Raw genomic sequence first — 142,330 nt, 5'->3', positions numbered from 1 at the left:
TACAACACCTTACAGTTTCAAAGGTGTCATCACTGCCCTGACTCAAGTCAATATTTGTTCAATAAGTAACTGTGAATGTCTATAAGGTCCCATGTATTGTGCTGATTCTATGGAATAAGCTTAATCTGCCAGCTGCTGGAAAAAGGAAGAGTGTATTCAAAAGGAGCATAGCTTCTTGTGGATGGGACTTGAATATAAGATGGGAGTGAATAGAAAGGGCCCATGTTTGAAAATAAGATGAGCATTCAATAACAAGAAGCAGCCAACTTTGGGAAGGTCTAAAGGCAGCCTATGCAAAGGCCCTGAGGTAGGAGCTAAGGCGCCTAGACCAGTGTGAGGATCAGCAAGGTCAATGTGTTTGCAATTTAATGAGCCAGGGTGATGGTAGGACATAAAGTTAGGAAAATGAGGCTTGATCATGCAGAGAGATATATGGGTTTTATTTTGGGTGTGACAAGAAATCATTAGTTTTTTGTTTTGGGGTTTGGTTGTTTGGTTTGTTTTTTTTTTTTTACATTTTAGAAAGATCATACTGGCTGCTGTAGTATGGTCATCAGCGTCACTTTGTACCTCTCATGGGCACTGTTCACAGCACCATCAATGTAATCAGAGCCCCCTGGAGTTGCGTAAGGTAAAGCAGCCTTGACAGTCTGCCCCAACCCCCACAAAACTTCCAGTGCTCACAGTCCCCTATGCTAAGTGGTTCTGGACGGAAAGAGTCCAAGTCTTCCTCAGAGGGCTTTGATGATGACAATCCTCTGTCATCTTTGAGAAGCAGAGGGGAACTCTGACTCTTCCAATGTGTCTGCCCTAATCCCTGTAGGCATTCGCTTCTCCCAAAACTTTTCATCTGCAAGTTCGAGCCAAGTGGCAGCAGACGCTCCCTCACTCTTACCTCTCTTCAAGCTGACACCCTCTAAGCCTTTAAGCAACATGTAACTCCCTCATTTCAGTGCCCCTTGGAAGGGAGCAGCCAGCAGATTAAGTGATTCTGGGATCCAGGCGCTGAGGAATTCAGGGCCTCTCAGATTTCTTGGCAGGAGTTACAAGTACATGCAGAGACTCTTCTTCAGAACAAGTGAAAATAATTCCTTCCAGGGGCAGAAAAAGGCATGCTTTTGGCAAAGGCCTTCATAAGATGTTATCTCAAGAGACCCTCATAGGAGCCCCCGGGAGGGAAGGCAGAAGTTGCTAAACCAGGTGGGAAAATTGATGGGCAGGCAGGGAAAGACTTACAAGATTCCCACAGTGACTCGGGAACTGGAACTGGAACTGGGGCAACCTCATGTGATTTCTACACTCCTTGGGCTGGAGGGAGACGGGCAGAGAAGGGCCATTTAACTGTGGGACATTTGTATCGTGGAATGGGATGCAGGCTCCAGAAGGAGAGAGGCAAATATACATCATTGCTGTGGAAAGATTACTAGTGATACTTTAAAGTACAAACAAAGCACATAATAAAATGTATAATATAATCCAATCTGTGTAATAAAATGTATATTTTATTAAATGTATATTTATTAAATTATACATATTATTTTATTAAATGTATATTTAATTACAGCACCTGGCTGGCTCAGTCAGGAGAGCATGGGACTCTGGATCTCAAGGTCATGAGTTCAAGCCCCACAATGGGTGTAGAGATTGCTTAAATAAAAAATTTTTAGAAGTATGTATACAGATGAATGGATAAAGAAGATGTGGTATATATACACAATGGAATACTATGCAGTTATCAAAAGAAATGAAATCTTGCCATTTGCAACGACGTGGATGGAACTAGAGGATATCATGCTTAGCAAAATAAGTCAAAAAACTATCATATGATCCCCCTGATATGAGGAAGTGGAGATGCAACATGGGGGGTTAAGGGGGTAGGAGAAGAATAAATGAAACAAGATGGAATTGGGAGGGAGACAAACCATAAGTGACTCTTAATCTCACAAAACAAACTAAGGGTTGCTGGGGGGAGGGGGTTGGGAGAAGGGGGGTGTAGTTATGGACATTGGGGAGGGTATGTGCTATGGTGAGTGCTGTGAATTGTGTAAACCTGGCGATTCACAGACCTGTACCCCTGGGGATAAAGATATATTATATGTTTATAATTAATTAATTAATTAATTAAAGTATGTATACATATATATGCACACACAAATATCTTTATGTATTATATTACAACATTTCTCCAGAGGGACACCCCGGGTGGCTCAGTCTGTTAAGTGTCTGTCTTCAGCTCAGGTCGTGATTACAGGGTCCTGGAATCACGTCCCTCATCGGGTTCCATGTTCAGCAAGGTGTCCCTACCACACTTTCATCACAGACAGAAAGTTGGGGGCTCAGAGACGAGAATGAGGTAGTCCTGCAGTTACTGCCAGGGTTGGGACCAGGACCAGGTCAGCAGGCTTCTCTCTTTTTCCCCTAGCACACTGTCTTCTCTGCTAAGTCCAGGAGCCAGCCTTGGGCACCCAAGGGCTCGATGCCTGGCTGTATGTCCCATGGCTGAGAACCAAGGACATGAAGATAATGTTTCTCAGGGCTCCCAGGTGGCTCAGTCAGTTAAGCATCTGCCTTTGGCTCAGGTCATGATCCCACAGGGCCCTGGGATCAAGCCCTACATGGGTTCCTTGCTCAGCAGGGAGCCTGCTTCTCCCTCTGCCCCTCCCCCTGGCTTGTGACCTGACTCTCATGCTCTCTCAAATAAATAAATAAAATCTTTAAAAAAAAAAAAAAAAAAAAGGCACCTGGGTGGCTCAGTTGGTTAAGCGACTGCCTTCAGCTCAGGTCATGATCCCAGAGTCTTAGGATCGAGTCCCACATCCGGCTCCCAGCTCCACAGGGAGTCTGCTTCTCCCTCTCACCTTCTCCTCACTCATGCTCTCTCTCACTGTCTCTCTCTCAAAAAAATATTAAATAATAATAATAATAATAATAATGTTTCTCAGAGCACAAGGATGATGACATTACAGGGCTCTGGGTTTCCACTCCTTGAATCGCTTCACAGACTGCCACTGAAGTAGATGTGGAGCAAATCTCCCATCCCTCTGCCTCTCTGAGACTCAGTTTCTCCCACTGTAGAACAGTGGGCCCTGGGGGCGTGCGGGGGAGCAGACGCTCCCTCAGTGTCCTGAGGACCGGCAGGCCGGCCCCTCCTAGCCGACCTGGGAGGAGTCCGCCGCCAGGCCCCGGACTTCCCGTTTCTTGAGTCAGGCTGCCCCCTGCTGGTGGCAGGTGGTGCTCAGCCGGCTTCCAAGACACCGCTTCTCCCGGGTGGCGTATGGCGCCCCTCCCCCGCCGGGGGGGTGGGAAGTCCTTTCGGAGTTGCGTAGTCCACCACAGTTTCGGGGGCACAGCCGGCATTTAGCGGGCGGGGGCGGAGACCGAGGCGTCCCGCAGGGCCCGCGACAGTCCCGCTCCATGAAGAATTGTCTCACGGCCCGCGTGACTTTTGAACGAACCCATGAAGAAACCTTGTTCCCAAAGATCTGAGCCCGGAATCTAGCTCTCCTTTGCAAACGCCGACAGAGCTGTTTGGGTTTTTGTTTGCTTGTTGTTGCTTTCTTTTGCTCTGCTTTAAGACCTACTGCAGGGCAGCGGGACTCGGGTGGGTGGATGCTCGCCCTCTGCTGGGCCTGGCACTTCCCCCGGGCTCTGTCACCGCTGCAGAAACTCGTCTCACCAGCGGCACTCAGCTGTCACCGTCTTGACCTACTTGCACCTCCGGCTTCCTTAGCCCTTCTCTAGGCAAATACGCGACCAAGGAAACCTGAGGCTGCTTTTAACAAATGGAGAGCTACATATTACTCAATTAGCAGGGACCTAGGAAATGCAGAGATTTTTACTTGTTTTGTTCTTTCCACCTTTGTTGAGATAGTATAGACAAATAACTTAGGTAAGTTTAAGGTGTACAGTGGGATGATTTGATGCACAGTGGGATTGATGAGGGAGCACGAGGCTGGCTGAAGAACTTCATCAGGATGATTTTGATAGATTGCAAAATGCTGACTACAATAAGGCTAGTTAACATTCCCATCCCCTCACAAAATTACCCCTATTTTATGTGTGGCGATAACATTTACGATATCTCTTAATAACTTCCCTGTATATCACACAGTATTGTTGATTACAGTCGCTGTGCGACCTCACTCATCCTATAGCTTGGCATTTATACAAGCATCTCCCCATTTCCCCCATTCCCCTGCCCCTGGCACCCGCCATTTCTTTGAGTTCAGCCTTTTTAGATCCCAGATATAAACGAGCACTTACAGCGTTTCTATTTCTTTGCCAGATTTTTTTCACTTAGCATAATGCCCTCAAGGTCCATCCATGTTGTCACAAAGAGCAGGATTTCCTCCTTTTTATGGCTGAATAATACCTCATTGTATATACAAACTACATCTTCTTTATCTATTGGCCCATTGATGCATGCTTGGGTTGTCTCCAGTCTTGGCTACTGTGAATAATGCTAGAGTAAACATGGGGGTGCAAATACCTCTTCAGGATAGTGATTTCATTCCTTCAGATATACACCCAGGAGTGGAACACCTGGATCACATGGTAGTTCTCTTCTTAATTTTTCAGGGAGTCCCCATGCTGTTTTCCATAGTGGCTGCGCCAATTTGCATTCCCACTACTAGTGATAAGGGTTTACTGTCCTTCACCTTCTCACCAATGCTTGTTATCTCTTCTCCTTTTGATGACAGCCATTCTAGGCATGAGGTGATATCTTTGTGGTTTTGATTTACATTTCCCTGATGATGGGTGATCTTGAGCTCCTTTTCATATACCTGTTGGCCACTTGAATATCTTCTTTGGAAAAATGCCTATTCAAGTACTCACCTATTTTTAAATCAGGTTGTTTGGTTTTTTTGCTATTGAGTTGTATGAGTTCCTGATATATTTTGGATATTAACGCCTTATCAGAGAGATGTTTTGCAGATATTTTCATTTATTCTATAAGTTCCCTTTTCATTTTGCTGATTGTTTCCCATGCTATAGAAGCTTTTAAATTCGATGGAGTCCCACTTGTTTATTTTTGGCTCTGTTGCTTGTACTTTTGGTGTCAAATCCAAAAAATCGTTGCCAAGACCAATGTCAAGGAGATTTTCCCAGCATTTTCTCAGACCCCAATGTCGACCTACCCTTGTCTTCATTCCAAGAGCTTTCCCTACTCACACCTTGCCCCATCTCTCGTCCATTCATTCATTTAACAAATAGTGGCAGGGAGAACTTAATATGTTCCAAGAAATGTACTCAGGGCTAGGGACACAGTGGTAAGCAAAAGAGATCAGGTGCCTGTGTTCATGGATCTTACATTTTCCTTTGGGGTGGGGGTGTAAGGCAACAAAAGTGAATAAACAAGATAATAATTACAGATTGTGATTGTTGGTATGAAGGAGAGGAAATGTGAGTAAGAAGAGTAAACAGCAATGGTCTCCCTGAGGAAGTACATTTGAACAGAGACATTTGAACAGAGTGATGAAGAGGCAGAAACTAAGGAAAACCTGGAGAAAGAGTGTAGTTCCAACAGAAGGTACAGCAAATGCAAAGGCCCTGAGGCAGGGCAGAACTTGTTATGTTTCAGGAACAGAAGGAATGCTACTGTGGTGAAAGCATAGTGACTGAGGGGGTAGTGATAGCAGACAGGGCCAGAGAGGTCTTTTATTAGATACCAGCTATGAACAAGACACAACCCTAGTCTCCTGGCTCTTACCCTCCCATTTACTCAGACAACTTGCTCCCTGACTGTGATACTTACCTCTGCTTCTTTGAATCTTTCCCACCCTTCAAGACCAAGCCCACCCTACAAATCCCCCAATTCTACCTGCTGTCAGACATGGAGGACAACCAATACATATTTGGAAATGGGCCACTCTTTATACTCTCTTGCCTCCTAAGCCAGTGTTTCTCACATGACGGTCTTCAGGCCACCTACATCAGAGCCCCCTAAAGTGCTCCTAAGTCTTACAAGTATTTTTAGGGAAATATTTATGTTACAGAAATGTATTCACATACTCACTATCTGCTTTTAAAACCTTATTGTTCATCCATATTTGCTTCAGTTCTTTATTTCTTTTTTTTTAAGATTTTTTTTTTAATTTATTTGACAGACAGAGATCACAAGTAGGCAGAGAGGCAGGCAGAGAGAGAGGAAGGGAAGCAGGCTTCCTGCTGAGCAGAGAGCCCAATACGGGGCTCGATCCCAGGACCCCGGGACCATGACCCACGCCGAAGGCAGTGGCTTTAACCCACTGAGCCACCCAGGCGCCCCTCTTTTTATGTTTCTTAAGAAGTAAAATACAGAGGCACCTGGGTGGCTCAGTAAGTTAAGCATCTACCTTCAGCTCAGGTTGTGATCCCAGAATCCTGGGGTAGAGCCCTGAGTAAGGTTCCCTACTCCCAGGGGAGCCTGCTTCTCCCTCTCCCTCTGTCACTCCCCCTGCTTGTGCTTTCTCTCTCTCTCTATGTCAAATAAATGAACAAAATCTTAAAAGAAGAAGAAGAAGAAGAAAAGGAAAAAGAAGAGGAAGAGGAATGTTCTGAGTATTGCATAGGATGTACTTATACCCGCCCCCCCAAAATTATTGTTGATCTGAAAACAAATCTAAGTGGGAATCTTGTGGGGTTTTTTGTTTAACTATTTATTCATTTATTTGACAGAGAGAGGGGGAACACAAGCAGGGGGAGTGGGAGAGGGAGAAGCAGGCTCCCAGCCAAGCAGGGAGCCCAATGTGGGCCTCAATCCCAGGACCCTGGGACCATGACCCAAGCCAAAGGCAGAGGCCCAACGACTGACCCACCCAGGCACCGGGGAATCTTGTGTTTTATCTGAAAACTCTACCCGAGGAAGTATCTTTCACTCCTCTGAGCCTCAGTTTCCCCATTTGGAAAAAGAGGGGATTGGGCTACATGACTCCTATGGGTCTTTATGGCTTGGATGCTCCTGCAGTCCCTTTAGACCCATCCCACAGCTCTAAGAGCCTTTCTCCCCAGTCCCGCCAGGAGGCGCCCTCACTCTCCTCAACAGCCTGGCCGGCTTCTGGCTCAGCCAGGAGACAAATGGGACCCGCTGGCTCTGGGGAGCCATCTGGAAACCAGGTTGCGAGGCCTCCATGGCCCTAGGGGCTTACTTATCCCTAGGACGGCCTGTTCACAAGGAAAGAAGAAATCTCACAGACTGTCTGAAAATAAGGACCATCTCCTCCAGCTCCCTTACCCTTATTTAGAACCAGAGACTGGACCCCAAGAGGGGAAGGCACTTGTCCAGGCCCACACCACTGGTTTAGAAACTAGACTCCTGTCTCCCTGACCAGGGCCTTGTTTCTCCGTTTCCTGCTGAACATGTTTAACCCTTGCAGTCCTGTAGCCAAAACCTTTATAGACTGGAGGCAGCCCAACACAGAGCCCCTTCACAAAAGGAACATGGCCTTGAAGCAAGAAACCTTACAACTGAGAGAGGACCAAGGACAAAGGATCAGTCTGGGGCAGGGGGAAGAAAGGGGGGGGCACCTCACATTTAAGTTGGAAGTATTAGTCTTTTTATTATTGTTGGCTTCCTCTGTGTCAGACACAATGACCTATGAGGGACCATTATCATCAGACAAGAAACAAGCTCGAAGTTGGGTCATTGGACTCGAAGGGCTCAATCCAGTTCTGCGCAGGTATTCAGAAGGAAGGAGCCTTCCTTTACCTGGGACCCAGATGGTCTCCAAAGGACCCACACTCCTTTCCCTGCAGAGAGGAACTGTTCAAAGGGAGGGAGACACCCCCCAACCCGATCCTGGCCCGGATGATTTTAGAAGAGTTACAGATTTGGCATTAGTTAACATTCAGTTCTCTTTGGGGCCATCCGGTTATCAAAGAGAAAATCTCTTGGGTTTTTTTCCTTTTAATAAGAAACAGAACCACCCTTCAAACATTGGACACATTCATAATTGCATAACATTGTTTTTTCACTGTATTTATATTTTTATTATAGTTATCTTTATGGTTTATCTCTAGTTACGTTAAATGGTACTGATTTTCTACCTAAGGTAATAAAATAATTTCCTTTAAATATTAAGTTGTTTTGTTTTAAGTGGTTTGATTTAAAGGTAGAGAAAACACAAGTAAGATATAGACACACTGCCTTAAGGATTCTAGATTCAGAGGGCCCCTGTTAACGGAGCTCATCAGTGGTTCTACAGCCAGCAGATTCATGCTTTATGCCCCTTTGATGTTGCCTTGTCCTTGAAAAGCTCCCAGAGGGGGTGCCTGGGTTAAAGCCTCTGCCTTCGGCTCGGGTCATGATCTCAGGGTCCTGGGATCGAGCCCTGCATCAGGCTCTCTGCTCAGCAAGGAACCTGCTTCCTCCCTTCTCTCTCTCTGCCTGCCTCTCTGCCTACTTGTGATCAGTCTGTCAAATAAATAAATAAAATCTTGAAAAAGAAAAGAAAAGAAAAAAAAATCTCCCAGAGGGAGACATTTCAATATGGGGGAGAAAGCTCTGGGTTCCAGTTACCTCCTTTTCTCATAGTCTCATCCTATGACCAAGTCACTCAACTTCCCTGAACCTCTTTTCTCTCTGTAAGTTGGTGGCAGAGCTGTTATAATCATGGGAGCATCTCACAGATAATCTGCCCTGGGGTTAACCGAGACATAAGGACTACATCCTGAGGTCCTGAGGTCAGAGGTTACATCTCCCTCCTTACCCACCAAACCCACTGTAAAGCCATGCTCCATCACAGCTCCCTGCTTTATTTCCTTTACAGCTCGTGTTTCTACCTAAAATGGTATTATTCCTTACTTGTGCATTGCCTGCCTAGCTAAAAGGAAAACTCCAAGGCAGCAGGGACCAACACCTGCCCTACTCATGAGCATGTAGGATGTGCGTAGCCTCCTGCAGTCATCTGATAAATACCACTGAAGGAATGAGTGAATGGGCAAATACCAGAATTCAATTTGATCAATTTCTGCTTGGATCCCTTGAGATTTAGACTACTAGTTCTGGGCTTACTTTCCTCAAATGGCAGGACCAAGCCAGTCAACTCCTCTCTCTTAAAAAAAGAGAATACTGGAATACAATTTGGTTTTTTTTATGAGTTTGTATGATTTTAATGATTTGAAAATAATTTCAAATAAATGTTTGGGGGGAACAACTTGGCACCTGAAGACTCAGCTCTCTGGCCCACTACAGTGGAGCACACTTCTTGAGACTATTTTTCTGTCTCTAAAGGGAGTCTTGAATTACTAGCCTGAGCTATCACACTAGCACGATGAACATGCATGAACTTTGAAAAGTGCTCTGTGGACTTACAAGGTCATTAACTCTTTCCTGAATCAGAGTGCTCTTTTTAAAGCTAATCTAATAGTGCTTGTCTCTCTTCTTTAAAACCCTTCTATGACTTCCCAGTGCACAAAAATAAAATCCGAACTCCTTACCATAGCTCATGGGACTGCGTGGTCTGGCCTGTGCACACCTCTTGTTTCATCCAATATGACCCACCCCTCACTTTGTGCACCAACCCCACCAGCCTGGGACTCATCTTGCTCCCCACTTACCTCAGGACCTTTGCACATGCTGTTCCCTCTGCCTAGAATGCTCTTTCCCTACTCCACTCTCTTAATCCCTTCTTTTCTTTTGTGACTCAGCTCCAATTTTCTCAAAGAAGCCGTGGAAGAGCCCTGTCCAATAGAACCTTCCACGATGATGAAAATGCTCTAGATCTACCCTGTTCAATAGGTAACCACTCTTCACATGTGGCTAAAGAGCACTTGAAGAGTGTCTAATATGACTAAGGAACTTGAGTCTTAATTTTAATTAAGTTTAATTAATTAAACTTAAATCTAGATAGCCACACAGTATGGTGGCTACCATGTGGACGGTGAAGCTCTGGAGTTATGCTGTGCCCTCCCGTTGTACATGGTTGTACATGGTTTCTCTTACTCTTCCTTTACTGCACTTCCCACTTCTTGTCATTTATATTTAGGGGTGCAATTGCTTTAAGTAATCTCCCTACTCACCATGGGGCTTGAACTCACAACCCTGAGATCAAGAGTTGCATGTTCTATCTGCCAAGCCAATCAGGGAACCCTAGTTGTGAAGTGGTTTAATCTACTAGACTAGAAGTTATAGAACAAATGCTTTGCCTGCTTTGCCACAGTAGAGTCTCCATCACTTGGCATGGGACGTGGTGCCTAACGGGTCTATCGTAAACATTTATTGACTCAGTGAATGGATGGATAGATGGATGGATGGATGGATGGATGGATGGATGAACAAACCATAAAAGATTCTTAAAGACAGAGAACAAACTGAGGGTTGATAGGGGGGTGTGGGTGGGGGATGGGCAAGATGGGTGATGGGTATTAAGTAGGGCACTTGTGATGGGCACTGGGTATGTATGCAAGTAACAAATCACTAAAAATTCTACTCCTGAAACCAATATTGCACTGTATGGCAACTAGAATTTAAATAAAATTTTGAAATAAATAAATAGGTATGGGGGGTTAAAAAGAGGATGGATGGGTGGTGGAAGGAGATAGTTGCTTAGCCTGGTATTTCTGATAATGAAATGCAATAATGAAAGAAGTTCAGCACACAATTCATAAAATTAAAAGTAAGCTTGAGGTGTCTGGTGGCTCAGTAGGTTAAACATCCAGTTCTTGGTTTTGGCTCAGTTCATCATCTCAAGGTCATGAGATCAAGCCCTATGTGGGGCTCCATCCTCCGTCCCTGTGTCTGCAGGTCAGGGTAAGGAGGTGTCTAAGATCGAGACGCATGCAAAAATCACTCAGGAAGGCAGTTTCTAAGTCATTACTTTTTATTTTGAAAGATTTGTCAAACTCCCCACGTCGTGGTGAGAGTTTGCACGATTAATAAGAAGCAGCTTTTTCATGAAATGCTTGGAGGTGAACGAGTTCTCAGCCTGTGAGATCCGACCATCCCATTGACTTTGAAGTGTCTCTTGATTAATAGAAGGAAAAAAGGTGGAGAGAGGGAGAAAAGGAGGAACATGCTAGAAACCGAGGGAAAGACCTCTCATGACAGCTATCCAAATGTGAAAACAAAACAAAACAAAAGCAATTCACCAGCTCCACTTTTTCTACTTTGCAATTCTCTACACCTTGCTCTTGACCTTGGCCTTCGTCTTCGGAATGGCCTCCCAGTCCTGCATTTCCCAAAGACAGCTAGGAGGGGAGCAGCCCTGCAGGGTGTGGTGATCCACTCCCCAGGGATCTGGCGGATTCCAGAGAGCTGATGGTCCACCCCGGCTCCCAGAAGTTTGGACTAACAATCTAACGTGAAAATAAAGGGCACTGGAAGATGAAGGGGTAGAGAATGGTGAGGAACCGGGCTTATGTGAGAGTTAATGTGTTTTCCTAACACAGACTCAGGTCCTTTCTCTGGGTGACAGCCTTCGTATCTGCAGTTCTGGCTGGTGGGTTCTACAGGGCTTTCTCCCACTAGTCCCTCTAGTTCCAAAAACATCCTTGGCAGCATCACATGCCTGTTACTTCCCTTTGCCCACCTTCAGGCCACGTGGGGATGACCCCCTGGCAGCCAATACCTTGAAATAAAATGAACACAAAGACTAACTTGGTGAGTACTAGTTTCAAACAGAGAAATGGAGAGAAAATCTGAAAATGCAGGATGTGTTGAAGGCAGACTTGAGCAAATCAAAGTTCCCACCCATACGCCACTAGGACACGGGGCAGCACAGCAAATGGTAAGGAGAAGAATGGGACCGTTAGTGGGTGAGCAAGAGGCATCGATAGTCATGTTATGATTAAGAATGTCATGACTTGGGTTACGATTTCCATTTTTAGCACCGTTAATGTATTCGTTTAAATCTATATTAGCACCTTGTCCCCAGGCAGAACAACAAACCATCCAAACATTTTAAACATTAGGGGAAACAGGAAGGGGAAGATCAAAGAGGGAGGATCCGGTACTGCAGAAGGAGGCATGGATTTAGATCACCAGATCCTTGTCAATATCCTCTGCAAAGCAAGAGAAGAAAACAGAATTAGAAATGAGGCCTGTATGGGGGAAGACCCGCTACCCCAGGAATTGGTGGGTCCCACCCAACCTCGGGCAAGGGTCAGGGGACTAGCCCAAGGTCACCCTGGAAGCTGGGGACTGAGGACCTTGGTCTCCCTGCCCCTTGGCCTGTCCTGTCATTTACACATGCTGCCAAGTTACTTCCTGTCCCTCTCTGGGTGCCTGCCAGCTCCCAAAATAGCACAAGGCACAGACCGAGTGCTACGCTTGAGGAAGGGAAAGAGAAAGCAGATGGACAAGAAGCCACCTGAGAGAACAAGGCCCACCCAGACAGGGAGAGCAGAGAAAGGAGTTAGCTAGGCACAAAGAAAAGAGCTGGGCCGAGAGGATGAACACACAGATGACAGAGAGAGCAGAGGGGAGGTGGGGAGAGGACGGTGGCCCCTTTGCTCAGACACTCACTCTCCTTGATGCCGAAGCAGCCGGCCCACTCATCCAGGGCGATGTACTTGTCATGGTCCAGGTCACAGGTCTCAAAGAAGCGGGTGGTGCAGTGCTCCATGGGGATGAGGGGCGCACGCAGTGGGGCCAGCTCGGTGTGGGACAGGTACCTGCGGGCAAGAGGGGGAGGGCCTGAGGACACTCTACGAGAGACAGAGGAGAGCGAGCCTGCCCCACAGGGCAGAAGGAAGGGGTGTGCAAACAGAATAGGAAGTCAGGATCCCAGTCTACCCCTCGGTGTACCGCTGACCTGCTGTGGGACCTAGTGGCACTTTGTGGCACTGCCCCACTCTGAGCCTCGGTTTCCCCTCCAGCAAAGCAGGGAGAGTTGACCGTAATATCTAAGAGCCCTCCCAGTCCTGAGATCCCATCGATTCATAAGACAGGTCTCTTGATGCATTTAACTGTTTCTTAATTGGCTGAGAATCAGGGCACAGAAACTTAAAATGAAAATATTCTGCTATCGGAAGATCGACATCTGCTATGAAACAATGCATGTTTCTCGTGGACACAGATTTATGTAGCTACAAATGCACAGAAAAGAGTCCAAGGGCACCTGGACACTCAGTCGGTTAAGCGTCTGACTCTTGATTTCGGCTTAGGTCATGATCTCAGGGTTGTGAGATCGAGTCCCACGTCAGGCTCCACGTGCGCATAGAACTTGCTTAAGATTCTCTCTCTCTCCCTCTGCCCCACCCCACTCTCTCTCTTTAAAAAAAAAAAAAAAAAAAACTGTAAAAAGAGACACATCAAAATGATAAGAGTGCTTGCTGCCTTCTGGGGAGAAGTGGGAAAGGACTGGAACTGGCGGGGGGGCCAGAAGAACTGAAACCTTCATAGAGCTTTAATTTCTTTAATAACATAATGTGGGAGGGGCGCCTGGGTGGCTCAGTGGGTTAAGCCGCTGCCTTCGGCTCAGGTCATGATCTCAGGGTCCTGGGATCGAGTCCCGCATCGGGCTCTCTGCTCAGCAGGGAGCCTGCTTCCCCCTCTCTCTCTGCCTGCCTCTCTGCCTACTTGTAATCTCTTTCTGTCAAATAAATAAATAAAATCTTTAAAAAAAAAAATAACATAATGTGGGAGAGGGAAGCCATCTCATTTCTCTCCCACTGTCCTCTCCTATTCCTCCAGCCAGCCTTGACTCCAGGGCACATGTATGAATTTTTTCCCTATTTCCCAGAGCCCTCAACTAGTTGTCCTCAAAACACTCTTCCCCAAGGGATCACACTGAGACCAGTTTTCTCTCTAACCCCCAGACCCTCTTGCCCCCCCCAACTCATGGGAGGAACCACACAATGTTTGAACTAGAAGGAGCACTCCTTCCCCTAACATAGTATATCAGTGGGAAAACTGAGGTCCCAAGGGGGTCAGGGACTCAGGCAGCTCTGGCACAAGAAGAGGGGGCGGATAGATCCCCTGGCCCAGGCTGGAGCACTTTCCCAGATGTGCAGTCCCTGTAGCCCCAGCTGGAAACCTCCCTCCTGGTCCTTTCATCCTGGTGGGATCCAGCTGCTCAGCCTGAGGTCCAGATGTCCCCCTGACTTTTCCTCCCCCCTCCACCGCGAGTGACTCAGTTGGATCCCAGCCATGAAAAGAGCCTGGGAGAGAAGCAGCAGGGAGTTTCCCAGAGCTCAGGAGACCCCAGCCCAGGGGGACTGCCGCCAGGGAGAGCGGGCTCCAGGCACACAGCCTGGACCAAGAATAAGGGGTGAGCCTCCAGAGAGGAGCATCCCTGAAGAGAGTGAGCTCCCCCAGGCACATACACAGGATGGTCCTCCTTCCTACGCTCCTCCAAAAACACAAGCAAGAGGAGACCAGAAAGTTACGTGAGGGTCGTGACCACCACCACTCGGCCTCCCGTGCTTCCCGTGCAGCAAGCCACCACCTGCGCCTTCTGGGAGCCTTTTCACATTTTCCTTCAATTGTGAGAGCAGATCATCACCACAGTGTGAGTGTCCCAGGGGCAGGGACCATGTCAATCCAGATTAAACACCCCGCCCCACCCCCACCCCCACCTGTCTAGAATAGCACTGAGCACATAGTAGATGCTCAGGCAGCGTTCATTGGCTGACAGCTGCCCGCCTGTCCACGGCACTTCAGAACTCATTCGGACGAGAGGCAAGAACAATTAAACCAAGGGCTTGCAATGAGGATGGGATGGGCTCTGTGGATTTATTTGAACCCCCAGGGCCCATTCACCCTGTTGGGCCTGGGTCTCTGGTCTTGCTGAAGGACTGTGACCATGCAGGCTGTCCCCCGCTCCACCCCGCTGCCCCATGGAGTCTCTGTGCTCCTTCCTAGCTCGCTCTCTCACAAGTCTTGAACACCCAAGGCCAGCAAGCCCAGGGGACAGGGGGGATTTTTCAGTTCCCACCGACTTCTGCTTCTTCTGGCATGAAAATGTATTGTGGCTTTCTTCCCCTCGGGTGTGCATCTTTTCTCCTATGCCCCGTCCTCCTGCCTCGGCCCCCACGCAGACTGTGGGCTCCAGGGCTGGGAGCAGCAGAGGCTGCTGAGAGGTTTTCCGGACCCAGTGCGCCTACCAGCCCTGACCAGTGATGCCGTCTACTCCCGCGCCAAGCCAGCGCGGCCCCCTGTGATCCTAAGGGCCGGAGGTCTTACCCATCGATGGGGTGCTGGTCCAGCTGGCCGAACTGCCAGTGCACGGGGAAGATGTACATGTTGTAGTTCTTCTCGAAATCCCGGGCCAGCAGATCCACAGGGTGGTCTCCAGCCTCCAGGCGCTTCTCGTTCTCATGGATCTTCTTCACCTGTGGGAGCAGATGCAGTGTGACAAAGGGTCCAAGGGACATGGGCCAGGCCCAGTCAGGGTCCCTCTACCTTGGACAGTCAGCCAGAGCTGGAACAGAGCAGCCACGGCCAAGGTTCAAAGTGAGGGAAGGAAGTGGCAGACACGGGTAGCAGCATCTCATCCGCAGAAGTAGAGGCATGGGGAGATCTCAAAGGGCTCTGTCTCCACAGAGCTGTCCCATCAAACTCAGTGGGAGAGTGTGTTAAAATGCAGCGTCCTGGGCCTGGTTTTGCAGGGACACTCATTCTGCCGGCGGGAGGTGGGGTTCAGGAATCTGCATTCTATCCATACTCAAGTGCTTGACAGATCCAGTCAAGTTTAAGGCCCACAGACTCAGAAGGGAAAAGAAATAGGGTAGTTTGTGTCCCTTTTGTTTGACGCTGGGGACTGGACAAAGCGAGCAGGTCTCTTCATTACAGGACTCCTCAGAGTCTTCGAGAAGTGAATGCGTACTCTCGGCATCCAAAGACAATGAGAAGTCTGTGTCCAGCACCCAGGATAAAGGCACTCATCAGAGCAGGGGTGTAGGCTTACACCTGGGGGCCTAGTTCTAGGAACAGGACTGTGGGCCTCAGCCAGCCCGGGGCCAGGAGCCATCTCGGTGCTAGGCAGGGACGCTGGCACAGGCTGGAAAGAGAGCACTTACCCGCAGCTTCTGCTTCTCGGTCAGAAGGTTGTTGTCCTCATCTCTTTCATACAGAGTGACCAGGACGTTCTTGAGCCAGTCCCGCATGCGCAGGGGGAATTCAGTCAGCTCGGAGTCCAGGCAGGGGGGGATGTCTGGGGTCCAAAACACAAGAGTTATCAGCATGGACCCAGACACTCTGAGCCTGAGGGCCTACATGCCGGCCAGGCCCCGCTTCCCACCGCGGGGCCTCCTCCCACAGCTGCTTCAGTCAGTGGCCTTGGCACAGTAAGTGGCTCGGCCCTTCTGGGCCAGCTTCTTCACACCACAATGAGCATAGGAGATTCTGTGGAGGGAAGATTGCTCTGCAAAGGGAGACACAAGGCTCTCCCCTTGGTCTGATCTGACCTGCTGTGGGAAATGGGTCACCCCAGTGACTCCTGCATCTCTCTATGTGATGGGGCCTGAAAGCAGAAGCCCATCCCATGCTGGTCTGCCAGCCATTGGGAGGGGTTCAAAGCTGTGAGGCTCAGGAGTAACATCTATCCATAGGCCCAGCTTGGCGGGGGTGGGGAGGTCAGGACTGCTCAGCCACTAGAACGTTCTTCGTGATGATTCCCTCCTAGTCTTTAGAACTTAGAATCCCAGACTGTCGGACCAAGTCCACCCTCTTGCTGGACTTACCAAAGGTCAGCTTGGGGAGAAAGGGCTTGCTCAAGGCCACATTATCAGAGCTCATCCACCATTCAGGGCATGTGTCTGTCCCGGAGCCTAGAGGCCTGCCCCTCCCTCATCCTAAGTCGAGGGAAAGTTCCCTCTGTGGTTAGGACCACTTCCTTCTCCACCACCATCCGGGGAGTGGAAGGGACCATCTGCGGGAGACAGACTAGGAGTGGGAGCAAGTGAACAATGCACCCCGGAGGACAGCAAGGGCCACTTGGTAAAAGGCCCCTTGGCATACTCAGTCTCACTGCGTAAAGGTTCCTATCGACGTTCCTTCCCCAGCCTCCTTCTGGGGCCTTCTTTCACACCCTGGGCCCCATAACGGGGAGAGTGGGGCTGACTACAGGAGAACCTAGTTTTCTCCTCCACTGTTCTGCACTCTGCACACCTGAAGCAGGTGAGTGGCTCTCCCCGGTGCCATCTGGTGCCAGAGCGTAGCAGACACACAACATGGGTGTTATCTTGGAGGGGAACCGGATGTGGCCTCAGGTGTTTCAAATGATAAGGAGACTGCCAACGCTGAAGGAGGTACCTGGGCGCATGGAATCTGTACCTGGCATCACCAACAAAAAGCTAGGCAATACCATAGCATCCCTTCCCCCCAACACCTGACTCCCCGGGTTTCTAGAAGAGGGTGGTTAATCATGTGCCTTAAGTGGACAGATAGGAAAGTGATGGAGTAAAAAGGCCAAGAATACGGCAACACGGAGTACCAGGGCCTAAAGGGAACTGACAGGCATGCCTCCTATTTTAAGGCATTCAAATTCAAATATTTTAGATAACTTTGTAGGCCCAGGGGTGCCTGGCTGGCTCAGTCAGAAGATCATGAGATTCTTGATCTCAGGGTCATGAGTTCAAGCCCCACATTGGGTGTAGAGATTACTTAATAAATAAATAAATAAAAATTAAAAACAAAAACCACTTTATAGGTCAAAACAGAACATCATTTTTGCTTTACAATGTTGAAGCAGTAAAGGTTTGGGTTAGCCCTGCAGAAGACCTCCTGATCATTAAAAAAACAGAATGAGTTGTCTTCGATGCTAAAGAAAAATCCTACAGATTTTTCCACAACTTCCACAACTGTTCAGTCCTTTCTGGGAGGTGTCCTGAATACAGAGCTGAGAGGAAGCTACTCCTAGACAATCCTCTCATTTTATAAATGGCAATCCTGTTAGAGGCTCAGAGAGGGGAAGAGACTTGCCCAGTATCACACAGCATGAGGGCGGCAGAGCCAGCGTCCAGGGAGCCCAGGGCTCTCTGTGGGCTGGGAGGCTGGAAGTGCCCAAGGATAGACTCACATTTGCAAGGCCCAATGTAGTCCAGGTGGAGTTTGTGGCCCTTCTTGGTGCCCTCCAGGGTGCACTTGGTGGCAAAGAAGTGGCAGGAAGAATCGAAAGTCTTGTTGTCATTGCTGCATACCTGTTGGCAAAGCATAGAGCACCTCGCCTTCATTCCCAAAGTCCATTGTGGGTACCACCATCTTTGCCCATTTTAGAGACGGGGACACAAAGGGCCAGCAAGGAATGTGATTAGCCCAAGATCACACAGGGAGTTAGTGGTGAGGCTGCACCAAGGTCCTGCTCTCTGGGCTTCCAGACCAATGTGCAGCCCATGCTAAGAGCCACTGCTGGTCTCTGAGCAGAGGTATGGCCGAATCAGGCTGAGCTAGGGGAAAACAAACCTGGCATCTCTGCTAAGGATGAATTAAAAAGATGGGGATGGCAGGGGCGCCTGGGTGGCTCAGTGGGTTAAAGCCTCTGCCTTCAGCTCAGGTCATGGTCCCGGAGTCCTGGGACCGAGCCCCGCATCGGGCTCTCTGCTCGGCAGGGAGCCTGCTCCCCCCTCTGCCTGCTCCCCCCTCTGCCTGCCTCTCTGCCTACTTGTGATCTCTGTCAAGTAAATAAATAAAATCTTTGGGGTGCCTGGGTGGCTCCATGGGTTAAAGCCTTCAGCTCGGGGCGTGGTCCTGGGGTCCTGGGATCAAGAAGCGTGTCAGGCTCTCTGCTCAGCAGGGAGTCTGCTTCCCTCTCTCTGCCTCTGCCTGCCTCTCTGCCTAGTTGTGATCTCTTTCTCTCTGTCAAATAAATAAATAAAAATCTTTAAAAATAAAGATGGGGATGGCAAAGAGGCAGAGTCTACAGGAAAAAGTTAACACAGCAAGCCTGGGGCTGGTATGCTTAGAAAGGCCTGCTTGCTATCTTGGCTGGTGAACAAGTCCCTGCACAGCTGTAAAACTTTCCACAGATGATAAGGATGCCTCACTGTGCCTAGACCCCTTGAAACAACACGGTTCACGATGAACGTTTGCTTTCCTTCTGGGAGTCAGGAATTTGAGGACGTGCTAGGCAGCACTCAATGAAAACGTTAAGTGCTGAGTCAAATAATGGGCCTCCTTGAGCAGAAACATCGCTCATGTGGCTGCATCTTCGTAGCTGGGGAGAGAAAGCCTTTTGTGAGACCGCCTCCTGCGGCAGAGAAAGGAAGCAAGCCTGTACGTGGATTCCTCCAAACTCTCCCTATGTCTTTTTTTTTTTTCCTTTTTTTTCAGACTCTCCCTATATGTTCCATTATTTCTTAGCTGTGTATCTTTAACATGTCCCTGTAGGAAGTCTTGGCTGTGAATACAGCCCAGCACTGAGTCGTGCGAGTTCTCCTAAAGGACGTCTGTCCAGGGAGGTGGCCGAGCAGAGGTACCGAGGGCTGAGCAAGGACAGTGGCAGTACATATCTGTGTTAGGAGGCAGGGAGCCTTGTATCATACCTCCTGTACACACTTACTTGGTATTGATTATATATCACTGCAGAGGGAGAGTGGGTGGGCACTGGTGACCAGCAGGATGGGGGTAACAGGGGTAAGGAGGAGAGAAGAGTGGACAATGATGCTAAAATTTGGAGCCCAGAGGAGAAGTAATATCGGAGAGAGACTGAAGATGAAAAGCCCAGACAGGAAGTTGTGGGAGCAATGCTGATACCAGAGCTCGGTCATCACGAGCACTTTGGTTGTCAGGAGTGGGCACTCAATAAGTAATTGTACACATAGATGGATAGATGTTATGGATGGATGGATGGAGGAGCCCTACTGGAGGCAGAATGCATGGGTTTTGAAAGATTTTTTTTTTTTTTAATAGCATAAATAGGCACCCAAGGGATGCCTGGGTGGCTCAGTCCATTAAGCATCTGCCTGCAGCTCAGGTCATGATCCCAGGATTCTGGGATCGAGTCCTGCATCAGGCTCCCTATTCAGTGCAGAGTCTGCTTCTCCCTCTGTCCCTCCCCACTGCTCATGCTCTCTCTGTCTCTCTCCCAAATAAATAAAATCTTTAAAAAAAATAGAGCATATATCGGGTTCTAAGTACTACCTAACAAATCCCCACAAAAGTCCTAGGAAATAAAGACCATTTCTACCCCCGCTTTAGAGATGAGAAAGCTGAGACTTGGAAAAGCTCTGCACTTGGCTAAGATCTCACAGCTAACAAGGGCGGAGATGGAATTTGAAGTCAACCTTCCATCAGACCCCAGCACCCACGTTTTTGGATCCGATGCTTTGCTAGGCTGCTCCCAAGCCGAGAAAGCCTCTATCTTAGTGCCTGATGTTCTTGATATGTTCCTTTTCTGGATCTGGTGCACAGCGGGGAACCTGCTGGTGCTGAATAAATTATTGCTGGTTGCTGGAGGGACCCACTGACAGGCAGAGCCTTACCTCTACTTTTCTACTATGACTATCTAGTGAGGGGATTTTGAGACTGGAGCTGCCCCATAGAACCACTGAGTCACCAGAGTTCTGGGCAGCCACTCATGTTTTCAAAGGCCCAAGCCCCCAGCCCCCTGGCCTTACCTTCTCGAACTCGCCAATGGGGGCAGGGCAGCTGGTAGGGTCCTGGCACACGCACATGGGAGTGTTGTTCTCATCCAGCTCGCACACTTTGCCATGCTTGCAGTGGTGATTCTGGCAGGGGTCTGGTAGAGCACAAGGGCATGTAGTTAGCACTACTGGGTCCACCCCAGCCCACCCAGATAGATCCTGGGGCAGAACTCCTTCTTTGCTCTGGGCAGCCCTCAGTCCTCCTTCCTATTCTGCTGAGCCCAGCAGCTGGCGCTTAAAGGAGAAAATGACTCAGTCTGGAGATTAGAGATTCAGTGTGAGGTCAGGGTTAGGGTCAGGCACATTTTTGGGGAGCCACAGGCTTAATCTGGGGCCCAGGAGCACTGGATACCATGTAACTCCCTTGAGGACCGAAGCAACCATTGCGTTCTCAGCTCTCTGTTCCTCAATGATAGTGAGGCATTTTTGGGTCATAAAATAAACTTTCAAAAATAAATAAATAAAATAAAATAAACCTTCTTGAATGACTGGGAAAATCGGCTGTTGTCAGGGATCCAGGGAGCTGAGAGGCCAAGCAAAACAGACTTGAGTGGTCGCAAAGGAAAAGGGAGAAGCGCCCTGAGGCCCACATGGAACAATAGAGCCCCAGCTGTGTCTGGTAAACACCGGATGAGGGTGCGCCTGGAGGAGGGAAGGAACAGACTCAGTAGATGCCCCCCTGCTCCAGCAAAAACTCTGAGCCCTCGGGCTGACGGCTCCATCTGGCCGTTTCCTCCTTAGGCGTGATGTGGGGTACTTGAGTCATTCTTTATTGGATGGCTGCCCTGCCAGGCGCTGGGCCAAGGGCTCTTGTGCTTCATCTCATAACCCCCAACAGCCGTGGGGTGAGGGTCTACCGTCTTCATCGGTCCTGTGTTAGAGACGAGGAAGCTGGGCTCAGAGCAGCTAAGCAGGCTGTCAGAGGGCACTCTCAGCGGGAGTCAACAAGTTTAGAGGCAAACCTAGGTGGCTTTGCTTCCCAATTCCATGCTGTTAACCCCCTCGGGTATGACATCTCTCCACTCTGCAGGATGGAGATGCCAGTACGGTGGGCGGGAGGTGGAAGCCCTAGGACATTTCTCTCTTTCTGGCACCAACTCCAAGCGTAGCATTTTATGAGCTCTATCAGGTTCCCAGGCCTTATTTCCTCGTGGCTGTCTACAGATCAAATAAGCTAAGGAGTGTGAAAACTCCTGTAGTCCCTTCAGGTCTGCACCCACTTGGGGCATGGACTGAGACAGAGGTCGTCAAGGAGCGCAGTGACCACGTGGGACCTGTGCCCTCAGTGGGAATGTAAAACCCAATTTTGGCATCAGGGCAAATAGCTGTGAAGGGAGAAGTTCATTTCCAGCCTGGGAACATCCCTTCCTGACACTCAGAGCGTAGACAGCTGGGCTATACACAGATCATGCCCAAATTCCAAAGAAGATGCCCAGCCTTTAAGTCCACGCTATTTCTCCCCAACAGCCCACCCTGCAGGGAGGAGCCCACCCTGAACTTCCTTGGGAAGGAACCTCATGTAGGCTATCCCCAGGCCCCAAGCTCAACTGGCGGAGGGCAAAGACTAGGTATGACAAGGCACGAGAATAGGACCTACTTTCAGCCACCACCTCCTCTTCAGTCTCCTCAGCACCTTCATCAAATTCTCCTACTTCCACCTGCACAGGGTTGGCTCCCACAGGTCCCTGGGATGGAGGGAGAAAGATGAGTCCAATGGCTGCTACCCTTGCGGGTAAGCACTGGAAAGGACTTGCCCGGAGCTTCAGGTCCCACAAGAGGAGAGACAAGCTGGAAAGTCGTGCCGGGATCAGGGCACAGGGAGCACAAATGCCAGGGTCCAGAATTTAGATGGACTCTTACAGGCCCACTGAGATGCTGCAGAGGCCACCAGGGGTGTTGGGGAAGGAGGGGTACCAAGCCCACCACCCCCGCCAGCCGCACCATTGCAGCTCTCCCTTTGTGTTTGTGTATGGGGAGACTATGGGTAGTCACCTAAGAAAAATTGTCCCGTAGCTTAAAAAATTAAAAATTTCAAAATCATAGTTCCCAACTCTAGGGTGCCATGTTTGGGAAGCATTCAGGAGCGTCAGGATTAGGGGACACATGGGATTCACATCTGTGCTGTGTGTGCCCATAGGAAGGGGCAAATGCTCTGTTCCAGGGTCAAGACCCCACAGCACTCATCCGGTTTCTCCACAGAATGAAGGTGGAGTCTGGGATCCCAGCCACCTACCTCTGCCACCTCAGCCACGGTTTCCTCTACCACCTCTGTCTCATCAGGCAGGGCTTCCTGTTGCTGCTGGGAAGAGAAAATGTGTTTCAGAGAAGTCAAGGCCAAGGCCAGCTTTGGCTCTGAAGTGCATCCAGCCAGTGGAGCTAGGAGAGCAGCTCACTGGAGAGCCCCACGGCTGTGCCTCAGGGGCTGCCATGGGTAGGGTGATGAGGACAGAAGAGAAGCCAAACACAGGGGCCCTATGGAAATCTGGAGCCCCCCCTTTCTATATTTTATATCTGGGGTGTCTATCAAAGATTTAGCTTGGAGAAGCATTTCCATTGCTTTGAACTCCAATGAATCTGAAGACCACTGATGCAAACCAACCCCTTTCAGCTTAGAGTGGGACCCACAGAGACCCACAGGAACATCATGCATTTTAACAGAAGTCATTACCTTCCCCACAAGTACAATACTATTATTGTGATTTTGTGACTCCTTCCTGCCATGTCAGCTTGGAGTAAGAAGAAGCAAGATAATATACAGCTCTGAGGTGTCTGGCCGCCTGGGGCTTCTTCTAAAAGTAATGCTAACCCTGCCCAATCTTCCGGCAGATTCCACCTGCCAATGTCTAGCATCATTCACACCTCCTAGTGGAGAGAGGATGGGGGAATCGGGGGTTGAGAGAAACTGTCTGCGCATGCTGCTTCCTCCCTCTCCCAGTAATGGCTTCCTGTTTAGCTTTGGACGGCCATTACTGGCCCCCTGCATGCAAGTCTTGGAGGGACTGTCTGTCCATCAGGGTGCTCCACACTCCCCTGGCCAAGAAGCAGTGCCAGGACCCAAGCTCAACCAGACGGGTTCTCCTTAAATTGTTTTTTAAGTCTTCTTGACCCGTTATCGCAAGACCCGAAACTGCTGGAGCGGGTCCATTTGGATGGTGACATCTCCAAGACACTCTTTGTTCTTACCTCCCAGATCCTGAACCCACCCCCTTTTCCAGTCCTCCCCAACACCTTTGACTTTACAATTTACCCCTGTAACCTTCCCCTACCCCCCCCATTTGGCCAGCTTGCAACCGGATAATCCTCACTGATCTGGAAACTAACCAGCCCGCTCTGTGGATGCTAAAAGTTCACCTTCTCCTTACATGGAAATCTCTCGTCCCTGGACTCTACATCCAGTGGTGGCCATCTCAATTTTTCTCCCATGCTTACCAGTATACGAAAAACTCGTTTTCAAAAAATAAGGGAAATAATGAGATAGGGAAGTCCCTGACCCCTCCAAGCAACCAGGGGCCAGTGCCACAGAGTTGGTGGTGGAAGACCAAGCAGATATGCTCTCCAGGTACTTACAGGGGCTGCCAAGGCCCTCCCAGCCAGGCAAAAGAGAAAGAAGATCCAAGCCCTCATGGTGCTGGGTACCCTGTGAGGGGACAGAGAATGAGATTTGAGTGAATGGGCGTCCTCTTGATGGAGAGCTCCTTCTGACGCTGAATTCCTGTGATACGTGAGGTCATTTTAGATTGTGCATGTTAAGTTATAGTGAAAGATGTAAGAGAAATTTGCTTCTACTCAATCCTCTTCCAATCCCGACTGTGTGAAGAGAAAGCCTCGGTTCGGGGCTAAGATGTCTTAAATACCTTTCAAGCACTTATCTCCTTTGTAACAGAGAACAGGCCTCTGGCTCAGGGGCTCCACAGGAAACTATATCCAGCTGGAATTCCAACAAAGTTGTTTTGTCTTCTTTGTGTTTATTTTTATAGTTTCCTTCCATTTATGACAAGAGACAAAGATTTTTCCATTTATGGTTAGGATATGGAGTCTCTTTTGTCAGTACATTTATTGACGTTTTTAAATAGTGGTTCAACAAAGGTGCTTGGCTAACTAAGTCAAGTTTGGACGATACTGAGTCAGATCATCTTCAAGGACCCTTAAATCCCTGATGTTCTAGGGTTCTTTTTTATTTTTTTTTTCTTATCCTCCTAACCCTCCTCCTCTTCCTTTTCCTCCTCCTTCCTACTCCCTCTGAAGGAAGGAGGGGGATGGGCAGAGTTAATAGGCAGAAGCCTCCTGCCAATTTGAGACAATGAGATCTACCTTCTAAAACAAAGAACAATAGTCTTGGAGTGTGACCATTGGAAACTTGAGGGTAGCCACATTTTTCTACCCGGAAGGGACAGGACCTCTCTGGATCCTCTAAGGAAATTATCCAAACACTTGGATGTGCTCGTATTTTCTCCTTTTTTCCCTTCAGAGCTAAAGGATGTAAGCTGAGATCTAAAATATTCTCCTGCCCTGATCACTGCTGAGAACTTACTCTCCAGATGCTGAGCTCTTTACTCCAAAAATCTCATGACTACAAAGGATTTGGGAGCAGAATCTTCTCTGATGGTTCCCTGCCAAAACGCCATCTCTCACAGAGGAACAGTAGGGAGACTTTTTATTTCATGTTCTCACTAGATGGCCTTCTATTTCCAAATGGCTTTAGAAAGCTCTCTCTTGTAGGGATCTAAATTTGCCTCCCTCAAACATCTGGTCTACTCTGTTCCTCCTCCTGTGGCTACACAAAGCAAGAGTGCCCCCTTGGCCCTGAGCAGCTTTTAGTCAAGGTGAGCTGTAGCCATGTCTTCCCTCTTTTGCCCCCACAAATTTCTATATTGGGCTCATCATCCCTAGTTCTTCCCAAAACTTTCCAACTGACCAAGCACCTTGGAGGTACGCTGGCATCATGAAAAAAAAAACAAAAAACAAAAAAAACCTTGGCTTGGAATTCAGTGCCAGGGGTCCTTGATCTGCCTCAAAACTATCTGGGTGTATTGGTTAATGGCTTGTCCTCTCTAGACCTTGTCTCCTCTTCCATTATTGTGAGGGTTAGACTAGGTAAGCTTTGAGGTTGTAGGGTGGGTTCTTGAAATGCCCTTAAAATGTTGCAGGCACATGCTGGTCTTGGCCTGTGTCATCACCTGTGAAATAACCCTTCTTCACTTGGATTACAGTATTCAAACAGTAGAAACAGGCAAAGGAAGAGTAGACGTCATACTGGCCCTTTATGGTATTAAAATAGACACAAACCCTCATCTTTTATTTCATGGCATGTGTATGAAATAAAACTAACAGAAATCTAGAGGACTCAGCCTGGGGGCCTGGCATTGCTTCACTCTGGCTCTGACTCCCAGAGGAGTCCAGTCTTCCCTTTCTGGGCAGTTGTTAGAATGTTCCTGCCCCATACAGTTGTATGCTTGTTCCCTCCCAGGCCTAGAGGTGGAAAAATCTCCCTGCTTCCTTTCCCATTTGGAAGATACAAGCAAGACAACCCCGGCCTATGATTTTATGAATGGAACAGAAGAGGAAAGCATCAATGGAGGACTTGTCTCGAGACTGTTTGAAGTCAAAGGGCCAGAGTGAGACTGCTAGCTAGAAACACAGAAAGGTGTTGTCTGGGCTCCAGTGACAGAAGTCGTGTCAGGGACTTGACTAGTCCATGCTAGGACTGGAAATGCAATAACCTTCCTGGAAAACCAACATCACCGGAGTCTGCATCCTTCATCTGAACGGAGCAACCACGCTCCCCTTTCTGACCAAGGAAGGGTCAGTTGTTCAGCTTTTTTGTCTGTCCTGCCTCCCCCACTTCTGCACTTCTTTCCCAATGGCACACTCACACTTCGTGCTGCTGGTTTTACAGCCAGAACTGAAAAAGAATTCTAAATCTCATAGTGCTTTTAGTGTTTAAAGGCCTCACATCCCATGGACACAGAAAAGGCATGGGAGAGGCCTTAGTCCCACTTTCCCGATGAGCCTGTGGTTGAAAGCAGGAAATTGTGCAACACTCAGGCCTCTTGTAAGTCAGACTGCCTTGACTAAGCCCCTTCTCGTGGAGCTGGGTAGAGCCTAATAGGGACTATGTTCCATCCTATGGGGGAGTGGAGGAGAAAGGCAGAAAGCGCCAGTGTTTAAAAAAAAAAAAGAAGAGACAAAATCTTAGAGAAAGAGTTATTTTCCAAATCTGGGGTTCTGCCCAGTGCCCAGTGCTCCATTGCCAGTCCCAGAACCCTTTCCTTCCAGATGATGGGATGAGAGGGAAGGGCCACAGCTGGACGGTGCTTCCTGCGCAGCCATACTTCCTACGTGTATGGGAGCCCTCCCTGAGGCTCTCTGAAATGGGTCTGACACCCATCCTGCACAGCCATAACCCCAGGAGGGCAGAACACAGAATCAAACCCCAGTATTCAGAACACATCCTTTGCCAATCAAACCTAGATCTGGTACACTCAGTGAAAATTTCAACAGCTTTGTAGAAATGACTAGTATTAAATGAACACTCCTTCCTTCATATCTCTTTAGTTTATGAGGATGCCTATGTCTATCCTTTCCGAAGTGTTTTGACGTCCGAGAATCCCACTGGAGGGTCAAGGCGTGTCTTGCTGTCCCGCAGTGCAGGTGAGAAGACTGAGGCCTGGAGAGGGGAGGAAATCTTCCGAGAGTCCCAGGGACTGAGTGGCAGGGCTGAATGAGGACCTGGGCAGCCCTGTTCCACCACTGGCCAGCTCTTCATCTCACACAGTTTCTCTTGGCAGCTGATCCCTCCCAGGTGCTCACCTGAATGGAACCCCGTTGGGCTGTGAACTGGCCCGAGGTCCAGGGAAAGAAGCCTGGACCAGGGCAGGAACATGCGGTGTGTTTCCCTTGGCTTGGTGGTCATCAAACGCAGACACTGCTCACCCCCACCCCACCACCGCCTCCTCCCCCTGTTCCGTACATCAAGTCCCTTCCTTTTGCCTTTATTTGCTCTGGAGATGGCTGAAAACCCGTACTTGGCTGCCAGCAGGACCCGAAGCCGAGGTCACTTCTCTTTCTTTAAAAAGACTCTGGGGATGGAAAAGTACAGCCAGCCCCCCAGTTCATCTCCCTCAAAATATAAAGGGCCTCCTTCGGGCTCTCCCTGGACACTGAAAAGTCCCTGAATGTCACAACTGGGGGAAATCTCAGAATCATGGAATTTTAGATTGCAAGTCTTGGAATCACGGACTCTGAAGAACGAGAAGCACAGAATCTGAGTTATAATCATCAAATCCGATTTGAGTAGAAAGAGGTTTACAGAGCAGTGCGGTCCAACAGAAGCCTTCGGAGATGATGAATTTGTTGTGTCAGCATCGTCCATTAGGAGAGCTACTGACCACATGTTGCCAAGCACTTGAAATATTGCTGGTGTAAACGAACTGAATTTTTAATCAGATTTCATTTTAATTCATTTAAATTTAAGTAGCCCCAGGGGGCTAATGGCGACCACATCAGAGTGGTTATAAAGGTAACCAGTGTTTATGCAGAGTGGTTATGCAATGTAGCATAAAGGCAAGCACAGGGACTCTGGAGACAGAATGTTTAGACTCAAATCCTCGCTCTATCACTTAGCCACTGTGTGACCTTCAGAAAGGGACTCTCCCTCTCTGGGCCTCAATTCATTTCTTCATCTATAAAATGGAAATAACACACCTACCTTGAAAGGCTCATGGGTGATTTATATGAGAGAATACAAGAAGTAAGCAATGTTGTTTGGAAGAGCACCATAAACCCACAGATCCCAGGATCTCCATCCCCCTCAAGAATCCAAGGCAAGAATCCAGGCTCTTTGTCTTCGGCCCAGGGAGAAAGGGTGTTGGGGTGGAACAAAGGAGACATTGCTCCTCTTGGTCAAGGGGACACCAGCTCAGCCTCCAGAGAACCCAGTGACGAGGCCTGGGCCCCAGGCTGGCCTCTTAGTTGGGCTGCTGACGCAAACCAAGCATCTCTCTCCCACTGTTTGGCTTGGAAACAAGGGTTCCAAAAACACACGTTCCTGGTAAACAAGCCCGAAGAGAGAAAAACAAGTCTGGAGGCTAATAAAGGAACCCCCTCTGTGAGCCAGGCCCGCCAAGGAGCTGAGACTTGGAAGGAGGTCCGAGCCAGGCCAGAGAGGCGCCGCCGCAGCCGATGCGGCCACACTGGCTGGCTCCCGCCTTGGAGCAAGCACAGCCACCCAGAGGTGGTCTCGTGACAAGCACGTCGGGAGTCCCGGGATGCCGTCTTGGCGGTGGTGCTCCCAGCTCCCTGTGCAAACTTAGAGAAGCCTCCTCTCCTCCCTGGACCACAGCTGGCCCTGCTCATCTGCACAATGGGGAGGTTGTTTTAGATTGGCACTGTTCAAAATTATGTAAGCCCTCTCTTTCAACGAGGTCTTCTGGGAAGTCCAATATCTGAAGTAGCTAAAAGCCTTTCACATTTGTTGAAACATGAGTTCATTATAATTTGTTCAACGAATCAGCTTGAAATTAAAAAAACAACAGCAGGTCCGCAGGAGTTGAGATGGGGACGAAAGTCCTCCCCACTCTGACGCCCCTGTGATGCCCTGGAGCCTCTTTGGGTTCTCCTAGGAACACAGTCTGAAAACCCTGGGGGGCAAGATGGTCCCTGAGATTTCGTTCAGCCCTGACTTTCTAAGTCAGCTCAGGCAGAAGCCTTTCAGAGTATCACCCCCCTCTCCCCAAACCTGTCCCTTGACTCTGCTTCCAATTTTAATATTTCTTACTGGAAGGGAAGAAGCTAGGGGAAAATTTTAGAGTGTTATGGGTGCTCAAGCCTAGGAGTGAAGTGGTTCTGGGGCGACTCCAAAGCGGCCCTGGAGTTTGGGACTAGAATCAGCCTAACTGAGGTTCCATAAAGGCATCTAAGATGCCACGTTTCACTGTTTCCTGGTGGTTAGAAGAGGCCCAGGGTGGAGCTTCAGGGTCTCCTCCTTGGCTCCCTCTAGGGGCCACCGCTGCATCAGGGTGACCACAAATGGAGGGGATGAGAAAGAATATCAGAATCCAGGCTGTCACATACCCAAGATAACAAATACATGGTGGAAATGTCTCTACCTTCTCCTGCCCCGTGCATGTGGCAGACATTACTAATCGATCACATGCTTTCTTCCCCCAAAGTGCAGAGTGGCATCTGAATCCTGAATACAGCTCTTCTGGCAGCCACTACCAATGGACTGGTATTGTCAAGCCGGAGAGCCCTCTATGCCATGATTCTGATTTTAGAGATAAAGGAATTGAGGCTCAGAGAGGGAAAATAACTCACTCAAGGGTCACACAGCAGGCTGATGTCGACGCTAAACCTCCAGATGTTCAGAAACATCGAGATGTTCACCTTGTTTGGCTGTTTCTTTTCTCATCTGATTAGTCTGGGACCCTAATGCTATGACTATCATGAGATGACCCAGAGGGATCCCCAGATGAGAAGGTTAACATCAAGTTTCTGAAAGAACCCAGTTCTGGACAGAGTTGATTATTTTTATCCATATTTTTTTCTATAGACACTAAGCTCCATCCCTTGAGAGTGAGGGTAGAGCTAATTTCCTACCTAAGACATCTCCTTCTCCTGGATAAGAGGAGGCTGCTTTTCTAAATAATTCTGCCAAGTCACTGCTTGCTGACCCTGGGTCTGCCCAGCCCAGGCAACCTGGAGTTCAGGGTTGGGGTTGGGATCTGGGCTCTATGCTGTAGAGAAAAGGTAGTAGCTTCATTAATCCCCAGGTTCGCTGAGAGCTTAGCTCCAGCCCTCTCTTTCCTCCTTTAAAGACGGGTGAAGAAATAGTATTAGCCACATTTTGGGAGCCTCATGGCAAAGGCCTGAGGGCTGGGATAGGCCACACTGGCCCACAAAGAGAGAAAGTATCACTGTCACTGATCATCCACGGGGCTTGTTGCCTGTGGATGCACAGGCGTGAAACCAAAGTGACCAGTTGGAAACCCTCAAAGAAAGGAAGGAAAGAAAGAATTAGAAAGGAAGGAAGGCAGGACGGAAGGAAGGAAAGGAGAGTGGAAAGCGAACATTTGGACATTTCTGAGCTTCTGAAAGTTAGGCTCAGATATCAGTTGGCTGTGTGACCTTCAGTGATTATCCTCCATCTCTGATCCTCACTTTCTCTCCCTGTAAAGCACGGCCAGTGATTTGGTCCTGTATGTGTCCAACATGTCTGCCCCCTCATTGTAACCCGTAGTTATGTCTGGCTACGCACATCAGCGCGTGGCTACAAGTGGCAGTCACATCTGCGCGCCTGGCAGTGTGTCTGTCACAGTGACCTATAGCCTTGAGGACATCTGCGTGAAGCTGTGTATGTGTGAGTGTCCACCGGGCTCAGCATCTGTCTGTTGGGGCCCATGTAGGTCAGCGCCCGGGTTTGTACGTGCATCAGGTTGTATACCTGGAACTTGTCTGTGAGTCAACGTATGCCTCAGGGGGAGGCGTGTGAGAGCGGGGCCTTCTGTCTTGGCCCACATACGGAAGCATTTATTTTTAGCTATGCCAGTGGGTGCCTGTTGGTAAAATCGATGTTTACAGTCTACATCCTTGTGGGTTTGTGTCCGTCCCTGTTGATCTCTGCACACTTGGCTACCTAGCTAAATAACATGAAGGCCAAATATTCTCCTGTTTACCTCACATCCTGAGCTCTTGACTTTTCTCCACCGTCCTTTCCTATTTATAGTTTATTCATAGCAAGGGAAGTTGCTCTTGTAAATAGCAAACCCCAGCCATGCTCTTGGTTGACAAGTCTCTACAGATGGACAGAGATTTTAGCAGGACTGTTACACAACTCAAGATCCCTTAGCCCCTCCTCTCTTGTTTCCTTTCCAACTAGGGACTCAGGGGTTAAAAATGTAGGCCATCTATTTCTTCTCATGAAAGCAACCTCTGAGATTTAGGTTTGCAGGACTTTGAACCTGGAAGGACCCCTGGAGACCACCTAGATTTCTCATTAAACAGATTAGGAAACTGGAGGCCCAGGGAGGGGAAGGGTCTTACCCAATGTCACTCACTGTGAGTTGTGACTCGCCTGTGCCATCCCCTTGGCCAATGCTCTTTTCACACTGGAGGGTACAACACTCTTGGGAAATACAAAGGTGCCCAAATCAAAATGGATTTAAACATTTATTTTGTTTAAGTGTCCCTGTTAGCACTTTTTTTTTTTTAAGATTTTATTTATTTGTTTGACAGACCGAGATCACAAGAGGCAGAGAGGCAGGCAGAGAGAGAGGAGGAAGCAGGCTCCCCGCCGAGCAGAGAGCCCAATGTGGGGCTTGATCCCAGTACCCTGGGATCATGACCTGAGCCGAAGGCAGAGGCTTTAACCCACTGAGCCACCCAGGCGCCCCCTGTTAGCACTTTAAATAAAGAGAAATTATAAGCAAACCCCAAGATGATAGAGCTGCCAGACCAAAAAAGCTGGAAATGATTTCACCAAGTCTTTGCATGCCCTGAGTTTATCAGTTCCAAAAACCCGGCTGCATGGTGGGCTTGGGGGACCACAGTGTACCAACTGTTTCCTGCATAGCATCCCATTTCTTCTACATGATATCCCTTCAAGGTGACCGTTGTTGCTACTCTTTAACCAAGGGATAAACTGGGGCTCAGAACAGAGAATCTGTTAAGTCAAGGTCAAATGGCACCTCCCGAAGGAACAAACTGGCAATGCAACTCAGGTCTTCAAACGCCGGATCAAGGAGGCTATCACAGCCCCACAGCTGCCCTGGGATCCTGGGAGATCAGTAGGGCTGGACCTGGAGTTTGCTGTCCTGATATTTGGGGATTGAGTGGGGTGGAGGACATTCAGATGGAGCCTGAGGTTCTGAGTGTTTCAGTGTCCCCTCCCAGCCAGCAGGCAGAGACCCTGAAAAAAAGGTTACCGTGGCAACTCACATTCCTCCCCGAATGAGTCATGGCAAAGAAGAGCCTTTCAGTGGGTGGGACTTGGAGAAAGTTTCAAAAGTTGATTCCTTCTCCAGGCACCCCATTCCCCCCCTCCCCCCCTCCCTCCTCCCTTTGCTTCAGGCTTTGTCGATGTGGCAGCAGAGCACTGTGAGTTAACCCTCTCTTCCCCAAACACTCCCTTTCAAAATTGTTGATCCCCCTGCGAATATACATCTGCTTCCAGTCCCACACTCCATCTCCCACATCCTCATGCCCTCCAGCCCTTTGGGAAGTAGTACATCCATTGGAGTATATCATAACACTAAAGGCTGGGAATGCCTCTTGTTCTTGTTCTCGTTCTCTCTCTCTCTCTCTCTCTCACACACACACACTACTACTACTACTACTACTACTACTATACATAAAATGTAAGTGGCTTGCAAATATCTTAAAGCCCATTCAAAGGCCAGTCCCTGGATTCTGGTTTAAGAGACTTCCCCTTGAAAGTCTCAGATGACATCAGGCTCCCCAAAGACCATCAAGTCCAACCTTCTTACTTTACAGATAGGGAAACTAAGTCCAAAGGACTTACCTAAGACAGCACATAAAATGTGTGTCTTAAGGCTCCCAACCTACTTCTTATTTGCTTCTCATTCTCCCATGGCACTTGGAGAAGATAGAAATTTAACCCTAGAGAATTGCTAGTAAGAACATTCTCCCCGTGTTCTGCATAGAATGCTGTCCTTTCTGGAGGAAAATGTGGGCCCCTCTGTTCTCTCTTGGGCAGACTGGGCTTCCTTGAAGACATGCCTCATCTCAGTGCCCCCTTTTCCCTTAGTGTTCCTTAGACCCCAGGAAGTCCACTCACCAACCAGCCAACAGAGCCAAGGAAGGTAGAAAGAGTGTGTCCAAAGAGGACTTAACATCCTAAAAGGCTAGACACCGTTTCCGTGTAGAGTGTGGACTTTCTAAACAAGGAGGTGTGAGAGAGTTGCCCAGGGACTTTCTCTGGCTTGCCCTCCCCCACCCCCCTTTTTGGAGCACATCCCCCACCACACCCAGCCTCCCACAGGACCCAGAAGCTTGGTTGGATATCAGATGTCTGGGGTCTTCAGATCTATGTACACTAAGGGCTACTGCCAGTAAGTTCCTGTGCTTACATCCTGGCAGCCCAGGATGGGAACAATGCCTAACCCCGGAGTGACTATCTGACGGTGCTATTTCAGAGTGCCTGTGTTGGGGGGAGGGGGTCAATGGGGGAGAATTCCAGGGAAAGAGGAACCTTCCCAGAGCGGCTGATTCGAGGTCGAGACACCCACCCCCCTCTGTTTGCCTTCTAGGGTTCATTTATCATTTGTGCAAAGTTCCTTTTGGAAAACAGAACCCCTGACGGAAAACCTAGTCTAGGAAGAGTCTTCTCCTGGAATGGGGAGCAGGACAGACCCTGGCTGCCAGCGGGCCCCGTGCAGCTGTGACCAGATCAGATTCCTAGGAAAGCAGGCTGCCACATTTGCGAAGGGAGCCCAGAGGCTAAGCCGGCAGCCTCTGAAACCAGAGAGGCAGGCACAGACAGAGACAGAGACAGAGAAATCACTCTCCCAAAGACACAGTGAGATTGTTTTCTGCAAACCTGAAAGGGAGACCAAGTTATACCACCTGAAAAGCAGCAAGCTGTGAGTCCAAGGCTCCTGTCCTTAGTGGGAGCAGGGATGGTGCCCCAAGGAGACGCGTCCCATCCCTGACCCAGCACTTCCCAGCACAGCTCCTCTTTCTGTACACAAACTGCAGGAGGGAACTAGGGGGTCGGGGTGAGCACCCAGAGAAGGGAAAGGCCGGGCAGGGGTCGTGCGTACCTCAGTGGCAGGCAGGTGGCTGGCAGAGCGCACTCCGGGCAGTGTGAAGGTCTGCAGGAATGTGGAGGGTTTAGAGCCCGGCAACAGGAAACCACTCAGAGCTCTGGGCTGGGTCTCTCTCCCCTCCACCCCTCGGTCCCTCCTCCTCCTCCTCTGTCTCCTCCTTCTCCCCCTCCCCCTTCTCCCCACCTCCAAAGCCCACTAGGTCTTCCATTTCTCTCCTCCTCCCCTTGTGGTGGGCTATCCTGACCAGACTCCCCAACCCTGCCTGCCTCTTGGGTTCCCGGGCTGCTGCCTGTACACTCATGGAGCTCCAGGGCTGGAAGGGTCCACAGAAATCATCTGCAGTCAACTCCTCCTTGTTCAGAAGGGAACTGAGGCTTGGAAGGGCCAGGGATTACCCAAAGGCCTCCAGGGACAGAACCAGGACACGGACAGAACCAGACCCAAGTGTCCTGACTTCCTGACCAGTGATCTTTACAAGATTAGGAAATGTGCCGGAGGGCATTGCCAGTTCGAGGGGACTGTATCTGTGACAAAGGCAAAGCCAAGACTCGCCTCTGTACAGACAAGATGGGGAGTACGATCTAAAAATAAGAACTCTGACTCTAGTTGCACCAGGAATAGACATATAAGAGATTTGCTTTCTAGCTGGGGAGTCTGTATCATCAGTATAGAATAGATAATAATCTTAGAAGTAACAACAGCCAAGGCTTACAGAGACTTCATAGTCTTCAGCAGCAACCCCTTGACTTAGATATAGTTACTGTGCCCATTTTACTAATAAGGAAACAGAGGCTCAATGAGGCTAAGTCACTTGCTCAAGATCACCTGCTTTACAGGGGTCTGGGCAGGCTGAGTCCATCATCGTTGGACTGGTTCACTCTTGTGCTACATGAACTTCTCGGTGCAATAGGTCTTGGTTGAAACTTTATGAGGATATTGATGAATGTTGTACGTTCGTAAGTGCATTCCTAGAACTCTGAGGGATATAAGAATTAATATCTGGTCCTTGTCCTGCAGGAGCTTTGGAGCTTGCCAAGAGGGCCTGCCTTCCGGATACACCCACTCCCATGAGTGGTATAGACTGTGAGGTTTATCCCAGGGCTCAGAGTGGAGGGATGCTTGGACTGGGGCAGTGCAGAAGGCTTACTGGAATAGGTGGCTCGAGAAGCATGGACTGGGTTTGAACAACAAGGAAAGGGAGAAGATGCAGAACACACCCATAAACTTCTACATAATATGGCCCCTGCCTCTCTTGCCATCCTCTCCTGCTTGTTCAATCTACTCGAGGTCACTGGCCTCCATTCAGTTCTTCAACAACCCCAACATTGTTCCTACCCCTGGTTCTTTGCACTTACTTGTACCCCTGCCAGGGTCAGTCGTCTATTTGGATGTCCTGTGCCTGGACTCTCCTCACCCACCAGGTCTCTGTCATCTCCTAGAGGAGCTGCATCCCCCCCACCACCAACAACTGCCGACCACCCAGGGGGAATCAGCCTCCTTGCCTCTCTCACAGGCAGAGTTCACCGACGTACGCTGTCTTTCTTCCCTCCTAGCAACTGTCCTGCTCAGAAACTATTTGTCTCCCCCACCAGACAAATGATCCACGAGGGCAGCGGGTCATGTGTCACATTCGCTGCAATAGTCTAAGTGTCTAGAACAGCGGCCAGCACAGAGCTGGCATTCACTTAATGAGGGGGTTGTCTTCTAATGGCATTCCAGCCTGGCATAATGCCCAACGTTAGTCTTCCAAAGACCCTCAAACTTACAAAAATTGATCATAAAAGTTTGGGTGTCTGTGCATTTTTCTGCAGAGAGGCCCCATGGCTTTCTTCAGGTTCTCAAAGGCAGGAATCAGGAATCCAAGAAAGGACCTCTGCTCTCCGTGCTCCCCAAAAACCTCTCCCTGATCCGGGGGCCAAGAGCTGATGCTCTGTCTTGGCTATTCAATACAGGCTCCTGGCAGACGCCGGTAAGTTTCGCCATCTGGACAGTTGCATATTTTTATACAATTGGTTGCTATAGCTCCCAGGCATCACGGGGACTAAAATTAACTTCAGCGTTGTGTTTTTTCTTCATAAACTAAGATAATGTTTCTGATGAGAATGAGCCGATGGAACCATTCCCATGTGGCCTTTTTTTCCAGAACTGGAAAGCTGACTGGAGCGAGGCTAACACCCTGGAACAGAGATCCCATTCAGGAGTGACTCATGGGCCCCCGTGAGGATACCTTGAGCCGGGATTCCTCTGAGGAAAACTAGGTAGATTTCATATCTAGGGTAGGAGCACCCTTGGGGAAGCAGGAGCCTCGGAAGCAAGAATAACTTTGACCTAGGAAGGGAAACTGCCAGGACTAAGGCTGGTCCACCTGCCACCTCCAAGGGCTTTAGGGGAAGGGAAAGAAGTGCAGCTGGGTCCGGTGTGGTGGACCTGGGTGTGTGTCCCTGCTCTGCCACTGAGACAGCGAATGACTTTGGGCTCGTGCCCACTTGAACTACAACTTTTCCATTTGTAATATGCACGGAAAGCATCATAGTAGTATTATGAGCCAGAATAGTAGTATTACGAGCCAGAATCCTTTGTATATACTTTCAGATCAAACCTTTATGAAATAGGAACTTTTATCATCCCTATTCTATAGATGTGGAAGATGAGGTTCAGGTCAGAGCAATAGTATACCCAAGCTCATGGACCCAGCACATTGCAATTCAGAGATTCAAAGCCAGGATTAAGGGACTCAAATGTTCAACCACGACACTCTGCCTCCCCCTAACTTTCCCTCCAGCTCTGACATCTGTGGACCCTAGAACACACAACGATTTGGTTCCCCTCTTCTTGGTTGAGAATGCTGCTTACCCAACATCAGCTTGCAAGATGAGAAGTCAGTACCTCGGGATCCTTGCTGCCTTGCCACCACCCCGCCTGGCCACTCTCCAGCTTTGCTCTCTAGGTATTACCTACTCTACCTCGATCCTGCCCTTCCTGACCCTAGCATCCGGCCACAGTCTGAGGACTCGAGGAGGCTTTACCAGCCACTGTCTTGGGAATGCCCACATGTGCACGACATCTGGGCTCCCCACATGTCTAGAACATCAGCTCATCAGCTCTCTCCCTCATCTGTTTATTGGTTCCACTGCACTGGGGACGCAGCAATAAGTAGGATAGAGACATTGCAATAGCTAAGGCAGGTAATGAACCTGTTTCAGGTTGTGACCAATTCTATGAAGGAGAGAAACAGGATGAAATGAAAACGCGATGGGGGAACTACTTCAGAGAGCGTAGTTAGCGTAGACTTCTCAGAAGAGGCAGACTTGGAGAGAAGAGTTGATGGTGAGTCAGTGAGAAGGGCTGCAGGGGGAACATTGCCAGCCGGGGGAGAATAAATGCCAAGACCCTGGGGTGGGAGAGCTTGGCCTCTTCAAGTAACTGAAAGTGTGCCTAGAACTGCCAAGCCCTGGAGGTCCCCTTCTCCTGTTCCTCCTTTTCTCCTTTCTCTTTCCCCTCTGCATTCCTACAATTTTTATACCCTTTCAGCCATTCTAAGGTTATTTCCTTGCATAGCATCTCAGTGAGTGACAGAGTAGTCTGGTGAGGGAGTCAGGGTAAGGCTCACAACTTATATTATAGATATGGGGAAACTGAGGCCCCAATCATCCAGGGGAGCTGGGGCTTAGAGTCAGGTCTCCTAACCCCTGACTCAGATGCAGATTCTCAACCCCACCAAGAATTGCTTGTCTTTCTGCTGGGTAATTCCAAAGTCTCCATCACCTGAACCACTGGGGGTCCATCTCTGGGAGCTGGACTGGGGCCCGGTGGGCAATGAGTGTTCGTTCCCAGGTATGGGCGACAGGAAACAAGAGGTCTGAACTCTGGAAGTAGATCAGGGTGTCTCTGTTGGTTTGGCTTCTGGCAAGAAGTCAAGCAACCAAGCAGAAAGTTAAGTAAATAAAAACGGTGCCAAGAAACATCCCCTAAGGCCTTACATCAGAAACAGGATCAGAATCTCAGTGTTTCAGATCTCCAGGCCATAAATCCTGAATGGGCCTTGCAGGAAGGAAGACTGACAAACTGCAGTGTGTGGGAACCTGAAGGCCCCTGGGGAACCAGGTCCTGAAGGAACAATTCTGACTAACGAGGAAGAAAAACGATAATTCCAGTAAGACTGAGCAGACACTGGGCCAAACATTTTATACCCGTTATCCTACTTAATCTTTGCTTAAGATATACACTTAGGTGGTGTATTCATTTCCTCTTATTGCTATAGTGAATTACCACAAACTTGGTGACTTAAAACACACATTCATTACTTTAACAGTTCTGGAGGTCAGAGGTCCTAAAATTGAGGTATTGGAGGCTTGGGGGAAGAGCCGCCTCTTTGCCTTTTTCAGCTTCTAGAGGCCACTTGCGTTCCTTGGCTGGTGACCTGTCCTCGTTTTGCAAGAACATCACTCCAACCTCTGTTTCCTTATCGCATCTGTTTCTGAACTTTGCCTCTCTTGCCTCTGTCTTATAAAGATTGGGATTACATAGGGCCTATCGCTCATCTAGGGTAATCTTCCCGGCTCAAAACCCTTAATCCTCAAAGTCCTTTGCATGAAAGATCACATATTTACAATTAGGGGAGTGGGACACGGACACATTTGGAGGTTTATCATTTGGTCTACCTGAGGTAAGTACAATTACTATTCCCATGAGGGAACAGGGACGCCTGGGTGGCTCAGTGGTTAAGTGTCTGCCTTTGGCTCAGGTCATGATCCTAAGGTCCAGGGATCAAGTCCTGCATCGGGCTTCTTGCTCAGCAGGGACCCTGCTTCTCCCTCTGTCTGCCCTCCCCCTGCTTGGGCTCACTTTCTCTCTCTCACTCTCTGACTCAAGAAGGAAAAAAAAAGATTCAAAGATGAGGAAACAAAAGTTCAGAGAACTAAATCACTTGCTCAGAGCCCCAGAGTTGTAGCGTCAGTCCAGAACCCCGACTCTCAATGCCCCTGTACACACACCTCTTCTGCCTATGCCACACTTTTGGTGAGGCTGCCTCCCTTTCCCCATCTGTCCCAAAGCTGCCCCAGATCAGGCTGAATCTCTCCTATTCTTCAACGCTTAGAGCTAGTCAGCCTGGAAGCCCTACTCAAAGCTACACCCTCCCTACAGGGCTGAGGAATGGGGGCATCATAGAGCCCCCAGGGTCACAGTGCGGACAACCAGGCTGGAGCCCTGGACTCCCAACTCCAGGCCCAGACTGAGGCCAGCTCTGAGTGCTCCAAGTCTCTGGAGGCAGGCACTGGACCTGCTGATCCCTTTGGGCTGAAGATTATGTATCAAAACTCTGAAATACCCTCATTGTGTGTCGGGCTCAAAGTCAAGGCTACAGAACTAGCAAGGCCCGAGTGCATAGAGACTGACTCAGCCTGTCGTCTTGTTACCATATCTTTGCTCAGAAAAGCCCTCCATTGGCTGAAGGGCACAAAAACCCCATTGTCATCTGGCCCTCCGTCCCCTGGGCAGAGTGGCTGCTGACCGGGGCAAGGCCAAACAGAGAGCACGATGAAATTTCACTTCAGCCCTCTCCCCACCTTTAACACTTTCACCGAGTGGCTTCAGATTTTTTCCCTCAGTTATTCATGGTTCACAAAGGACTTTCAAATTTCTTTCTTTTTTTTTTTTTTTAAAAGATTTTATTTATTTATTTGACAGAGAGAGATCACAAGTAGGCAGAGAGGCAGGCAGAGAGAGAGAGAGAGAAGGAAGCAGGCTCCCTGCTGAGCAGAGAGCCCGATGTGGGACTCGATCCCAGGACCCTGAGATCATGACCTGAGCCGAAGGCAGCGGCTTAACCCACTGAGCCACCCAGGCGCCCCAGGACTTTCAAATTTCTTTAAGGATTATATTTTTTCTTTCTTTCATTCATTCATTCATTCATTCATTTATTAGTTTAGAGGGCACAAGCATGGGAGGGGCAGAGGGAAAGGAGACAGACTGTCAAGCAGACTCCCGGCTGAGTGCAGAGCTGGGCTCCATCTCACCACCCTGAGATCATGACCTGAGTGAAACCAAGAGTCGGACACTTAACCACTGAGCCGCCCAGGCGCCCCCACAAAGGACTTTATACCCACAATCTTATTGAGTGACACAATTGGTCTGTAAGGTAGAAAAGTCAGGATGTGCGAATCACGTGTTGGGCTTGAGCTGTGTCCCTCTGGGACTTGCCCAAGATCACACAGCTGGCCCGTGGTGGAGCTAAAATGAAACGTCCAAACTTAACAGCCAACCCGAGTCTCCTTCCAGGGCACCTGCTGCTTCCACCTGGGGTTCCAGGGAGAGCTTGCTGAGGCATACCTCACAGAGGCCCCTTCTTCACTAGAGGTGACACATGGCTGCCCTTTCTCGTGTTGACACAAACCCACCTGAGGAGAAGTGATAACCCGAGCTCCCGGTTGGATGCTGTCCTTAGTAGGACCTGTGTCCTCAGGCCCTGCCTATAGTCTGTCCTTGAGCAGCTCATGGCTCCTCTCCACCTGGCTTTCCTGATCTGTAAAATGAACATGATCACACTTGACCTTCCCGGGTGCAAAGCATAATATTCAAGGGAGCACGGGGTTTAGAGAGTCAGTAAAAGGCCCAGCTGTGGGGTCCAATCTCTGGGCTTGGGTTCTATGGCAAGTTACTGAGCTCTGGACACTTGGGGCATGCGGTTTAATCTCCAGCTACTGTTCCTCAAGTGTACAGAATCAGCCCCCACTTAACAGGGTTCTTGTGAGGGGTCATGAGATCATCACTGTCACACATTCAGCTCACTGTTGCACATCCTGAGCTGCCCATCAGTGTTCCCTCTCTTATCATTAAAGCATGAGATAGCCAACATTTCCCAAAGTATCTTCCACAAAATATTAGTCGTCAGGAAAAAGGGGCACCCTGGCTCCGGTGAGTTCAGGAAATGGAGCATTTGTGGCCTTGCTCATGGATACCCCTGAGGCACGATGGAACATTAAAGCCTCCGAGAAGTTTTGCAGAAGAGAAACCAGCTGAACTCTGTTGAAACGGTCACAGATCCACCTTTTTCATGAATTTGTGACTGCATCCCACAGAGCTTGTGTTCCGTGAAGAACTCCTTGGGATAAGTTTATTTGATTCAATGTCCTTGTCTTTTTTTTTTTTTAATTTTAAGATTTTACTTATTTATTTATTTGAGAAAGAGAGAGAGAAAGAGCATAAGCAGGGGGAGGGGCGGAGGGAGAGGGAAAAGCAGAAATTCCACTTAGCAGGGAGGTGATGTTGGGCTCCATCCCAGGACCCAGGATCATGACCTGAGCCGAAGGCAGATGCTTAACCGACTGAGCCACCCAGGAGCCCCTTCCAAAGCCCTTCTCTTAAAAAGAAACTAAATCCTTGAAGATGAAGTGACTTGTCCTGGCCGGCAAATGGCAGAGCTGGGGCAGGACCCAACCTAATGAATTCTTTGGCCTCTTGCTCTTTCTATTAGACTACGCTGAGAAAAATGCCTTCTGCTACTGATGTGGACACGCAGTCCCCTAATGTTAAAGATGTGTACAGTGTTGTGTGGAACTGGCAGGTCCCTCAGTCTTTCTCCTGGGTTCTGTTTCCCCCACTGCTGGTGCGGGGCTCCCCTTGGCCTGGGCAGGGTTGGAGGAGCTCGGCGGTGGATTGGTTCTGTCTGCTCCCATCCCTGGCTCTGTCCCACTGCAGGGGCTGGTCCTGGTCCAGGGAACACTCACACGCAGGCACCAATTTTCTTCTGAAACCCCACACGCCTGGAAGTCTTTTCTGAAGGAGGGGGAAGGCCCAATAACTCAACCCTCCAACGTGGCAGCTCCTAACTGTTGCCTGACGTGGCCCGCAAACCAAACCTCCCTTCAGTTTCAGTAGCTCTGCAACCAGGAGCACGGAAGGCCCGGCCAGCCCAGCGACGTGGCAGCGGCAGCGGTGACTCAGGCGACCTAGGGGACAGCTAGTGATGAGGAAGGAGAGCTGGACTGAGCTGCTGAGCCCCTACCCGCCCTCTTCTCCAACGGTGACCTCTTTTGCCCCACCATTTCCAAGGCAGAGGCCTCATTGCCCTCTTCTGAGGCTGGTCCAGCACTGCCTCAGGATGTGCTCCCTCCCTGCTGGTGGATCTGACAGCTTTCCTCAGACAGGACCGTCTAGTAAGGAAGCTTCGTGATGCTCCATGTCCATGGTGTTCAGACTGCCTTCTGCGCCACTCTAGGAGCTCTAAGTAGGAGCCTGAAGGGGGCAGATCTCCAGGCCCACAGCTCATCCCTGCTTACACCGGAACTATTTTCCATCTGGCATATTGGTTTCACTACTTTTTTTTTTTTCTTAAGGTTTTATTTATTTATTTGACACACACACACAGAGATCACAAGTAGGCAGAGAGGCATGCGGAGAGAGAGGGGAAGCAGGCTCCCTGCTGAGCAGAGAGCCCAATTCAGGGCTCGATCCCAGGACCCTGACATCATGACCTGAGCCGAAGGCAGAGGCTTTAACCCACTGAGCCACCCAGATGCCCCTGGTTTCACTACTTAAGAAAAAAAAACACCTGAAACGCACAAATTTCTTTTTGGACCACCGGCTCTACCAGGGAAGAAACAATCAGCATGGAGAGAGAGGGTCATCTGTCCAAGGATACAGAGTATCACAAACACAAATGCTGCCGGGCGCCGTGGAAAGGGGCAGGTTCCAGGAACCATGTGAGAGCCCTGGCGGATGTCAGACCCATTCCCCAGAACCTTGCAGTCTGCTCACCGTGGGCAGACAGCTGGTAGTGCCTACCTCCTCCCCAAGCCCAGTACATCCTAGAGGACAAACCGGGGTGGTTACCAGGCAGGCAAGCTCAGTGTCTTCAGGGACAGGCAGGAGAGAGTTGTGAACATCCCTTCTAAGAAATACCCCAGGACTATACCAGTGGGGCCTGAGCCGACCTGGAGAGAATATGCCCCACCCAGAGGCTTTCAGATCCCTCCTTCCCCCTTTTAAAGGTTTTCTCCTCAAACAAAATGCATGTGCTGGAGAGAAATATCCCCTTGCACCACCAGTTTGGTATCTTTACTTATGGGGGCTGGATTCACCTGTCTTTAAGGAAATTAACCATCCCTCTTCTGTATTATTCTGGGAGAATGGCTAGCACTTAAACTCCTGGTTTGGAAAACTTGAAAGAGTCCAAGCCTCTTGCTTTCTTCTCTTTCCTAATCTGTTCCTCTTCTCTTTCATCATCTCATATCTCTTCTTCCTTCCTTCTGCATGGACTTCTCCTGTTTTTGTCCTTCCCATCCTTTTAAAAAGAGCACTGGGCAAGGAGTCAAGAGACCCAGGCTCTTCGCCCACTCCGTAAATGCCTTGGGCACTTCTTCTCCCCTCTCTGGGTCTTGGTTTGCTCATTTGTAAAAGGAGGGTGTTGGATTAGGTCATAATTTCCAAACAGTGATGATGGGGACCAAGAGAACCAGGAGGCTCAGGTTCTCCCCCTAGAAGCCCCAGAGGGAGCTGTTGTTTGGCTATTTTAGTAGCAGTCTCTCATGTGACCAAAGAGTTCTGCAACTAATGCAACTTGAAATTCCCTAGGTCATTTAACTGAAGGCCTTCCTGTCTTTAAATTCGGTATTTCCTCTTCTGTTTCTCTTCTGTCTCCTGCTTCTCTCCCTCCCTTGGATCGCTTGCTCAGATCCTCAGGTTTGTGAGCAGAGCTTATGATCCTTCTGTGTTGCAACCCTGAGTCTAACCTGCTATCTCTCTCAAGGCCAGGCTCTGCGATTTCCTTTGCAACATGAAAGAAGAGAGCCTTTCTTTCCTGAAATCCTAGAACAATGAGGGAAACCCAAGGGCCAGGATGACTTGTAGACAGCCACCTATCTTGGCCCCTGGTCCCGACAACCATCTCCAGCCCCCACTCCCCCACTCCACTGCCTGCCTCCCAGCCGCATCCCAAGTTGGGTTATTCTCCTGATTCAGACATTTTTGTGGTGTGAAATCATCTCCGCCCCAGCCAGCTGAAGCCGGCAGCTCGCTCACAGCCCACAGCAGCTGGCAGGCCCTCCCTTCCCCGCCACGTCCCACACCCTCAGCCTCCTCTCCTCCAAGCGCTCAGAATTTCCACTTGATTTCCTTCCAGTTCTGAAAAGAAATGCAGACAGAGTGCAAGGGCTTGTCGGACTCGGCTCTGTCCTCTCCCCATAGCTGCCGGTGCAGGTCCGGGCACATAGTCGACTCCTGGGCCAAGGTGGCTAAAATGAGTTGGTGAGATCAAGACAGAAGAGTAGAGCTTAAGGGAGAGAGAGAAAGACACCTGTGTTCTGTCATGATGGGGAGGGACACAGAAGTGAAGGGGTAGACACAGGAAGAGACAGGCACAGACAGACACAGCTGCGGGGGAAACTTACCTCCAACTTAGCCGAAACACAGAAAAGTGACTGTGTATCCCTGCCACATCAGTGTGGAGTGTGGTCTGACAGGCCCATCCGGGGACCACCCGCCCCTCTCAGGGACACATTGTTGTTTGACTTGCTACTTATCACTGATTAGGGCTCTGACTCTGCAGGTATATATTAACCTATAGGTTTCTGTTCAGTTAAAGGGAGAAGCTCGGGGGCACCTGGGTGGCTCAGTGGGTTAAGCCTCTGCCTTCGGCTCAGGTCATGATCTCAGGGTCCTGGGATCGCATCAGGCTCTCTGCTCAGCAGGGAGCCTGCTTCTCTCTCTCTCTCTCTCTCTCCCCGCCTGCCTCTCTGCCTACTTGTGATCTCTGTCTGTCAAATAAATAAATAAAATCTAAAAAAAAATAAAAATAACTGTTTAAAAAATAACAAAATAAAATAAACCAAGTTGTTTATGTAGATAGGGGCTCCACTCCACCCACCAAAAAATTTGGCCAAGGCAATGTGCACCCTAGAAGCAGCTCTGCCTCTGGCTAAATCCAAATGTCTCAAGTATTGTGGACTCTCCTCCTCAGATTCCTCCTGCTCACTCTTGGCAGGCAGAGCAGACTAAACTGGGCCTCTTCATATCTTCTCCACCCCAAGATGGCAGACACTCACTTCTGGTGGGATGGAAAGGGACTCCAAAGGACAGAATTATTGTTAATTTTAATAATACTTTGATTAGCATTCAGAAGTCCACTTCTTTTGCCCTTCTTTTTCTTCCTTTTTCCTGATGCCTGGAATTCAGACACAATGGCTGGAGCACCAGCAGTCATTATGGACCACAAAATGACCTTAAGGATGGAAGCCATTAGCTAAGGTAATAGAAAAAAAAGCAGGGGCGCCTGGGTGGCTTAGTGGGTTAAGCCCCTGCCTTCGGCTCAGGTCATGATCTCAGGGTCCTGGGATCGAGTCCCGCATCGGGCTCTCTGCTCAGCAGGGAGCCTGCTTCCCTCTCTCTCTCTCTGCCTGCCTCTCCATCTACTTGTGATTTCTCTCTGTCAAATAAATAAATAAAATCTTTAAAAAAAAAAAAAAAAAAGCAGCTTGGTGCCTGATGGCCAAGAGCTGCCATATCAACTCTGGAATTCTACCTGAGAAAGAAATAATTTTTATCTTGTTTAAGTCACTATTGTTTTGAGGTTTTCTATTACTTGCCACCAAACTTAGTTCTCACTGATTTACCCTTAGTGCTTCCTATTCCATTAGAATAAAATCCAAATGCTTTCTCTTGACCCTCAAAGCCTTATCAGGCCCAGACCCATCTCTGGCCCAGCTTATCAGGCTTCGGGTCCAGCTACACTCACCCTTGCTCCATATTCTTTATATACTTTCTCTATGTCAAGCATGATGGCTGTTTGCCTACCTCGGGGACCTGGCACTTGCTATTCCCCTGCCTGGAGTGCACCTAGCTCAGGTCTTCACACACAAGCTACAACTCCCTCCCTCTCATCCATCTGATCTCAGCTTAACTAATTCTTGAGAGAAGACTTCACTAGGCACCTAATCTCGACAGAATTCATTACCCACCCGCAATCTCCAGTCATTCTACCATAGCACCAGGGGTATTTTCTTTATAGCACTAATCACAAGATCAGATGAATTTGTGTGTTTAATAATGGACTTGTTCTCTATCTCATGCTCCCCAGAACCTATGAGCCACATGAGCAAGGACCTTATCTGTCTTGGTCATTGATACAGCCCTTGTGCTTTATGCAAGACATACGTTGGTTTGACAGTGATGATTTTTCCATCATCAGGAACTCACCATAGGAATTTTATGTTATGTTTGTTTTATTATCATTTAACAAAGTCAGTATTCATCGATGCAAAGGTTAGAAAGTTTAAGGCTTAATGCTACAATTAGTATCAGGAAATTTATGCTAATGAATGGTAGGGTTAACTGGGATTTTACTTTGATGTTTAACTACAGGCAAGGTCACACAATGTAATCTTTTCTAAGGACAGTATATTAATTTTTTAATGTACTTTTTTTTAACCTTATTTATACTGAAAATGATCTCACAGAAAAACGAATTCACTCTACGGCAGGTACGTTCTGTGGGCGATAAGGTCATGAATCAGACATGAAGTGTGCTCATGGAGGAGGGTCTTGATGGGTGAGAAAGAGCACACGTACACGTAGTCTAAAGACACTAGGGAAAGTAGTCCAACCAAGCTGTGAAAGCACTATGCTTAAGTGAAAAAGGCAGGCACAAAAGACCATGTATTGCATGATACCACTTACATGAAATGTCCAGAACAGGCAAATCTATAGAGACAGAAAGAAGGTTAGTGGTTGCTGGGAAGGCGGTGGGGGGCATGGTCCTAGGGGGATGGGGAATTGCTGCTAATGGGTGTGGGGTTTCTTTTTGGGGTGAGAAAATACCCTAAGGCCGACTGTGGTGATGGTGGCCCAACTCTGTGAATAAGTACTGAATTTTACACCTTAACATGGGTCAGCAGGATGATGTGTGACTTGGCCAGGGCTGCCACACAGTGTACCACAGACTGGGGGCTTAAACAACAGAAATGTACTTTCTCCTAGTTCTGGGGGCTGCATGTCTGAGATCAAAGTGTTGGCAGGCTTGGTTTCTTCTGAGGCCTCTCTCCTTGGCTTGTAGATGGCTGTCTTTTCCCTGTGTCTTCACTCGGTCTTCCCTCCAAAATTCCTCTTCTTTTTTTTTTTTTTAAATTTATTTATTTGACAGAGATCACAAGTCAGTGAGAGGCAGGCAGAAAGAGAGGAAGAAGCAGGCTCCCCGCAGAGCAGAGAGCCCGATGCGGGGCTTGATCCCAGGGCTCTGGGATCATGACCTGAGCTGAAGGCAGCGGCTTAATCCACTGAGCCACCCAGGTGCCCCCAAAATTCCTCTTCTTATAAAGACAGCAGTTGTGTGTGATTAGAGCCCACTAGAATGACCTCATTTTAACTTAATTACATCTTTAAAGACTCTGTCTCCAAATAAGATCACATCCTGAGGTACTACGGGTTAGGACTTCAACATATGGATTTGGGGAGACATAATTCAGCCTATAGCATATGTTACATGAATTATATATCACTTAAACAAGAAGAGAAAGAGAGAGAGAAAGAAAGAAATAGAAAAAGAAGAGAGGGAGGAAGAGAAAGGAGGAAGGGAGGGAGGGTGGAAGGAAGAGAGAGGGAGGGGATGAAGAAAGAAACAAGAGAAGGAGAGATTCACTTAGAACAGAGGCACAGCATGCTGGAGGATTCAGGAGGGAGAACTTGTCCCTGAGGTCCAGGGACAGTAGAGATAGAAATGTGGGGACAAGCTGAGAGCTACCTCTAGGGTACTATGAGGAGTCTCTTAAACACAAATCTGATTATGTCATTTGCCTGCCTGAACACTTCATTTCCTGCAGGCTACCCTACAAGCTCCATCAGGTGGCTGCAAGTCCCCGCATAACCCGGCCTCCCCAGCCTCGGGATCAGGCACTTTGCCCACGAGCTCTGTAACTGTTTACTCACCTGTCTTTCCCCACTGTACTGGGAATTTCCAGATGGAGAAATAGACTTTGTCCCTATTGTGTCCCCAGCATTTGCACAGCCCCCAGCACAGAAAAGGGCTCAGTCACTCATGGGAGCGGAGGGCGATTGTATCTAGAGATGGAGGCATGGACAGGCAGGAGGAATGCCTCTCTTTAGAACGGTCTCTTTTATCCCTCCCGTCCCTCCAGTTGTACAGCTTTCTGCCTCCCTGGGCTCTTGGAGAGAAACCGAAGCTTCTCTGAGGTCATTACTCAATGAATAATAAAGAAGTTCCTGTGCTCCCTGGGAGGGTAGCCAAGGGCGTGGGTTGCAAGGTGGGGGGGACCAAGGAGAGCATGTGTCCATTTCAGGGGCTCTCAAACTCCTTCACCCTGTGACCTCCCAGGACCTCTCCTGCTCTTTCCAATGAAAAATATCCTTTCCCTAATGTTTCTCAGCAACTCTCAAAGGTGCAGAGGAAAGGCGGCCAAGGAAGGGCCAGGAGGAAGAGGAGGCCGTTACCTAAAATACAAGAGGGCAATGTGGTCCCAGACTTCCGTCACCCGGCACCAGGTTCCCTTTTCTGCCACAGCCTTATAATCCCTATCGTATTATTTGCTTTACTTCAACTTATTTTTGAAACCTAAATATGTTGAATTTAAAGGAAAGCTTTTATCACTATGAAGTGGAAAAAATAATCACTTGCTGTGCGGGCTGTGTCCTGTTTGTCCCTCAGATCCACTCTCCACCACTCCTGTCTGCTCTGGGGCAGAGAGGCTGACCGGAAGCCCCCATCAGCAGACTCCCGTGGCCTCAGTTGCCATTTGGGACTGGTCAACGGGGAACATCAGTGGGAGATAGGGTAGGGAAAGAAAGAAGAGTGTTGGTAGAATATTTGTTCCCCCAGCTCATCCCTTGGGATCAGCACAGGCTGGCTGTGCTCCTCAGCCCCAGGGCCTGACCCCTGTCGGATGGTCCCTGTCTGGTTCGAGAAACCACTTCTCCCCATGCCCCTCAGACCCCTTGCCTTTGCTGGCCCAGAGAAACTGCACCATCCCTGTGGTTTACCCCCATGGGGCCCACATCTGTATGAATAGTCCCTTGATTCACTTACCAGATAACTCATTTTGAAAGTGCCATCTGTCCCTGCCAGACACCTGACTGATATACTTTTCATAAATAGAAAGCAGTTGACACAATGCTAATAAAAATTATGCTATCAAATTTTATCTCAACGTAAAAACGAATGGAGAAGAATTTCTACATAATGCTGTAAAATGATCTTCAGGATATATTAGGTGGAAAACAAATAATAATAAAAAACAAATTGCAGAACAATGTTTAGAATGCAAGGGAGAGAGAAATGAAATGAAAATAGGCAGAGTTGATCCTTGAACAACACAGATTTGAATGGCACGGGTCCACTTATATGTGGATTTTTCTCAATAAATACGGTACAGCACCGTAGAAGTATTTTCTCTTCCTTATAGTTTTCTTAATAACATTTTCTTTTCTCTAGTTTACTTTATTGGAAGAATACAGTGTACAATGCATACAGCGTGCAAAATGTGTGTTACTCCACTGTTTGCGTTATTGGCAAGGTTTCCTGTCAACAGCAGGCTGTTGGTAGTTATCTGGGGAGGAGTCAAAAGTTATACTTTTTGACTGTGTAGGGGTGGGTGCCCTTAATACCCACATTGTTCAAGGGTCAACTGTATATGTATTTGTTTATATTTTCAAAGAGAAACAATAATTAATAGAAATAGTTCCCTTGTTTATAAAAGCTGTTTTCTGAGGGGCGCCTGGGTGGCTCCGTGGGTTAAGCCTCTGCCTTTGGCTCAGGTCATGGTCATGGCCTCAGGGTCTTGGGATCGAACCCCACATCAGGCTCTCTGCTCGGTGGGGAGCCTGCTTCCCCCTCTCTCTCTGCCTGCTGCTCTGCCTACTTGTGATAGCTCTCTCTCTGTCAAATAAATAAATAAAATCTTTTAAAAAATATTTTTAAAAAGCTTATTCTCTGAATATATCTTGTTATACAATTCTAACTTTGAAACTATTAAATGTTTTACATAATTAAAAATACTAAAGTATATCAAAGAGATAAAGTAATTTCTAAAGAAAGTACAGAAGCAAATGAGCCTAATTGTACACCACATTAGGGTCCTAATCATCCTGAGAATCATTATTTCAAGCAAATTTAACAGTGTTTTAGACACTCATCCTTAGTGAGATATATACTAAGGAATATATACATATATATAAAATAGTCTTAGTATTAATTTTGTATTTTGTATTTTGAAACAATGGTATTAATTTTGTATTTTGTATTTTGAAACAATAGGATGAACTAATTATGTATGATAAATAAATTGTGTTAATATCATTAGCAACAAACATTTACAGCCTGAGACATCAATTTTACAATAAAAAAATGAAATGAAACCCTCCAGTCATCTGAGCTGGGAAATCAGCAGCCCTGAACTCAGGTTTTCTTTCCCTCCCTTCTCCAGCACCCTCCGAAGCAACCAGTCCACTGCATCACACTCCTTATTCTCATTAAGACATTCAAGGACAGCAAATATCCAGTTACTCAGAGCCTTGCCTTCTCTAGGTACTTGATGACAGGAACCTATAGCTAATAGTTTGAGTAACGGTTTTGACACCACGTGCCATGGACTATAAGTGTCCCCTTTAGCACTGTAAACAATGTCATATGTGCCCTTAATCCAACCAGAAAATCAACTCAGATAACCCATCTTTAAGATTCTGCTCCTCAGGAGCCACTTTCAGTACCAATCTGAATCTGACTCTACAGGAAATAGAAAAGGATAGAGGAACATACTTAAAATCACCACAGGGGTTGCCTGGATGACAGAGTTGGTAAAGCCTGTAATTCTTCTCAGGGCTGTGAGTTCAAGCCCCATGTTGGATGTGTGTGGAGATTATTTAAAAATAAAATCTTTAAAAAAATAAAATAAAATCACCACAAGATCCAACCCCCACAATTATCCAGCCAGGTAAATCAAGAATGTGGGAAATACTACAGGATAAGTAACATAGTTTCTTTATTAAATAAATGGCATGAAAATAGGTTGGAGGGGAGCAATGTGTGGTGGGGAGGAACTCCAATGGATTAAATGAGACATAAGAGTAAAGTGTAGAGGCTCCTGGGTGTCTCAGTGGGTTAAACCCTCTGCCTTCAGCTCAGGTCATGATCCCAGAGTCCTGAATCAGCCTGTCTGCTCAGCAGGGAGCCTGCTTCCTCCTCTTCCTCCTCCTCCTCTCTCTCTCTCTGTCTGCCTCTCTGACTACTTGTGATTTCTGTCTGTCAAATAAATAAATAAAATCTTAAAAAAAAAAATTGTAGGGGCGCCTGGGTGGCTCAGTGGGTTAAAGCCTCTGCCTTCGGCTCGGGTCATGATCCCAGGGTCCTGGGATCGAGCCCCACGTCAGTCTCTCTGCTCTGCAGGGAGCCTGCTTCCTCCTCTCTCTCTCTCTGCCTGCCTCTCTGCCTACTTGTGATTTCTCTCTCTGTCAAATAAATAAAATCTTTAAAAAAAAAAAATTGTAAAGTGTAGGGGCACCTGGGTGGTGTGCTCAGTGGGGAGTCTCCTGAGGATTCTCTTTCTCCCTCTCCTTCTATCCCTCCCCTTGCTTGTATGCTCTCCCTCTAAATAAAATAAATAAAATCTTCTTTAAAAAAAGAATAGTGCATAGTGTGTGGGTTTCTTTGTATCTTGATCACATCAACCAAATATAAATAAACATTTTTTAGATAATCTGGAAATTTGAACAGAAGCTGGGTATTGGGTGACATTAGGATGTTACTTTCAACAGTATTAGGTGAGCTGAGGAATTGTTGCAAGTTTGAAAAGAAAGTCCTTATCTGCTAGTAACACATACTGAACTATTTATGGGTATACTGATACCACGTATGAGATTTGTTTTGAAATACTCCTGAAAAACAGTGTGTGACGGAGTTGGTACATAAAATAAGATTGAGGGGCGCCTGGGTGGCTCAGTGGGTTAAGCCGCTGCCTTCAGCTCGGGTCATGATCTCGGGGTCCTGGGATTGAGTCCCGCATCGGGCTCTCTGCTCAGCAGGGAGCCTGCTTCCCTCTCTCTCTCTCTGCCTGCCTCTCCATCTACTTGTGATTTCTCTCTGTCAAATAAATAAATAAAATCTTTAAAAAATAAATAATAAGATTGATAAAATGTGGAGAGCCATTGAGGCTGGGTGGTGGGCATGTGGGAGGTTACAAATTATTCTGTTTGCTTGGAAGCATGCTTGAATATTTCCATGAAACTTTAAGATAACAATATTAAATTAAATTAGTTCTGTTCCTTGTGAGGGCTCTGAGCCTAAGGTTGACTCCCTTACTGTTAAAACAAAGATTAGCAAGTGCTAGAAAGGTGTTAGCAATTCAATAGCCCCAAGTTGAGACTTTTCTCCTTCATGTGATTGGAAGGCTTGGCTTGGGAAAGATTTTAAAAGGAGTTAATTTACTTATCTGTGGGTTCAGTGCAATTTCATCCTAAAATATACTTGGAAACAAAATGTGGCAAACCGCAATCTTGAGAAGCTCTGGTGTTACAAAGCCAGCCCTGGACGGAGGGTTGGGAAGCCCAGGACCCAATGCCCACTCGGTGCTGGTCTCACTGGGAATCCCCTTGCCTTGGTTTTTTCTTCTGCAAGATGAGAGGCCTGAGCCTTTGGGATCCCTCCAATCAGGTCAAGCTGTGATTTAGAAAGTGATCAAGGTGTCCAACAGGGCCACCAGTGGACCCACAATCATCTCCTGAACACTTATTATGCACTGTGCTTCGTGACGCGATGCACCTGGACTTGGTCTCTGCCTTCCCAGAGCTTCTGGTCTACCTATAATCCGCCATTTGCAAGAGCATGTTAACTCATCTGAAAGTAGACACTGCCCTAGTTGTATATTTTGGAAGGAATATGAGTCCATTTCCTCCCAGAGCTCCTGCCTTCTCAGTGTCCTGACCTCCTCCTCAGATGGCCTGTGCTTCAGGACAGCCGAGGGAGCAGCTGTTGCCCCCCTGCCACCAGGCATGCAATGCTCTGATCGGCCACACTGGGAGGCATTCTAGTCCTGCAGCAGGGGAAGGGCCTTCCCACCCCACACAGTGCGTCGAGTGGGAAAAGGGGCTCCTTAGGGGAAAACTTAGGTGCTCTAACGGGAGAAGGGGTCAAGCCCCACTGCCTTTCCTATCTTACGGGGATTACTAGAATAAACATATGGAACTTTCCTATCTCCTCTAAGAAGAGACAACATAAAGAAATCCAGTTATGCTTTTTAACTAAACCCATCAATAGGAATCCATAAAAAAAAAAAATTTGTGTTAGTCTGTCTATTTCAGGTTTCTCCTCTGTATTAAAGGATAATGCTATCTATCCCCATATAGCAGTGAAGAAGATTCAGGGAGTTAATTCACATAAAAGGCTTAGTACAAACCCTGGCACATGAAAAAGGCTCAATCAAAGGCAGTTGTTTCAGTACCTCTTGTCCGTGCAGTCCAGCTCAACAGACCCAGAAAGCAACTCCCAGGCTTGCCCTGGAGGGTGACCTTCTTGTTGATTATCTGTGGACCCCCCCTCCTCACCTCAGCCTCCCCAGAGGACAGAGCAAACCCAACCCTGCCTTTGCTCATTCAATTTACACTTCCTGAGTCAGCCTCTGGTTGCCCAAGCAACTTTGCTTGGAACTCTTAAGAAACCAATCAAATTCTTGTTTACGTGTGTTCATTGAAATGCTAATGGCCATCCCTGCAGATGCTAGGATAGATCTTCCCCATTGTTTTCCTTGATGACTTTCCCAATCCCTTGGCAGACACACCCAGTCCTTCCCTACCTTAATTACTAACCCCCCCACCCCCCACCCCGCGGTCCTATCTGCCTTGGTTTAAAGTGCTCTACTCTCCTGCCCAGAACAGATTATTTTGCCTTTGGTTTTAAAGAGGCACTCCCCAGAACCTCCCTAACAATTCTGAACTCTTTAAAATTCAGCATCAGTGGCTTTTCCATCACCCACATGGTCAAGACCAGTATTCTCAGCTCACCTACAAAACTCTCCAACAATTGACCTGTGACTGATTCATACCTTTGTGATTATTCTCTGTAAAGACACTTACCCACTTCTTGGTTTCTCCCAAGTTCAACAAATCCTCGGGGGACTTTAACTGTTTCTTTTTCTTTTTTTCCCCACTCTTCCTTTTCTCTGGTCTCAGGACCCCTTTATTTTCTTAAAAATTATTGTGGCCCTCAGATCATCCAAGCAAAAGATCAACAGGGAAATAAAGGCCTTAAATGATACACTGGATGAGATGGACATCACAGATATATTCAGAACATTTCATCCCAAAGCAACAGAATACACATTCTTCTCTAGTGCACATGGAACATTCTCCAGAATAGATCACATCCTCGGTCCTAAATCAGGACTCAACCAGTATCAAAAGATTGGGATCATTCCCTGCATATTTTCAGACCACAATGCTCTGAAGCTAGAACTCAACCACAAGAGGAAGTTTGGAAAGAACACAAATACATGGAGACTAAACAGCATCCTTCTAAAGAATGAATGGGTGAACCGGGAAATTAAAGAAGAATTGAAAAAAATCATGGAAACAAATGATAATGAAAATACAACGGTTCAAAATCTGTGGGACACAACAAAGGCAGTCCTGAGAGGAAAATATATAGCGGTACAAGCTTTTCTCAAGAAACAAGAAAGGTCTCAGGTACACAACCTAACCCTACACCTAAAGGAGCTGGAGAAAGAACAAGAAAGAAACCCTAAGCCCAGCAGGAGAAGAGAAATCATAAAGATCAGAGCAGAAATCAATGAAATAGAAACCAAAAAAACAATAGAACAAATCAACCAAACTAGGAGCTGGTTCTTTGAAAGAATTAATAAAATTGATAAACCCTTGGCCAGACTTATCAAAAAGAAAAGAGAAAGGACCCAAATAAATAAAATCATGAATGAAAGAGGAGAGATCACAACTAACACCAAAGAAATACAAACTATTATAAGAACATACTATGAGCAACTCTACGCCAACAAATTTGACAATCTGGAAGAAATGGATGCATTCCTAGAAACATATAAACTACCAAAATTGAACCAGGAAGAAACAGAAAGCCTGAACAGACCCATAACCAGTAAGGAGATTGAAACAGTCATTAAAAATCTCCAAACAAACAAAAGCCCAGGGCCAGATGGCTTCCCGGGGGAATTCTACCAAACATTTAAAGAAGAACTAATTCCTATTCTCCTGAAACTGTTCCAAAAAATAGAAATGGAAGGAAAACTCCCAAACTCATTTTATGAGGCCAGCATCACCTTGATCCCAAAACCAGACAAGGATCCCATCAAAAAAGAGAGCTATAGACCAATATCCTTGATGAACACAGATGCAAAAATTCTCACCAAAATACTAGCCAATAGGATTCAACAGTACATTAAAAGGATTATTCACCACGACCAAGTGGGATTTATCCCTGGGCTGCAAGGTTGGTTCAACATCCGCAAATCAGTCAATGTGATACAACACATCAATAAAAGAAAGAACAAGAACCATATGATACTCTCAATAGATGCTGAAAAAGCATTTGACAAAGTACAGCATCCCTTCCTGATCAAAACCCTTCAAAGTGTAGGGATAGAGGGAACATACCTCAATATCATCAAAGCCATCTATGAAAAACCCACTGCAAATATCATTCTCAATGGAGAAAAACTGAAAGCTTTTCTACTAAGGTCAGGAACACGGCAGGGATGTCCATTATCACCACTGCTATTCAACATAGTACTAGAAGTCCTAGCCTCAGCAATCAGACAACAAAAGGAAATTAAAGGCATCCAAATCAGCAAAGAAGAAGTCAAATTATCACTCTTTGCAGATGATATGATACTCTATGTGGAAAACCCAAAAGACTCCACTCCAAAACTGCTAGAACTTATACAGGAATTCAGTAAAGTGTCAGGATATAAGATCAATGCACAGAAATCAATTGCATTTCTCTACACCAACAACAAGACAGAAGAAAGAGAAATTAAGGAGTCAATCCCATTTACAATTGCACCCCAAACCATAAGATACCTAGGAATAAACCTAACCAAAGAGGCTAAGAATCTATACTCAGAAAACTATAAAGTACTCATGAAAGAAATTGAGGAAGACACAAAGAAATGGAAAAATGTTCCATGCTCCTGGATTGGAAGAATAAATATTGTGAAAATGTCTATGCTACCTAAAGCAATCTACACATTTAATGCAATTCCTATCAAAGTACCATCCATCTTTTTCAAAGAAATGGAACAAATAATTTTAAAATTTATATGGAACCAGAAAAGACCTCGAATAGCCAAAGGGATATTGAAAAACAAAGCCAAAGTTGGTGGCATCACAATTCCGGACTTCAAGCTCTATTACAAAGCTGTCATCATCAAGACAGCATGGTACTGGCACAAAAACAGACACATAGACCAATGGAACAGAATAGAGAGCCCAGAAATAGACCCTCAACTCTATGGTCAACTAATCTTCGACAAAGCAGGAAAGAATGTCCAATGGAAAAAAGACAGCCTCTTCAATAAATGGTGTTGGGAAAATTGGACAGCCACGTGCAGAAAAATGAAATTGGACCATTTCCTTACACCACACACAAAAATAGATTCAAAATGGATTAAGGACCTCAATGTGAGAAAGGAATCCATCAAAATCCTTGAGGAGAACACAGGCAGCAACCTCTTCGACCTCAGCTGCAGCAACATCTTCCTAGGAACATCGCCAAAGGCAAGGGAAGCAAGGGCAAAAATGAACTTTTGGGATTTCATCAAAATCAAAAGCTTTTGCACAGCAAAGGAAACAGTTAACAAAACCAAAAGACAACTGACAGAATGGGAGAAGATATTTGCAAACAACATATCAGATAAAGGACTAGTGTCCAAAATCTATAAAGAACTTAACAAACTCAACACCCAAAGAACAAATAATCCAATCAAGAAATGGGCAGAGGACATGAACAGACGTTTCTGCAAAGAAGACATCCAGATGGCCAACAGACACACGAAAAAGTGCTCCATATCACTCGGCATCAGGGAAATACAAATCAAAACCACAATGAGATATCACCTCACACCAGTCAGAATGGCTAAAATCAACAAGTCAGGAAATGACAGATGCTGGCGAGGATGCGGAGAAAGGGGAACCCTCCTACACTGTTGGTGGGAATGCAAGCTGGTGCAACCACTCTGGAAAACAGCATGGAGGTTCCTCAAAATGTTGAAAATAGAACTGCCCGGGCGCCTGGGTGGCTCAGTGGGTTAAGCCGCTGCCTTCGGCTCAGGTCATGATCTCAGGGTCCTGGGATCGAGTCCCGCATCGGGCTCTCTGCTCAGCAGGGAGCCTGCTTCCCTCTCTCTCTCTCTGCCTGCCTCTCCATCTACTTGTGATTTCTCTCTGTCAAATAAATAAATAAAATCTTTAAAAAAAAAAAAAAGATTTGCTTTAAAAAAAAAAAAAAAAAAGAAAAGAAAATAGAACTGCCCTATGACCCAGCAATTGCACTACTGGGAATTTACCCTAAAGATACAAACGTAGTGATCCAAAGGGGCACGTGCACCCGAATGTTTATAGCAGCAATGTCCACAATAGCCAAACTATGGAAAGAACCTAGATGTCCATCAACAGATGAATGGATCAAGAAGATGTGGTATATATACACAATGGAATACTATGCAGCCATCAAAAGAAACAAAATCTTGCCATTTGCGACAACATGGATGGAACTAGAGCGTATCATGCTTAGCGAAATAAGTCAAGCGGAGAAAGACAACTATCATATGATCTCCCTGATATGAGGGAGTGGTAATGCAACATGGGGGCTTAAGTGGGTAGGAGAAGAATCCATGAAACAAGATGGGATAGGGAGGGAGACAAACCATAAGTGACTCTTAATCTCACGAAACAAACTGTGGGTTGCTGGGGGAGGGGGGTTGGGAGAAGGGAGGTAGGGTTATGAACATTGGGGAGGGTATGTGCTTTTGGGTAAATTGGAAGGGGAGATGAACCATGAGAGACTATGGACTCTGAAAAACAATCTGAGGGGTTTGAAGTGGCGGGGGGGGTGGGAGGTTGGGGTACCAGGTGGTGGGTATTATAGAGGGCACAGCTTGCATGGAGCACTGGGTGTGGTGAAAAAATAATGAATACTGTTTTTCTGAAAATAAATAAATTGGAAAAAAAATTATTGTGGCCCTTAAAGAACTTTCATTTAGTCCAGTGGAAAAAAGACAGTCTCTTCAACAAATGGTGTTAGGAAAATTGGACAGCCACATGCAGAAGAATGAAACTGGACCATTTCCTTTCACCACACACAAAAATAGACACTCAAAATGGATGAAAGACCTCAATGTGAGATAGGAATCCATCCAAATCCTTGAAGAGAACAACCTCTTCGACCTCAGGGCACAGCAACTTCTTCCTAGAAACATTGCCAAAGGCAAGGGAAGTGAGGGCAAAAATGAACTATTGGGACTTCTTCAAGATCAAAAGCTTTGCACAGCAAAGGAAAGAGTCAACAAAACCAAAATACAACTGACAGAATGGGAGAAGATTTTTGCAAATGACATATCAGATAAAGGGCTAGTATCCAAAATCTATAAAGAACTTATCAAACTCAACACCCAAAGAACAAATAATCCAATCAAGAAATGGGCAGAGAACATGAACAGACATTTCTGCCAAGAAGACATACAAATGGCCAACAGACGCATGAAAAGGTACTCCACATCACTCACCATCAGTGAAATACAAATCAAAACCACAGTGAGATACCACCTCACACCAGTCAGAATGGCTAAAATTAACAAGTCAGGAAATGACAGATCTTGGTGAAGATGAGGAGAAAGGGGAACCCTCCACCACCATTGGTGGGAATGCAAGCTGGTGCAGCCACTCTGGAAAAGAGCATGAAGGTTCCTCAGAAAGTTGAAAATAGAGCTACCCTACAACCCAGCAATCGCCCTACTGGGTATTTACCCTAAAGGTGCAAATGTAGTGATCCAAAGGGACACATGTACCCGAATGTTTATAGCAGCAATGTCCACAATAGCCAAACTCTGGAAAGAACCTAGATGTTCACCAACAGATGAATGGATAAAGAAGAATTGGTATATATATACAAAGGAATACTATGCAGCCATCAAAAGAAATGAAACCTTGCCATTTGCAATGAGGTGGATGGAACTAGAGGATATTATGCTGAGTGAAGTAAGTCAATCAGTTTTTCTCTGATAATTATCATATGATCTTCCTGGTATGAGGAATTTGAGAGGCAGAGTGGGGGGCTTGGGAGGTAGGGAAGGAAAAAATGAAACAAGATGGGATCAGGAGGAAGACAAACCATAAGAGACTCTTAATCTCACAAAACAAACAGGGTTGGGGCACCTGGGTGGCTCAGTGGGTTAAAACCTCCACCTTCGGCTCAGGTCATGATCCCAGGGTCCTGGGATCGAGCCCTGCATCAGGCTCTCTGCTCGGTGGGGAGCCTGCATCCCCCTCTCTCTCTGCCTGCCTCTATGCTTACTTCTGATCTGTCTGTCAAATAAATAAATTTAAAAAAAACAAAACAAAACAAAAGAGGGTTGCTGGGAGAGGGGAGGATATGGATAGGGTGGTTGCTTTATGGACATTGGGGAGGATATGTGATATGGTGAGTGCTGTGAAGTGTGTAAGCCTGGCGATTCACAGACCTTTTCCAGACCTTTTCCTCTAGGGCAAATAATACATGATATGTTAATAAAAATAATTTTTAAAAAAAGAACTTTCATTTAGTGGACTATAAACATCAGTATTTACTGTATTAGAAATTAAAGCTAAGATTTTTTTAAAACACAAGAATATGCAAACACATCAAGTGTCAGAGCTGAATGTCATGTAAATCCTGGAAAACTCCACTAGACACTTGTGACAGAATGAAAGTGAAAAAGGCAAACAATATCTCACCAGTATTATGAAAATAGTCTGGACCTTCAAAGGGACCTCCTGGTACCCTGGACCATACTTTGAGAACCACTGCTCTAAAACATGAAATTTTAATCAAATGTTTAGGAAGCTCTTCCACACCTCATGATTTAAGAATCTCTTAACATAAGGATGCCTGAGGCTCAGCAGGAGAATATTTGTTTATGATTTATTGGGTTTAATTTGGGGCCACCAGCATCCATTTCCGCTTCTTTGGGAACTATGCCTTGATTTTCTTCTCAGGTAATACCTTCTCCTGTACTCTGAGTCCGGCTTAGCTAAGCGATCCCATTCTCCACAGCCACGGGAACTGTTCCAGGGAGGAACGCGAGGTGGAGTGCAACGCAGAATCTGGCCTTTCCTCCTGGGTTGGACTAGGAGTGGATGTCAGATCCCAAAGTAGCAGCAGCCTTCCTGAGATCACACAGAGGCCTGCGTGAGCAAAGAAGCCCATGAGAAGGAGGACAAAGTGGAGAGAGACAAAGACTGGCCTTGGGACATTGGTCTGAGCCACTAAACCAGCCTGGGCAGACACTGCTACTTGTCTGCTCTTTTGACAAATGAACAGACCCTCAGTTTTGCTCAGGGAGCTCTACATCCAACCCCAAGTACCCCACTTCCTAGACTCTGTGGCAGTGCAGGGAGGCCATGTGACCTGCTTCTGGCTGACGACTTGCAGCAGAAGTCAGGGCCTGGACTTCTGGGGAAGGCTGTGGAGGGAGGGAGACTTTGTTCAGTGTCCCTTTCCTTCTAGGGTTACAGACAGGAGCGCGCAGGCCACCAGGGCTGACGGATGGGAGGAGACCGTGGACGTCTCCTACTCTGCAGCGTCCCAAGATGGTCAAGAGTGCTTTGCAAAGTGAGATAAAAGCTTTTGGAATCAAGCTTCTGGGACACACGGCCCAGGGCAATCCCTGTGTGGCAGAGAGCCTTGCTTCTCGCCTTCTCGCCAACAGGAGCAGATCAATCTTTCGCTTCTGCTCTCCTGGGTTGGATTTTCTGTCACTTTCAAGAGAAGAAACCAGATTTCTGGCTCTGAGAAGGTCACGTTTACTCAGCAGGCATACAGCCATTTCTCGTGTCTGTGAGACAAGGTGAGCCACAGCCAGACCTTTAAGAGAAAGGAGATGACGTGACGTGGCGGAGGAGCCATACCCCCCCACCCCAACCCCCAGCTTCAGAGAAACATCAAAACAGGCAGAGGAGAGAGGAAGAAAGACACCAGGCAAAGAGCAGCCTTAAGGGGAGGAGAAAATTGGTTCCAGCTTCGGAAAGGGGCTGAAGCAGTGTCTGGAGCTGCTGTCTGGGTCACAAGCATCATTTTGATGACTCCATAGCCAAGCTATGCAGGGATGGCTCCTCCAGCTTTCAGCAAACTCTGGCCCTTACTCTTCTGAGGCATGTGAAGAACCGCATTCCTTCAAGGGCTGGGCTGCTTCAGAATTTTTCCTCTTTCCTGGAGAGGATCAGGAGGGAGGGGATGGGGGAAGAATGAGAATTATTGCAGAGGCACCTGGATGGCTCAGTCGGTTAAGTGTCCAGCTCCTGATTTTGGCTCAGGTCATGATCTCAGGGTCCTGAGATCCAGCCCCTCATCAGGATTCACGCTGAGCGCAGAGCCTGCTCAAGACTCTCTACCTCCCTCCCTCTTTGCCTCTCTCCCTCGTCCACTGATGTGTGTGTTCTCTCTCTAAAAAAAAAAAAAAAAAAAGAATTAAGGCAAGCGTGGACAAACTTTAGAGTCAAGAAATCTGATTCTAAGTCTTAATTCTGCACCAAATTGCTGGGGATCTTGAACAATTTATGTAATTTTTCTGGGACTCAGTTTCTTACGTAGAATGGTCATGTTGCAAGGATTAGGTGAGCTATAATTAAAATTTAATAGGAAAGAACTATGTAAGATGTAACCATTACAGGAAACTAGGTAAAGGGTACATGGAACCCCCAAATACTACTGTCTTTTCTTTTTTTCTTTTTTATTTAAAGGATTTTATTTATTTGACAACATCACAAGTAGGCAGAGAGGCAGGAAGAGAGAGAGGAGGAAGCAGGCTTCCTGCTAAGCAGGGAGCCTAATGCGGGGCTCGATCCTAGGACCCTGGGATCATGACCTGAGCTGAAGGCAGAGGCTTTTACCCACTGAGCCACCCAAGCACCCCTACTACTGTCTTTTCAACTTCTGGTCATCAATGGCTAGTTCAAAACAAGAAGTTCTAAAGAGATGTTTTTTTTAATTAATAGGAAGGAAGGAAGAGACAAAAATCAACATATCCTAAGTGTGGGGTTTTGCAGTTTCCTGGCAGTTAGGCAATAGGAATGAGGAGACGAAGGAATTTGATGGAACAGAAATGGAGTTTGGTATGGATTATTAATTAGATCCCTGTTAGTGCTCTTAGAGATACAGAAGTAAAGATTATAGAGCTTCTAAGGGACTTGTGATGGTGGGACTTTGTTTTCTTCCCCTGGGACTCTGCGCAAACTGGGCCATGTGAACCTGTGGGATTTTCCAGGGTTATGCTCTTGACAGAGGCAGATCAGCAATGCTGATGGCCTTTCAGTGTCCCAACCCCCGCTGTCCTCCGAACGGGCTCCCAGCATGCCCAATCCCCACCAACACAGCTCTCAGAAAGGTGATCAGAATAAAGACAAGAACAATACCTTCGGCCCCTGGACCTTTCTAGAACCTTCTCTAAGATGAAGTCTCTCAGGCCCTTTACCTCATCCCATCATCCTTCCTTGGCCTCTGGAACAGATTAGAAGCTTCCTGTGCTGGAGGACAAGGAAAAAGCCTGAAGAGCTGTGTAAACTAAGGGGCTCAGGTCTCCACAGCAACTCCACAATTCCTCAGCCCCTTTGCCCAGGGGAAAAGTGAGTGATAGCAGGCAGAAAGGCCCTGGGGCTGCAGTGCCTCTGTATCCAACACCGAAAGCTGTCACAGAGGGCAACCTGATGCAGGTGTTCAGGCAAGGTCTAGAGACAGTGCAAAGATGGGAGAGGTGGTGAGACGTGTCCCCACACCTAAGGTCAGGACGTTTGTCGGTCCTGATGCTCCATTTAGTCATCTTCGCAGTGTGGGAGGATGGCCTCACCAGACAGCATAGGACAGATAGGACAGGTGCTTGTGGCGAATCTGAGGGACGGGCTCTGTCGCTGGTGGAAAGTTTGGTATCCGCAGCCAGCGCACGTTATTCCGTGTGCCGAGACGTCTGGAAGCAGACATCAGGCTGCTGATGACGCAGCACAGATTTGGGGCGGGGGGTGGGGTTGAACGGATGGGATACCCGAGCGGCGTCCTGCTCCGTTGCAGTCTGTCCTCCCCACTCCGTGCGCAGTAGTGGAAGGCAGTCGTTCTTCGCAAGAGTTCGAAGAGCAGGCTCGGCAGCTGCGCCATCTAGGTTCAGATTCTGATCCAACGCCAAGTAACAGCAGGTAACAGGTGTATAAAACGGCCAAAAAAGAAAAAAAATATTGTACCTATCTCTCAGGGTTTTCACGAGGATTAAATGAGATTTTACATGTGATATGCTTTTTAGCCCACAGCCCGGCACGTAGGACGTGTACTTTAAATTCAAGCTATTGTAATTACTGATTTTTTTTTTATTTCATTGATTTGATAGATCACAAGTAGGCAGAGCAGCAGGCTGAGAGAGAGAGAGGGAAGCAGGCTCCCTGCTGGGTAGGGAGCCCGATGTGGGGCTCAATCCCACGACCCTGAGATCATGACCTGAGCCAAAGGCAGAAGCTTTAACCCACTGAGCCACCCAGGTGCCCCGAGCTATTGTAATTAGTGGTGGCGGAGAGCATCAGGCCAAGTGGGCGTGGGGCCCTGCCCTGAAGGAAATTGCTGGTGACCTCAGATAATCTTCTCAACCTCTCTGGATCTGTGCCTCTTCTTCTGAAAAAAATGAGAGTTGAACCAAAGCTAGGCCCTTCTACTGTAAGGATCTCTGAAAACCTTGAAGGGAAGTCTGAGCCACTAAGACACAGTCCCTGTTTTGAAATGCTGAGTTTTCAGTGCTTCAGTAAAGGACACCTCTCTGGGGAAGCCCCGGCCAGAGAGGGAAGGCACCTGAATGACAGAACGCTTTTCAAGACATTTGGCCAGGGTGTGCTGACTCAGAAGAAACAGTGAACACAATTCTCGGTCCTGAGGGTAACGAGAAGTTCCCTGCCAGTCCCCAGAGAGAAAGCCCTCTGTAAGCTCATGGAAGGGGGCAGGACTTTCATAGAATACTAGAATGTCAAAACTGGAGAAGCTCTTAGGGAGTTTCTAGTTCAGTGGGTTTTAAGCTGCGTTCTGTGAGTGCTTCTGCAGGGCCATAAACTGTTAATATTCATCTCATTTTGTATACCTCAAGCTGTATTTACAGCTGTGACTGAAAAACAGCAAAGACACCCACATTAGTCACCCATTAATTTCAACACACCAGAAATCATAATCCATTACTATTAATTAATATATTGTGATTAATTAATATATTGTGGCAGATTCTGCTGCAGATTCTGCCGGTTGTCCCCTAAATCTAGTATTTCTTTTTTGCCTTTGTTGTGGAAACTACAGTTGGGTGGGTCCATGGCCACTCAAATTAAAGACTACATTCCCCAAGCCTCCCTTGCAGCTGGGTAAGGCTTTGGGGTTAAGGTTTGGTCAACGGGATGTAAGCAGAGGCTGTGAGTGCGACTTCTAGGGGTTAAACTGAGAGGGTACGCCCTTCTTCTCATCCCTCTTCTTGCTGGATCTAATGTGGACATGATGGTAGAGGTCAGTCAGCCATTTTGGACTCTGGATTGGAAGTTTTGTGTTGAAGATCGTAGATGAAAGAGAGAAGGAGCCTTGGGTCCTCGATGACCATTGAGCTCTTCCCTGTTCACACCAAGGGCCTTGAATGGCTCGCCCCCGTCTTCATCTATATGAAGGAAACATAAACTTCAATCTTTCTATTTTTGGATTTTTTGCCTTTTGCAGCTAAACCTAAATGACACAGTTGTGTTCTCAGTGATTGACTTTATAACATATTAGTAACATTTTTGATAGTTTATGGAAAGATTCTAAGGAAAACACCACTTGTAACTCCCACTCCGGTCAAGAAATTTACAGATGCCCTCTCTGAGCCTTGACCCAGGGACAACAAACTAATTGCTCCTAAAAGAACCTCTCTCCTGACTTTTATAGTAAATACTTCCACAATATAATGATGTAATTTTACCTTAAAAACACTTTGATTGAGAGCACTTTTATCCATTTTAGATGGGATGACTCTTTTTTTAAAGATTTTATTTATATATTTGAGAGAGAATGGGAGAGAGAGAGAGAGAGAGCACAAGAAGGGGGGGTGGTCAGAGGGAGAAGCAGACTCCCCACAAAGCAGGGAGCCCAATGTGGGACTCAATCCCGGGACTCCAGGGTCATGACCTGAGCCAAAGGCAGTGTCCCAACCAACTGAGCCACCCAGGCACCCTAGATGGGATGACTCTTAAGACTTTGTTTGACAAAAGTCTGACTCTGATCAGAAAGTTAGAAAACGACTGAAATGGTCTGACCACCTCATTTTACAGAGGAAGAATATAAAGCTCAGGGAGAGGAAAAACTTTCTAATATCAATCAGCAAATTGGTGGCAGAGTGAACTAAGACTCAAGTTCTCTCTGACTCTTCAGCATCTCATTTTCTAGTTCTTTCCAGGAGAAAAGACCCTAGACACAGGGTACCAGCCTTATCCAGTGACTCAGAGATGGAGAAGAATTGCCAACACACCCTCTATTATGGGTTCCATCCTCCAACACCAAATCTGGCTCTTTCCACATAGATCTCAGGGCAGAGAGGCTGTTTAGGGACCTCGGCAGTGGTTCTTCCCATATGGCTTTGCCCTTTAACCTAAAAAAATGCACCCACAAAAGTCACAGAGGAGTCACAGATGGAGGCCACACAATGGAGATGATAATTGGGTGCAGTGGGGCCTCTCTCCCATGGTGCTGTGCATGCTGTGCCTGACACACACGGGCCCCGGAGATCACTGCGGTCAAGTACGATGCTGAATCTCTGGGACCAGCAGAAATGAGAGGCAGCGATGCAGGCTGGAGCAAGCCTGAGTTCTTCCATCATATCCACTCAACCGTTCTTACCAGTGTGGGGCGGCTCCTAACTCAAATCCAGAGGAATCGCCCATGCTCATGAAAGTCAGTTATTTTCTGCTGTGAAAGATGCCCATCACACTTCGTTGTAGGACATGGCAGAACCTGATAGCTCACAGAACCTGATCTCACTGGCCAGATTCCAGAGATCCCTCTGTCCCAGACTTTTGGATTGTTTATAGGGGGACCTGTTGGCTTCTCCCTTCTCCTATGGACTAGAATTAGCAAACACCATTGATTAAAGATGTTATTATGTGTTCCCTGAGGGGGCAAGGGATATTCCAAAGACACATGTTTAGGAAACATTGTATACTTTATCTCCTTTTTGAATAGTCAGGACATACAGTGCTAGCATAGTGAACCCACTGAGAATTCACACAGTGAGGAATTTTGCTTGATTTTGCCTGACTTGCCCTTTCTAGAACTTCTTTTGACTTTTGGATCTGGTGTTTCCCTAATAGCATCCTGCATAGAACTCTTTGGTGACCGATGCTACAGCCCCTTTGAAGGATAACGGATGCATTGATACACATGTATCACACATACCTCATGAGTAGAAAATCGTCTTTCTGGCCCAGGTAGCCCATTTCTCTGGAAAAGTACTGAATTATCCCCTACTCTGTAAAACTCCACTTCTTACATCCCAGAGAAGCAATTGCGGAACTGACCTAACTCTGCCCAGTCTGGGGTGGGATCGCGGGGGACGGCTGGCCGGGCCTCACCACCTGGCACCGGCCTTGTTGTACCCAGAGCCCTGGCCAGCCGGCAGCCACCCAGTATGTGTCTGGGCTTGTTTTTCCTTCCTCTCCCTGCTCTTTTTGGAACACAGCTGAATGGCTCCAGTCTCTCAGGCCTACTCCTGGCCAACATTGGTCCCCTCGAAGTCTGGCCAACTCCTCTCCCACTGGCCTTGAAAAACAGCCCCTCCACACTGGGAAGCACAGCACTGGGCTGTTTTTCTTCCTCGTGCACCCCAGGAAACCTCTCCTATGCCTGGGCTCCTTTCCCAGACCTTGGCTGCCAACGCATTTTAAACTCATCCTTAGCCTAGTCAGTCACCTGAAGAAAAGAGACTCACAGAGGAGCCCAAGATGAAAGAGTCTTTAATCTTGTGGCTTTTTGAGTTTTGTTTTTAGCAGGAAAGCCTTATTTTCAAAACAAATTATCATGTGGAATTTACCAGTTTACAGAACAAATAGGCAAGGACTTTTATGGAAGACTTGTTTGTTTCAGCAAAACTCTAGAAAGAAACAAAATGTCCATTAGTAGCAAACAGGCATAATAAAATTATGGTAAAGTCATACCCAGGAATACTATGCAGCCGCCTAATAGCGTGGGCAACCCCCAACGCTGCCAAAAGTCCTAGGAAAGTCCCTATTCTAGATGGACAATATTTGGTTAATGATTTCATTTTAGGGCAAAAGTAAAGAGTGGTTTCTGGGACACAGGACTTGATAAAACTGAGCAAAACCCCAGGCAAAAAGATGAGTTGCTCGCCCTATAGTTAACAGACCTTAAGACTTTATTTTAGAAAGAAAAGGTACAAGTATATTTGTATATTCACATATGAAATCGAACCAGTATTTATACTTTAAATACAAAGGCAAAAAATGTGTGGACTGATAGGAAACACAAAACGATCTCATGATGTATGATAAGTAAGAAACACAAGGCAAGGTATGAAAGTCAAGTGTGCTCTCATTTCCTAATTTTTTTTCTCTCTCGCTCTCTTTCTCTATCTCTTTTCCCCTTAAAGGTCAGAGCAGGAGAGCAGTGGGAGAGTTATTCATGTAATAAAGTGAAGTTTGTGACTTCTTTTCTACTAGTGTACCATATCATAAAAAAATGGCTGGACTGATTTTCACCAAATTCTAAGGACATGTTTGGGATGATCTGACTTAAAATATGGGGGTTTTTTTGACATAGGAAAACTTCATTCTTTTTTTTAAAAGATTCTATTTATTTATTTGACACAGAGAGATAGCAAGAGAGGGAACACACAAGCAGGGGAAGCGGGAGAGGGAGAAGCAGGCTTTCTGCTGAGCAGGAAGCTGGATGCAGAGCTCAATCCAAGGACCTTGGGATCAGGACCTGAGCTGAAGGCAGTTAAGGACTGAGCTACCCAGAAGCTCCTGGAAACTTCTTTCTAAGGAGTCTGAGAAGGATGCTTCAAAGAGATAAGCAGTCATTCTCTAGAGAAGCTGACCCTGGTTAATAAGAGAGGCCCATATAATCACCAGTTGGGAAAGATACTACAATATGGATTCACGTCCACTGACAGAGAAAACAAAGAGTGGTTTATAGTGAGTGTCCAAAACAAAGGGTCACAAGGTAGACTTTCCAAATAGAAGGCCTCAGTGTGCAGGCCTGCTTCCCACATGAGTGAGTAGAATCAGACATCAAGATGTGTAAGGATGTAGGTATGTGTGTATGTATGCTTCCCAGTGGAGCAGTAGTTCCGGATATTAAATCTTGCATTTGTCTACCCCTGAAACTAACAATACACTGTATGTTAACTAACTTGAATTTAAATTAAAAAAAAAAAAAAGCTTGCATTTGCAGGCTGCCCCTGAAAGATAGATAATCGGGCTCTCTGCTCAGCGGGGGGCCTGCTTCCTCCTCTCTCTGCCTGCCTCTCTGCCTACTTGTGATTTGTCTGTCAAATAGATAAATAAAATCTTCTAAAAAATAAAAATTAAAAAAAAATTGGTGATAATCAGGGCTAAGGAGGAGGATCACACACCTAAAATAAACATTGTCCTTATTTTCCATTTGTATGGCCTTTTGAATTGTTGGAAATATTTTCCATTTTTTATAGATCAAGTTCTTTTTCTTTAAATTTATGAAATTTCAAGCGTACAAAAAGGTATAGAGAATAATAAAGTTAGTATTTTTGTACTGGGGCACTTAGGTGGCTCAGTTGGTTAAATGTCCAACTCTTGATCTCACCTCAGGTCTCAGGGTTGTGAGTTCAAGCCCTGTGTTGGTCTCCATGGAACCTGCTTAAAAAAACAAAGACAGGGGCGCCTGGGTGGCTCAGTTGAGTAAGTGTCTGCCTTCGGCTCCGGTCATGATCTCAGGGTCCTTGAATTGAGCCCTGTGTTGGGCTCCCTGCTTGGTGGGGACCCTGTTTCTCCCTCTTCCTTTGCGGCTCCCCCTACTCTCTCTCACTCTGTCAAACAAATAAATAAAATCTTAAAAAAATAAAATAAATAAAAACCAAAACACAACAAACAAAAACCTTTGTATCTACCTGCAGATTTGGCAAATTGTAATATTTTATCATACGTGGTTGTACAAGAAAACTCTGCAGCTCCCTTCTTGTCTTTCTTCTCTACTTTCACACAGAACACTTTGGACACTTCTTGTTATTAAATGTGTGGGGTCTTGTATTTTTTGTTTGTTTGTTTGTTTGTTTGTTTTTTCCTCTACAGCAAGCAATTCTGTGACACCAGCTGAGTGTCCTAAAGAGTAACTCAATTCTGACATTATCTATCCAGAGATAGTGTCAGATCCCACAGATGAAACCTCAATCCTGTAAGACTCCCCCTACTCAAATGCCAGTCCCACCTAGTAGATCTGTGATAGTCCCCCAGGCTACCTACAACTTCTATCCAACTTGGTTACAAATCGGAGTTCTCATTACTCCCTCCTCTTCGTATTTGATTATTTACTACAACAGAGAACTCAGTGAAAAACTTACATTTACCGGTTTATTAAGGGAAATGATAAAAGATGCATTTGAACAGCTAGATGAAAAGATTCATAGGGCAAGGGCTGGGAGAGCCCCAACTGCAGGTGCTTCTGTCTCTGTGAAGTTGGGGTGCACCACCTTCCAGTACGTGGATGTGCTCACCAACCTGGAAGCTCTCTGAACCCCAACTCTTTTGGGTTTTGTACATGGATGATCACTCATCTGCAAATAAAGACAGTTATTTTTCTTCCTTCCCAATCTGTGTGCCTTTTATTTCCTTTTCTTGCCTTATAGCATTATCAAGAACTTCCCGTACAATGTTGAAAAGCAGTGGTGAGAAGGGACATCCTTATCTTGGACCTGATCTTAGTGGGAATGTTTCAAGTTTCTCACTCTTAAGTAGGATGTTTGCTATAAGCTTTTGTAGATATTATTTATCAAATGGGAGTGTTCCCCTCTGTTCTAGTTTGCTGACAGTTTTTCAATTCTTTTTTAGCTTACCGATATGTTGGATTACATTAAGTGATTTTTCAAATGTTGAAGCAGGCTTTCATACCTAGAATAAATCCCACTTGGTTATGATGTGTAATTCTTTTTATACATCACTGGATTTGATTTGCTAGTATTTTGTGGAGGATTTTTCCATCTGTGTTCATAAGAGATACTGGTCTATAGTTTTCTTGTAATATCTGTCTGGTCTTGGTGTTGGGGTATTGCTGGCCTTATAGTATGAATTAGCATTTCTGCTGTTTTCATTCTCTAAGATAGATTGTAGAGAACTGACATAATTTCTTCCTTATGTTTGGTAGAACCACGAGGTAATTTTAATAAATAAGGGGAATAGTCTTGGTAGAAAGGTGCCCCACCATCTACTGCTCTCTTTCTCCTGAGGTACCAGCATGGAAACTTAGGTTTCCATAGAACAAAGCTCGAAATCACTGATCTAGACCACGAATCAATGAATTTTTCTGTCGAGGGCAAGACGGTAAACATTTTGGGTTTTGCGGGTCATATGGTGTCTGTTGCAACTCTTCAACTTGGCCAGGGCAGTGCAGATGGAGCCCCAGAAAACAGACATTAGAGATGAAGGTGTGGCCATGCGCAACTTAATGAAAGAAGCAGGTTACACAAAGACTAACAAAATGGTTAATGCTCATTGAAAGCCTACTACACACCAGCGAATGTGGTAAATGATTTACCTGGATTATCTTGTTTATCAGAGCTGCCCTGTGACATAAATGCAACGATCTCTAATTTACGGATGGGGAAACCGTTTCTGTTTCCTTGTACATCCAGTTGATGGTGAACAGCATGGGGATTAGGACACCGACCCCACCCTCTGCCCTGACCTTGCGTAGTTGAAAAATCTTAGTATAGTTTTTTAGTTTAAGATTTATTTATTTTAGAGAGAGTGGGCAGTGGGGAGGGGCCGAGGGAGAGAGAAATTCAAGGAGACTGTGCTGAGCATGGAGCCTGACACAGGGTTGGATCCCATGACCCTGAGATCAGACCCGAGCTGAAACGAAGTCTGACGCTCAACGGACTGTGCCACCCAGGCGCCCTGAAAATCTTCGTTTAACTTTTGACTCTCCAAAAACATGTACCTATTAATAGCCGGCTGTTGACCAGGAGGCTTCCCCTCTCCCTCTAGCCCTTCCTACCATCTCAGTGGCTTTTCTGGCCTTTCTAATTACCAGCAACATAGAGGGAACCATAGCTTCTGTTTAGAGCAGAAAAGGAGTGAGATACCCACAAACGACTGCCTGGGTGAGGGCTATTTCCAAATTGGATCCTGGGAGGGGCAGTGACTGAGCACAGTCAGGGACAGGGCTGCTGGTGGGTGTGGCCTGAGTGGGCAGGCCGGTCCTCTTACAGAGTGCTCTGATTCAGGGACGTGTCCTCAGAAATGTGAATTTAGAGATGCCCTGATTAAATGTCTACCCCACACCAGGCCCTCTGTGCCCATTACCTGTGGGTTAGGTACCACCCGGAGTCACATCTCCCAGATGAAGAGAGTTGGAGTAACTTGCCCAGGTTTCCTCTGCTTGAGGGACTCATCCAGCTCTTTCCATGCTGAGCCAAGAACCCTGTGGGCTGGCATAGGATTGGGGTGGGGGGCAGGGGGTTGTCCAAAACTGCTTGGCCTTTCCCATGTTTCTCAGGTCCCACTGTCAGGAAGGCATCAACAAAGAGGCTAGTGATCAGGAGGTCCGTTAACTCCAGCTCTGTCCCCGAAAGGCTGAGGAAGGAATTTGGGATACTCTTCGTGAGGTAGGCTAGGGAGAGGTGGTAGGGATAGGAAAGGCCAAGCCTGTTCTTTTTTTTTTTTTTTAATGTTATTTATTTATTTATTTATTTATTTGACTGAGAGCAAGAGAGAGAGATCATAGGTAGGCAGAGTGGCAGGCAGAGGGAAAGGGAGAAGCAGGCTCCTGCTGAACAGGGAGCCCAATGTGGGGCTTGATCCCAGGATCCTGAGATCATGACCTGAGCCAAAGGCAGCTGCTTCACCAACTGAGCATCCCAGGTGCCCTGGAAAAGCATGTTCTGCCTCTGAGGAGTCACCATAGGGAAGGGCTAGACTGATGCCCCACATGGCAGGACTAGCCCAGCCCAGTCCTAAGAAGAGCCAGGGACATAAAGATGGCTTCAACACCAGATCCTTCCCTCACAGAGCTGTCCAAGGCAGAGCAAGCTGCTAGTGGTGCTCCCTCTTAGGGGTGGTTTGCAGCTCAAAGCTTGGAGCCATGCATCAGAGGGAGGCGACGTGGACATTGGGTGGGATGACCACCTAGGTCTTCTTCCCTAGGATCCTGCGATGATAATGACAGCCAAGCGGAGCCCCCTTTGTGTCTGTGAGTTACTCACTTCACTCTAAGAAAAAGGTACTGTTATTATTCCTATTTCATAGGTGAGAAAAGTGAGATCTTGGGCAGCTAAGCAGGTTGCCCAAGTTCACACAGCTGGTGAACAGTCAGGCTGGGACTGAACCCATTTATCTGCAGAACCTGCGTTCTTATCCAAGATACAGCCTCCTTCTAGCTGTCCGGGATCAACCATTCTAAAAGGGTCAGGATGCTAGGAACCCATGATGAGCAGACCAAGAGGACAGAGAGCCTTATTTCCAGAGACTTCGATACTTTATTTCAAGGCAGTCATGGGATTTGCCGACATCCCCCAGCTTAGGTGGCAGATTAGGAAACTCATCTTGTCCACTTACATTGAGTAGCCACAGCCCCTAAGGACATGGAAATCTAAAATTAGCTCTGACAGACACTCCCTAGAAATTGCAGACTTGAGGTTTCTAGGTGACTGGCACTAATTAAAGGAGAACACAAGAGAGGACCGCGACCCAAACCAACTGCTCACACCCACACAGAGCAATGCTGACATTTCATTTGTACTTTTTGTAGTCTGCCCTGGCCAAAACGATGGAGATCAGATAGTTTTCCAAATATCAGTTTTTGAACTTCTAAGATTTTATTTATTTATTTATTTGACAGAGAGAGAGAGATCACAAGTAGGCAGAGAGAGAAGGAAGCATACTTCCTGTTGAGCAGAAAGCCCGATGCGGGGCTTGATCCCAGGACCCTGAGATCATGACCTAAGCTGAAGGCAGAGGCTTTAACCTACTGAGCCACCCAGGTGCCCCTTGGTTTTTGAACTTCAAATTGTATGAAGGTGAAACTTCTTGTTCAAACAAAAAGCTTCATTTGTGGAATACCATCAGCAAATATTTTGGCATGTGATGATGTTTTTTATCTTTTTAAAGATTTATTTATTTGAAAGTGAGCAAGAGAGAGAGAGAATACGAGTGGGGAGGAGGGGCAGAGGGAGAGGGAGAAGCATGTGGTATTTGATCCCAGGACCCTGGGATCATGACCTGAGCTTAACTGACTGAGCCATCCAGGTGCCCTGGCATGCGAGGATCTTAAAGCTCACATTAGCCCCATGGGGTATGTACATGTATGACCCCCAACTTCCAGGAGAAAACCGAGCTGCACAAAAGAATCAAGCTTTCCCAAGTCACCGCGGTTATTAGATTGTGAAGGAAGAATTTGAATCCAGAGCTGCTAAAGTCCAGAGGATGTAGGACTGGGCCAAAGGAGAAAGCCAAGTTGATAGAACTATCAGCTGAGCTGCCTTGGTTTGGGTCTGGGTGTGTTGGGTTGGAAGAGTCCAGCCCACTGAGACTCTCCCTTGTGCAGGGCAGGGCCCTTGGGGAACCTGGCCAGTTCCAGAGAGCAGCATAAAACCCTGGAAAGAACTCAAATGTCCATCAACAAGTGAACGAATAACCATTCATGGCGTGTGGTAGAGCCAATACCATGGAACACTTACTACTCAATCATAATGAGACATGAGTTGTTGCTACCCATAATAACAGATGAATTTCAAAATAATCATGTTGAGTGGGAAAAAACAGACAAAAAATGAGTATATACTGTATGATTGCACTTATATAAAAGTCTAGAACATTTAAACTAATTGTGACAGCAGAATGGTAGTTGCTTGGGATGAAAGGAGGGGTGGAAAGGATTACCAAGGGACCCGAGGAAACTTTCTGAGGTGATCTAGTCGCTATCTTGATGGTGGTGATCATTTCATGAATATGTTTGTTTGTGCCTTTAAAAATCATACATTGGAGTAAGTGCAATTTATTGAATGGAAGGAATCATACCTCAGTAAAGCTGTTTAAAAAACTCAGAAATAAAAATCTTGAATTTAACAGGTCAAGAGAGAAGGTGACTAGCTTCAGCTCATTCAGCACGTGGAGGGGCTCCCTCTGGGACCCAGACCACCAAGGGGCAGGGCGGGGTGGTGGGGTGCAGCCTCACTCACGTCCAGGCCCCAGGCTCTACCTCCAGCCCCTTGAGGGACAGACAGCTTCTCTGTAGCTGGGGACTCTGTCAGCACTGAGCAAACCAAGGCTCTGGCCACAGGATGGATGGTTGACAGAGGCCAAGTGGCTGGGAGCTTTACCCCATCAGTCCCAGAAACAGTGACAATGACAGTTATTGGGAACACCCTAGAGGTCACTCTAGGCTGTTGTACTCACCACCAGGGAACTTTGACAAAAATATAAGCCTCCAGAAAGGATTAGACCAGGCAATCTCTTCCTCTTAAAAGATTCTCACAACAAATATCTACTTTGCACCTACCATGCTCCAGGATCTGTCCTCGTCCACTGTCTCATGGGGACCGGATAGGATGGACGACATCAGCGTAAGGGCGTGACGGACGATAAACACCCCTCGGATGGTACCTACTACACACCCATCAAATATTCCCTCGGTGCCTGTTCTGTGCTTGGCCTGATGCTGGCGGACAGGAAAGACACGTGGACTAAGAGATTTGTCCTGCCCCTGAGGCTGGTGGGATCAGTGCTGTGAAAGCCAGGAGAAGAAATAAATTACTTCCAGTTGTGGAGAGGCTTCATGGAAGCTGTGGTATGTAAGGGAGGGAAAGGAATTTGTGCATGGAGACAGGGTGGTGGTGGGGAGGCAGGCGGAGAACATTCCAGTTACAGCGGGCAGCACGGCCAAAAGCACAGCACCTGGGGGACATGGGAGCGGCCTGGCTGCAGCTGCGTCAGGTGCTGCGGGAGGCCCTGAGCAGTGCGTGGACACATCGGCTCCCCTCTCCCACCCCCGAAGAAGCTCACTTGCTCTGTGGGCAGCCAGCTGCGCTGCTGGTAGGCGTGGTAGCTTCCCCGGCCCCTCTGGAGCCTCAAAGAACAGAACCCAGGGCCTCAGCTGGAAACTCGGATGGGGGGGCTGAGTGCGTGTGTAGGGGGACTCCTCCCCGGCCCAATTGTCCCAAGTGGCACCAGTCCCTCAATCCTGGGGCGTCCTCAGTGGCCAACCAGCCTGAACCAGGCCTCCCAGGAGGCTCTGAAAATGGGAAAACCCTCAGGTTCATCCTCCCCGAACTCATTGGGCTGGTCTTAAACAGTCTCCTGATGGCCAAACCCAAAGGACACCGCCATCTGGTGGCCAAGAAAGTCAGTTGAGGGTTGGGCCACAAGGGCAGAAATGGTTGAGAGTTAATATTTTCATAAGGGGACTGAAATTATGCTAGCATGCAGCTTAGAGTTGGAACAAAGTCTTGTTTCTGGCCACCAAGCTCCCGGAGGGGCAAGCGTTACCCATGTGCAGTGGAGGAAGCTGCCTCCGGGGAGATGAGGTGAGGGCTCTAAGGTCACAGCTGGGTCACGGCTGCAGAGCTGGGTGGCCTCCAAGCCCAGCAGCGCGGGTCCCCCATCAGTGCCCCATAAGTAGATTAAGCGATTCTCAACGTGGGGCACCCAAAATCCTTTCAGAAGGCAAAGGGGGGAAAAACTATTTTCATAAGATGCCTTTTCCTTTCACTTACTATCATACAGTGAAATTTTCCAGAATCTAAATGATGTGCAATGGCTTCATCTGGTCCCGGTGGCTAATGGAATGTGTGCTTGTGTATTCTTGCATTTCGAAAATTTAATTTCTAACAAAGCATAACCTACATGACCAAAAGCTTTTTGAGATACACAATGATACTTTTTATGAGTATGAAAGTGTCCGAAGACAATAAAAGTTTGAGAACTTCTGGTTTAAAGAAATATACATTTTTCAATAAAATATAAAGCTACACAGTAAAACATCCCCTTTGTTTTGACAAAATTGAATGAACTCTGAGACACTAATTTAAAAATTTATTGGCTGACTGGAATTGTGTCATTTTCTGTAGACCTATAATTAATGAAATACACACAAATGTGTGAAAAGTGTTTCCTGTCTAACTGGTTAAGCACAACTTGAAGTGGTTTACACATTTCACCTCATTTACTCCACACGGCCACCATTTATAGGGATGCTATTATCACATTTTATGCCTGTGCACACCAAGAAATTAAGTGGCCCAGCTGGAAGGTACTGGAGCTTGGACTCTGTCTCAGGCAGTCTGTCCTCAAGGCTCTACCCACTATTCTAACTGCTATAAGATTTAACATCCCTTCGGGGCACCTGGGTGGCTCAGGGGTTTAAGCCTCTGCCTTAAGCTCAGGTCATGATCTCAGGTCCTGGGATCTAGCCCTGCCATCGGGCTCACTGCTTGTTAGGGAGCCTGCTTCCCCCCCTTTCTCTGCCTGCCTCTCTGCCTACTTGTGATCTCTCTCTCTCTGTGTCAAATAATTAAATAAAATCTTAAAAAAAAAAAAAAGATTTAATATCCCTTCAATGCCATGCACCTGATGATAGAAGTCTTTCAAAATATTGAAAACAAAGGGGATCACCCATCTGCCCCAGTATGTTCACTTAGTAGATGGGAAAGGTGACGTGCAGAGAGAGGGAAGTGACTTGCCCAAGATCCCAGAGCAAAGAATCACCAGTCAGGCCTGGTGCTCCCGCTGAGGAGCCCTGAGAACCCCAACCCAAGTAAATGTCGTAATAACTCCTTCGTAGCATGTAAGCAAGTAACATCCAGACATTGCAAGAGACAATGCCTCCAACAAAAGTGGCTCAACTTTATTGCAGGGAAGCTAGAGAGGAGCAGGGCAAGTGAGGGTCTCTGCAAGAACTGCCATCGCTGAGTAGGATTGCCAGGACCCGGGTCTCCGATCAGCAGCCTGGAAGAGACGAGAAGTTAAGTGGAACGAAAGCGCCATCTGCTGTGCATGTGCGGGTATTGCAAAAGGGGCAGAGTTTTCACTAAGGGGCGCTTGTGGGAGGTGTCGTGGGAAACCCAGACGCTGGAGCAGAACTGGCACCCAGTGTTCTGCCCTGCACTCTACTCCCACCACAGCTGTCATACTCCGGTAGGTTGGAACCCACTAATCTCACTAAAGCAGATCTCTGCCGCCTTCTTCTGGGGGACTTCTAGGGCACCCGGGATGGTGCTCCCTGTCCCGTTTTAGTTTACACTGGGAAGTCCGTGAACAAAATCACAAGCAAACCAATCTGCTGATGAACAGATAGTCAAGATGACTCTATGACCCAGAAATGCTGATTCTCACGCCTGGCTTCAAACCCATCACTGGGGAGCGTCTTAAACCAGACGGAGACGAGATGCTGCCAGGATATGTGGGGGAAAGCTCCACAGGTGAGTCTCACCAAGTACTGTGCCTCTGAGTCTGCGGGAGCCTTTCCGTATTACACATGCTTGCTGACATGCTTGCCCAGATACAATTAGCTGGTATCCAGAATATGCTTCAAAATAATGGGCAGAGATGAAACAGAGCAGATTTATCAGTGGATCTGGATAATGGGTACACAGGGTTCATTTTACTACTCGTATGTTTAAAACTTCCATAATAAAAAAGCAAAGATAAATAAATTAAAAACTATGAGAATTATTCAGCCATAGAAAGGAATAAAAGTGCTGATCCGTGGTACAGCTTGGATGAATCCTGAAAATATTATGCTAAGTGAAATTGTGTGGTTCTCTTGACATGAACCATCCAGAAGAGGCAAGTCGAGAGGCCAGATGCAGCTTAGCAGCTCCCAGGGGCTGGGAGAAAGGGCAGTGGACAGTGGCTCAGGGTATCTTTCTGGGCTGATAAAGATTTGAAGCCAGAGTTGCACAACATTATGAATGCATTGAATCCACTAAATAATGTTATGTGACTTTCACCTCCATAAATTTAAAAACTACTATGAGAAGGGGCACCTGGGCGGCTCAGTCATTAAGTATCTGCCTTCAGCTCAGGTCATAATCCTGGGATCCTGGGATGGAGCCCTGCAGAGCCCCACATGGGTCTCAGCGGGGAGCCTGCTTCTTCCTCTGCCACTCCCCCTGCTTGTGTTCCCTCTCTCACCGTCTGTCAAATAAATAAACAAAATCTAAAAAAAAAAAACTACTATGAAAAGGAGACCCATCAAGTTACCCACAGTTTACAACTGGCAGGTATTACTGTTTTTGCTGAACAAGATTCACAGGCTCAGGCCAGGAGTCTCCAATGCAAGGGGTCTGTGTTGGGGCTCCCCCATGTGATTTGCCTACTCAGGAAGTTCTGACTCTTCCTTCCCTCCATCCTGTCTCTTCAGAGCACTTTCATCAACCACAACCTTATAACCTGACACGGAGGCCTCGTATGAAACAGGGCGGATGACCAGGGATAAGGCAGAGAAGCCCAGAGCTCCACCCACACTCTCCTGCAGAACCCCTCAGGATGCAGGAACCATTGACCAGCACTGATGCGCAGCATGATGGAAACATTATCTTCTCCCTGAGGGTCGGCCTTCACTTTCAGAAGGATTTCCCAGTAACCCCCAAACAGCAGGAAAATAGGATAGAGGTTGTGGCCCCATTCTATAGCTGGAAGAGTCTCCATAACGTAAGAAGAATTCAAAGTCACAGCGTGAAATGAGGACATCATTAGTCATCCTGGGCTCATCCCTGACCATGGGCTGTCAGAAAGAGCATGAGGAACACAGACGCATCTGACATGACCTGCATGTGACGTCAACCCATACACAGGACATGGCCATAGACCACCAGTGCCCTGTAGCTGGCCTCTGTCTGGGGGGCTCTTGTGGGCCCATGCACAGGTGATAAGATCACTGGCCACGACAGAACTCCGAATCAGGATGCCTCTCATCCTGCCTCTGCCACTCTACTGTGTGGGGCTTGGGTCAAGTCCCCTCCCCTCTCCGGGCCTCATGTTTCTCAGTGGCACTGAGCGCCGAACGAGAGGAGGGACGTGGCAGTCACTGCGATTCAAGCAGGACAAGGGCAGTGATGGCCAGGGAGGGCTGTGCCGTGAAGGATTCTGAAGAGGTGTTAGATCGCTAAATGAGGACTGTCCTGGTCCCATAGTGAACAGTCCGGCACAGTGCCACACTTGCATGCCTCTGCGCTGTGGACAATTAAAGGGGACGTGTCCTCCAGCTTGGACATGGAGGATTGCTTCTGTACCATTGGGGCTGCGGCCATGCTCAGGAAGCTGACGGCGGTTCCGAGCAGGGAGAGAGGCCAAGTTGAATTAACTTACCTGGTCACTGCACAGAAGCATGAGGTCTGGGGCACAGGTGTCCTCTCGGATGCGACAGTTTATCAAAGGAATGCTTAGTCTCATATACTCTACACTTAAACCCTGATGATCATGAGATGCACTCCCCAAGTCAAGAAAGGGACCCTGGGAGACATATCACAATGCTCTGCATACTCTCAGGGGGCTCCTGAGGACTCCCTGAACGCAAGATTTGCATCAGATAATGAATATGTTGCATGAGGGCTGGGGCCTCACCCACCTGCTCCCTTTGGTCCATCTTGGGCCCAGGGATCTGAGCCCTTGCTACTTGGGGCCGAGATAGGAAACAGCCTTTCCTGTTTTCTCCAGGGTCTCCAGCAGAATGTCCACGCTGTGGTCAGAGCTGATGCAAACCTTCTTGTTGGGCAGGTCAATGTCAAACTCAACTCCTGCAGGAAAAGGGAAGTGGGGTATGTGGGGAGGAAGCAGAGATCCTCCCAGTCAGAGCCAGAGAGTTCAGGCTCCAGAGTTCGGACTCACAACCACTTTCCCCTTTCCTCCATGTCAGGGATCAGCAAACTCTTCCTATAAAGAACCAGAGTCATGTTTTAGGCATCTGGGGCCACATGGACTCAGCTGCATGGTGTTCTCTCTCTGTGTATTGCTTTTATGCCCCTTTAAAAATGTAAAAACTGTTCTCAGCTGTACAAAAACAGCCTGTGGGCTAGATTTGACCTACAGACTATAGTTTGCCAATCCCTGCTCAACACTGGGGCTTCTTTTAAGTTTTCTTTTCTTTTTATTTCAAAAATAATTAATACAGGGGCATCTGGGTGGCTCAGTGGGTTAAAGCCTCTGCCTTTGGCTCGGGTCATGATCCCAGGGTCCTGGGATAGGGCTCTCTGCTCAGCAGAGAGCCTGCTTCCTCCTCTCTCTCTGCCTGCCTCTCTGCCTACTTGTGATCTCTCTGTGTGTGTCAAATAAATAAATAAAGTCTTTTAAAAAAATAATAATTAATACAGAAACACCATTAAAAAAAAAAAAAAAAGGAAATATTTCTGAATAAAACCAGAAAGTAGAAGGCCTCCAGAAGTCACTAAAACAGCATGGCATTTACCCAGTTCTTCTTGCAGACAGACAATTAAAAAGTAATTCCCCCAAACGGCATCATACTACATACACTGGTCTTGCTATATTTCACTTTCCAGTGTCCAGGGGATCTTGCCATCTTAGTACATACAGACTTACAGCATTCTCTCTTTAATAGCTACACTACATTCCAAAGTGTGGACGCCCTGTACATCCACTTGGTCCCCTGCTGCAATGGTACAGTAAATATACCAGAACATATAAAACTTGTGAAGATATTTCTATACCATGAATTTACAGAATGGAAATTGGTGAGCAATGGACTGGCACATTTTAAATGCTGATATTGTAAAACCACCCTCCTAAAGGGGTGTGCCAACTTCAAGGCACCCTCCCTTCCCCCTCCCCCCCCACCCAGAGCACTCCACGGAAATACCTAGAACGTGTCTTGTTGAGACGATGGAATGAAGAGGGAAAGCCCTTACAGGTTCTAGGCCTGGCTTCACCACTGACTTGGATGACTATAGGCGGATGCTGCCCATTCTAGGCCTCAGTTTCCCCATCTGTACATGACAGAATTGGGGGTGGCCAGCCCCTATGGTCTCTCCAGCTCACATATGCCATTAGCTGGGATTCCTCAGGCCTAGCACTGCTCATCTAAGTCTCCAACTAATCCTTATGACACACCTTAAGAGGCCACCCAAGTGGGGACAGTTGTGAAAGATGGAGAGAAACCGTCCAAGTTCAAAGGGAGATCCCCAAACATCAAAGAGCCTTCAAAAGCCCATGGCACAGATTTAGTCATAATGTCTGAATTTGTATCTGACAGAAACTGAGGGAGAAAAAAAATGTATCGTGTCCTCGCCGCACACTGGATTTTTGTGTTTTGGTTCAAAGTATCTCCTTCCCCTTTGGGATATATATTTTGGTGGCATCATACAGCTGCAAGAAAGTCCGGGATCATCTAACCCAGTGGGTTTCAAACTATGCTCCTTGAGCCCAGATTCCCGGTTGGGTGTCCTCAAGCCATCAAGAGCGAAAGCAGGCTGGCCGTGACCCCTCACTTCATCCAGAACATGCCATGTCATACCTGGAGGGGCTTCTGAGAAGAGTTTCACAGCAGAAGCTGACGTACACTGACATGCCTACACGCAGCTAGGGAGACTCCGGCCCCAGGGAGACGAGGCCACAGTCACATGGCAAGTCAGCAGCCAGGATTTTCCTACTGCTGCAGAGGCTTTCAAATTAAGATTCCAGCTTCCAGGACTAGAAGCCACCACTGACTCACTTTGGGAAAGTCCCTTCCCTCCCAAGCTCTGGTGTCAACACCCCCATTCCACAGATGGAAAGGCCAGCTCAGAGGAATGCTCCGAGTGCTCATGGGATCACATCCACATGGAAGCCCTCAGAAATCTGGGAATTATCTAGGGCTTTAAATGTGAAAAACCTTCGAAGACTGATTGCCCAGCACTCCCAGAACTCTGATCACAGCTCAGTCATTACCTCAAAGAGCCCCAGGGCCAGACCCCAGCCCTCTTTGGGCCTCAGTTTCCCCAGTTGGGAACTGAGGGCGCTGGATGAGAATAACTGTTTTCTAAATATGTCCAGAAGCAGCACTTTAGGACTTCTGCACACGACTTGAGTCAAAGTTCATTTTTAAAAACAACTACAATTTTCTAAACATTAACAGAAAAATGACACTCCAATATATCGTATCCAAAACGATCACACCGAAGATCACCAACATATTAACTAGTGCTGCCAGGACCGTGTGGCCAAATCCCAGCTCTGCTGCTTACTGATTGTGTGATCTCAGCAAAGTCACTCAACCTCTCTGAACTTCAGTTCCCCCCGCTTATAATGGAGACAGTCCAAGGAGCCACCTAAATGGCTCTGGTGAGGAATAGATGATGCAGTCCACAGAGCCACCAAGCAGAGTACTGGGCACATGCTAAGTATGTACTTGATACATGTTAGTTTTCCTGTTATTATCAGCTCCAACTCAAGCTCCTCCAGCTCCGTGGCTGCACGCACTGGCCTCTCCCACCTGACCCCTAACAAAGGGCCCCTCACTCACCTCCCAGCTTGTTGAGCACCCGGCTGACCGCATTGGAGCAGCCTTCACAGGTCATGTCCACGGAGAACTCGTGCTTCTGAAACGAACAAAGGGGACCATGAGCCAGTCCTGCGGCACGATCCACACACCACAGCAGCACACAGGCCCACCCAGGGGCCAAGACAGAGCGCAGCAAGACAGGGCAAGATCTGGCTGTCATCAGACTCACCACTAGCCTGTTTTTGAGCCCCACTCTGTTACAAAGTGGAGTTAAGTAAAGGTTTCTCCATCTCATACTTTGTTGTATTGAATGAGATAATCCCTATAAGGCCTTCAGCAGTGTCTAGCACATGATGCCCGGGAAGCTAGTTTTAAAAAATGCTACTTCTAGTCTTACCTTCAAAATCTTGATTCTTGAGCTACAGGGTGGTCTCAAGACCACGGGTAACTCTGTCATGGGTGGGCCCGTGCACTCTGAGCCATGCTGATCTGGTCTTATTCATGCATCAAAAGATCATCTTCTGCATTAGAACCACCTGGGAAAAACTACAAATTCTCATCAACAAGTGTGGGCTGGGGCATCCGTCATGGCTAGTGAGTGTCTCTGGTATTCCGATACACGAAGATCACTGCTCTCAACCATGTGCCTCATGGTCAGGGGCAGCACCTTGAGTCCTGGGAAAGAAGGGATCTGCCTAGGCTCCCAATGGGTTGGACGCTGGGCCAGTAAAGGCACCAGACTCCTCAACTCTTCATCTGGGCTCAACATCCTATAGTCTTCAAGGGCCTAATGGCAAGTGTTGTTCAGTTCACTGCTACGACCCGAGCCTTGAGCAGCCGCTGCATACAGTAGGTGCTTACTGCATTTTTTTTTTTTTTTGCTTGAGCAGATGATTGACACAGCTGGCTGAGGCGCTCTGGGTTGTGTCTGGCAGAATATGGCTGAAGGGATGTTATGTGACTTCTGAGGTCAGGTCTTGGGCTTCTTCCTTGCTCTCTCTTTGGAGGAGGCTGGCTAAGACATCCTAAAGACCTCAAGCAATCCCATGGAGAGAGGCTCATGGTGAGCCCCTGAGAGGAAGCCATTGTGGAAGCAGATGCTCCTTCACAGCTGGCAGACATCTTCATGTAGCTTCATCAGAGACCCCGTGCCAGGGACACCCCAGAGAACTGCCCCCAGATTCCTGGCTCTCAGAAACTAAGAATTAATAAACGTTTACCTTTCCAACCACTGAGGTTTGGGGTCATTACTCAGGAGCAATAGATAACAAACTTTGAGAGCTTGGAGCCTGCTAGTAGTCTCCATTAGGTTATTATTAACCTGTTTCACAGCCCTCTTTTCTCTCACTTCAAACCACAATGGCTACATGTTTCATGGAGCATTCCAAAGTGGTTTTTTTTTTTTTTTAAGATTTTACTTATTTATTTGAGAGAAACAGAGACAGACAGAGTGTGTGAGCATGAGTGGGAGAAGGGGCAGAGGGAGAAGGAGAAGCAGACTCCCTACTGGGCAGGGCTTGATTCCAGGACCCTGGGATCATGACCTGAGCCAAGGCAGATGCTTAACTGATGAAGCCACCCAGGCACCCAAGCATTCCAAAATATTCCAGATTTGTTACCTCAACTGGAATTCTGGACATAGCAATGTTTCTTGCTGGAAGACCTTAGGCAAAAATCCCCGTGCTTAAAAAAAAAAAATCCTTCTTCCTTAAGGGCCCCGTTCACCTTACCTTACCGAAAAGGTATTAGCTGACTCAAGTTCTCTCAACCTCAGTGCACAGAAGTATCCCTTGGGGACTTGAGGACATGGAACTCAGCAAGCAGCTGCCTCTATCAGCTCTGAGGCTCTGGGTTAGGCCCTGGGGCTCTCTCCATTTTTAACCCACTGGGGAGACACAGGGAGGCAAAGCCACACACCTGAGAAAAACTGGACTAATGGCTTCTCAAGCTCTTTCCAAGTCTCAGAACATGTTTGGGTCTGGCTTATTATCATGCTGTCCAGGGGAAACTAAGACCAAGAGCTAAGAGTTTGGTTTTTTCACTATTTTACTGAGGCCAAATCTGCAAAACCTGCCTTAAAGAAAATGGCTAGTTTTTCTTTTCTTCTATGTTAAATACCTCTTATTCCTTTAGCTTATTCTGTGACTACAACAAGGCAGAGGCTTAACCCAGTGAGCCACCCAGGTGCTCCAGTGAGCTGGTTTTATAAAGTTTTATTGGAACACTGCTAAGACCACTGGCTTACTTTCACAATGGAATGGCAGAGCTGAGTAGTAATAAAGGGATTACATGGTTCCTCAAGCCTAAAGCATTTCAAGTATTCACTTTGGGAGCGGCTGGGCGGCTAAAAGCCTCCACCTTCGGTTCAGGTCATGATCCCAGGATCCTGGGATCCAGCCCCACATCGGGATCTCCCTGCTCAGCGGGAAGCCTGCTTCTCCCTCTCCCACGGACCTTGCTTGTGTTCCTGCTCTCCCTGTGTCTCTCTCTCAAATAAAGTAAATAAAATCTTTTAAAAATAAAATAAAAATTAAAAAAATTCACCTGGCCCTTTAAGAAAAAGTGGGCTGACTCCTGCTCTGTAATAACCAGTAGACAATCCAGATTTGTCAATGGTTTGCACCTGGATGCCCATCCAAAGACTTAAAGGGCTTGCAAGACCTACATGAGACCTAAATATTGAGTGCTGCTGTGCGCCAAATGCTCTGTACACAGAATCTCAGTTCTCCCTCGGCTTGGAAAGGGAGCTAGAGACCCTGTTTTACTCCAGAGGAAAGTTCCCAGGGGTTTACAGAGCTCCCCACAGTCACGGGTGAGTCTGTGCCGAGGCAGGGATGTGAACCCAGGTTTTCCTGGCTCCAGGGACATTTTGCGAGCGGTGGAGCAACTGACAGCACTCCCAGGGGCCACCCTGTGACCCCCTCATCAGGAGCTCAGGCAACGGGACACCTCGTGAACAGGCACGGGGATAGGCGCCCAAGAACCTATCCCAACACACCTGTGAAGCCTTCTGCTGCGGCCTCAAGAGCGCAGGTCTCCTTTCATCCTCCACAGTAGAGGTCAGAAGCCAGGAGGCGGCTTCTGGGGGGCAAATGTTCCAATTTAGTGCTCTTCCCCTCGACTCGGGGTTGCTCGAGTCAATTTGGGGGTGGCAGAAAATCTACTTAAGGAGAGAGTAATCCATTCTTTACAGAGAATCCCAAGCCAGCCCCCAATCGCCTCAGCCCCTCAGACAGGCCTGTCACCTGTAAGGTTCTTTAAAGCAATGAAAAAGTTCAGTGAACTGTGCAATTCTTTAACAGAATCTCAGAACTGGAAGGACAGAAATGCAGTGGCGTCACCTTGTCCGGCTCCCTCCCAGAGAAGGAAGTCTTTCTCAAATAACCAGGATATTGAGTCTTTGAATACAAAGTTGATTAGGAGTTTACTAATACTAATATTTGAATGCAGACTGCGTGCCAGGCATTGTTCTAAACACTCTGCACACATTACTTTGTTTAATCATCACAAAGTTCCCATGAGATGGCCATTATTATCCTTTCTTGACAGACAAGGGAGCTGAGATTCAGAGGTTAGGTCACTCCCTGGGGGGTGACACAGGTAGTGAGGGAACCAAGCCGAGACTGAAAATGTCTTCAGAGCCTAAACTTTTAACCACTTGTTAAAAGGCGGTCCTTGTTAAAATGGGGTTAGCACCTGCCCACCTCTAGTTCCACCCGACTTGTCCTAGGTCGACATCAGAGCTACCGTTTCTTGGGGATGAGCTAGGTCAGTGGCTATGCTACGTATTTTACTGGTGTTTTTCCAGGTAATACTAAGAGTCCTTTGAGGTTAGATTTTACCCCCCCCCCATTTTACAGATGAGGAAACAAAGGCACAGAGAAGTAAAGCGGCTTGCCCAAGGTCACCCGGGTGAGAAGCAAGGGCACAGGTTTTTCAAAGAGGCTTCCGAGATTCCAAATTTTTGTCTAACTCTCAGATGACACTCTGACCGGTTTTGACCACAGCCCCTTGACTAATAGACTCCTTTCTGCAGTTGCTCATCTTGTGATACGGTGCCAAGTGCCCTCTTCATTCTGACCATCTGCTCTGGAGGGCCACTTGTCCAAATCTCCAGAAGTGAACACACAATAGAGTGATCCTGATGCTGGCCTTTCCCTCACTGCCACCCTCTCCGAAATGCTTGTGACCTCAACTATCCCAGTCGCAGGCCGATTAATGCTGTCCTCCTAACATTGCCACAGGCAGCTTTGCTCAAGTAGGAGGGCTGATAATGTCAGCTTCTTTGTCCATACTTTGTGCTGTCTGAGGATCTGTCTCAAGGCACCTGGCAAGGCCCAAGAGAAATGACACCTGAGATGTTTGTGACTCGGCCCAGGGGGCCTCTGGGTTACCTGCCAGCTCCCAAAAGCTAGGCTGCTAAGACACAGGGCATCTGAGGGACACCTCTGGGTATCCCTGTGAAGCAGAGCCATAAACTAGGCACCTGAGGGAAACTGCTTAACACCACATGACCCCAACCAAGATCTGCAGGATGTACTTGGCAACACAGCTTACTCTCAATCCGGTAGAACTACTTTTGTCTGGCATTTATTTCCCAAGTGGTCAGGCCTGGAGAGATGGGAGCCTGATGATAAGGGGCTTAATTGTGACTCCACCCAACGCCTAAAGGAGACCTCCAGTAAGTTACTTCGCTTCTTCTCTTTTTACCTGCCGAAGTCCTTAGTTTCTTACCTACAAAACGAGACCCTGAGCAACCACATTTGTGCATTAAGACTGAGTGAGTGGCAAAGGCACCTAAGACCTGCTCATTCCTCCCCGAACTCTCTGAGCAACTGGCAACTTTTGAGCAAGTCCCTTAGCGTCTCCTAGGTTCATGGGTTCAGGTTCAAAGTGATGGGTGAAAAGTTCAGCGTCGCCATGGGCCAGAGTGGGAAGAGGGAAGGAAGGAAAACCACGTACCTCTGAAAACCTGCCACGTCCAGGAGGCAACAGCCACCCGCCCCTCCCCCATTCCCCCTTTCAAGCCATTACCGAAGACAGGGGCAAACCGGGAAGGCGCGGGTTCTAGACGTCCCAGGTCCAGCTCGCCACTCGCTCACTGGGTGATCTCGGCGACTCTGCCCTTCCCTGGGTCTCAGTTTCCCCGTCTATGCAGGGAAGAATTGGGCCTGTAACCCCTGGAGGCCTTGCAGCTCCAATGTCCTGAGGCCTGACTCCTACATTAAAACCCCTTTCGGATCGGATTTTCTGGAGGGTCGCAGAAGCTGGCAGTAGATGGGGAGAGAGTGAGAAGAGAGGCAGGCAAAAGCCCCGGCTCCGCCCGAGCCTTAGAAGAGCGACGTGTGGCCGATCGGCGGTGGCCCGGGTCTGCGCGGGGCGGGAGCCAGGAGGCACTCACCGGCATGGCTGTGGAAGCGGCGGCGGCAGCGGCGGCGTCGGGTGCGGGAGCGGCGGCAGCGGCGGCGTCGGGTGCGGGAGCGTCACTGCTGCGGACTCCGAGGGCTGGCGCTGCCATGCTTCCGGGGCTGGGCTCCGGGAGGACCCGCCCCTCCCGCCAGGCCCCGCCCCCACCGGCCGGCCGGCAGTTAGGCCCTGCCCCCTGGCCTCGCGCGCCGGGAGCCGCTGGGCGGCCGTTGGCCTCCGTGGAGGGCGGGGCCGGAGATTCCCCGGCTCGCGCACCGCCCGCTCGGCGGGTCTCCAACACCTACTGGTCATTTTTAGACCACGTGCTCCGTGTCAGGTGTGTCTTACGGGCTGGGAATACAAGGGCCCTGCAGGCAAGACGACAGACTCCGCCCCTTCCTAAAGGGACAATCGCATTTACTCGGGTGAATGAGTCCCCACCCGGAGCCAGCGCGGGGCTGGGTACCCAAGGTGCCCCCGTGAGAAAGACGTCGCCCAGTCGGGAGGCGAGGAAGCAGGCGGTGAAAAGGCAGTGTTAGAAGGGCTGTATCCTGGGAGCGGAGAAAGGATCTCTAACTCAGACTGGGGTGTGTTGGGGGCGGGAGACAGGGTTCCGGAGGAGGCGGTTCCGGGCGGAGGTAATGTGAGTCAAGGGTGGAGAGCACACGTTCCTCGGAAGAAGGAAGAGGAGCTATTTGGGAAGGAGGGAGGCAGAGGGAACAGCAAGTGCACAAGTGGGGAGACAAGAGTGGGCTTGAGAGGCAGGCGCAAAGAGAGGTGGAGAAATGAAGAGACAAGGATATGAGATCCACAGCCTTGGGGGAAGACCATGAAGGCAGAGGTGCTCTAAGACACTAACAGAGAAACAGGCCTGCAGTCAGCCCCATCTCTTTACAGGGGAGCATCGGGGCGGTGCGCCCTCCTTGCAAAGTACAAGGAACCTGCTTGTCAGAGTCTGTAGTTACAGAGAGCTCGAATCAACAGAACTGCTTGGACAGCTTATTAATAACCCAGCTTTCTAGGCTTTGCCCTTACTTCACTGCCCCTTACTCTCAAGGTATACTTTTAGTACCCCTCCTCTGCTGGGTTTGGGGAACCACTGGTTGAGGAAAACTGTAGTTTTAATACATGAAAGCTTTTTGAGAAAGTGTGCTCATTATTCATTGTTTCACTTCCAATTCACCCTTTACGTTTGCTCTATGAAAATGGATCTAGACCCTTTTTAATTTTTTAAAAAAGATTTTTATTTGGCAGAGAGCGTGCACAAGCAGGGGGAGCCGCAGAGAGAGAGAGAAGCAGACTCTGCTGAGCAAGGAGCCTGATGGTGGGGCTTGATCCCAGGACTCTGAAATCATGACCTGGGCCAAAGGCCAAAGCTTAACCAACTGAGCCACCCAGGTGCCCCAATCTGGACCCTTTCAATATTTTCTTTTTCCTTTGCCCGCTGGCAGGATGTTGAACCTTGCTTGTCTGTAGAGGTCCTGGAAACACACTGGAGGGGGAAAGGATTTACTTCCTGGTTCTAGCATGCTCACTCTCCAGGCCCTTGCCATGTGGTCCGTTGCCCCATGCCCATCTTCTGAGGATGGCTTCCTCGGCACCAGGCTCCTGCTGTTCCCAGGGACTGGCAGTACCTACCAGCCAGCAGCTTCCTCCAGCGTCTGTCCTCCCTCGTGTCCTTTCATAGCAGACTGACTTCAGTAGAGTGCCTCTGTGAATAGCTTTTTCCAGCACCCTAGAGGGAAATTTTCCAGCCCAGAGGGTGGATTTCTAGCAAGTTCCACAAGCATGGCATCACAGCCACTTCTCTGCCATTCAGTGGGCCACGAGGCCTGGAGCTCAGCCTAGCGTGGGGGTTGGGAGAGTCTTCCTTGGATGTTCTATGGACTACCTTGGCCCTACCAGCAGTGGCTCCTCCTGTATCTCTACTGTTTCTATAGTCTTTAGAGCTCTCTTGTTACTAGCTGTTGCCTCATTATCACAGACTCTTTATAACCTTTAAACTCTCCTTGTTCAAGTTATGGTGTGGTTTCCCTCTCCTGATTAGACTCACACTGATACAGAGAGTGACCACAAGCTGGCTACCTCAGTTTAGGGAAAAGGCTGATGGATCCACCCTTGGCCTAGGCTCAAGGAACACAAAATGGAAGGGATAAATCTAGGCCAGGACGGGTCGCTGACTCACACTGGCCCTGAATGAAGAGGCCCACGTCTAGCATGGGGGACGGAAGGAGGATGGTCGTGAGAGTCTGTCTTAGTCTGCTCCGACTGCTATAACAAAATATCACAGACTGGGAGAAATAAACCACATTTCTCACAGTTCTCACAGTTCTGGAGGCCGGGAAGTCCAGGTCAAAGTGCTGGCTATTCGGTTCTTGGTGAGGTTCCTCTTCCTGGCTTGCAGACGGCTGCATCCTTATTGTTTCCACATAGCAGAGAGAGTTAACTCTGGCATCTCTTCCTCCTTTTATAAGGGCACTAGCCCTATTGGATTAGGGCCCCACTCTTAAGACCCCATTTAACCTTTGTTAACTCCCTAAAGGCCCATCTCCAAACACAGTCACGTTGGAGGTTAAGGCCTCAACAGTTCAATCCATATACAACATATAGAACCATATAGAGCAGAGTTAAATTTTAGCCCTCTCATGTGCCAATTACCTCTCTAAGCCTTAATATCCTCACTTAGAGAACAAGGATAGTTAAGGTGACTATATGATTTTTTTTATCCAAACCTCCTGAGAGTGGGAGGGGACGCCAGGACAGTACGCATACAGCGTGACTGTTACAGGCCAACCAGGACATAGGGGTTCCTCAAAGAAACCCACTTTATGGTATTATTGGGAAGAATATATATGATACTGTAGGCAAACTCCCTAGCACATTGCTTGGCACAGGATAGGCATCAAAAAATACTAGAACTCTTCTAATTGCTGGAATCACTCCTGGTTCCCTGCCATGACTCCTCCCCTACAAGCAAAATGATCACCCCTTAACCCTTCACACCTCTTTCCCACCTGCCAGGCATTTCCTTAGGTGAAGTAAAGGCAAGATTCAAACTTCAGGTAACACTGGGAGCAAGTGTGTACTGGGATTAGGAAAGCAAGATCGCTGCAGGGGCAAAAGGGGTGGGGGGTATTAAAGGAAAGGCAGAGGAAGAGAGACTAGAGAATGGGGGAGGAGGGGAGGTGAAGCAGAGACAGGCAGCGTTATGGAAACTCATTAGATACGACAAATGGAGAGAGGAAAATGTGCAGGGTTATAGTTCCTGTATGCAAATGTCTGTATAAATTCCTGTTATTTACATACAAATAAGCCTGAAAGGAACTACAGCAAGTGTTACAGAGGTTATCTGGAACGGATGCAGGCTTACAGGCTCCCTATGTACATACTTTTTTAAAAATGTCTAATAGCACAAAAGGGTGTAGAGGGAAAAGCCAGTCTCCCTTCCACCCTGACAACCCCTTTTCAAACTAAAGGCATCTACACGGAATCTTGCACCTTGCTTTCCTCGCTTTATAAAATATTGTGGAGCTTATTTTTTACTTATACATATCCCCTTCATTCTTCTCAGGCACATAATTCTACATTTTTCAGTTGTACCATAGTTTATTTCACCAGGCCCTGTGACAGATACCATTGGTTGGCTAATCCAACACTCAGTCGCAGCCTTTTTACTTTTGCTACTGTAGAGGCCAGATCCCCAAGTACCCTCAGTACTTACTTTCCCATCTTCCCTTCAGCCAAGTGTGCCCATGTGATGTGGCTCTGGCCAGCGAGTCAGAAGCAGAAATCTGCTACAAGGTTTCTGGAAATTTCTTGCTTTCTTCACCAGGGGAACAGATACCACTCCTTTCCCCTTCTTGCTGAGAATACTGACATGATATCTAGAGTACAACCGTGACGGAAATGCCAAGAGAATCACAGAGATGCTGGTCGGTGTGCTCACCAGCCCATGCCAGCTGCAGACTTGTTAGGTGAGAAATGTAAGTCCATGTTCATTTCAGCGACAACTACTCAGACTTCCTGGTACTTGCCCCTGACACATTCCTGATACAGTCCCCCATTGATAGACATACAGGTGGCTTCCTATCTTTTCATGCTAATAATGATGAGTAATGACAGTCCGTATATACAGATCTTTGCTTATAAGTTTACATAGAATGAATTCCTTCTGTGGAATGGCTATTCATTTTCAATTTTGATAGTCAGTTGCCTCTCAAAGACGGATGAACTATGTTTTCATATCTTCAGATCTATGTGTACTACCCTGACCCATTCCAATATATATTATTGGATATTTGCCATATTTTCTATATTAAATATGTATTAGGAATTACAGAAAAAAATATTTTTAAGGAGCAGGATTCAGGAATTCCGAGCTCCAGACCACTCAGCAGTCTCCTAATAGCCTTGTAAACTTGGATAAGTCAGTTTATCACTAAACCACAGGGCTGGGAAATGTGCCCTTTCTGGCAGGCAGTGTTATTGTGAGGACAGGAATCATGTGTAGATGACAGGCTCACAGACGACGGGGTGGTGCCATCTCCCTGGACCTCACCTCCTGGAGTGGCCCTTTTGCAGGTGCTGGGGTCAAGCTCTGCAAAGAAAGGCCTTTGTGAGCTCTTGTCCTCTCCCTTGCAAGGGTCTGTTTGTCGTGTTATAACACAGGCGCACGTAGCTGCCTCACTGCTTTCTCCACCAAGGAAGCCTCAGCTTGGGATCAAAGGTTCTGAGCTGAAAGGGCCCTTGGAGAAGTACATGTAAGGGAACAGGGTGGGCTGCAAAGCACAGGGGATGTGGGGTGCAGACTTGGCACAGGTGGCCTGGCATGAGGCATCGTTGCAGACTGTGTGATGCTGACCTGAAGGGTTCCTCAAGTACTCAAGTGCTCAAAATATATTTCGATTAGTTGACAACATTTACAAACATGGAGTTTGGTTGCACAACAACGTGAATGTACTTTTAAAGCCAGGGAACTGTACACTTAAAAGTGGTTAAAATGGTAAATTGTATGTTCTTTGTATTTTACTACAATTTAAAATCTATTTGTAGACTGACATGTAAATGTAGTTGTGCCTATAAGACCAAGAAAAGCATTTTTGTAAGAAAAGCATTTTTATGAAAAATTCCAAATAAAGTTAAAAAAAATAAATTCAACTGTAGTCCTCTTATTATTTTTTAAAGATTTTATTTATTGATTGGACAGAGAGTGTGCACAAGCAGGGGGAGCAACAGAGGGGAGGGAAGAAGCAGGTTCTCTGCTGAGCAGGAAGCCCTATGCTGGGCTCTATCCCAGGACCCTGGGGTCATGACCTAAGCTGAAGGCAGACACTTAACTAACTTAGCTACCCAGGTGTCCAACTATAGTCCTCTTGGAATATTTTCATTATAAAATATTTAAAATTGAGAGCCAAAGGGCACTGGGGTGGCTCAATAGGTTGAACGGCCATTGTTGGTTTTGGCTCAGGTCATGATCTCAGGGTGGTGAGACTGAGCCCCACATCAGGCTCCATGCTGGGCATGGAGTCTGCTTGAGATTCTCTCCCTCTGCCCCTCCCTCCACACGTGTGCATGCTCTATCTCTCTCAGATAAATAAATAATTTTTTTAAAAGATTTTATTTATTTATTTGACAGACAGAGATCACAAATAGGCAGAGAGGCAGCCAGAGAGAGAGGGGAAAGCAGGCTCCCTGCTGAGCAGAGAGCCCGATGTGGGGCTCGATCCCAGGACCCTGGGATCACGACCTGGGCTGAAGGCAGAGACTTTAACGCACTGAGCCACACATGCGCCCAATAATCAATAAATTAAAAAAAAATGAGGACCAAACACTTTTATATCATTAATAAAATGTTAAGAAAGAACAGTGAGTAATCCAGATTTTGAGTGTCTGCTGAAACACTGGTAGATCTGGAAATTTATCTGTAACTGGCAAGAAAGGCCAGTTAAGGCTATCGCAACAAACCATCACAAAACCTCAAAGGCTTAAAAAAACAGATTTCTCCACCTGGTTTATGTCATATGACCATTGCAGGTTGGGCAGTTTGGAGGATTGTTTCTGTGCAAATGATTTTTCCTCAGGGACCCAGGTTGAGGGAGATTCTCTGAACAGAATGATACTGAATATGGGGGCTAGTGTGTGGGGAGGGAAGACCTCAGCAAATAATCACTGGCTCCAAAGACCTTTCTTCCTGGAAAAGATATGTGTCACTTCTGCTCACATTGTGTCAGCCAAAGTAGAGCATGTGGTCATGCCTGTCTCTAAAGGGGCAGGACAGAATAATCTTGCCAGGCACCTGGAAGGAGTGGAAACAAGCTATGTTAGAAAACAATACAATAAGTCATAAAAATGATAAGAACTGCAGAGGGAATTCAGTCAATAATATTGTAATATCGTATGGTGACAGATGGTGACATTTATCACGGTGAGCATTGAGTAACATATAGAATTGTTGAAGCCCTATGTGGTGTGCCTGAAATCAATACGACATTGCCAGTTGTCAATTATACTTCAATTAAAAAAAGATATATGTATACAAATGACCACCCAAGCCTCTTCAGATAAGGCATGAGCTCTTGCTAGCACCTTAGGGTGCTCTGAGCACCGCACCCAAAGATCAGAGGACATATGTCATGCTGTCTCCTGGCTCCTTTATTCTCTGTCAGACTTCTTAGGTGTCAGAGACTTAAAGCTCTTTCTATTTAATGAGAGATGCTAGACAAACCTGTGTTCAGTTCCTGGCTGTTCTGGGCAATAAACCTCTCTGAATCTCAGTTTCTTTCCCTGGAAGAGAAAGACAATAATTAGACCTATCTCAATAATTAGCATTATTGTGAGAAATAAGACAATGTTCATAAAATGTTGAGTTCAGTGCCTGGTATATAATAAGTACGCAGAAGCCACTCTTAGCGTTGTGCCAAGTTACTTTTCTTTTAGTATTTTATTTGAGAGTGAGAGAGAGAGAAAAAGCAGGGGGAGGAGCAGAGGGAGAGGGAGAGAGAGAATCTCAAGTAGACTCTGCATTGAGCAAGGAGCCCAATACAGGGTCAGTCTCAGAATCCTAAGATCATGACCTGAGCTGAGATGAAGAGTCTGATGCTTAACCAACTGAGTCACCCTGTTGCGCCCCCCTCATTACTTTTTTTTTTTTTAAAGATTTTATTTATTTGACAGAGCTAACAAGTAGGCAGAGAGGCAGGCAGAGAGAGAAGGGGAAGCAGGCTCCCTGCTGAGCAGAGAACCCGATGTAGGGCTTGATCCCAGGACCCTGGGATCATGACCAGAGCTGACCCACTGAGCCACCCAGGTGCCCCGCCCCATTACTTTTTAAATTATATAATACATGGAAAGGTTTTTTTCCCCAAGATTTTATTTATGTATTTGTTTGGAGGGGGGCACGAGCAAATGCAGAGGCAGAGGGAGAAGGAGGCTCCCCACTGAGCAGGGAGCCTGATGTGGGGCTCAATCCCAGGGCCCTGAGATCATGACCTGAGCTGAAGGGAGATGCTTAACCAACTGAGCCACCCAGGCACCCCTACATGGAAAGTTTCTTAATACATTTTAAACAATTCAGATAATGTGAAAGTTTCCTTCAAACCCTCATTATCCATGTCTTCCAAAGAGAAGTACTGTCAGATTACTGTACATTCTTTTTAAAATTTTTATTATTTAAGATTCTCTTTATTTAAGAGAGAGAGAGAGCGAGAGCGAGAGAGCACGCACAAGCCAGGAAGAGAGGCAGAGGAAGAGGGAGAAGCAAGTTCCCTGCTGAGCAGGGAGCTTGACCTGGGGCTCAATCCCAGGATCCTGGGATCATGACCTGAACAGAGGGCAGACGCTCAACTGACTGAGCCACCCCAGTGCCCCAACTGCTGTACATTCTTTCGACACCTTGGTCTGTGGTTTCACTAACACTGGTAAACACATATGCATATATTGTTTTTGCTTTTTTTTTTTTTTTTTAAGATTTTATTTGACAGGCAGAGATTACAAGTAGGCAGAGAGAGAGGAAGGGAAGCAGGTTCCCCGCTGAGCAGAGAGCCTGATGCGGGGCTTGATTCCAGGACCCTGGGATCATGACCTGAGCCAAAGGCAGAGGCTTTAACCCACTGAGCCACCCAGGTGTCCCAAGTTTTGGGTATTTTTTTAAGCACGCATGACATACTGTCATAATTCTTAAGATGTTCTTTTCAATAAACTACATCCTCTGGGGTTTTATGTTATATATGGGTACTATTGTAATACATATTTAAAAAAATTTTTAAATCCTGCTTACAAGGATTTGCCATGGATCCCAGAATTCTCAGACCACCTAGAAAACTGTCTCTGTAGCATTACCTGATGGCATATTTGAGGACGTGAAGGACTATTCCAGCCTTTCAGGGATTTCTGAGGAGGCCAAACCCCTTTTCTTACTCGGGGCTATATTCTTCTTCCCTGGGTAATATTGACAAGTAGGTAAATGAACATGGGCTTGAAGTCAGAGAGTCCTAGTTTCCAGCCCCAGCTGTGTGACTTTGGGCTGGCTGCTTACCCTCTCTGAGCCCGTTTCTGAGAAATGAGAACTATGGTTGTGGTCAACATTAAATGAGATTGTCTTTATAGAGAACATTCAGGTTGTCTAGCTCATAGCCAGCATTATTCCATAGCATTTCAGGAAGGTGATATGCTTGCAGACAGTCAATGCCAAAAATGAAGAACTCCAATTAGTCATGTGTTTCTAAGCCAGTAAAGGGTCTCTTTAGATTTTTGTATGGTAAGGAGCAAAAGGAAAAGATGTTAGTAGTCTGGTAGGCAGGCTGATTAAAACTTGGATGCTTCATTTCCAAAATCCTTCATATACCTAAAGGGAATTCTTTTTGAAATTTACTTTATTTTTATTGAAGATTTTATTTTTAAGTAATCTCTACACCCAGTGTGGGGCTCTAACTCACAACCCTGAGATCTAGAGTCACATGCTCCACCAACTGAGCCAGCCAGGGACCCCTATTTTACTTGAATTCCCATGTTATTAACAAACTGTGTCATATAAGTTTCAGGTGTACAATATAGTGACTCAACAAATCTATATATTACTTGGTGCTCGTCAAGGTAAGTATACTCTTAATCCCTATCCTGTTTGTTTGTTTGTTTGTTTTTAAAGATTTTATTTATTTATTTGACAGACAGAGATCACAAGTAGGCAGAGAGGCAGGCAGAGAGAGAGGAGGAAGCAGGCTCCCTGCTGAGCAGAGAGCCCGATGCGGGACTCGATCCCGGGACCCGGAGATCATGACCTGAGCCGAAGGCAGCGGCTTAACCCACTGAGCCACCCAGGCGCCCTCCTGTTTGTTTTTTAAAGATCAAAGTTTCCACATTTGTAGTTCCTACACTTCACATATACACTTAACATTGAATTTCTTTTGAGAAACAGTACATGCACGTGTTAAAGAAATTATCAGTACCAAAGTGTACTTTGGATGAATGAAAACTAAGCTGTTCTACCCTGGCCAAGTTCACCTCCCCATTAGCAATCATTAACAGTTTCTTGTGACTCCTTCCAGACATAACCTGTGCCTACACAGCAAAACCATCCAGGAATGTGCAGAGACAACTACGGCAACGCAGTAATAGAAATAGAAATAATTGCCCCATGGCATCACTCCCCCCTTTTTACTCTTTCCATGATTTTGCACTTTGCAGATCGCTCTGTAGCTACGCATAGATCCACCTCATTTTCTCTACGGTTGCTTGACAGTCCACTGTGAGAGCAGTTCCATACAGCTCCATCCCTGGGTCGTTTCCTGTCTTTCTAGGACAAGCTGTGTTGTCATGAATATTATACTATATCTTTGTTCACAGGTGAGAGTTTAATGGTTCAAGACACATCCAGGCATGTATTTTTAAGCAACCTGCATAAATGATTAGCTGCGTTTGGGAAACACTGATCAAGTTGATAGTCTTAGGATCATTCCTTAACATTCCCCACCACCAACCCCCTCCCCCCCAACTAAAGAGTGTTTTCGGGATCTTGGCCATGGTTTCTTCCTACTCTGATTCTCATAGCTTTGGGAAGAATTGGCAGAAGGAGAAGGGGGTAAAGTAGTATACAGGAGGGGTATGCAGACTTTGCTTGCCAGTGGAGAGGAAGACCAGCAGGAGGCTAGGGACTCTCTCCTCTGTGACTCAGGAAGCAGATCAGGGTGTTTCAGCTTTGGCACTGTTAAGCTTTTGGCCGGAAAACCTTCGTCATGGCAGGGGTGTGGTGTGGGGAGGATGGAGGGTGTCTCTTCTGTGAGTCTGTGCATCCCGGGTCTCTGCCCACTAGACGCTGGTAGTCCCTCTACCCAGCTGTGACTGAAGCTGTAAGTCTCCTGGGGGAAAATTTCCCCTGACTCCCCTGCCTTAGAACCAGTGCTTGCTCTCTCCCGTGGAAGAATGGAAGAATGGCCACGTGAGGGTTCTTGTCCTCATTCTCCCTCTGGTAATCCCAATTCCCCTTCCTTCCTTTCTTTCTTCCTATTTCCCATTACACAACACAGTGCATATGAACACAGTCTCATTGCACAGCTTTCAAATGATACATTATCCTCTTCACTCCCAACTTAGGGGGAATAAGTATTGTTTTAAATTTAGAATTCTTCCCATGCACTTACATACTGATTTTAACATACAGAAATCAGGAGTTTTGTTTTTTTGCTTTTTTAATCCTAAATGGAATTTCACTGTGCATTTTGTTGAACTTGATTTTTTTTCAGTTAACAATCCAAATAACAAACAGGGACCCATCAATATCTGCATATTCTACCTCATTCTTTTTTAAGCTGCTGCATGTATTCTGTATTACATGCACACGACTGGTTAGTCAGTTTGCCAACTGATGAGCAATTACATTTTCAGGTTCTAAGTATTTTTTTTTTTTTAAGATTTTATTTATGCATTTGAGAGAGAGAGAGAGACAGAGAGACAGAGCAGGAGCAGGGGGAAAAGCAGAGGGAGAAGCAGACTCCTGGCTGAGCTGAGACCTGGATATGGGGCTGCAGCCCAGGACGTGGAGATCAGGACCTAAGCAGAAGACCAGACGCTTAACCATCTGAGCCACCCAGGTGCCCCAGTTTTTTGGTATTCTAACAAAGCTGACAATGCTGCAGTTGCACACGCTGGTATATGCTTCTTTGTTTAAAAAAAAAAAAAAGGTGAAAAAGTGTGGCTATAAACCAATAAGTACTATTATTGTTTTGTTTTGGATGATACACACAATGTAAAAAAAAATTTTTTTTTAAATTTATTTGACAGAGAACACAAGTAGGCAGAGAGGCAGGCAGAGGGGAGGGGGCAGGCTCCCCACCGAGCAGAGAGCCCGATACGGGCTCGATCCCAGAACCCTGAATCAGGACCTGAGCGGAAGGCAGAGGCTTAACCCACTGAGCCACCCAGGCGCCCCTATACACACAATTCTTAATAGTGACTGCCAAACAGCCTCACCAGAGAGCTGTTATCACTTAAAATTCGCTCCAAATGTGATTAAGAATAGCCTTGACTCTTATCACAGGCCATCTGGGTTAAATTACCAATCTGTAAATTTAAAGTTTTGAAAATCTGTTCTCCTTAGCATTTTAAGTTGGAGAGTTGTCTTATAAAAGGAAATCTGCGAGTCCACCCTTTAAGAAGCCTTCCAGGGGCCGTTCTCTGCCGTCAGAATAAACTTCCAATTCCTTAGCAAAGCTGACCCCATCCTTGCGGGGCTTGGGGTGGTGGTGGAGGGGTTGTTTTTACTCCCAGAAAACTTTAGCGGGCTCTCTCCTCTGGGCTGAATTCCATCCAGTGCTTTCATATTCCCGGACGCCTGTTCGCCTCTTTGCGGGGCTCCTGGCCCAGCCAAGTGCCCCAGTCTGTTGAACTGGCGACGGGGAACGGAGATGGCATCCAGATCATCTCTGATTCCAGCCCTTAATAGGAGTTTCATAAATGCTGAACGAGCTGGGCGATGGGGCAGTGGAACTTGGGGGGGCCAGAAGGACGCTCTCACTAGGCTCTTGGGGGTGGCCGCGAGTCTGATCGGGGGCCAGACCCCGCGCAGGGAATGAGAGGGGACGCACCCGGATCCTAGAAGGCTGCTGCCGGTGCCCCTTCTCCCCCGACAGACGCCCCAGGTGCTTCCTCCCCAGTTCTCTGCAAAACTTAACGGGAGATCACATGCCTGGAATGAGAATCGACCATTTCCTTCCAAAATGCTCGTGGTGACCAACAGAGGGCCCAGTAAAACAGAAAGACGTGGACTGGACCGGGCTGGAGCGCCACTCAACCCCTGAAGTGCTCCGGGAAACCTTTGGGGCCTCCGAGTAGGAGTTTGACAAATTAACCTTTTAAAGACGTAACGGCGCGAAAGCAGCCCCCACACCCCGAGCTACTCGAACACTGCATGGCAATGGTGGAGACACGCACAGGATGTTGCATTAAGGACCAACCGGAGCGGAGACCTCACAGGCTACGGTTCCTTGGCAGCAACAGACGGGAAAGAACTCAGCGGGCTCCCACCAGCCGGCCAGAGCAGGGTCGAGTTCCGTGTTCTCAAACTCAACCGCACCTTCCCCGTGCTGCCTTTGTACACGATCGCAGGTACACGACGGCGCTACTCTCCCCTCTCGCTTGCTCTTAAACTGTCGTCCAACAAGAGTGCTGACTAATGGTGAGAGCCAGCAAGTGCTCTTAGGTGGCCGCATGGAAATAAAAAAGTTGCTCCAGAAAGAAAAAACAAAACAAAACCAAACAAACAACGGGAACTTTCGTACTTGGTTTCCCGGGTACCGAGCTGCAGAAAAGGTGCGAGAAAGGCCTCAGGGCCTAGACCCAACAAGTGGGGTAAAAAAAGAGGACGGAAGCCCGGGCCAGAGGAGCCTCTGAACATCACCAGAGGGCACCGCGGCCCTGGGGCTCGGTCTCCTTGGCGCAGTCCAACCCCCGCGTCAATCAGATCCTTCTCGCTTTGCCATTGGCCGGGGGCTCCCTTGGCCTCCCTGGCGCCCACCTCCTAGTTGCTTGGGGTTTACTTCCCCAAAGTACACGGGCCCCACCTTGTGGAGCAACCGCTCGTGTATGGAAAACGGATCTCCGCCCAAGGGAACACATTTTAACGAATGGGAGCCGCCTCGCACACTTATTGGCTACCATGAATATCGGTCAAGGAACTTCCCACCCTCTTTTCCGACGTCCCTTTAAGTAATTGGTGGCTCTCAGTGCCAATCCGTTACTAGGGAAACGAGATCCTCACAGTCTCATAGGCATGAGTCAAAGCCAATCAAGAGCCACGCCTTCATCCTGAGTCCCTACCCAATTGCTGCTCGAAGAGCCCAGAGGACGCAGTCGGGATTGGTCGCCAGCCTGCTCGACCTGGCCGCAACAAGTTAGGCTGAGTCGCGGTTATATAGACCGGCGACGGAGCACGCGTGTGTGCGGACGCAGTTGCGTGAGGGGATCTTTCCTTCTGCCGTGCTGTGGAGCAAAGCTTGTTCCTCTCCCGCTCAGCCGCGCAGGTATGCCGTGTTGTGGGCGGGGCGGGACGGCCCAGGGACGAAGAGGAGCTGGGACGCGTGTGAGCGAGAGAAGTCGCAGCGGTCGTGGCGGTGGCCGCCGCGCTAGGCGTGCACCGCCTCCCCCCCCCCCCAACGGCCGCAGGCGGGCGCACGGGCGCGCGGAGTTTCCCCGCCCCCTCCTCGCCGCGCTCCCACCGGCCGGCCGGCGCGCGTGGCCGTGTCCGCGTCCGCGTCCCCCGCGTGCGCGTGCCACACCCAACGGCCGCGCGGGGCGAGAGCGAGCCGCGGCCGCCGCCCGGGCCCCAGGACGATCGCGGGATCCGGGGGCCCCGCGCGGCCAGCCCGCCGGCCTTTCCCGCTCGTCTCCCTCCCCGCCGCGCGCCCGCAGATCCTTTCCTGCCCCGGCGACGGGTTCCAGCTTGGTCCGGCCTTTATTTAGCAGCGGGGGCGTCACGAAATCCCGAGGAGGTTTTGGGCTCGTGAAGCAGAGGTGCTGCTCCCTGTTTTACAGGGGGTAAAAGGGGAGCAGCCAAGGCACGGATGATGAGTGGAAGTAATAATTGCTGTTTGTCCTGAGCCCACGCTGTGTGCCAGGCGCCGTGCAGAGCAACTTGCGTGGCTCTCCCGTGCCCCCACAACGGTCCGGAGAGGTAGGTGCGGCGACTTGGCTTTTTGCAGTGGTTGCGGACGTCCAGTGGTTGCGGAAACGTGGTCAGAGGCACGGCGACGGTAAGGGGCAGGTATCGGGTGGAACCGAGGTCGTGTGGATGCTAGGCCCCCAGCCTGTTTCCGTCCTTGGGCCGGCGCCCTGCGCGGTCGCAGGGCGCCGTGGCCCCCGGAGCACGGGTCCCCGGGGGTAGCTGCATCAGCCCGAAGAGGCCAGCTGCTGCGCGGAGTGCGGCGGCATTTGTGCTTGAGCCACTTGTGGGCTTCCAGGGAGACGTGGCTTGGAAGTGGGATTGTGACAAAGGACACGAAGGGCTTTGGGCTTCCTTTCTACGAGTGTGCGCACGGAAAGCTGATGGATGTGCCGCCCTCAGAGCTTCCGGAAAAAGTAGAGAGAAAGACGAATAAGTGCAGATGAACGTGGACGGTGTTCCTTCTCCGATTTGATGCTCGGCGCGATGGTGGGAAATTCCCGGCAGCCGCAAGTTAGGCTCTGCTCTTACACCTTGAAACCTTTTCTCCCGTCTTTCCTTTACGGGGCAGACTTGAGAAAGACCTTTGGGAAGATAGTTTAACTTCCTCGTTTTGCAGCTGGAGAAAAAGCGGGTTAGAGCGATGAGTTTCAGATCTCGCCGGCATGTGTGGGTTGAGATGTGAAGTTGGGACGGAAAGGATGGTGCCCAGTTATAAATTTAAGCTCTGGAGCTTATGCTAGGTGAATTACAGGTGATTGAGGTGTGTTGGAAGTCTTTCCCTTAGGGCAGTTGGGATCTTCTGTGGATGAAAGTCTCTCCACATTCAGTTCAGTTATTTCGCGTCTACTGTTGGGCTCCTCTGTATATACGAGTATGGAAGATACCTTCAAAGATGAGCTTATATTTGCGATTTTTAAAAGCCAGTATATTCCCTGGTTTTAGAAAATCGTTGCAGATCCAGGACATTACTTAATATCACAAAAGTCTCTACTTGAGATAAAACTAATAAGTTTTGGCACTAGCTCTTCTGAATTATTTTGGCTTGGAATGGCTTTCAACCTTTTTTTTTTTCTTTTTAGAGCCTTTAGGATTAGTTTTCTAAGAAGTTTTTGCAATCAGAGGGAACACAAAATTTCCATCCTTGCAAGTAAGTTAAAAAACTACAAGGAAGCTTGATATCTGTAAGTGTTTCCATTTACCCAGTAGTTTCCATGTTTCTTAACAGAAAGTAGCAATAGATAAGGGATCAGAATATTCTATGGCCCAAGTTCTTCAGTTGGTGTTGCCATAAATAACATTGCTTTAGAGTATAACATTGTTTTATGTGGCCTTCATGTAGCAATTTTAGTTACACTTATTTAGATGGATTACCTTATTGACTTAGCATTTTAGGCTTCAACTTTTAAAACATAATGACATAGGTTTAAACTGTAAACTTGGTGTCCGCTAATGGTGTTACTGCTTGAAGTAAAATATGTCAGAAAGTAAAATACATCAGAATGAAATTTCCTTGTGCAATAATAGAATTTTGATTCCTTTTCAGATATTTCTTAGCATATTCTTTCCCTAAGGTGAATGGTTATCACTTGGGTAGGAATATGAAAACTGTGATACTTTACAGTTGGTACCCTGGCATATCTCCTTTGCATACATTTATTAAGAACAAATGAAGCAGACTGTAATAATGTAAGACTGGTGTGCCTTCCTTCTGCCTTGCCAAGTTAGGTTACTTTTGTTATTAAATCCTTTCTAAGTTTTTGTACTTCAAACAGATAGAAAAGTAGGCAGTTCTTTGTTCTTTATTTAACTCACATTGTTTGCTGTTCTCAGCTGACAGTCTGCTAAGGGTGCATCAGAAGTTTTGGTAATGTTTGTTGCTGACCTATTTCGCAGTAGTTCTTTTTCTTGTAATTTGATTTTAGTTATCTTAGTACTTTGCCTTGAAAGTAAAGGGTAGAGGTTAGTTTAAGTTTTTTTTTTTAAAGTAATTTATTTATTTAACAGATCAAAAGTAGGCAGAGAGGCAGGCAGAGGGAGAGAGGGGGAAGCAGGCTCCCTGCTGAGCAGAGAACCCCATGGGGAGGATGGGGGGGTGCGGGGGATGCACTCTTTCCAAGGCTATGGCCTGGGCCGAAGGCAGAGGCTTAACCCACTGAGCCACGCAGGCGCCCCAGTTTAAGTTTTTATACATTTGTGAATTGCATATGGTTCAAAGGATCGAGGGAGCAATGCTAAAAGATAAAATTTAATATAAAACCTGAATTCCGGATGAATCATTTTCTTTGCCAGTTTAGTAAAATTACTTCTTTGATTTTTCAATATTTTGTAATAGGGTTGTTTTAAATATTTTAGAATTCTTCAGATAGGCATTATATGTTCATTGGAAAGGGACAGAGTTGTTGGAGTAGGTGGGGATAAAAAATGCCCCCCCCATACCCCAACAGCTAGTGGGAAAAACCTGTAGTTGCAACACTGTCCTTCCAGCCATGGAGTTAAATTTAGACTCAGCAATTGTAATCTCACTTGTAGTTGGTGATCACACTGGTGGTTAGTTAGGTTTATATATTTTTAAATCTCAAAAGTCACCTTATTCCTTTTTTTAAGTATTCTTGGACCTTGTATTTGGCCTTGGTGGGGAAAGCTGAATTGCAAGCCAGGTGGTAAAGAGCTAGGAATAATCTGTGCATGAAGAGGGGGCTTTATAAGACAGAAAATAATTAAAAAATTTTCACAGGTTGTGGCCTTAGTAAATGTCTTTAGATGACTTTGATAGATTTCTTGTTTTGTCCTCTGGCAGTTAGTCATGTTGTAATATTGTTTAGCTGTTCAGCTTGCTGTATTTCAGTTACTTTATAATAATTATTTTTAGAGATTTATTTATTTTAGAGAGTGTGAGTGAGCTGGGGGCATGGAGATGGAGGAGAGGGGCAGAGGGAGAAAAAGAGAGTCACAAGCAGACTCCACAGTGAGTGGAGCACTACTCAGGCTTGGTGTCTCACACCCCGAAATCAGGACCTGAGCCAAAACCCCAGAGTCAGCCGCTTAACTGACTGAGCCACCCAGGTGCCCCAGGTATTTAATAATTATTAAAGTAGATGTTAAGAGATGGTTCAGAGAAAGGGGCTTCCTAGATGGGACATACTTCTACTTTGTATGGTTGTCATCCTTGTGGCTTTTAATTTGAATGGCTGTGTAACAGCATCATTGTGTATTTGTATAGTTCTTTTATGTTCTAAAAGTGCTCTTACATAGCTTAGTAATCTTATGTTTTCTCTTATAAAGAGAATTGAAGCTCTGAAACCCAAGTAGTTGTCTAAACTGTTTTGTAAAACTTATGTATGTAGTAGGGGACTGTAGACCATTATTTGTTAGCTATTTCCTTATTCAGAAAAGTTTGAAAGATTTAGAATCTGGAAGGTACAAGTGTGACAACTACTTAATTTCCAGGCTTTCTTAGGCTGTGTCTCAAGTATGCCCTGTGTGTGGACTCTCTGGCTTGCCTCGTCCGTATATGGAGTGAGTCATGCTTATTTTATTCTTCGGGTTGCAATCCAGGGGTATCTAACTTACTTTGTTTTTTTACTAATTCTGTTGCTCACACTGTTCCGGTTTTGGCCCTTGTATCCTTTCATGTTCCCTGTTCTTATTTTGTTGTTGTTTTTAGCATTTTCTTTATCAGTTAAAGCTCACTTGTATTTTGCCTTTGTCAGTCCTAGAGTCAACCGTTTCTCCAAAGATCTACCATGAAGAATTTTGAAGGGAAGTGACAGGTGGTAAATGTGAAGAGTTTAGAAAATAGATTGAACAGTAGATCAGTGACGATGATACAAGCGAGCTCATGACAAGGGGGAAGGACAGAAAACAAGTAGACTCCCTGCTGAGCATAGAGCCTGACTCCTGAGGTCTTGGGGGCTCTGATACCAGGACCCTGAGATTATGACCTGAGCTGAGTTAGACACTTAAGCTACTGAGCCACCCAGACACCCCGTTAAATTTTAATATGATGTGATGCGTGACGTGAAGTTCATTTTTTTTCTGTAGATATGGATGTGTAATTGTTCCACCGCTTGTTGAACAGAATATCCTTTTTCTATTGGGTTATCTGCACTTAACGTTGAAAATCCTAGTTGTCCATATGTGTGTTTGTATATTTCATAACTATTCTGTTATGTGGTTCTATTTGTCTGTTTTTACATCTAGACTATTTTAAAAATAATTGTACCTGTGAACAATATCTGATGTTTTTGTGTATACTAAAAACACTTCTAAACATGTTCAGAAGCATACAGTACGTATTCGGCAACTAACTTTTTAATGTAATATTTTTGAGATCTATTTCATGCTGACTTTGACTGCTATAAATAGGATGACTTTATGTCTTGGTTTCCCAGGGACAGCCCTAATTCACTCCAGTTAACCTGGAGTAATTATAAATAGTACTGCTTTTTAATATTTTAAGTGCCCCATATGATTATGTTAGATAGAGAGGTTTGAATGTTAGGGATAAACTGCACCTTAATCCGTTACCTGTTTGACAGACACATAGGTTGTTGTCTTATGTTTTAGAAATAAGGTGGCTAATTATTTGAGAAATTATTTTTCAAGTTGATGTCTTATGTACATGGGTGAGTTTCTCGTGTACAAATCTAGAAGAGGATTGCTAGATTCATTGAACTTTTGGATTTTATAAGATAACTGCAAAATGGTTCTTCCCTGTGGTGGGAGCAGTTGACACTCCCTTCAGTTTCACAGGTTCTCTTTTCCTGACTTCTTGCCAGTGTTCGATATTGACTGATACATGTTTTTTCTAAGATTTTATTTATTTATTTGGGAGAGAGACAGATAGTGAGAGAGAACCCTCGCTGGGAGGAGAGGGAGAATCCGGCTCCCCACTGAGCAGGGCTCAGTATCAGGACCTTGACTTAGATAACCTGAGCTGAAGGCAGATGCTTAACCAACTGAGTCACCCAGGACACCCATGTCTTCTTGACTGATATTTTATTTTATTTTTAAAAATTTTATTTATTTATTTGACAGAGAGAGATCACAAGTAGGTAGAGAGGCAGGCAGAGAGAGAGAGGGGGAAGCAGGCTCCCTGCTGAGCAGAGAGCTCCATGAGGGGCTTGATCCCAGGACCCTGAGATCATGACCTGAGCTGAAGAGGCTTCAACCCACTGAGCCACCCACTGATACTTTAATACTTTTGGGGATCTTTTGTGTGAAGTGATAGATTTTATCTTTTTATTTTTAATTTTAAAAATTTATTTTAAAAGATTATTTATTTAGAGCATGTGCCAGTGCAGGGGAGGGGCAAAAGGAGAGGGAGAAAATCTCAAGCAGACTCCACACCTAGTGGGAGACCAACTCTGGGCTGGATCCCGTGACCCTGAGATCATTGATTTTTGCCAGAGTAAGCTGTACTATTAATCGAGGTGGATTATGGTTTGTCTTCATGCTTCCCTGCTCTGGGAACATAAATGCTCACAGCTTTTTAGTCTCGGTTAAAGGAAGCACACTTGATATTCTTTGTGAACTTTAGCAAAATTATTGATGGAAATTTCTTTAAAGTTGTCATGCAATTTGGTAACTTGGGATTAAGTAGACATTTTGAAATTTAAGAGTAATTCAGCAATCAGGGTAAATCCACCAAAAAAATGCATCAGTGATTATGTTAATCTGAGAGATCATTGACATTTCCATTAAATGTTACTTTACTGTAACATTTATCGATGGTGTTATGTGCTTTTCAGATCAGGTAAGAAAAGGATGAAAATTGAACTTTTCATTCCATGTAGGTAACTAATAATTCTGTTACCTTAAACTTTTTTTTTCTGTACTGTACCATAATCATGCTTTCATTGTTTGCTCTGAGGAATCTGAATGCCAACACCAAATGGTATTGTTGGAAAAATGATAGTGTTACAAAGCCAAAAGTGAATTCTTTCCTAAAACTGGAAAACCTCAACAGAAAGTTTTCTGATACAATCCTTTATTTGTTTATTTATTAAAGGATTTTATTTATTTATTTGAGAGAGAGTGAGTGAGAGAGAGCATGAGAGGGGAGGTCAGAGAGAGAAGCAGACTCACCGTGGAGATGGGAGCCTGATGCAGAACTTGATCCCGGGACTCTGGGACCGTGACCTGAGGTGAAGGCAGTCGCCAACTGACTGAGCCACCCAGACCCCCTGTTATTTTTTTTAAATAGCATCTTTGACATCTTTTCTTTAAAATATTTTATTTATTTATTTGACAGAGAGAGATACAGTGAGAGAGGGAACACAAGCAGGACAGAGGGAGATGGAGAAGCAGGCTTACTGCTGAGTAGGGAGCCCAACGGGGAGCTTGATGCCAGGACCCTGGGATCATGGCCTGAGCTGAAGACAGACTCTTAACAGTTGAGCCACCCAGGTACCCCTGATACAATCCCTTAAAAAAAGCAAAGTAAATTGGGGCACCTGGGTGGCTCAGTGGGTTAAAGCCTCTGCCTTAACCCAGGGTCCTGGGATCGAGCCCCACATCGGGCTCTCTGCTTAGCGGGGAGGGGAGCCTGCTTCCCCCTCTCTCTCTGCCTGCCTCTCTGCCTACTTGTGATCTGTCAAATAAATAAACAAAATCTTCAAAAAAAAAAAACCCAGAAAACAAAAACCAAAGTAAATAGATAGATCTAAGACCAATTTGAAGGTGAAACTAAGAACTTTTTAGGAGAATGCTTAGCTCTTAGACATTAGCCCTGAAGTTCTGAGAAAGTAACCAGATAAAACTCCCTGCACATGAAAAAGTTAAAATTGGATCATCCATATTGTCTGCTAGGAATTAGAGGGAGATGTTGTATGGTCCTCAGATTTGTGAAGTAGCCCACTCATATTAATTAAAAATCACAGAGTGGAGTTAGTTTATGGAATTACAGTTCTAACTGATTTTAAAGATCTGTTCACGAGAGCTAAAATAGGTAAGATAACTAAGATAACTAACATGCCACTAGTAGTTATTGGATATTGGTACCTTTTGTCGCATTTTTCTTCTTACTTTAAAAATAATGCATGTTCTCCCCAGGACATTCCAGGTGTATGAATTTTATTGTGTGTGTGTGTGTGTTTTAAGATTTTATTTATTTGACAGAGATCACAAGTAGGCAGAGAGGCAGGCAGAGAGAGAGGAGGGGAAGCAGGTTCCCTGCTGAGCGGGGATGCCTCTGGGATGCTGGGCTCCATCCCAGGACCCTGGGATCATGACCTGAGTCAAAGGCAGAGACTTTAACCCACTGAGCCACCCAGGAGCCCCAATTTTATTGTTTTTACCATAGCACTCCATTATATACGTTATATAGAATGTAACTTCCCCATAACATTACAAAGGTGAGTACTTATTCCTTTCATTTATGTATGTTTTTATATTTGTTTATTTTGCATATTTACACCTTGCTTTGTTTGTTTATTTTTATTTTTAATTTTTAAATTAAAAAAAATTTTTTTACATCTTGCTATTTTTAAATTTTTTAATACAGTTCATGCATGAGTAGTTCCATAATATAAAATTAACCCTCCCCCACCCCAGATGTGGTTAGTGCTCTATTTTTAGTTTGCTAGTGTTGGGATTAAAGTGAGATGAACATTTTGACTTACTTTCTAGTAACTTTTCTCAAGGGAAATACTCCTCATGGCTTTGATGAGTAAAGATTGTTTCAGAAATCTTTTTAGTTCAACAAATTGTTAACCTACCATTAGAATAAAATAGTGTTGTTTAAAAGGAAAATAGGGGTGCCTGGGTGGCTTAGCAGGTTAAGCCTCTGCTTTTGGCTCAGGTCATGAACCCAGGATTGAGACCCAGGTTGGGCTCTCCGCCCAGCAGAGAGCCTCCTTCTTCCTTTCCCTCTGCTGCTCCCCCTGTTTGTGCATGCTCTCCTCTGTCAAACAAATAAAATCTTTGAAAAAAATCATCAAGTCAACTTAGAAATTCTCTGAAAAGTTATTGTTACATTAAGTGCTTGGGCATCTAAGGTACTCTGTACAAAAATTCTTACTCTCACAGGAATCCTGTATTTTAGTACTGCTAGCAGAATACTTAAATAGTCTTCTGGGGACAGAAAAGGGTGGAATGTGGAAAAGCTTTCCTTAATTAGAGTTAGTTAATTTTATATTAATAGCTAACATTCAGTGCTTACTATTCAATAGACAGATCTTGCTGTTACAGTTTCAGTTTTACTGATGAAAGAACTGTGGGGGCACAGAGATTAAGTTATAGCCCAGGAGCAAAGCAAGTAAATGATGTTGGAGAATTTTTCACAGTGAAAATTGGTTAAAGAAAATTTAGGGGGGTTCTTTTTATTGTATCTCAATATTTTTTCACTGTTCTGAACTAGAGCACTCAGATTTTCCTTAGACTTGGATGGTTCAGTAAAACTGGCAAACTGAAGGTCATGTTTAGTAACTTTTCCTCCTTAAGGATTTCTTTTTCTTTTTTAAATTTTATTTAGTTAAGAACGGTGTGCACATGTACCTGTAAGCAGGGGGAGGGAAAGGGCAGAGGGAGAGAATCTCAAGCAGACCCTGCACTGAGTGGGGAGCCTGATGGCAGGCATCAGTCTCATCACCCTGGGATCATGACGTGAGCCAAATTCAAGAGTTGCATGCTTAACTGACTGAGCCTCCCAGGCACTCCTGAAAGCACTTTTTATATAGAATTTTGGAGGTGTAATTTACAAATGAGGTAATTATGAAATTTAAGGATTCAGCTTGAATAGTTTTTCTATTGTATATTTATAATTCTAACCCTGAAACAGTTGACCCTTGAACAAGATGAGTTTAAATTCTGGATCCACTTGTTCATGGATTTTTTTTTTTTTTTAATAATACAGAATGGTGTTGGAAATGTATTCTCTATGATTTTCTTTTCTCTAGCTTTATTTTACAAATACAGTATATAATACATATAACATAGAAAATAGGTATAATTGGACTGTTACTGGTTAAGGTTTCTGGTCAGCAGTAGGCTGTTGGTTAAGTTTTTGGGGTGTCAAAAGTTACGGAATTTCAACTGTGGGTGGGGTGGGTGTCTGCGCCTAACTGGGAGTGTGAGTATTTGAGGTCAACTTTACATATATTTCTCTAATGTATATCTCCAAATACTCAATTACGTTAAGCCATTAAGATAATAACGGAAATGTTGGAAACTTGGTAAATGATAGGGATTTTAGTATTGTCTTCAGAATTAATAACTGTTAAGAAAAATCTACAAAGGAAGGACGCCTGGGTGGCTCAGTTGGTTAAGCAGCTGCCTTCGGCTCAGGTCATGGTCCCAGGGTCCTGGGATCGAGTCCCGCATCGGGCTCCTTGCTCAGCAGGGAGCCTGCTTCCCCCTCTGCCTCTGCCTGCCTCTCTGTCTGCCTGTGCTCGCTCGCTCTCCCTCTCTCTGATAAATAAATAAAATCTTTAAAAAAAAATGTTTAAAAAAAAAAAAAAGAATCTACAAAGGAGATGGAGATCAATTTAGCTTGTAAATTTTTAGCTTTACTTTTTTTCTTGGCTTTAGGGGGATAACCAGAAATAAAATATTTGTAATGGTATAATCAAACCAATAAGCTTTCTTTATTCCTTTAATTTGATTTATATAGGTAATCTTGAAGGAGGGGAAAAGAGAAGTTTTAGAGGTGGTCTACAGACAATAATTTTTCTTATATTTGATACATAATTTGGAGGATTTTTATTATATTGCATAGTAATATTGGGTGAGAAAGTAATATTTGATAAAATGTCTTTTAGTAATTTATCTTATAATGAGACTACTTGGTAGTGTCTAAGGATGCAGTTAGGTTGATATTACTGGTCTGTTAATGACATTTATAATATTACAATTGACTGGGAATTCAAGAGCAGATGGTGCTCAAGAGAAGTAAGTGCAACTGGAATAGGAAAATAGGGGTTTGCTTAATGTATTCTTTGATTTGTCTGTCTTGTGAAGGTTCCCTTTAAATTGCTTTTTATATTGTGGATGTATTATATATTTTGGATAATAGAGGGAAGCAAAACTTTCTTTCCAGCCTTTTTATGTATTAGAAAATATGCAAGCACAACTTAATGGAATGAAAATGATACTACCAGTTTCTGAGGAATTGGGAGAGCTATCTTCCATTTGTGAAACTAGTGGGATCTGGGAATGTGATGGAATCACATTGGATTTTTCCTTTTATTTGAGGTTGGGTCAGATGTTAGTGATTTTTAGAGTAGCCAATCCCTTTTAAGAAAGGAAAATTTATATGGGAACTGTAATACATATTTAAAAAGTGCAGTTGCTCGGGTTTATAGGAAGTAATGGGAAATACTAAAGCTTGAAAACCATAGGCTTAAATGACTGCTAGTATCTTCTCCTATCTATCCGTAGCTTTGAAGTTCTGAAAAATTAAGGATCAGTAAAAACATCTGAAATTACCTTTTTTTTTTTCCTTTGGGACCGTGAGCCACACAAGAAATATAACAATTTCTCATTCTGCCTTAGTCTAAGTACATTAGTTTAAGACCTAAGATCCAGATTCTTGTTATTGATAATTCTCTTAACCATGCTTACAGGTAAACTGCTCTCCAGTATGAGTTATGTTTTGATTGTGTTTTGTATTGATCTAGTGCCTGTAATCTGGAGAAAATACAGACTGGCCTTGAACTAATTGCTTAGATTTTGGTGAAGAATAATACAATGCACTAGATAAGGATAAACAGATCTCCACAAATTGTTCAGGATTGACCAATCAGTTGTTCTGCCTGTCCTTTGAGAAAACTGAAGTAAAATTTCTTGGCCTCTTTTATACTGAAATTGATCTGTACATGTCTCTCTGTTTACCTATGTGTTTAACTTCAGGATGATTTTATCTCCTCAAATGAAAAGTTGGATTATATCTCATGCCAGATTTTTTTTCCAGAAAGTTTTGTTTTGATAATAACTGACAGTAATTGAGGACTTACTGTGTGTGTGCCAGCTGCCTCTCTTAATACTCATGGGTCATAAGGATACTAACTTTAAATCATGATTTTGAGGTGTTGAGATTATTTTGTTGAGTAATAACATTTTGTTTACCTCACCCATTTTCAGATTATTTTCGGTGTCATCATGAAGAAAGCTCAGAATTTTTAGATTTTGTGGTTCTTGATTAAAGATACTAAAAAATTTTCTGATTTAGTTAGACTAAAAATGTGATTATATGTCCCTCCGTGTCAAAATTTATCACTCTTGAATCTAATACTGCCACAAATAAGAATGTGTTTAGATGGGACGCCTGGGTGGCTCATTTGGTTAAGCAACTGCCTTCCACTCAGGTCATGATCCCAGGATCCTGGGATCGAGTCCCACGTAGGGCTCCCGGCTCTTTGGGGAGCCTGCTTTCTCCCTCTGCCTGCTGCTCTCCCTACTTGTGCTCACTTGCTCTTTCTCTCTCTCTGACAAATAAATAAATAAAACATTAAAAAAAAAAAAAAAGAATGTGTTTGGAATCTTAGAACCAGAACACTCTTTTTTTTTTTTTTTAAAGATTTTATTTATTTATTTGACAGAGAGAGATTACAAGTAGGCAGAGAGGCAGGTAGAGAGAGAAGGAGGAGGAAGCAGGCTCCCTACTGAGCAGAGAGCCCGATGCGGGACTCGATCCCAGGACCCCGAGATCATGACCTGAGCCAAAGGCAGCGGCTTAACCCACTGAGCCACCCAGGCGCCCAGAACCAGAACACTCTTAATTGGATTTAAAAATACAGAGAAGTTAACGATAGGGTGCATGCTGGAAATATGTACCTTTTTCTTATATTCATTTTGAAGAAATTGACTGTTGGGAATAATGAATTCTTTATCGTGAATCGCCCCCTTCCCCTCACTATTCATCTCATTGCAATAAATTTGACTAAAAATCCTGTCTGTGTGGGTTTTATTTGTTCTTACAGTTTTTATTTTTTAAAACCAAGAACTGTTCTTGTGCCTTGTTGTACTTTGAGTTGGTTTTATTTAAATGATTATATTTCCTCCCCTGCCACTTTCCTCCTTGTACTTGATATTTCACATTGAACATACTTGACATTTTTTTCCCCCCAGGTTGAATTGACCAAAGCAATGGTTATGGAGAAGCCTAGTCCCCTGCTGGTCGGGCGGGAATTTGTGAGACAGTATTACACGCTGCTGAACCAGGCCCCAGACATGCTACACAGGTAAGACATTTTTTACCCTGTGAGTACTTATTACTACTAGAGTCTCTTAATGCATCATGCACCTTTTAGGGCTGTTGCGTAATAGTGCTTGGTACATAAGAGCCAGTAAATAATTTCTGTTAAAATTATTTTTTAAAAAGATTTTTAAAGATTTATTTATTTATTTAAGAGCATGAGCCTGCACAGGTGCTAGCAGGGGGAGGGGCAAAAGGTGAGGGAGAGAATCCCAGGCAGATTCCCTGCTGAGTGTGCAGCCCATGGTAGGACTGTCCTATGACCCTAATACCATGACCTGAGTTGAAATTGAGAGTCAGATGCTTAATTGAGTGAGCTCCCCAGGTATCCCTAAAATCATAATTTTAAATGGAATATACAAGTAGAAAGAAATTAGACTAAGTTACCTAAACTTACCCATTATCAGAAAAACTGAGAATATAAAGGTATATTTATGCTTCTGGTTTTTTTTTTTTTTTGTGCTGTTTTTGATGAACCTTGAATATTTAGTGAATGTGTTGAAGACTATTTCTGTAATAATACTTTTGTGTTGATGTGCTTTTAAAAAATTGGGGAAACTTCAGTGGAAATGGTATAGGCTTGTAAATTAAGTTTATGAAGTAAACATGGAAGTTTAGTAAAAACCATGTTTGCAGTTTTTTTCTCTATATGCGGATTTTTTACATACTGTCTTAGCTTTTCTACTTAATAATCTGGGGTCCTCCTTAAGGGTACTGCATGTACTAACATTAATTTTAGCATCTCATAGAGATGTAGCATACTTTAATTACCACTGATGAATTTTTCTTGGTTGCTTCCATTATTTCCTCTTACAAACAGTCTTACATTATACACATTATAAATATGTCTACTTACGTGGACTTGTTAGAATGATTTCTTGTTTCTTTTCTTTCTTTCTTTCTTTTTTTTTTTTTTAAAGATTTATTAGAGCAAGAGTGTGCATGTGCTGGCAGGACCAGAGGGAGAGGGAGAGAGAGTCCTAAGCAGACTTCTTACTGAGTGTGGAGCTGGATATAGGGCTCAATTTTATGACCCTGAGATCAAGACCTGAGCTGAAACCAGGAGTTGGACATTTACTAACTGTGCCACTGAGGCACTCCTAGAATATTTCTTAGAGTTTCTAAAATGTGTATTAGCTGGACCAGATACTCTATACTTTGACGAGCTTGTGTATTAGATACTACATGCTTATTGGGTGCAAAAGGAAATTTATAAATTTGTTTTGAATTTTGCTCTGAAAATGGAAAATACCTTATATTCTTTTAAGGCTTTATAGTTTTCCAATTTTACATGTTTCTTATAGGTCTTTACAAAAACCTTTAGTAAAGCATTGTTAGGATAGCTTTATTTTGCAGATAAAGATGGTAAGGGGTTAAAAATTTGCTGGTGTTGACATGACTTAACTGATTGAACAGGTTTTAAAGCTTTTTCCTTCCTTCTTTTTTTTTTTTTTTTAAGATTTTATTTATTTATTTGACACAGAGAGAGAGATCACAAGTAGGTAGAGAGGCAGACAGAGGTGGGAGGGGGAAGCAGGCTCTCCTGAGCAGAGAGCTCGATGCGGGGCTCGATCCCAGGACCCCGAGATCATGACCTGGACAGAAGGCAGAGGCTTAACCCTCTGAGCCACCCAGGTGCCCTATTCCTTTTTTCTTTTTATGTTTTATGTCAGAATTTGATTCTGTGCCCTCAGGTTAGATAAGTTTGGAAATTTGAAAAGGAGCAGGAGTTGAAAGATCATTAAATGAATCAATATGTTTCTTGTCAATATTGATGTATATTGATGCCAGCACCTCTTTTTTCACATTTATCTCTGAAGTACAGCTTAGATACACAGGCATATCTCATTTTATTATGTTTTGTTTTATGGTGCTTTGCAGATATTTTGCAAATATTTTTCAAATTTTTTCATTATTGTAATTGTTAATGGTAATCTGTGATCACTGACCTTTGTTGTTATAGTTATATTGGGGTTCATGCCCATCCATATAAGACCATGAACTTAATGTTCAGTAAATGTTTTGTGTCTTCTGACTCCTCCCCCGATGGCTGTATCCCATCTCTCTCCCTATTCCCTGAGACACAACAATATTGAAACTAGGCCAGTTATTTAACCTTATTATAATTGCTTTTTACTGTTAAGTGAAAAGAAGAGTCCCATATTTCTTCCTTAAAAGCTACAAGTGGGCGCCTGGGTGGCTCAGTGGGTTAAGCCGCTGCCTTCGGCTCGGGTCATGATCTCAGGGTCCTGGGATCGAGTCCCGCATCAGGCTCTCTGCTCAGCGGGGAGCCTGCTTCCTCCTCCTTCTCTCTCTGCCTGCCTCTCTGCCTACTTGTAATCTCTCTCTGTCAAATAAATAAATAAAATCTTTAAAAAAAAAAAAAAAGCTATAAGTAAGCTTAATGAGGAGGGAATGCTGAAAGCTAGGACAGGCCAAAAACTAGACCTCTTGGGTCAGTTAGTTAAGTTCTGAGTGCAAAGCAGAAGTTTCTGAAGTTAAAAGTGCTACTGGAATGAACACACAAGTAGTAAGAAAGCAGAACAGCCTTATTGTGGATATGGAGAAAGTTTGAGTAGTTTGAAGATTGAATAAGCCACAACATTCCATTAAGCCCAAGCCTAGTCCAGAGCAAGGCCCCTACTCTTCAGTTCTGTGAAGGCTGACAGGTGACACAGCTGCAGCAATAGAGTTTGAAGCTGGCAGACATTGGTTCATGAGGTTTTAAGGGAAGAAGCTGTTTCCATAAACTGAAAGTGCGAGGCGAAGCAGCAAGTGCTGATGTGGAAGCTACAGCGAGTTCTTCAGAAGATCTAGCTAAGAGAATTAATGAAGGCGGCTACACCACACAACAGATTTTCAGGGTAGATGAAACAGCCTTATATTACTGGAAGTGATTCATGGGAAGATGTCAAAATATCAAGATGAACAGGAGTGAAGAAGTTGATTCCAGCCCTCATAGATGATTTTCATGGGTTCAAAACTTTAGTGGCGGAAGTAACTGCAGATGATGTAGAAATAGCAAGAGAATGACAATGAGACGTGGAGCCTGAAGATGGGACTGAATTGCTGCAATAACTTTAAGACTTTAACAGATGAGGAACTGCTTATGGATGAGCAAAGAAAGTGATTTCTTGAATGGGATCTACTGGTGAAGACTCTGTAAAGATTGTTGAAATGACAACATGATGGGTTATTATATAGACTGAGTTGTTAAGGCAAGGTCAGGATTAACTGAAAGGATTAACTCACAGTTTTGAAAGAAGTTCTGTGAGTAAAATGCTATCAAACAACATTACACACTGTAGAGAAATTGTTAGTGAAAGGACGAGTCAGTTGATGGGGAAAACTTCATTGTTGTCTTTAAGAAATGGGCATGGCTACCCAGCCTTCTGCATGTCCCACCCTGATCAGTCAGCAGCCATCCACATTGAGGTAGGATCCTCCACTAGCAAAAAGATTGGGACTCACTGAAAGCACAGGGTGATGGTTAGCAATTTTTAGCAATAATAGTGTTTTTTAATGTATGTGCACTGTTTTTATAGAATTACTATTGCACACTTGATAGACTATAGTGTAGACATAGCTTCTGTGTGCACTGGAAAACCAAAAAAGTTTTTCAACTCTATTTATTGCAGTATTCTGTTGCTTGTGGTCTGGAACCGAACTTGAAGTGTCTGTGAGATGATGCCTGTAATGAAAAGTGGATTAGCCAGGGGCGCCTGGGGGGCTCAGTGGGTTAGGCGTTTGCCTTCGGCTCAGGTCATGATCCCAGTGTCCTGGAATCAGGTCTTGCATTGGGCTCCTTGCTTAGGAGGGGGTCTGCCTCTCCCTCTGCCCATCTCTCCCCCTGCTTGTGTGTGCCCTCTCTCTCTGACAGGAAAAAGTGGATTAGCCATCAGTGAACTGATTCACTGGCTCACTCAAGCCTTTTATAACTTTAAAATTTGTAGGGTATACTTGGGGTAACTGTGGGCCCAAATCTGTCCTCTTTTTGGGAGGGCAGGCAGAACCAGGATGTCGAATGACATGTATGGGTTCATTTGTGAAAAGTTGTATACCTGTAGTGTAGCGATCAAGAAATTCTAATAGCAGTTATCTCTGCATTGTGGCACTTTTGGTTGTATCTGTGTCAGGTTTTCCTGATCCCGTATTAAAATGAAAACAAAACAGTTGAGGATATAGATGAATTAAAGCTATGGGAACTTAAAATTTGAAGCTCTTAATGCATCAGCAGAATTGTTAAATTACTTTTAAACCTCAACTGCATGAGTTACTGGGTTTTTATTTTATTTCACGTTAAGTAGGCTCTGTGCCCATCATGGAGCCCAACGTGGGGCTTGAACTCTCAGAACCCTGAGATCAGGGTCTCAGCCGAGATCAAGAGTTGCACTTAAATGACTGAGCCACGCACCTGTCCAGTAACTGGGTTTTTCTTGGAAACCCCTCACGTGCATTCTCAGATCTATAGAAGGATTGGACTTTCAAAGCCTATGAGAGGGTATAGATGGCCTTACCTGTATCTAAATTGCCTGTTGGCTTTTAGAGTGAAAACAGAAACTTCTGTTTGATTCTAAGTAGCCTTCCTGACATGAACTAAAAGATCTTTACCAATACAATCATCCTACTATGAAATCCGGAGCTTACGTCTTATAAAATAAGTGTTCTGCCTCATTGACCAAATCTGTTTCTGTTCAGCAAATATTGAGTGACATGAAGGAAGGGGGTAGATCTATGATTCTATACAGAGATGAAAAAGAAAACACATCTTGCTTTCAGGAGTCTGCCATTGAGGCAAGTGGGTACCAAACAGAAAATAAGTATCTAGTCTTAGGCTACTTGAAACTGACAAGAAAATTGTCTCTCTGTTTTTCAGGTTTTATGGAAAGAACTCTTCTTATGTCCATGGGGGATTGGATTCAAATGGAAAGCCAGCAGATGCTGTCTATGGACAGAAAGTAAGCATCCCAGGCTTTCTGCAGCTTGTTAACGGAACTAGAAAATAACCCATACAATTGAGGCAGATATGTATTTGGTAGATTTACTGATACTTAAAGATCAAATTTCCAAATTTCTTTTTTAGAAATTTTGGTATTCGTAATGATTTGGTAAATACAACCATTGGAAAGCTTAGAGTGTCATATTTGTTCATTTTGAATCCTGTAGTCTGAAGGTTTTTTGTTTAGGAGATACTTTGTTTTAGCATGAGGATCATTCATTTAAACATTTTTTAGATATGTCAATTCAGGACAGTTTTAAAAAGTTCAAGGTGGTCAGTGGGAATAAACTGTTCTAAGGCAAATTTAGAGTATGGGCTGTGTAGTTTGTAATTTAAGTATGCAAATTAACTCTACTTGTGTTGTATCAGGAAGTTCTTTGTTGTTGGAAATTGTGTAAATGTTACATAAGTCATTAACTCCTGCTTTGATTCCTTAGGAGATCCATAGGAAAGTGATGTCACAAAACTTTACCAATTGCCACACTAAGATTCGCCATGTTGATGCGCATGCCACTCTGAATGATGGTGTAGTGGTCCAGGTGATGGGCTTGCTCTCTAATAACAACCAGGCTTTGAGGAGATTCATGCAGACATTTGTCCTTGCTCCTGAGGTATGAGAAAAGAAACAATGAAAGTTTGTGCATATCTTTTAAGAAACTATTCATTTTGAATTTCAAACTTAGAGAAAAGTTATAATAATAGTACAGTAATTCATACTCCTTACCTAGAACCACTGCCAGCACTTGCCTATATGTTTGTAATTCTTTTTCTGTTGACCTGTCATTTTAACTCAAAGTCATTTGAAAATAGGTTGGAGACATCAAGCCTAGTCATCCTTAGATAATTCAGTGAGCATTTCCTAAGTGTAAGGTATACTCTTTCATAACCATAGTACAGTTACCAATTTAGGAAGTACTGATGTTAATACACTTAGGATTCTGTAGCCCATATTTAAATTTTGGTGTTTGTTCCAGTAATATCCAATGTATTTTTTTTTCCTGGTCCAAGATTCAATCTGAAATCACACATAATATGGATGTCATGTCTCTTCAGTCTCCTTTAACATGCAGTAATTCTTTTTTTATTTTTTATGGCATTGACATTTTTAAAGAGCGCAAAGTACTTTGTAGACTACCTCAGTTTGAATTGTCTATTTTTTTTATGATTAAATTTAGGTTATACACACATTAGTCTTTTAGTGCCTCACATTAGGAAGGCACTGGATGTCATTTAGTCCTGTCTATTAGTGATGTTAACAATTAATGACTAAGTTAAGGTGATGGTCACCATGTTTTGCCACTGTGAAGGTAGCATTTTTATTTTTCTTACTAGTAAATTGTGGTTGCTGTCTTTGAGACTATCTTGTTCTTCATCAGACTTTGCTAGTTTTAGCATCATTGTTGCTGGAGTCAGCTGCTACTCTGATGGTAATAAATGGTGATTATCAATTTCTATCATTTGGTATTAATTAGTTGGCATTTTACAGTACTCTGCCTTCTATCTGCTGTTATTTGTGGAGTCTTTGTTTATTTCATGGATTTAAACCACTAATTAATGTCTGTGAACCATTAGTTAATGTCTAAAATACCCCAGATCTATTAAGTCTGAGCTCCTTCAAGCTGGCTTCTGTTAACTTGTTTTGGCAAAGGGACCACTTCATAACTTTTGTGAAACAAGATGTTTCAGTCTCATCTTGGACTCTCCTTGCTCCAGCCCCAGTGCTTGTTTGGCATTTGCTATTTCTTCAAGGAGTCCTGGTTCTTTTTAGTTAACCATGCTTGTCACGAAAGGGCCACACATTTATGTTGAATAATTACATTTGTACTGTCTTCCTGACTGGTGCAGACTGAATGGAGTCAGGGCACCTATCTGCATAAGCATGCGGAAATGGCTCAGTAGCGATTAGATGTTTTCTCTAACATTATCCTTAAGATAATTTTCTGTCTGGAATGATGAATATAAAGCCCCAATCTTTTTACTGTTAGAATATACCTATTATCTTTTTGAAAAATTACAGGTTTTTAGTCATGAATTTTAGAGGATGGCTTAGATTATCTGTAGAATGAAACTTGATGGACTTCTAACTATGCAAAGAATCATGTGGAATATGATTACCAATTATTTCCAGTTAAAGTTCCTTTTCCTGTTAAAGAGGAAGAATCTAACATTATCTTAATATGATGCATTGTTACATGAACTGTCTCAAAGCAAATACTAATACTCAAAGCTGTAAGATGGTATTTTTTTTTTTTTGAACAAATGAGACAGTGTTAGACACTGAAGAACTAGTTAATGACATAGTTGGATTTATATTCTGATGTGTCTTACCTAGTGTGGGCACACCTTTCAGCTGTACCATCATTGAGTGCTTATATCAATATTGTTGGATACAGATTAAAGGAATTTTAAATACCTGCTGCGGTTGGTAGTATGTATTTATTGTTCAAAAAATGATTTGAGGTGTGCGGCATCTTATATACTTAGAGTTTTACCAATGTTTGGATATTCGTCTGGTGGTATTTTAAGGAAGCAATATATTTGACTATGGTTTTTAATGGCTATAATGTAGAGCAGGGTTTTTCATGGTGTTATTAACATTTTGGGCAAATAATTTCCTTGTGGCTGGCTGTTCTGTGCATTGTGGGATGTTTAGCAGCACCCTTGCTCTCTTCTCAAGCTTCAGTTGCACTCCCCATGTGAAAACTGAAATCTCTCCAAACACTGTCAGATGTCTTCTCGGTGCATATTTTCCGTAGCTGAGAATCACTGGTGTAGGGTGGTTTGGCTTTTTGAAAGTCTGCTGAATAAATGAAAAGTTTTTGTTGGCATTGCAGGGCTCTGTTGCAAATAAATTCTACGTTCACAATGATATCTTCAGATACCAAGATGAGGTCTTTGGTGGCTTTGTAACTGAGCCTCAGGAGGGTAAGTTACTTGTCTAAATTTTTTTTTTTTTTTTTTTTTATGTCATGTGGTTGACTTGAAGAGAGTGTGGGTTTCTTGAATGTTTTTATTACAGTCTATATTCTTCATTAATAACTTCTAATTGTCAAGATGGAGGAAGGGTCTGAGTTTTTAAACCTACGTGGAACTAATAGGTTAGCTTTTTTCGTGGAAGACCTAAAACTCCTTAGTAATAGGTAATTACTCACTGCAACAGTGTTAAGCATTTTTGCCACAGTTTCCACAGGACACCATGAAGTCCAGATGATACCTTCATCAGAGTGGGGTTCATTATAGGAGTGGAACCTTAAGTTTAAGGATTCAAAATCTTTATAATGGGCAGTAAACATACCTGCCCTGTGCTCTGGAGGGAGACACTATTTTTCTGAGGCTGTTTGCTGTATAAATGTTCTTAAAAGATAGTTTGTAACAAAGGGTAGCGTAGTTGTAATATGTGCAGATACATGAGAAACCCATGAGGAATTGTCTCTAAACACTAGTTACAGTCAGTACATTAGTGTTTTCTATGTGGCTGAAATGAGTCTAAGTGCTTTATATTTACTGTGTAATACAACAGGCTTATAAGTAAGTACTTTAAGTACTGTTCTCATTTAATGGATTAGGGCACTGAGATGCAGAGAAGTAATTTGCATGATACTGTATAGCTAGTTAGGTGATAGAGCCAGCATTGGATTATGGACAGTATGACCTCACACTCCCATGTTCGTAACCCCACTGTAATAGCCTTAATTCTGTCCTTAGAGCCTTTGCCACGATACCACCAAATTGCTGCATTTGCTTTATTTATTTATTTCAGTACTTCTTTTTATTTTAGTTTCGTATGTGAGATAAGTGATTCCATACTTCCATGTAATACTGTTGCTCATTACCCATACACCTCTTAATCCCCAACACGCATTTAACCCATCCTTCCACCCACCTCATTGCTTTTTTGATAATGATGAGCATTGTGAAAGTGAATATAAAACTGAACTATGAACAACGTGGAGCACTCCACACACAACCCCCCCAAATTGAAAGTCCCAGTGTACCTTTTCATTCTACAAAAACTGAACTGCTAATAGCCCATTGTTGACTGGAAACTTTACTGATAACATAAATAGTCAATAAACACATTTTTTGTATATGTATTATATACTGTATTCTTAAGGTAAAGAAAAGGAAATACTGTTAAAACCTTTATAAGGCGGAGTGCCTGGGTGCCTCAGTCATTAAGCATCTGCCTTTTTCTCAGGTCATGATACTAGGTTCCTGGATCTAGCCCTGAGTCGGGCTCCCTGCTCAGCAGGGAGTCTGCTTCTCTCTTTTCCACTCCCCCTGCTTGTGTATACTCTCTAGCTGTTTCTGTCTCTCTCTGTAAAATAAATAAAATTAAAAAAAAAAAACCTTTATAAGAAAGAGAAAGTACATTTATAGTACTGTAGTGTATATATTTGTCAAGAATATATAAGTGGACCTGCACAACTCCAACCCTTTTGTGCAAGGGTCATCTGTATTTGAGAATTAAATAAGCACTAATTACTTGAAATTTGTTTTCTTACATAGAATCTGAGGAAGAGGTAGAGGAACCTGAAGAAAGACAGCAGACACCTGAGGTGGTACCCGATGATTCTGGAACTTTCTATGATCAGACTGTCAGGTAAGAAAAACTTTGTTCAGCTGTCAGGAGCTGCATGAGAATTTGATTGTCTTGTCTTCCCCTTTGTTAGAGGGAAGTCATATTCTCTCAGAATTATGTCAGAATAGAACAGTAATTTCTTAGAAAAAAGGTTTTGCTTTTGATTATCTGAACTGAGAAAAGTGCTATGACTTGCTTGGCAGTAAGTGAAAAATAGGTTTTGGGATTTCTTATCAAGTAATACATGAAGGCATTGCATTAGGTGCTTTGGGGGGCATAAATTTGTTCAAGGACTTAAAGATCAGGCATACATTGGTAAAAATTCAGACATGAATTAAATAGCAGTTAGTTTCATTAATTAACTCAGACACTAAATGTGTGACTGTTCTAAGCTGTGTTTTTTCCTCTGCATCCAGAACAGAAATTTGTTTGATAGGAATAGAAATGAGTATCTACTAGATGCTATGTGATATGAAACTGTTGGTGTTAGTATTTTGTGATTAAAGGATATTTTTATGTATTTCTCAAGGTGTGGTGATGGACTATAACCACATTACTCACCTGGGTTGCTGGTTGAAAATAATCTGTTGTCCCACCAAAAACATGCCAAATGCCCCCCCCCCCCAGTTTCCAGGGGGAAAACTGCAACATTAACATTCCTTTTGATTTAAGAGCTAGTATTCTGAATTGTAACTGGTTTCTTTATAATGAGAGGCTTTTTTGATGGTAAAAATTGCATAATATAAAATTTACCTTCTTAACCATTTTTTTAAGTGCACTGTGTAGTAATGTTTATATGCACATAATTGTGCAACAGATCTCTAGAACTTTTCATCTCACAAAACTACAACTATACACATTGGAAAACTCTTTTCCACTTCCTACAGCCTGTTAATCTTTTGTTATGTGGTAGGTAAATTGTGAAGAGTTTCTGTGTTGTAACAGAAACCATAATTTGGTTCATTTCAATTTATTTTGATGTATTTGCTTATCAGAATTTAGAAAATCTGATTGCAGTTAAGATTTGGTCATTGAGGGGCGCCTGGGTGGCTCAGTGGGTTAAGCCGCTGCCTTCGGCTCAGGTCATGATCTCAGAGTCTTGGGATCCAGCCCCGCATCAGGCTCTCTGCTCAGCGGGGAGCCTGCTTCCTCCCCTCTCTCTGCCTGACTCTCTGCCTGCTTGTAATCTCTGTCTGTCACATAAATAAACAAAATCTTTAAAAAAAAAAAAAAGATATGGTCATTGAGTCCTGTATAAAAAAATTTTCTTGTTTTAAAGATAAGGAATTCCTAGATTTTTTTGGGAGAGAGGGAGCTATTTTTTGGTTCAGGTCTCTATAGTTAATAAATACTTGGGAATTTCTTGCTAAATCAGTAGAGGCAGAATGATCTTTCTCAAATTTTTCCTATGAAAGCAATGACTTAGAAGAACATTTAGAGGAACCTGTTGCTGAACCAGAGCCAGATCCTGAACCAGAACAAGAACAAGAACCTGTTTCTGAAATCCAAGAGGAAAAGTCTGAGCCAGCACTGGAAGAAACTGCTCCGGAGGATGTGCAGAAGAGTTCTTCCCCAGCACCTACGGACATAACTCAGACAGTTCAGGAAGACTTGAGGGTATGCAATGTGTCTTTATTCTTACTCTGTTTCTGGTTTATTTTTAAAGATCTTTCTTTTCCTTTATTATTGTTACATTGGCTTTTGTAGGCACACTTTACGGTTCAGGGAAATTTCTTACGTATTGAGCCATACCTCAGATAAGAAGTAAGTTGCATATCATTTTATATAAGTAACTGTCCTCCCCTCCCAAGGCAACTTGAATACTTTATATTAGAGCAGAAATTTCAGATGCTATTTTATCACCATATCCTTAACCTCTTATTTTTTAAATATTTTGTTTCAAATCGTGACTTGTTTCTTAAAACCAGTAAGTGATAGTGTATCTTTTTGAAAAATACCATGGCACAATAGACTTATTCCTGCTTTTTTCCTGAAATCTACTTGAGGATAACTTTATAGTGGAAGTAGAAACAAACTGTGAAATGTAGCTATTCTTCTAGTTAGAATACTTGATTTAAAAATTTTTGAAACTTTTCAGTTAATCCTGAGTCTCCTCAGGGTGATGATAACTGAAATCACAGAACCTTTACATTTGATGCTCTATGAAGGAATATGTTTTAATGCTATATATATATATATATATATATATATAAAATAATAAACAATAAAAGATATATATAATATATATAAATATAATATATATTCAGGGTTCTTATGCCATTTATCAGTTAATTCAAGTGCATCTCTGCTAGGCGTTATTCTAGGTATGGGAACTATTGGTAAAACATAGTATTCTTGGTCTCTCTCTTGCAGTGATTAGGGGAGTAGGAAAGAGAAATGTGAAATGACTTAAGCTTGCAGGTAGAAAAGTAGGCTGGAATGGGAAGGTGCTGTTATAGTCCTGGAGAGAAATACTGATAACCTGGGGTTAAGGTTGTGGCAGTGAAGATAGAAGATAAATAGGAAGATTTGGTAATTTGATATGGATTGAAAAGGTGTTAAGGTAATTCTAAAGTTGTCATTGAATTGATGCTTGTACTGTCAGTTGGGGGAATCATGGGAGGAAGAGCTGGTTTTGGAGGGGAGAATTTTCTTTGATTCACAAACCTGAAATTGAGTGAAAAGAGCTTTTTTTTTTTTAAAGATTTTATTTATTTGACACAGACATAACGAGAGAGGGAACACAAGCAGGGGGAATGGGAGAGGGAGAAGTAGGTTTCCCACTGAGCAGGGAGCCGGATGTGGGGCTCAATCCCAGGACCCTGGGATCACAACCCAAGCCGAAGGCAGATGCTTAACTTACTGAGCCACCCAGGCGCCCCAAAAGGAGCTTCTTAAGATGCTAAACCTTTCATTTTTTGCTGTACTTGATGACTAGTCCTAGAGAATTTTAGTACTAAAGTTTGTAAGTAGGAGGGAAAAAAGGAATCTCGAGATACTCTATTCTACCTGTGAAAATGTGATTCCTATATATAAGAAATGAAGAACTAACAGCTTTTATATTCTTTTGATACGGGTAATCAACTAATGTTTTTTGTTCCTTTAGACATTTTCTTGGGCATCTGTGACCAGTAAGAACCTTCCACCCAGTGGAGCTGTTCCAGTTACTGGGATACCACCTCATGTTGTTAAAGTACCAGCTTCACAGGTGAGTTTCTAAGCTTGTGTATTAGGCACATTTGCCTGTATTTCATGTCATTAGGTTTCATTGTAGGTTTAGAGAATGTTGGAACTGGTACACAGTAGAGAAGAGGTAATTTTGTAATTACCTCTTTTGTAATTACCTCTTACAAAATTTTGTAATTTTGTAATTAGTAATTTTGTGAGAGAATTGTCATTTTTTCCTTTAGATTTATTTATTTGAGAGAGAAAGCATGAGTGTGCTTTTGTGCGCGAGGGGAGGGACAGGGGCACGCCCACTCTGCACTGAGTGCAGAGTACCGCATCGGGCTGCATCCTGGGACCTTGGGATCGTGACCTGAATTGAAACTCAGCTGACAGCTACCCAGGCACCCCTGTCATTTTCTCTTTTAAACCTTATTGTCAGCTAAGAAACTTTATAAGAAAAAAGGTCAGCTTGCTTTGTTTTTAAACAGAAGTTTACTTCTACATTTTTCAGCCTCGTCCGGAGTCTAAGCCTGAGTCTCAGATTCCACCGCAGAGACCTCAGAGGGATCAAAGAGTGCGAGAACAACGAATAAATATTCCTCCCCAGAGGGGACCTAGACCAAGTAAGCGCTCAGAAGGGTGACTTCTCTAGGTGGGGGTGAATACGAGGTGAGAGCTTGTTTCTTGGGGGGGTGATATTTTCTACTTTAAAAAATTCTGGAGTTAATGGAATTACCTGGGTTTAGGGGTGGAAAAAAATACTATTGAATGAAATAGTCACTGAAAATTGTCTTTCTCTGTCTTTCATTGCTGTTTTTGTTAAGTCCGTGAAGCTGGTGAACAAGGTGATGTTGAGCCCCGAAGAATTGTGAGACACCCTGATAGTCACCAACTTTTCATTGGCAATCTGCCACATGAAGTAGACAAATCGGAGCTTAAAGATTTTTTTCAAAGTAGGTTGTTTTATTTATTTATTTTTGATTTATACATTTTTCTTTTTTTTAAGATTTTGTTGATAGAGCATAAGAGACCGAGAACAAGTCAGGGGAAGGGGCAGAGGGAGAAGCAGACTCCCTGCAGAATAGGGAGCCCAACCTGGGATTCCATCCCAGGACCTTGGGGATCATGACCCCAGCTGAAGGCAGACGCTTAACTGTTAGAGCCACTCAGATGCCTTAAGTAGGTTGAGTTTTAAACACTTGATTCATCTAATGCAGTGTTGTCCAGTAGAAGTACATAAGACACATACATAGTACTAAGTTTTCTAGTGGCCACATTTTATTTTATTTTTTTAGTGGTCATATTTTACTTTATTTTTTTAAAAGATTTTTAAAAAATTTATTTGAGAGAGTGGGGAGAGCATGGGAGGGGAGAAGGTCAGAGGGAGAAGCAGACTCCCCATAGAGCTGGGAGTCCTCTGGGGGACTCAGTCCTGAAAACTCCAGGATCATGACCTGAGCTGAAGGCAGTCACTTAACCAGCTGAGCCACCCAGGCACCCTAGTGGTCGTATTTGAAAAGTAGAAAGAAACAGGAGAATTTAAATATTTTATTTAACCCAATGTATCTAAAACATTTCAACATGTGAAAATGAGAGATTTTATTTTTCTTTATTACGTCTTTGAAGTCCAGTGTGTATTATACGTAATGGCACTTCTTATTTTGGAATTTGGAATTGTGTTCTAATCAGTTATTTGAGAATCTGTGTTTCTCTTGCAGGTTATGGGAATGTGGTGGAGCTACGCATTAACAGTGGCGGGAAATTACCCAATTTTGGTTTTGTTGTGTTTGATGACTCTGAGCCTGTTCAGAAGGTCCTTAGCAACAGGGTAAGCAGTTTTTCATCTTGATTTTTTTCTTTATTTTGACAGGAGTATCTTGGGTCTTTGAATGTATTCATCCTTCAAACTGTGTCTTAGGAGTAAAGTACAGTTAGTTCCCACATGTTTGGGTAATAAATTCCATGATGATTGGCCATAACTCTTAAAAGACTTGCCTGAAAGTTTAAGAAAACTTCTGTCTACAATAACTTAATTTTGGAGCCATTGAATGAAAAAAGATTGAAATAACTAATAGTTACCAGTGCACTGAAATTTATGCAGATTTCTTTCCTTGAGTGGGTTTCTGATTTTGGAGATGAAATACAGTGTTAACTTTGAGCGGCGATAACTTAGGAGCCAGCTTCCTCTGGGCAATTTTGATATATGACTGTTTTCTGGGCCTAACTATGAGGAGCTTCTCCTTTTATTCTCTGACTTGTCGAGGTTGGAGTCAGCCTGCCTGGAACCACTTATTAACAGATCTCTTCTTACCAGTCACTTTCGAATAATAAGAGGGATTTTGTAGAATTGGAATCTTATTACTGTATAGTTCTTAAGGAACCCTTCCCTTCCCCCACATCTTTCATTAGCAAAAAATAACTTTTTAGTATTAGTCGTAGTAGTAGTAGCGAAGAACAAAAGTGTAAATATTTATTTACTGAGATGGGTGTGTGAGAGTTTAAAAATACCACTTTTTAAAAAGGAGGTGATGGGGCACCTGGGCGGCTCAGTGGGTTAAAGCCTCTGCCTTCGGCTCAGGTCATGATCTCAGGGTCCTGGGATTGAGCCCTGCATCGGGGCTCTTTGCTCAGCAGGGGGCCTGTTTCACTCTCTGCCTGCCTCTCTTTGTACTTTTGATCTCTCTGTCAAATAAGTAAATAAAAAAATCTTTAAAAAAAATGAGGTGAAATTCACATAATATAAAATCAACCATTTTAAAGTGTAAAATTAGGGCTTTTAATTTTACATATTATTGTGCAACCTGTCTTGCTAGAAAACATTTTCATCAGAAGTAAACTCTTCATTCATTAAGCAGTCCTTTCCTGTATCCGTCTCCCCAGCCCTCGGCAACAACTAATCTTTCAATCTCTGCAGATTAAAACTACACATTTTATTAACCATGTAGATCATTATTTCCCAGAGGTTCCACAGAATCTGATGTTCTTCACAGTGTTGATGGTTATATATAGTATATGGTTTAATGTTGTGGTTCTAACATTATGTGAGCCTTAATCTGTGACTGTGTATTTATCTTTCAAACTATTCAGCCACTGTTTTTATGAAACATCTCCTGAGTAGAGAATGGTGGCTTATCTTAGCATAGCCACAGAATACTGAACTTGGAAATGTCCCATAGGCTTTGTGTGTAAATCCATTATTCAGCATGCAAAAAAGATCCAGTGGCCAGTCTTTTGGTGCAGGCTTGAATTCATCCTTAGAGGATCTGTTATTCTCAATGGGCCAAAAGAGGTCAGACCTGGTAACTGGCTTCTTAGTTGTCCAAGGTTAAGAGGTCTGTTTCATTTAATGTACCCGGATAAGCCCATGCATCTTTGTGCATGAGGATATTTTGAAATAAAATTTACTCAGAAAGGAGTTGTATGTTTGGTACATTTTTCTTATTCAGATTGCTTCTGCCCTTTTGATAACAGCTCAGAGATGTCTTCAGTTACAACCTTTTGAAACATACCCAGCCCCAACCTCTCTCCCCTTATCTTTCAGACCTTAATATGGTTTTATTTTTTTATTATATATAGAATATTGCCTGGAACAGGGCTTCAGATTAATATGTGAAGAGATTATATAGTGTGAATATTAAAAAGTTACATAAATATTTTTAATATTGTAGTATTAACATATTTATAAATGTACAAGTACAAATACACATTTAATCAGAATTCTGTTTTTTTAAAAAGATTTTATTTGAGAGAGGGAGTGTGAAGAGAGGGCATGAGCAGAGGGATAGGCATAGGGACAAGCAGACTCCCTGCTGAGCAGGAAGCCCGACATGGAGCTTGATCTGGGATCATGACCTGGCCTGAAGGCAGATGCTTAACTGAGCCATCCAGGCACCCCTAATCAAAATTTTAAATGTGTTACTATTAGAGTTCTAAAAAGGCCTTTTTGGGGTGCCTGGGTGTCTCATTTGAACATCTGCCTTCATCTCAGGTTGTGATTCCAGGGTCTCTGCTCAGCAGGGAGCCTCCTCCTCTCGGCCTGCCGCTCCTCCTGCTTGTGATCTTTCTCTGACAAATAAATAAATAAAATCTAAAAAAAAAAGGTTTCCTCCTTCCTCCCATTATGCAGGTTTCTTAATGTGTACTTTCATATCACTTCTTTGTCCTTTGGGAGCTTCAGGTGAAGCTTGCCTTTCCCTCTTTCATTGTGTTGGCACTCCTACCATACTCTCTTCAGTAATTTTGTATTTGTACAGAAATAGCTTCTGTAAGACTGATGACCATGGTGTTTGACTGGCTGTAATGTAGCATTGTGGTGTAAAGTGTATACTTGCCTCTCAGGATGCCTTCATTTACATTCAGCTTCCATCGCTTATTAGGTTGTGACCCATGTGTTAGTTCCTTAACCTTGCTGGCCCTTAGTTTTCTCATCTCTCAAGTAGGTGTAATGATAGCCCTCAGATGGTTGTGAGTGTTAAGTGAGATAGTAGGTGTGAACTCTACAGAACACTTCTTTGCAGAGTAAGCAGTGTTAGATACTTTAAAGAAATATGTCACTTAGAAAACCAGTGGGTGCCAGTGAGGAGCATAAATTGAGTTCATTGGAATCTCGAGTAACTGTTTTCTACTTTAGATCTGTTTGGCTAAAAGGAAGGCCCAAGATGTAGTGTGGATGTATCTTTTTTACCTTTGCTAAGCTCTGTTATCTTTATTTAATCTTCAGTATTTCCCAAAATTTTGTTAACACAAATAGCATTCTGTTACAGTTCTGTTTAGATGAAATTAATGATGTTTTGAGATGGATATGTACTTCCCATAAATCATGTACAGCAGTCTTCACATTAGGTGATGATGGAAGATGATTCTAAGTCCTCAAATCCATGGGGAAGGTGGCAGTTCTTGTTTATATTACTCTGTTTATGTCATTCTGTGGGAAAATAAAATTTGCTCTAAAAAGTGCAATGAGACTTACTTGTGCTGCCATGTTGTAAATTGTCTTCTTTCGAACTAGCTTGCATATTACCTGTTCTGAGTTGGAAATAAAAGCAACTGAGAATGTAGCTGAATTGTAAGCTGCTGGTTCTTCGTAATAGCTTTGTTTCTTTTATATTTGGTAGTTGGTAGCCCATAAGCTCTGTGTAAGTCTGCTTACCTTGATTCCTACAGCCCATCATGTTCAGAGGTGAGGTCCGTCTGAATGTGGAGGAGAAGAAGACCCGAGCTGCCCGGGAAGGGGACCGTCGAGATAACCGCCTGCGGGGACCTGGAGGCCCTCGAGGTGGGCTGGGTGGTGGAATGAGAGGCCCTCCCCGTGGAGGCATGGTGCAGAAACCAGGATTTGGAGTGGGAAGGGGAATTGCTCCAAGGCAGTGAATTGCTCTTCATTGATCTTCACGCAGCAGTACAAATCTTCTAGCTCCTGCAGAATGGTGAATTTCTTACTACACCAGCGTTTGGTATCCTGGAGTTTGACCCAAGTCTATTATAAACTGCTTAAGTTTGTACAATTTTACTTTTTGTGTTAATGATGTGTGCTCCCTCTCCTGCCCTTCCCTCTTCCTCACCTTTTAGTCCTTCACTTCCAATTTTGTGGAATGATATTTTAGGAAAAACAGATTTTTAAAGAAGAGAAAAAGACTGAATTTCCTTGCTTTACTTTGCATATACAGACTGGATTTTTTTTTTAACAGCCGTTTCCCCAAAGGAATGTGTCTTGCTTATTACTGACATTTGGTATGTTTCATTCATTGGAATATTTCTTATTTTCTATGTGTTTCAAAAGCCTGTGAGAAACACAGGTTTTGATAAACATTTTGAAGGCAGGAAAAATCCAAATTGTTTCTTCTTTGAGAGTCACAACTACCTTCTGGTGTGTAGAAATTGCCATTAGAAAAATTGACAGTTTTGATTCTTGCTGGTATGGTTAAAAACTGAATAAAAGGTGTTAGTAGAATATTTTTTTTCTTTTGATATGTGATCACAAAACAATTATAAGCCTACTGTTTTTACCATTTAAATTGTGGGATAGGTTTTAAATGTCTAGAATGCAACTGATTTAGATTTCTTTTGAAGTAGAGTGTTTTTCATGTTTAATTTGTATTTGTAAAAAAAGAAAAAAAAAAACCCAAAAACAAAAAAGAAACCCCAAAATCCAAATAACACAAAACCAGAGCAAAACTGTTGTGCCTTCTATTTATCTTTGATTCCAGCCTTGGCAGTTGTTTAAAGAAAAATTTAAAAAAAAAAAAAAAAGTCTAGATTTGTTTTATCAGGTGTAGAGTATGTTGGAGATTGAAGAATCCCTCTTTCACCTGGTATATGTTCTGTTCATTTGTTATGCCTTATTTTTAAAATTGAGTTTCAAACTGGAATGCCTTTAAAGGACAGATATGCTTCTATAGAGGTCCTTTGACCTAAATAGTCCACCATTTGTATTAAGTTTTATTTCGGTATCTATTCAGAATCCTAATCATAGCCCATAAAAAGGAATATGACTTTAATATTGGACTTTGTGCTTGAGTGCCCGTTTTTTTTTCTTTAAATCATAGCCATATGGTAAATTTTCTATTTTGTTAATGGTTATCTTTTATTGATGGGCATGCAGTGGGTGTTTCTTGGAAATGGCCAATTTTTATTAAAATATTTCTGGAAGAAAATTTAACCTGGCAATATAGACTAATATTCGTTTTACATAGTATGTTAATTTTTTGAGTGCTGTGTGTGAGGTGGGTGAAGGTTTTGTTTACACATTTGTGAAGCAAGCCTTTGTGTGATAACTTGTCATACTAATTGAAGGACAACGAGGTTGTCAAATTTAACTTATTTATTTTCTTAACAGTTTCTTAACAGTGTTCATCATTAGGACTGTTTGAGGATAGTATATGAGTAGGAATAGGAATGTTTGTTTTGCTGTTACTGGGAAACTCTAGGTTTGCTGAAGGGTGTAGTCTTAAACTAAGATGATGTTTGATATTATCAGTCCTCAGTACCTAAAATATTTGAAAATTGGCAACATCTACTTCATAAAGACTTCTATAACTGAGTCACACGGCTGTTTTTGGGTCAGCTTAAATAACTATTTGGTAACCACTTCATTTGGCCCAGGCCAGTGATAATTGGAAGACATTCAGATTGTACTTCTGTAGCTTATATTAAGCCTGTGGTGGAAATAAAAAAAAAAAAAACTTAGCTGGAGTTGTTTTTGAAAAAAAATACTAAGTTTTAGTAACTCTAAGGGTCATAAATTATGGATAACCTAGAAATCATTTTTCACAAGTAAATGTTAATCCATACATTTCACTAGGCATTTTTTCCTACTGAGTAGTTAAAGGGCACCAACTAGATGCAGTGATTCTCAGCCCAGACTGAGAGGACATCCTAGAGGACACTTGGAAATGGGTGAGATTTGGGGAGGAGGGAAGAGGAGTCCTACATTTGGCTTTTAGTGGGTGGGGCCGACAATGCCAAATGTTTCACAGAAATAAAGCAAATTCCATTGAGATCATGGATATTCCTCATTCCCTATAATACATGGAGGATGGAGGGGTGGATGGGGACAACTGGAGTAAAGACTCAATTCAATGAAAAATAGTCTCAGATAAACGAATTAGCAAATAGAAATCTCTTTCAGGAATTAAAGTAACATCTGCAGGGAATTGATAATCTCATTTTCCTTTATTTGCACCCACATGTGGTTTTTAAAGAAATATTTGAAGAGGTAGTTAACAATATGCTAGTTGCTTCTTGTAACTTGCTGCCTAAGCTTAGAAAACACAGGGTTGCTTCCAGTAATTTCAAGCCATCAGCATGGGATGATTGTGGAGTTTTAAATAGCTTTGGACTTTATATGTCAGATTAAGCATCATGGTTAACACTGTGAAGAATCCCAGTATCATTGTTTACATTATTGCTGATAGAATAAACATGATACCCTAGATACTGTATTCACACATGGAGAAGGTGAAAACAGGTTAGGGCAAGATTTTTTATAGGCAGCGTCAGCTCATCACATTCAACCTTTTCAGGGTTTTAAAATACAACTTTTTGTCTGTAAGAATGACCCAATGTGCAGTTATTTTCTGCTGAGCTTTACACCCTTCACCCATGAGTATTTTAGCTAAGTAAGATTAGTTTGGGTCAATGGGTCTTCATCTTTTAAGATCTTGGGCCTTAATAAAACAATTTGTTTTCTTTTGTGGTGAGGTTGGGCTTTACTTGTCTATTCCTGTGTTCTCAACTTTGGAGCTATTGCTGGGAACAGTGAAATGGGTAATCCAAAAATCACTAATTGGCTTTGGGTGGTGGGTAGGTTACTACCACAGTATTGGTTGAACTGTGCTTTGGTTTTAGGTTGGAAAACTAATTTTCACAATTACCCTATGGATTAGGTGCTGTTTTTTTCCCCAAAGTAATAGGTGAGGAAATTGCATCAGAACAGTTAAATTTTAGGCCTTGAAGTGATCCATGTAGCAAGGAGCAGATTGGTCTCCAAAATTGACGCTTTTTCTCTAGAACCCTAATGTGTACCTATTTATGTTTGAGTGATAATACTGAAGAATAGGACACGATCATAATAAGTTAATACAGTACAGAGACCGGAGGCTGTAAAACATTCAGAGGCAGGTTAATATTACTCTTCTCCATTTCCTTTAAGGTAAACAAGATAAGGAAACAATGGATTTTGCAGGGCTCCTTTTGATTTGTATAGATGGTGGTAACACAGTAACAATGACTTGTTCTTAGGTTATTTTCTCGTGTTTTAATATGTGTAGTACAACCTTGAAATCTGGATGTAGAAGGTAACAATATTTTTATAATATCTTAATCCAGGTGGATTTATAGCAGTTGTGTTTTGTTCTTATAACTGCCATCCTTGATACTTTTTTCATCCCTTTATTTGAAAACCCTTGTAGAGTTTAATAGTTTAGTGGGAAACGTGGCACTTTATAGAAAACAGAATCTATATGGAAATAATCTTTCTATGAGGTTTAAATTTATAGACCATTGTTTATGCTGAGTGGCTTGTTCCTTTTAAGTAAATAGTTGCATTTGTCAAATCTACTGATCTACAGATAACTTGAAGTTTCATTTTCATGCAACTTAAAAGAATTTCTGCAGGAACTGCATACAAATGAGATGACTTTGTAATTTTGAACCTTGTAAAAAAGATAACTTCAACATTTATTTGAATATGGGATTCCAGATAACTGCCTAATATACCACAGATGGGTGGTGGACGATTAGAGTCTTCTGCAAATGTTTTAGAAATCTTAAAGAATGTGTTAGAATTTAGCAACATTTTGTGTGGGAAGTTGCTGATCAAGTAAAGGCCACGTGGCACTAGATCAGTAAAGATTTCTGGTTTTAATGTAGTAATACCTTTGAGATTTGTGTTTGTTGACTGTGATATCGAGGTTCTGGGGACCATAGGTAGGCTTATGAACTCTTACAAGACTATATTAAAGGAGAAATGGTAGCATATGTGAGCGAAAACTTATTTAGTGAATATGTAGCTCAGGTTAATGCTGAAATTAGTCTGATTTGCTCATGCTTTATGAAACTCTCTCATTATGGCCTGAATGAGTAAAAAGTTGATTAGCAGTGGTCTGAAAAACCCATGGTTTTGGTTTTGGTTATATTTATATATTGGCTTAGAATTAAGCTTTCTGATCATATGACTTGCCTTGAAAACCTTGGACAGTCTCTGCTTCTCCAGTTTCCACTTGAACCTGGTAGTCTTTTGTTTGTTTTGTTTTGTTTTGAAGTTCCCTACAAGAGGAACGTAGTATGGGAAATCAGTTTCACAGTTACTTCCATAGACCATGTGACCTGGCTAGTTACAGAAAGCTGTACATGTTGAGTACTTCAGAATATGGCCAGTGTCAGATTCCTAAGGGATTTATAGCCATCTAGTGTGTCTTCATCTTTTAAAAAAGCAAATTAAGGGATGTTTACCAAAAATTCACTATTGACTTTAATAAGTATTTATTTTTCAGAAACCTGCTTATGGGATGTTTGCCTATATTTTTGGTAGTAATTAGAGAGATGGTTTTATCTCTTAATCTGGATGAGGCAGTTTTAACTATTGCTATAATTAACTACCTTAGTTACTGATTTTCCCCCCAAGCTTTGATGTCACCTGTTGGACTTTGGATTTGGTATAAATTCTTAAATGTTTTTATGAAGTGTGTATACACTGATTTGGCTCTTTTAAATGAAGACAGTATACCAAAAAACTGGCATAAAGTAGTTAGGGGAGAAGATTCTTTAAAGATTCAGTGTATGCTTAAGTAGATTATGTAGAACGCATCATGTTACAAATAAGTTTATATAGGTAGATGTTAGATTTCAAAGAATGGGTGGAGGTGGAACTTAGCTGATGGGGGAACAATCGTTTGTGATTCATATGGGAAAAATCCTAATTCTAAGTGAGGAACATCAGATATTTAAAGTTTTTCTTCCCATTCTGATTAATAACCATAAGGGGCAGGAGAGACTCGTAGAATTCTTCAAATCCTAGAATGTTAGTGCTGGAAAGGAATAAAGAATTTGTACATGCACTTCATTTTTCAAAAGATCGATGGCTCAGAGAATGGCTTATTAGCACAGAGTCCCAAATTGGCTTGTAGAAGTAACATAAAGCACCTTCAGGGTCACTACTCTGCCCTAGGTTCACTGTAGGAAGCCAGGACTGTTAGAGGTCAGGATGTGGGAGAAAGGGGAAGGAGCCACATTTTATATGCTTATTCAGTTGCTTCTGTCGCTCAGTTTTCATACCCAGTTTTTCTCTGTTTTCTTAGAACTGTCTTAATGCCTAGTTCCACCAGGGCCTCTTGTCTAAGGACATTATGTTGTGCTCCCCTCAGGGATGGGTTTACTACTAGCTGTCAGAAAGCTATTGGGTATCCTAATGTGTTAATAGCTGAAACTCAGCTGTAATTTTCTCCTAAATCCTTCAGCATTTTGCATTCTGTACATTGTGGTGCTTTTCCCACCTTGTATTGTTATAACTGTAAGCTCCTAAGGGGCAACAATTTGGTCTTAGGCATGTACCCTGTTTAGTGCCTGGCAGCGCCATGTCCGTACAGGGTCCTAATCTTCCTTTCCAGTGATTTCTCCCATTCTAAATGGAGGTGTGATGCTCCAGCCATGCTAAACTACTTAGAATTTTTCTAATAAGCCCGGCTTTGCTGATTTTTGTGGCTTCAAGTGCCTTCTTTCTTCCCAGAAGATAGACTTGCATCTATATCCCCCCTTCACCAGATCTCTTGCCATCAAAATTACTTTTTTCAAGACCCAGTTCAAGAGCATTTTTCTTTTCATAAGAGAAAAGATTTGCAACAGGAGTGGGGAGCCCCCTTTTTGGGGTTGATTTGGCCAGAATTTGAAGTGGGGAGCAAATTCATTCTTGTCTACTTCCCTTCTACATTGTCCCTTCCTGTTTGAGATTCTGTCCCAACCTTTATTTTTTAAAGTATGTGTTAATAGAGCACCTTATACCTTCTTCTAGCTCATCGTTAACCCCTTCAACCTACAACTAGAATGACCTGTATCTGTTTTACTACCTTATTAGACCATAAGGTCCTAGAGGAAAAGGACGGGGGATTATCCCTCTATTTCACCAGAAGGTACAGTGACTTCCATGAAAGAGTCCTTAAAACATGACTGATTAGGTTGAATAAATGTATTTCTGTTTTTGTTCTTGTAAGTGAGGCATGTCTAGAGATAGGACTTAATAAATTGTATGTGCTATGACAATTCATAGTGGAGGGATTTGTTGGGGAGTTTAGAGGGGTGGGCAGAGGAGGGAGGAAGTCACTGGTCTTTCCGAGGTACTTCCATCTTTGGTCTGGGTGATAGGCCATTTCTTTCTGTGCCCATTATATCCAGACACTTTGTTCTATGCAGAAGAGTTTTATGTGCCAACTTTCTTTTCGCAAACCAAGTCCATTGTTCTCTCAGTTCATGTCATCACCATGCCACAAGTCTAAGTCCTCTGCTGCTTTTTTTTCTTCCTCCAGCTAAGTCCTGTCAGTGCTACCTCAAGTCTTTCATGTCTTTTTCCTTCTCACTCAGATAATCTCAACGGCCTCTCAACTTCCTTTACCTGTTCTGGCCCCCACCCTACCTTAAACACAATATTAGATTCATCTTACTGAAACATAGCTCTGACCATGTATCCCATGTATGTGTTCTATCTCCCCTACTAGACTGTAAGCTCCTAATGGGCAGGATCTGTCTCGGAGTCATCTTTGTATCTCCCATAGTACCTATCAATAAATATTTCTTGAATGAACCAACATAAAGCCTTGTCTTAAGTGAAATGATGTTTTCCAGATTAAACGTAGGTTCCTCTCTGAGGTAATCACAGTACTTCAGAAGTTTTTTTCACATACAAAGTTCCTTAAACAGTAACAACTATGAGTTAACCACAGAGAAAATTTCAGAAAACTTTAATTTTTTTCCATTGGAATCAGCATGGATATGTGTATATGGATGGTTCAATAAATATATATTTATATACATGTATCACAGAAATTTTATATTACATCTTCAAACTGCGGAAATAGATTTTTTTTAATAAGCCAAAAAATAACTGCCATAACTTTTATGATTTCATGCAAAAGAGGGGGAAGAGAGTAAGGGGTACAAGGGAATTGGTTGCTTCAGGTGAAGAGTCCAGTAAGAAGTAAAAATGTTACATTAAGGAAGCGATTGCTTAACACGCGCTTAAGGTGGTAGCCAAACAGATCCTTAACTGCAGCATTAAGGCCATACCAAGTTTATACATATATACAAAGAAATTTCCATATAAAAGACATACTATCACATTTTCTTGTGGGAAAGGATGAGGAGCTTTGTGAGTAATTCTGACCCAATTTTCCAGACCAATTAATTGTTTAAAACGTCCCGAGGCTCCTTCTAAATCTCTTCTACTTTGGCTAGCTGACAGTTGCTTTTATGTGGGCTTGTGACTTTTGTAGTCTCTTACGTGGAAGTATGAGTCATCTTGAACCTCTTCCATTATGGGTGATGAAGCACTTTGTAGTTTAACTCACACTGCCCAGCCCAACATATCTTTTTACATCTCCCAAAAGTATCGGAATCACAGTTGGAATTGTAACTTGGATTCGTCTTACCTGTAACTCCACAGCCAGTGCTGGCATTGTGACCTGAAGAACTACACAGGGCCTGTTCTTCGGGGTTAAAATAACTTTTTGAGTAGTTAAAGTTTAATGAGCCAGATTGTGAGGTTTCAAAGTAATATCCCCTGGACCTGTTGAAAATTAACACTTTTATCCCCTATAGGTCATGACATACTTTGAAGTTCCTTTTTGGAAAAAAGGAAGTGTAAAATCACTTGCAGGAAAATAACATGGTGTTTGCTCTTCTATCAAATCAGGCAGCTTTTAAGACAAAGGGTAGGTCTGTTGTGCAAATATTGAAATGCGTGAAATGGGGAAAATCTAAGGGCAAGTCCTTTGGAGAGGACTTCTAGTTAGGCAGAAGTCACTTGCTTTGGCAAGGTTGGGGTGTGACCCTCAAGAGTGCACACTCTGGTTCTCTCCGCAGAAATTGGCCCATCTGAGTGGATATATCTTGAGTAAAAAGGTTCCGAAGTCTAAGATAAGTTACGTAAATAAAATACCCTTTTTCCCAGTGACTGAGCCTTTATTTGATAATTTATAATTCCTTTAGAATGTTTTAAATCTGTCTAATACTGCTTTTTCCTTAGTGTTATTTTTGTGAATCGGAAATCACTAGTAGTCCCTTTTGTTCCCATTTTCCAAGTACGGCTCCAGCATGTTCACAACAGGATGGCCGCACGGTGATTCATTTTCTTCCTATGGGTTCCCTGGGCCCATCAAGTTTGAGAATGCGCTCTCTGGAAGTGGCCTGTCTTGAGAGGACAAAAGACTGACTTGGAAGCCCTTTAGGGTGTTTGAACACTTGGAAAGTGAGCACTCACTGTTCTCAGTCATGCGCCCGCCGCTCTTGACCCAAGGTGATGCTAGCTGTTCACACTGCAAGAATTCCATCCTTTCTCGATAAAGGGATTTTAGCCAACCTGTCCGTTGTGATGCTGATCTACGCAAGGAGTCTTGTTGGCAGTCTTGTTCTTATCTAGAGGGCTTAGAAGTGTTAAGCCTTTTGTCTTGGTCATTTTGTGGTTCGCTTTGTACATTTCAAGGCTAATTATAGCAGTTGAAGACATATATTGTGTCCAGCTTTTAGAAAACTTACTTGGAGGCCTCTGAGGTACCTGCTGTATCTTTAGTTTTGAAAGTAGAACGTGGCTGTTTGCCTTTTTTTTTTTTCCTTTTTCCTTAGGTAGTTATTTTATCTGTGTCCAATATGCTAAGTAGCAAGATGCACCCTTGGGGATTTACAGTCCTCTCATTTTAGCTGTCATTAGTGCTGAAAATACTATAGTGGATTAAGTACTGAAAGATTGGACCGTGAAAGTATGAAATAGGAATTTCAAGCGCTCCAAAGTGCATTGTAAGAACATACCAGTTTTTTAGCTCTTAACATGCTGTTCAGGCCTGTTGAGCATGATAAACCTTTAAATGAGGTAGAAATACACTAATATGGAAACAGTTTTTAGTAAACTGCTTATTTGATACTTATGTGCTACTTTTACTTTCATTTACAGCATAG

The 142,330-nt window shown here is 45.0% G+C and overlaps 3 protein-coding genes and 2 long non-coding RNA genes across 10 annotated transcripts; 1 reads left to right on the top strand and 4 right to left on the bottom strand.

The window, feature by feature from the left end:
- Positions 1-10,781: 10,781 nt before the first annotated feature.
- Positions 10,782-34,386, bottom strand: SPARC (secreted protein acidic and cysteine rich). Of its 2 annotated transcripts, none has more exons than XM_044231056.1 (10): positions 34,281-34,386; positions 24,070-24,139; positions 22,736-22,801; positions 22,100-22,187; positions 20,476-20,597; positions 17,940-18,060; positions 15,940-16,073; positions 15,104-15,252; positions 12,443-12,591; positions 10,782-11,979 (listed from the first exon to the last, which is right to left on the bottom strand). In XM_044231056.1, exons 2-10 carry the CDS (start codon positions 24,124-24,126, stop codon positions 11,951-11,953), a joined length of 915 nt encoding a protein of 304 aa, XP_044086991.1. In that variant the 5' UTR covers positions 24,127-24,139; positions 34,281-34,386; the 3' UTR covers positions 10,782-11,950. The 2 variants fall into 2 exon arrangements, with proteins under 2 accessions (XP_044086991.1, XP_044087002.1); XM_044231067.1 differs by having other exon boundaries at positions 22,736-22,798.
- Positions 34,387-60,408: 26,022 nt separating this feature from the next.
- LOC122893790 lies at positions 60,409-61,738 on the bottom strand. The gene is made up of 3 exons (XR_006381688.1): positions 61,644-61,738; positions 60,910-61,365; positions 60,409-60,686 (listed from the first exon to the last, which is right to left on the bottom strand). It is a non-coding gene; the product is annotated as an uncharacterized LOC122893790 (long non-coding RNA).
- A 15,824-nt stretch (positions 61,739-77,562) lies between these two features.
- Positions 77,563-88,691, bottom strand: ATOX1 (antioxidant 1 copper chaperone). Of its 2 annotated transcripts, none has more exons than XM_044231034.1 (4): positions 88,574-88,691; positions 83,194-83,269; positions 80,308-80,476; positions 77,563-77,684 (listed from the first exon to the last, which is right to left on the bottom strand). In XM_044231034.1, the coding sequence occupies exons 1-3, from the start codon at positions 88,688-88,690 to the stop codon at positions 80,352-80,354; spliced, it is 318 nt and encodes a 105-aa protein (XP_044086969.1). In that variant the 5' UTR covers position 88,691; the 3' UTR covers positions 77,563-77,684; positions 80,308-80,351. The 2 variants fall into 2 exon arrangements, with proteins under 2 accessions (XP_044086969.1, XP_044086976.1); XM_044231041.1 differs by lacking the exon at positions 88,574-88,691 and adding an exon at positions 83,570-83,684.
- Positions 88,692-94,389: 5,698 nt separating this feature from the next.
- LOC122893771 lies at positions 94,390-101,615 on the bottom strand. The gene is made up of 3 exons (XR_006381681.1): positions 101,002-101,615; positions 95,303-95,361; positions 94,390-94,873 (listed from the first exon to the last, which is right to left on the bottom strand). It is a non-coding gene; the product is annotated as an uncharacterized LOC122893771 (long non-coding RNA).
- Positions 101,616-101,970: 355 nt separating this feature from the next.
- G3BP1 (G3BP stress granule assembly factor 1) lies at positions 101,971-139,974 on the top strand. 4 transcript variants are annotated; one of them, XM_044231005.1, is made up of 14 exons: positions 101,971-102,089; positions 102,601-102,739; positions 103,810-103,877; positions 114,797-114,909; positions 119,800-119,881; positions 120,360-120,533; positions 122,757-122,847; positions 124,432-124,525; positions 125,920-126,121; positions 127,611-127,712; positions 128,184-128,295; positions 128,497-128,625; positions 129,391-129,500; positions 132,836-139,974. In XM_044231005.1, the coding sequence occupies exons 4-14, from the start codon at positions 114,815-114,817 to the stop codon at positions 133,040-133,042; spliced, it is 1,398 nt and encodes a 465-aa protein (XP_044086940.1). In that variant the 5' UTR covers positions 101,971-102,089; positions 102,601-102,739; positions 103,810-103,877; positions 114,797-114,814; the 3' UTR covers positions 133,043-139,974. The 4 variants fall into 4 exon arrangements, with proteins under 4 accessions (XP_044086940.1, XP_044086932.1, XP_044086922.1 ...); XM_044230997.1 differs by lacking the exon at positions 102,601-102,739; XM_044231014.1 differs by lacking the exons at positions 101,971-102,089; positions 102,601-102,739 and adding an exon at positions 102,940-103,240.
- Positions 139,975-142,330: the final 2,356 nt, after the last annotated feature.

The sequence above is a fragment of the Neovison vison genome, chromosome 1, assembly GCF_020171115.1.
Source record: "Neovison vison isolate M4711 chromosome 1, ASM_NN_V1, whole genome shotgun sequence".
Lineage (NCBI taxonomy): Eukaryota > Metazoa > Chordata > Mammalia > Carnivora > Mustelidae > Neogale > Neogale vison.
The sequence above is the reverse complement of the archived record's forward strand: the minus strand, read 5'-3'. Positions and strand labels throughout refer to the sequence as shown.

Excerpts from the sequence above, each read along its gene's own strand:
- SPARC (XM_044231056.1), bottom strand. The coding sequence starts at position 24,126 with ATGAGGGCTTGGATCTTCTTTCTCTTTTGCCTGGCTGGGAGGGCCTTG. Across the intron at positions 18,061-20,475 it reads CCATTGGCGAGTTCGAGAAG|GTATGCAGCAATGACAACAA; the intron begins GTAAGGCCAGGG and ends CTTTGCCAACAG. Across the intron at positions 16,074-17,939 it reads CTACATTGGGCCTTGCAAAT|ACATCCCCCCCTGCCTGGAC; the intron begins GTGAGTCTATCC and ends TTTGGACCCCAG.
- ATOX1 (XM_044231034.1), bottom strand. The coding sequence starts at position 88,690 with ATGGCAGCGCCAGCCCTCGGAGTCCGCAGCAGTGACGCTCCCGCACCC. Across the intron at positions 83,270-88,573 it reads CCGCTTCCACAGCCATGCCG|AAGCACGAGTTCTCCGTGGA; the intron begins GTGAGTGCCTCC and ends TGTTCGTTTCAG. Across the intron at positions 80,477-83,193 it reads GGTGCTCAACAAGCTGGGAG|GAGTTGAGTTTGACATTGAC; the intron begins GTGAGTGAGGGG and ends CTTTTCCTGCAG.
- G3BP1 (XM_044230997.1), top strand. The coding sequence starts at position 114,815 with ATGGTTATGGAGAAGCCTAGTCCCCTGCTGGTCGGGCGGGAATTTGTG. Across the intron at positions 124,526-125,919 it reads TTCTATGATCAGACTGTCAG|CAATGACTTAGAAGAACATT; the intron begins GTAAGAAAAACT and ends TTCCTATGAAAG. Across the intron at positions 128,626-129,390 it reads GCTTAAAGATTTTTTTCAAA|GTTATGGGAATGTGGTGGAG; the intron begins GTAGGTTGTTTT and ends TTTCTCTTGCAG.